Raw genomic sequence first — 144,179 nt, forward strand, 5'->3', positions numbered from 1 at the left:
TTCTGGTTAGCAGAAGGGAGGCTGGATCCTGCTAAGGACTGGGAATGTAGTGATGGATCAGACCAATTCCTGGGCCTTGCCAGCAAGGAAAGGACTGAAAGAGCCACAGACAAACCAGCACTCATGATACAATATGCTCAGTGCAACATCGGAGAGGTCTGCGAGGGCTATGATGGAATTCCATAGGAGGGCTACCTAATCTTGCTGAAGGGGTGTGTTGAGTCCTGGGAAGGAAGAAAGGAAAGGCCTTTAGAAGGAGGTGATATCTGGAGCTGAGTTCTAAAGGGTTGTCAATGGGTGGATGGATGGCACTTCTGGTGGGCCAGTATAAAAAGAGGCATGATATGAGAAAGGACCATGGTTTGAATGGGAGCACCAATCAGGTTGGAGTGGGAATGTCAAGAGGTCTAGATCCTTAGGATCTGCTGCTAGAGAGGGCTTGGAGGTGATTAGAGGGGTCTTGTTTGCTGAACTAAACAAACTTATTTGCTGGGAATGACTTGGTAATGTTAGAAGGAAATTTGCTTTTTTGGGGGAGAGGGTGACAAAGTCTTGCTCTGTCACCCAGGTTGGAGTGCAGGGGCGCAATCATGGCTCACTGCACCCTCTGCCTCCTGGGCTCAAGCAATCCTCCCACCTCAGCCTCCCAAGTAGCTGGAACTACAGGTGTGTGCCACCACGCTTGGCTAATTTTTAAATTTTTTTGTAGAGACAGGGTCTCACTATATTGCACAGGCTGATCTCGAACTCCTGGCCTCAAGTGATCCTCCTGCCTCAGTCTCCCAAAGTGCTGGGATTATAGGCGTGAGCTACCAAGCCTGGCTGGAAATTTGCTTTTTACAAGATTGAACAGGGAAAGAGTGAAGGTAGAGTGGCAATTAAGGAGGTGATTTTTCCATCGGGGTGAGGTGAGGAAGGACTGAATTAGGGCAGTGGCCGTAAGTCTCGGGGGCAGTAGGTAAGTTGATGAGTTCTTTGGGAAATAAAGTTTTCAGATCTTGACATTTCTTTGAGTTATGAGTGAGGGAGAATGAGTTGTCAAGGATGGCATCCAAGTTTCTGGCTTGTAGGGTTTACTAGATAGAAATGAAAGCAAGTCTCTGAAAACAAACCTAATCTAATAGTCATCCTACATACTATAGCTGCAGCCTCCCTTCCCCAGCTGGTCACAGTCCAAATGCCAAGGATGAGGTCACAGGGCCTCTGTGGTCAAAATCTAGGATCTCCAATTCCCAATTCCATCCTGACTCCATCTCACCATTTTGCAAGCTGGTGTCAATTCAACCACTCTCCATATACTCTGCTCAAGAGAAGGAAAAGATGAGGAATGAGAAAGAAAAAACACTAAAGAGTAATTCTTCCTTCAAAAAATGGGGAAAGGTAAATATTCCATAGGGCTCTGGCAGTAAGGAAGGAAAAAAAGATGGGAGCACCAGTCATGCACCCATTGGCCATGTGGCTACAGCTTCCTTCTTCCACCTGCCCAGTCCTTATTCTCCTGTCTTCAGGCAGGCTCTCACTGGTTGGGATTCTGGATCCAGAGCGGCAACTCTAACCTCTGTTCCTGAGGCTCTTCAACCCTTGGTGGGACACTGATTAGAGTAGCAGTTTCTTCAGCCCACCGTTCCGCAGGGCATTGTGCCCCAGGTGTTCTCTGGTTCCTCCTGTTCCTTTCCTGGCCACCCCAGGGTGTGGTAACAATCACAGGACTCCCTGAGTCTCAGGGTTGGTCATCAGCCTGACACTCTGACCCCCTTTTCTGTCTCTTCCTAATGCCGTAGCGAGCCTCAAATGGCAGGGTAGAAATCTCAGCTTCTAAACGGATTATGACACTGTGCCCTGTGGCTTCCTTCCCTCCCTTCTTTCCTTCCTTCCTTCCTTCCTTTCTTCTTTTTTTCTGAGACACAGTTTTGCTCTTGTTGCCCAGGCTGGTGTACAATGACCTGATCTTTGTTCACTGCAACCTCCGCCTCCCGGGTTCAAGTGATTCTCCTGCCTCAGTCTTCCTAAGTAGCTGGGATAACAGGCATGCACCACCACGCCTGGCTAATTTTGTATTTTTAGTAGAGCCCGGTTTCTCCATGTTGGTCAGGCTAGTCTCGAACTCCCGACTTCAGGTGATCCGACTGCCTTGGCCTCCCAAAGTGCTGGGATTACAGGTGTGAGCCACCGCGCCCAGTGGGCAGCATTCCTTTCTTGCATGCCCAGACCTTCACGCTGTTGATCAGGAGGACAAGAATGATCATTCTGAGAGTGGGTCATTGATGCCATCTGAGCCATCCTTTCCCTCCTCTAGCCTATAGATCCTTGAGTTTTTTAGCCATGAAGGGAAAACACTGTAAGTTGTTTCTGGTTCCATTCATAGCACAGCCAGCAACCTTCCTGATGTCACTTAGTCTTTGCAAAGTGGTGTCCAACTACCTGGCACCACCCTGGGTGTTTACTAGAACAGCCTATCACTCTGTAAAGCCACTTGCTTCTAGATAACAGACACATGGTGAGATCAGCAAATCCTGTTGACAGTAGCCTCGACCTTATTTCTTTTTGTTTCTTTGGTAGTTTTATTTTGAAGAATTTTAGATTTACAGAGGCATTGCAAAGTTAGTACAGACAGTTCCCATATACCCTTAATCCAGCTTCCCCTAATGTTAACATCTTCATAACCATGGTACTTTTAAAATTAAAAAATTAATATTTGTATAACACTGTTAATGGAACTCCAGACTTTATTTGGATTTTCCTAGCTTTTTCACTAATGCCATTTTTCCATTCCAGGACCCACATTGCATTTAATGCCTTAACTTCTTTTGCTGGGAAGAGCTTCTTGGTTGGAGATAGCCTGGTCTAGGACACCATAGCTGCCTAGAAGACATCGCATGAGTCCATAGATGATGGTGCTGGCAGGGAATACAAACTCAATTCCTGAATAAGTGCCTATTCCAGTGAGGACAATTCTGTGTCCCTTCCATTGTCCTGCCACCGGAGAACTGGATGGTTGCCTTGAGGTCTGGTACTGTATGAGGGGTTCAGGGTTTCACCGTTGCCAGCTCATTGGGCAGTAGTGGAGCTACATTGGCCTTGATGAAGAGAAGTCCATGCTGTTCCACCCAGACATAGCCTCTATTCCTGCTTCTCTGTTTGCTTTGTTTCATGAGCTCTAGACAGCCCCTTGGTTATCCTGTCTATGGCTTGTGAAAAGCCTCTTTTGCAGGCAGCCTTCTGGTAAACCTGTTTGTGACATGTATTTTCAGTTTCCAGGCTCACCCAAAGAGGTCCAGCCATAAAGCTCTCCCCAGATCTCCTTGTTTTCAATTCACTTATGCTTCAAGATCTTGATCACCTGACTCAAACCTTAATTGCTTCCCAAGAATCAGAGAGGAAGAAATTCCTTTCTCTGCTGACTTTCAGGGCCACCCTCAGAAGATCAGTTTCCAGAGAAAGGAGAATCACTATGATCCAGCCACCCGATGTGATTAGGAAGTGAATTGGGAGGAAGGGTAAGAATGGAGAGGAGATGAACTGGAGAGGTAGTGAAGAAGTAGAATTTTCACGGCCTAGAGATTGAATGTTGGAAGGATGGAGAAGAAATTATCAAGGATGACTTCTGTTTTCCTCCATGGATGACTAGGTGAATGGTGGTATCACCAATTGGAAAGCCCTCCCCACCAGGTGATCCCACGTGACTCCATAGGCTTCTCCTCCTCCCTTTGCACACCTGTTGAGGATCACTGAGAGGTATTGACCAAGAGGACTGTGTGGATTGAGAGGAGGTCCAAGAATAGAGTTTGGAGTAACTCCAGAAACTCAGGCTGGGGTGGGGGAAGAGGAGTGTGAAGAAGACGAAGCACAGAGGGTCAGACGTGTGAGGCTGCCGGCAGAAACCACATAATTGAGATTCTAATGGTCCTGAGCAGTAAAAGGATGCCAAGCCAGGAAAAGGGAGTAAGCGGAAGGGAATGCTCTTGAACGCCTTGATTTCCTGGTCAAGTAACATGGAACTGAATCATTCTCAAGTTTCCAATTCTGTATCACCCTCCTTCCGCACTGCACCAGAGACTCCCAGGATGGGATTCCTCAGCCTCAGAAGGCGGGGAGGGGGAACAGCTGACTGGCTAATGTGGCCTCAGCTCCTGGAGCTGGCAGCAGCTAGAAATCCTTCCTAGTAGGTTAGACAGCCCAGCCCCACCCACCCTTGGGCCTTCCGGATCTTACCCATGAAGCCAGCAAGGAGTGAGGTGGGGACAGGGGATTACTCCACCATGACCTCAGCACCTCTGGAAAAGTAAGTCACAACCTCTTGCCTCCCAACCCCACCCAATTCCCTACTTGACCTTAAGGACTGGGGACAGAACCGCTTTATGGGCCTTCGACCTCTGCTGTCACACAGGGTCCCCTGCTTAGAAGGGTGCATGCTAGGTTTAACACTCTGCTGTCCTCATCTTGAAATTCTTAATAATTTCTGAAAAAGACCTACACATTTTCATTTTACACTGCGCTCCATGCATTCCATGGCTGATCCTGTGTAGGGAGACAGAGGCCCTGGTCTGATGGAGGAGGCAGGATATTCATGCAGGGGCAGAGTTGCAGGCAGGGTTTGAATTAAGCACCAAAAAGATCTTGCTCCCTGCCCTCCTGTCCTTTCTCCCTCATTTCCGACAGAAGCTGGGGTAGGAGAGGGGCAGGGAGGTGACTTTGGAGTAGTTACTCAATGAACTCTTGGCCCCTCTGATTTTCTTATTCTCTACCAGACCACGGAAATGGGAGAGGTGGGGGACTCGTCGCCTGTAGCATCAGAGCTGAGGAAGCAGGGACCAGGAAAGCCGGGAGAGGACAGAGAAGGAAGAAGAGCCATGCACAAATGGCCTTGCCACTCCCCTGCTCCCCCCCCACCGGCAGCCCATCTAATCACGCTAATTCCTAAGCAAGCTAATTCCTGATGGAGCCACCCTCTAAAGCTCTCACATGTTCATCTGTTTATCGCTTTACTCCCTCTGCCTAGTCCTCAGTTAAAGCTTGGTCACCTTTTACCCTGATGATTCCACAGTCTCCTGTGGAACTCCCCGCCTTCCTAGCCCAGCTGCAGCCCACTCTGCCCTCGGCTGCTAGTGGGTAGCTCCCTTGCTTAATACCCTTCTTCACTCGCCACTTCCTGTGAGACCAAATCTAGACTCCTGGGCACCAAAGCCACCAAGGCCCTTCCGCATGAGGGGCCCTTATTACCTCTGGGGCCTCAGCTCTGCCTCCTACTCACCCCCAACCCCTACCCTGGCCCCCTAGCTCCACGCATCAATATGGAGCTTCTTTTATTGCTTGACCAGTTCATGCAGGGCTTGAAACACCCCTAGCCTGCTGCCGCTTCTTCATCTAGCTAATCCGGATAGTAAGTCACAACTAGGTTTAAACATCAAGCTTTCTCTGGCTTCTTGAGTCCCTAGAGACTTTGTGACTGAATGAAGAAGTAATGAAAAATTAGGGGGTTCAAAATTCAAGAGGTGTAAAAGGGTATACAGTGAACAGTCTCTTCTTTCTTTTCTCTCCCTGGTTTCATTCCTGGAGAAATCAATGTTCCAGTTTCTCATGCAGCCTTGCAGAGATATTTTATGCACACACAAGCCATATAAATGTTCTCCCCTTTTTACACAAACGTTAGCACTCCCATGCTATTCCGAGCTTTCGTCTGGATTTCTTTTTTTACCTTACCTACACCTGTATTTCACTTACATTTCATCCACCTAGACTCCCAAGCCTTGCTTTTCATTTTACAATGTACTTTAGTCTTTGATTTATTGGTCAAGATTTCAAGCTCCTTGAGGGCAGGGAGTAAGTTTTTTGTTTTTTTTTTTTTGAGACAGTCTCACTCTGTCACCCAGGCTGAAGTGCAATGGCAAGATCTTGGCTCACTGCAACTTCCACCTCCCAGGTTCAAGCGATTCTCCTGCCTCAGCCTCCTCAGTAGCTGGGATTACTGGCATGTGCCACCACACCCGGCTAATTTTTGTATTTTTAATAGTGATGGGGTTTCACCATGTTGGCCAGGCTGGTCTTGAACCGCTGACCTCAAGTGACCCGCCAACCTCGGCCTCCCAAAGAGCTGGGATAACAGGCGTGAGCCACCACGCCCTGCTAAGTCTTTTTTAAATTTTGTATTTCTAGCACCAAGAACATGGTAGGTGTTAAAAGACTACGTGTGGGCCAGGCGCAGTGGCTCATGCCTGTAATCCCAGCACTTTCGGAGGCCAAGGCTGGCAGATCGCTTGAGCCCAGGAGCTCAAGACCAGCCTGGGCAACATAGCGAAATCCCATCTCTACAAAAAATATAAAACTTAGCCAGATGTGGTGGCACATGCCTGTGGTCCCAGCTACTTGGGAGGCTGAGGTGGGAGGGTCGCTTGAACCCAGGAGGTCAAGGCTGCAGTGAGCCATGATCGCATCACTGCACTCCAGCTTGGGCAATGGAGTGAGATCCTGTCTCAAAAAAAAAAAAAAAAAAAGACTGTATGTATTTTATAACTTATAGGCTTACACAGGACACAGTGGTCTGCACCTGTAGTCCTAGCTGCTCAGGAGGCTGAGGCAGGAGGATCACGTGAACCCAGAAATGTGGGGCTACAGTGTGCTATGCCCTGGTCCCCTTCACCAGAATAAAACCATTGGAAGAGGCTTTCAGACTGCTGTGAGGAGAAAGAGAGGTTCTTCCTACGCTACTGGGCATAGAAAGAGACGGACATGTAGAGGAGGTCTCAGAGAAACTGGAGCTAGGAGAAGAAGGCCAGCTGGGATGGTAGTGAGTGTCGAAGTGTTTTATCAATTATGGGTTCTAGAATCAAGTTAGTCGATTGTGACCAGTTTAAAAAAAATAAAATACATAGAAAATATCAGAGGCTGGGTGTGGTGGCTCACGCCTGTAATCCCAGCACTTTGGGAGGCCGAGACTGGCGGATCACCTGAGGTCAGGAGTTAAAGACCAGACTGGCCAACATGGTGAAACCCTGCCTCTACTAAAAATACAAAAATTAGCCAGGTGTGGTGACCCACACCTGTAGTCCCAGCTCCTGGAGAGGCTGAGGTGGGAGGATCATTTGATAATGACACTGCAATCCAGCCTGGGCAACAGAGTAAGACCTTGTCTCAAAAGAAAAAAAAAAAAAAAGGAAAGAAAAGAAAAAATATCAGAGTATACTTTTATGTGTGAATATTATTTCTTTTTATTTAATTGAGACAGGGTCTTGCTGTGTCATCCAGGTTGGAGTGCAGTGGCCTGATCACCGCTTACTGCAGCTTCAACCTGTGGGGCCCAAGTGATCGTCTTCCCTCAGCCTCCTGAGTCACCATGACTAGAGGAGCACGTGCCACCAAGCTCGGCTAATTTTTAAATTTTTTGTAAGGATGAGGTCTCACTACATTGCACAGACTGGTCTCAAATTCCTGGGCTCAAGTGATCCTCCCACCTCAGCACCCCCAAAGTGCTGGGATTATAGATATGAGCCATCACGCCAAGCCAAATATTATTTTTGTTTAATTTACTATTTTTTTGGTTTGTTTTTAAAAGGTTAGTCAAGTGAAGCAATGGGAGTGGAGTACATCTTATTTCTTAAACCTTTATTTCAGTTTTGTGCATGTGTGTATGTGTACACTGGTTTCTGATGAAAAATAGACATCTTACTGAGGGTCTTAATACAAACAAACAAAAAATGGTGAAAGCCATAGGAGAGATAATGAAAAAGCTCATGGTGAGTAAAGTCCTAAACTGGGAATGAGGATTCACAGACGAACCAAACCTCAGAGAGGAAGGCAGGGTACCTTTTGTGGAGCCCAATCTCCATCTGAATGCAGAAATCTTCCTACACTCACAACTGACAAAGAGCTTTGAGCCTCCCTGGAAGACTTCAGGCACCAGCAGCTCAGTATTTCTCAAGCCTGTTGAAACCACCTTTGCAAAAGTTCTGACAGTGAGAGAAATCTGACATGGCCGACTCCATCTTGCTTCTAGCCTCACAGACTAGCTGTCTTCAGCTCACTCCTGCACGTGGGCCAAGCTAAACACGGGAGGAATCTGGTTTATAGTTTAACTTGCAAGCAAGGATGATAATAGTCCCTCCCTAAAACCAACCTCCTCCTTGCTCAGGGACCAAAAATGTAGGTGTCATTTCTATAATCCTTTACTGTTCAGAGGTCATGTGGCCAGGGGTCACAAGATTTGTGATTTGTGCCCCCTGTAGATAACATCACTATTGTAAAACCTAGGCTTGGTCTTTTGAGATGCATTCTGGCAACTGACAGACCCCACCTAGATCAGTGATTCATGACTCAACCGGGCCTGTGGCCCCACCCAGAGGCAGATTCAGCACAGAAAGACCATTTTCCACACCCCTATGATTTAATCCCTAATCAGTCAGCAGTGCCCATTCCCTAGCCCCCTGCTCATCAAATTGTTCATAAAAACCCCAACTTCTGAGCCTTCAGGGAGACTGGTTTGAGTAATAACTCCATCTCCAGGCTGGGCGCAGTGGCTCAGCACATCGGGAGGCTGAGGCGGGTGGATCACCTGAGGTCAGGAGTTCAAGACCAGCCTGGCCAACATGGCAAAACCCCATCTCTACTAAAAATACAAAAATTAGCCAGGTGTGGTGGTGCATACCTGTAGTCCCAGCTACTTGGGAGGCTGAGGCAGGAGAATCGCTTGAACCCAGGAGGCAGAGATTGCAGTGAGCCAAGATCACACTACTGCACTCCAGTCTGGATGACAGAACGAGACTCTGTCTAAAAAAATAAAATAAAATAACTCCATCTCCCACATGGCAGACCTTGTGTCAATTGAACTCTTTCTTTAATGCAATGCTGAGGTCTTGGTGAATTGATTTGGTCTGTGCAGCCGGCAGGAAGAACCCCCTGGGTGAATACACTGTTCTGCCAATGGACAGCTCAAGTTGTTAGAAAGTTCATCCTCTTTGCCCCTCTAACTTCCACCCATGACTTCTAATTCTCTGCCTCTGTTGTAATCCAGACTAGGAACAAATAGGCAAATAAACTAAGAAAGCTATCTTGTGACCTCTAAGTTTTGTTTTCCTCCTGGTGTAAGTATTTGTGTTTCTCAAGTATCTGAGCTTCCACAGACTTCACTATTCTAGTTGTTTCTCTAGCAGTTACCATTCTTGACTATATTATGGATCAGATATAGATATAAAGACTTTTCATTTCTATTTTACTAATTCTCACAACACTGCTATGCAAAAGGTACTATTATTATCCTTTTGCATATGAGGCTCAGAACACTTAAATTGCTTACCCAAATTACCCAGCCAGTTAGTGGCAGGATGAAATTTACCAATGTCTTTGTGTGATACATAGAATTGATCTCAATCCTCCAGATGTGGTTTGACTGGCCCAAAGTAGAAAATCTTTATCCTGACTTCCCCTTGGTGGACAAAGTTTTCTTTTATTTAAAATAGAGATGGGTTCTCACTATGTTGCCCAAGCTGGTCTCAAACTCCTGGCCTCAAGTGATCCTCCTGCCTCAGCCTCCCAAAGTGCTAGAATTGCAGGCATGTGCCACCTTGCCCAGCCTAACATTCTTGTGTATGTCTCTAGGTGCACATATGCACACACTTCTGTGAATATATGGGCAAGAGTGAAATTGCTATATCATAGGGTCTAGCATTTCCAACTTTAGTAATGTCAAACTGTTTTCCACCAATTTACACTCCTACGAAGGTTCACATTATTCCATATTCTTAACATCAGCATTGGCATTCTGGTGAGTGTGTAGTGGTATCTGATTGAGTTTTTAATTTGCATTTGCATGATGACTAATGATTGTTTGTATCTTTTCATATGTATATCAGTTATTTTCAGTTTCCTTTTTCAGTGAAGTGCCCATTCAAGCCTTTTGTTATTTTTCTATTAGATTGCCTTTTCTTATTGATTTTTAGGATTTTTTTTTTTAACCCAAACTGACTATGTATTTTCCCTACTTTATTTTATTTTTGACACAGGATCTTGCTCTGTCACCAAGGCTGGAGTGCAGTGGTGCAATCATGGCTCACTGAAGCTTTGACCCCAAGGGCTCAAGCCATCCTCCTGCCTCAGCCTCCTGAGTAGCTAGGACCACAGGTCTGCGCCACCACACTCAGCCAATTTGTGTATTTTTAGTAGAGGTGGGTATTTGCCATATTGCTCAGGCTGGTCTCCAACTCCTGGGCTCAAGTAATGCCTGCCTCAGCCTCCCAAAGTGTTGGGATTACAGGTGTGAGCCACCATCCCGGCTGGATTTTTCCATTGTAATCTATATTTAAGTTATTTGTCAGTTATGCATTACAAATGTCTTTTCCTGGTTGGGCAAAGTGGCTAACACCTGTAATCCCAGCACTTTGGGAGGCGGAGGTGGACAGATCGCTTGAGCTCAGGAGTTTGAGACCAGTTTGGGCAACATGGTGAAACCTTGTCTCTACTAAAGATACAAAAATTAGGCCGGGCGCAGTGACTCATACCTGTAATTCTAACACTTTGGGAGGCCGAGGCGGGTGGATCACTTGAGGTCAGGAGTTCGAGACCAGCCTGGCCAACATGCCAAAGCCCCGTCTCTACTAAAAGTACAAAAGTTAGCTGGAGGCCTCTAATCCCAGCTACTCAGGAGGCTGAGGCAGGAGAATCGCTTGAACCTGGGAGGTTGAGGCTGCAGTGAGCTGAGATTACACCACTGCACTCAAGCCTGGGGGATAAAGTGAGATTCTATCTCAAAACACAAAACAAACAAAAAAAACCAAATATCTTTTCCTATTCTGTGGCTGACCTTGTCATTTTATTATTGGGGTCTTTTGACAAGGAGAACATACAGTATCACATTAATATGGTGAAGTATATCAATATTTTAGAAGCTTTTTTGTCTTTTTTGGGAAGACTTTCCTTACCTTGAGGTCATGAAGATAGTCTCCTATGTTGTCTTCCAGAAGCTTTATTGTTTTTTCTTCACATTGAAGTCTACAATTCACATGGAATTTATTTCTCTGTTTAATATAAGTTAGGGAGGAATTCGATTTCGTATTTTTCCATATGGACACTCAATTGTCCCAGAACAATTTATCGAAAAGTAGGCCCTAGCTGGGCATGGTGGCACGTGCCTGCCATCCCAGCTACTTAGGAGGCTGAGGGGGGAGGATCATTTGAGTCCAGGAGTTCCAGGTCGCAGTAAGTTGCGATTGTGCCACTGGACTCCAGCCTGGGCGACAGAGCAACACCCTGTCAAAAAGAAGAAAAAAAGAGAAGGAAGAGGAGGAGAGGGGAATGGGGAGTAGGAGGGGGAGAAGGAGGAAGAGGAGGAGAAAAAAGAGAGAAAGAATGAAAGGAAAAGAAAGTTATTTTACCCACTCCTCTGTTGTGCCAGCTTTGTCAATTGTCCAGATACTTGTGGGGCTGAATCTGGGTTCCCTATTCTGTTGCGTTGGCATGTTTTCCCATCCTTGCACCAGTACCGAACTACCTCAATTTTTATAGCTTCCAGTTGATAATGAGCTTTACGCTCTGGTGGAGCAAATCCTCCCACGTCTCATGGGTAGGTATTTTTGAGGCTGGGATTGCTCATACACACAGATCCATTCAACCATTTAGGGAGAGTGTGGGGTGGGGTGGGGTGGGGAGAACGGGTGCTCAGGGGAGAGGTGGGAGAGCAGCGCGAGGATCCTCTCTGTTTCCATGGTATCCTCCCAAGGGGCGGGAACATATAACCACAGTGCCAATCAACCTGTGGGGAGATCATAAATGCGTCAGCGGACTCCCTTGTCACTTATCCTAGAGAGACAGGCACCTCTCAAAACCGAGATGTCAATCCAAAGAAGCTGCTTCACGCACGTCTTTCCCATACAATCCTAAAGGTACGCCCTTTCCTGCAAAGCACGTGCGCCTGCTCGGCACCCTAAACACGGATCCTGGACAGATTTGCCCAGAGAGACGCGCTCAGTCCGTCTGAGGACTGCCTTAAGACGCCCTGGCCGGCTGAAGAACCGGTCCCTTAGCCGAGGGACTGTTTTTCTTTCTCTTCTTTCTTTTTCTTCTCTTCCCCTCCCCTCCCCTCACTCTCTTTCTCTCCCCTCTTCTCTCTCTCTCCTTTCCTCTTTCACCAGCTACAGCATCTAAGAGACTGTTTTCTTTCTTCTTTTAAAATCGCTTCTCTCTTTCACCAACTACAGGATCTAGGGACTGTTTTCTTTCTTTCTTTTCTTTTCTTTTTTTTTTTTTTTTGAGATGAAGTCTTTCTCTGTCTCCCAGGCTGGAGTACACAGGCTCTCGGCTCACTGCAACCTCCACTTCCCGGGTTCAAGCCATTCTCCTGCCTCAGCCTCCCCAGTAGCTGAGATTACAGGGGCGCGTCACCACGCCCGGCTAATTCTTGTATTTTTAGTTGAGACGAGGGTTCACCATGTTAGCCAGGCTGGTTTCGAACTCCTGACCTCAGGTGATCCGCCCGCCTCGGCCTTCCAAAGGGCTGGGATTACAGGCGTGAGCCACCGAATACAGCGTAAGGGCCTGTTTTCTGACTGACAGACACAGACGACCTCACTGAGCACCGGACAACCAAGACAAACATACTACGGTGGGTGCCAGACCCCAAAAACACACCCCTCTGGGGACTGCAGCCTCGTTATTGTTTGTGACCAATTGGAGTCCCGCAGGCGCCGTTTCCCCGCCCTTTGATTCGGTCGAGCCACTTCATTGGCGGCTCAGGCAGCAGTAACGTATCGCGCTTGCTCAGTAGCCAATAAGAAGCATGATGGCAACTTCGGCAACGTGGGACCTCCTAGACCGGCCGACCTAGCTATGCCCGGCCTGAAGCAGCATCCTCCGGATCCTTTGGGTTCTTACGGAAGTTGCCCTCCAGGGTGAAGTCGCGTTCGCTCTCCCATCAACACATTTATTTTTCTGCCCGACTCTCGCGCGTGCGCACTGACACCCCCAGGACGGCCCTGAAATGAAAACATCTTGAGAGACGGGGAGGTACCCCAAGCCGCTGTAGGGCAGGTCAGTGGGGCTACCGACACAGCCCGAGGTGGCTGCTGCCGGAAGCGGTCCTCAAAACACGAATTGTAGGACCAAAAGGTCTAGTGAGGTCCCACCGAGATTTGAACTCGGATCGCTGGATTCAAAGTCCAGAGTGCTAACCATTACACCATGGGACCTGCTGGCTGCTTAAGGCGGCCGCGAGTCTCCTCAAGCTAGGAGGACTCTAGGCGTCCTTTCCAGAGCGGCGGCGGTGTCTGTGTTTGCCGGATTGGACCTTGGGCCGGGGTCCCACGGGTGGCGGGGCGAGGGCTTCTGCGTCCTTCGCCTTCCAGGCTTTTCTGGTCCCGGGGATATCATGTCTTCCTGCGCTCCTCCGGGGGCTGGGAGGTCGGAAAGGCAGCAGGCTGGCGGGGTTGGCGATGTGGGGCCGGACTGGGTCCGGGGAAAGCCTGCTCCAACCCCAGCTCCGGGGGAGGAGGCGCGGCGCACGGAGCCTGGGTTGTTTATTTATTTATTTACGTGGGGAGTGCCTTAGAAAAGGTATTTTGGCCAAGCAGGAAGGGAAGCGGACTGGCATGTAGGGGACAACGGTTCAAACCTCAGACGCCCCAGAAACGCGCGAACGGAGACTTTGAAATTGGGCCCCCAGCCTGACTGCGTCGGTACGAGTCGTACGGTTTCACGTGGCTGGAGCTCACGAGAAAACCGTTCCAAAGTTTCGCCTCCACTTGCGTGTCTGCCTAATTAAAAAGCACCAGGTGAGACTGCTGAGATAACACCCAGATACCCTTCCTTGCTGGGCGATTATCCTTAACTTTAGGATTAAATCAGATCAGTGGAAAAGACACTCCCCTCTGGGCTCTCTCCCCCGTTTTAGTGAGCGTGTATGTAAACGGATGTTTCTGCAGGTCAATCTGGCTACATTAAATTTTTACACGCCATTTGACTCAGCAGTTTCACCTTTGAGACTTTAACCTACGGAAACACCAAGGCAAGTGCCAAGACGTATGTTCCAGGATGTTCTCAGCTATGTTGTTTATAATAGTAAAAAACAGAAAATAAACGTCCAAGTGAAAATTGGTAATAATATCTACACAATAAATATTGTGCAAGAATTTAGGGAATAACTTATTGTAATGATATAAAAAGATATACAAGCCAAAACAAAAAAGCTACTTGCCAATTATTATGTATAATAATAATAAAATCGACTTACCAATTAGTATGTGTACATACCAATTAGCATGTATAACAATATGATAAGAGTAGGTAAAATCTACTTACCAATTTTTATGTATAATAGTGTTGTACCAATTAGTGTGTATAATAATATAGTTTATATTAATTATATATAACATTAATTATATATAAATAAAATACATCATTTAATAATATATACTAATATCTAATTCATATATAATATATACTAACAATATATAGTAATATGTATAATATCCCATGACTTATAAACAAACAGAAAAGTTACACATGTGTGTAATGAACATTTACCATTTATTTGACGTGTGACATCTGACTTCCTTTCTTGAGGGCGCCAACACTGTGTGATCTGGGTGACAGCAGCTGTGCCCCAAGGTAGATATACTCATTCTCCAGCAGTCAGAATGAGATGTAGCTTGGCCAATTAGACTTAAAATCCAGAGACTGATGCCCAGAAACGAGCATTTTAGAACTCATTCTGCTGCTAGTGATGGCTGTGACACCCGGTGTCCCAGGAGCAGTGGGGGCAGCCAGGCCATGCCCACTGGCAGCAGAACTGGCATCCTAACGACATGGCCCAGGATCCTGACCTTGCCTGAGGTCCTGGCTGCCCAGTTCCCCTTGGGCTCTGCCCGTTTTCCTGAGTTTGCTTTTCCAGCCTCTCTCTGGTGCTCTGAGCTGTCTCACATCCCTCCAATAAGTCTCTTTTCTTGCTTAATGTACCCAGTCCTTTTCCGTTGCATGCAGTCAAGAGCATGGTAGCCTAAATCTGAAATGCTCTGTTGATGATTTATCTCTGAGGAGTAAATTTATAAGGACTTTTCTGTTTTTCCATATTGCTTGATAAAAGAATAACTCTTGTATATTGTTAGAAGAAACAGTAAAGATTTTCCATTTTGGGAAACAAGCCAATCTCCCCTTAAGCTCCTGTGCCTTAAGGGTGAGCTATTAAGGCTGAAGTTGAATGACTTCAGCATCTTTGTACCTCAGCTTTCCTGTTTATTTCTTCCTTACACAGGTTCTGTAAGCACCAGTGAGAGTGCATTGAAATTAATTTCTCAAAAGCTACTTTAGAAACCCTAAAGGGTCATGATGATATTCTTTGACAATGCATAGGAGATAGTTCCTTCTGCCCAGTGTGAGGGTAAAGGTGACTCCACCCTCCTATTTCCACTTCTCCCTACTCCCATTCTCTAGCTCTTTCTTTCTTTCTCTTTCTTTCCTTTTCTTTTCTCTTCTCTTCTCTTCTCTTTTCTTTTCTTCTTTCTTTCTGAGATGGAGTCTGGCTCTTTTGCCCAGGCTGGAGTGTAGTGGCATGATCTCAGCTCACTGCAACCTCTGCCTCCCAGGTTCAAGCAATTCTCCTGCCTCAGCCTCCTGAGTAATTGGAACTACAGTGCACCACTACCACGCCCAGCTGATTTTTGTGTTTTTAGTAGAGACGGAGTTTCACCATGTTGGCCAGGCTGGTCTCAAACTCCTGGCCTCAAGTAATCCACCTGCCTCTGCCTCTCAAAGTGCTGGAATTACAGGCCTGAGCCACTGTGCCTGGCCATATTTACTAATTTTTTAATGATAAGAGAGGAAAGGGAGACAGGATGTAATCTTCCTTCCCCCAGAATAACTAGTTTCCATTAACATAAAGCCACAGTTCATGACATTGTAAAGATGGCAACCCATGGCATCTTTGAGAACAGACCCAGCCTTCCAAGGGGCTCCTGAAGCATGGGAGAGTCCTAGGTTCTGCTAGAGGTGGGGTCAGTGTGGCTTCAGCCCTGGCACTGAGACTGAGGGCTGAATCAGGCAGAGGGGGAGAACAGTGAGGCTAGGGGTTAGGAAGGACCTGAAGGAAGGCTGGGCCCAGTGGCTCACACCTGTAATCCCAGCACTTTGGGAGGTCCAGGTGAGTGGATCGCCTGAGGTCGGGAGTTCCAGACCAGCCTGACCAACATGGAGAAACCCCGTCTCTACTAAAAATACAAAATTAGCCAGGTGTATTGGCGCGTGCCTGTAATCCCAGCTACTCAGGAGGCCGAGGAAGGAGAATCGCTTGAACCCAGGAGGTGGAGGTTGCAGTGAGCTGAGATTGTGCCATTGCACTCCAGCCTGGGCAACAAGAGCGAAACTCTGTCTCAAAAAAAAAAAAAAAAAAACCCTGAAGGTGAGGATTAGGGCCTTCAAGTTTTTTGTAAGCCTGTAAATATATAGTGGGTGGAATAACAGGTGCTTTGAGTAGTTAAATGGAAAGTATTCCTGTTCACTATCATAGCCATGTTCAGTCCATTTCCTTTGTCCATTCTGAAGCTTCTCACAGTTAGCTGGGATAGAATCTGTCTTGCTCTGTGTCCTCATCACCCAGCTTAGGTGATACCTGCCACGAATCCCCTACTTTACCTTGGGATCCCCGGCTGAGCCAGACAAGCTGCCAGCACCTCCTTGTGCAGTGTGAGGAGGGATGCCCTGAGTCTCTGGGCTTGCCCCTTCCACCCAACCCCTATTGCCCAGAAGGATCTGGTATTCCTGAACAAAATACAAAATGAGGCTGGGTGCGGTGGCTCACGCCTACAATCCCAGCACTTTGGGAGGCCGAGGCAGGTGGATCACCTGAGGTCGGGAGTTCCAGACCAGCCTGACCAACATGGAGAAGCCCCTTCTCCACTAAAAATATAAAATTAGCCGGGCATGGTGGCGCATGCCTGTAATCCCAGCTACTTGGGAGGCTGAGGGAGGAGAATCGCTTGAACCCGGGAGGCAGAGGTTGCGATGAGCCAAGATTGTGCCATTGCACTCCAGCCTGAGCAAAAAGAACAAAACTCCATCTAAAAAAATAAATAAAACCCAACAAATATACATGTATATGAATATGAATATTCCTTTTCTCTTTTCTTCTGTAGAGACAGAGTCTTGCTATGTTGCCCAGGCTATTCTTGAACTCCTGGGCTCAAGTGGTCCTCCTGCCTTGGCCTTCCAAAGTGACGAGATTACAGATGTGAGCAACTGAGCCCAGCACATATTCTTTTTCTTAAAAAAGAAAAAATTAAAACACTGTTCTGCAACTTGTTTTATTAGCACCATATGTTGCATATGTTGAAGATTGTTCAATAACAGAATATATAAAATCTATCTCATTTTTTAAAATAGAGACAGGAATCTTGCTATGTTGCCCAGGCTGGTCTTGCATCCCTGGCCTTAAGTGATCCTTCTGCCTTGGCTTCCCAAAATGCTGGATTACAGGAATGAGCCACTACCCCCAGCCTTATCCCTTTAAATGATATGTAATTGAATTATTATTTATATAATGGAAAATGCACAAATAGTAACTGGAGAAACCAATACTTTTTTTTTTTAAACAAATGTATACGCCTGTGTCACCATCACCTAGATCAAGATATAAAGCATTTCCATCACCCCAGAAAGTTCTCTGGTACTCTTTTCAAGCCATTACCTCCTACCTCCCTGGAATCACTATACTGGTTTCTATCACCATAAATTACTTTTGCCTGCTCTTAAATTTTACATATATGAAATTCACTTATCTGTAGTGTATTTTGTGTCTGGTTTCTTTTGCCAGACACAAAATCAATCAACAAAATTAAATCAATAATTTTGAAGGCTGGGCACGGTGGCTCACGCCTGTAATCCCAGCTGTTTGGGAGGCTGAGGCAGGCAGATCACAAGATCAGGAGTTTGAGACCAGCCTAGGCAATATGGTGAAACCCAGTCTCTAGTAAAAATGCAAAAAAATTAGCTGGGCGTGGTGGTGCATGCCTATAATCCCAGCTACTCGGGAGGCTGAGGCAGGAGAATTGCTTGAACCTGGGAGGCAGACGTTGCAGTGAGCCAAGATAGCGCCACTGCACTGCAGCCTGGGAGACAGAGTGAGACTCTGTCTCAGATAAATAAATAAATAAATAAATAAATAAATAACAATTTTGAGACTCATCCTTGTGATTTTATATGTCGGTAGTACATTCTTTCATTGCTAAATAATATTGCATTGTATGACTATAGGACGATTTGTTGATCCATTCTCCAGTTGATGGACATTTGGGTTGTTTACAGTTTGGGGCTAGTATAAATAAATCTGCTATGACCACTCTTGTACAACTCTTTTTTGGCTTTGGGTATAAACCTAAGAATAGAATTGCTGGACTATAGGCTATGTGTATACTTAAGTTTATTAGGAACTGCCAAACAGTTTTCCAAGGTTCTTGTACTATTTTATACTCCCACCAGCAGTGTATGGGAGAGTTCCAGTTCTACATCTTTGTTAGTAGGTGGCATTGTTAGTCTCTTAAATTTCAGCCATTCTGGTGGGTGTATAGTGATCTCTTTTTATGGTTTTAATTTGTATTTCCCTGATGGTTATGATGTTGAACATCTATTTTACATGCTTACTAGCTGTTTAGATATGTTCTTTTCTAAGTGCTGTTTCAAGTATTTTGTTCATTAAGAAAATGTTTTTCCTGGCCTGGGCAACATGGCAAGACCCCATCTCTACAAAAAATTAAAAAATTAGCTGGGCTGGTTGTGCCACTGCACTCCAGCCTGGGCAACAGAGCAAGACCCTGTCTCACAAAAAAAAATTTCTTATTAATTTACAGGAATTCTTTATATATCCTGATATGAATCCTTTATCAAATATGTGTATGTTGAACATTTTCTCCCAGTCTGTGGCTTGCCTTTTCACTTTTTTTTTCTTTCTTCTTTTTTTTTCTTTTTTTTTTTAAGACAGAGTCTCACTCTGTCACCCAGGCTGGAGTGCAGTGGCACGATCTCTGCAACCTCTGACTCCTGGGTTCAAGTAAGTCTTGTGCCTCAGCCTCCTGAGTAGCTGGGATTACAGGTGCTTACCAGCATGCCTGGCTAATGTTTGTATTTTTAGTAGAGACAGGGTTTCACCATGTTGGCCAGTTTGGTCTCGAACTCCTAACCTCAAGTGATCTGCCCATCTCAGCCTCCCAAAGTGCTGGGATTATAGGTGCAAGCCACTGTGGCCAGCTGCCTTTTCACTTTCTTAATAGTGTCTATATTAGCCCGTTTGCACACTGCTGATAAAGACATACCTGAGACTGGGAAGAAAAAGAGGTTTAATGGACTTACAGTTCTACGTGGCTGTGGAGATCTCACAATCATGATGGAAGGTGAAAGGCATGTCTCACATGGCGGCAGACAAGAGAAGAGTGCTTGTGCAGGGAACTCCCCTTTTTAAAACCATCAGATCTCGTGAGACTTATTCACTATCATGAAAACAGCACGGGAAATACCTGCCTTCATGATTCAGTTACCTCCCATTGGGTCCCTCCCACAACACATGGAAATTCAAGATGAGATCTGGGTGGGGACACAGCCAAACCATATCATTCTGCCCCAGTCCCTCCCAAATCTCAGGTCCTCACATTTCAAAACCATTTATGCCTTCCCAACAGTCCCCCAAAGTCTTAACTCATTGCAGCATTAACTCAAAAGTCAACAGTCCAATATCTCATCCGAGACAAGGCAAGTCCCTTCCGTCTATGAGCCTGTAAAATTAAAAGCAGATACAATGGGGGTACAGGCATTGGGTAAATACAGCTGTTTCAAATGGGAAAATGGCCAAAACAAAGGGGCTACAGGCCCCATGCAAGTCCAAAATTCAGTGAGGCAGTCAAATCTTAAAGCTCCAAAATGATCTCCTTTGACCCCGTGTCTCACATCCAGGTCACACTGATGTAAAAGGTGGGTTCCTATGGTCTTGGGCAGCACCCTCCCTGTGGCTTTGCAGGGTACAGCCTCCCTCCTGGCTGCTTTCACAGGCTGGCATTGAGTGCACAGTGCAAGCCATTGGTGGATCTACCTTTCTGGGCTCTGGAGAATGGTGGCCCTCTTCTCACAGCCCCACTAGGTGGTGCCCCAGTATGGACTCTGTGTGGGGGCTCTGACCCCACATTTCCCTTCCTCACTGCCCTAGCAGAGGTTCTCCATGAGGGCCCCACCCCTGGAGCAAACTTCTACCTGGGCATCCCGACATTTCCATACATCCTCTGAAATCTAGGTGGAGGTTCCCAAATCTCAATTCTTGACTTCTGTGCACCTGCAGGCTCAACACCATGTAGAAGCTGCCAAGACTTGGGGCTTACACCCTCTGAAGCTACAGCCCAAGCTCTATGTTGGCTCCTTTCAGCCTCAGCCGGAGCAGCTGGGATGCAGGGCACCAAATCCGTAGGGTGCACTCAGCACAAGGACCCTGGACCAGGCCGACGAAACCATATTTTCCTCCTAGGCCTCCAGGCCTGTGATGGGAGGGGCTGCCGTGAAGACCTCTGACATGCCCTGGAGACATTTTCCCCATTGTCTTGGCGATTAACATTGGCTCCTCATTACTTATGCAAATTTCTGCAGCTGGCTTGAATTTCTCCGCAGAAAATGGGATTTTCTTTTCTTTTCTTTTCTTTTTTTGAGATGGCGTTTTGCTGAGTCACCCAGGCTGGAGTGCAGTGGTGCAATCTTGGCTTACTGCAACCTCCGCCTTCTGGGTTCAAGTGATTCTCCTGCCTCAGCCTCCCGAGTAGCTGGGATTACAGGCACACGACACCATGCCTGGCTAATTTTTGTATTTTTGGTAGAGACAGGGTTTCATCATGTTGGACAGGCTGGTCTCAAACTCCTGACCTCAAGTGATCTGCCTGCCTCAGCTTCCCAAAGTGTTGGGATTACAGGTATGAGACCAGACAGATTTGAGAAAGTTTTGAAGACTGAAAGCCACCATGCCCAGCCGGGATTCTTTTCTATTGTGTTGTCAGGCTGTGAATTTTCCAAACTTTGTGCTGTTTCCCTTTTAAAACTGAATGCCTTTAACAGCACCCAAGTCACCTCTTGAATGCTTTGAGGCTTAGAAATTTCTTGCACCAGATACCCTAAATCATCTCTCTCAAGTTCAAAATTCCACAAATCTCTAGGGCAGGGGCAAAATGCTGCCAGTCTCTTTGCTAAAACGTAACAAGAGTCACCCTTGCTCCAGTTCCCAACAAGTTCCTCATCCCCATCTGAGACCACCTCAGCCTGGATTTCATTGTCCCTATCATTATCAGCATTTTGGTTGAATCCATTCAACAAGTCTCTAGGGAGTTCCAAACTTTACCACATTTTCCCGTTTTCTTCTGAGCCCTCCAAACTGTTCAACCCTTTGCCTGTTACCCAGTTCCAAAGTCACTTCCACATTTTTGAGTATCTTTTCAGCAGCACCTCACTCTCAATACCAATGATGGCAGTGGCTGCTGCCATCCTGCCAGCTGCATCAGGGAGGCATGGCTGGGGCTGCACACTCCATGGAGCCAGTGGGAGACCTGCCCCTTCTGATTTGGGACGGGGGTGCCCCATGCCACTATAGCTGCCCAAACTGTAGCTGCAGACCCAGCCCTCCTGCTCTACAGAGCAGGCAGAAGCCTCACCCTCCTGGGGCTATGCAAACTGCAGCTATGGATCTGAGCCTCCCTGTGCTCTTGGGGGAGCTAGGTGCAGGCAGGATTGTCCTCCTGGGTGCAGCGGCAGCCGCTAGACCCACAACTGCAGACCTGGGCCTCCCACTCCATGAAGCAAGCAGGAGCCAGGGACAAGCAGGAGGCCTGCCTCTTCCAAGTTAGCGGGGTAGGAGCTCCCAGGTGCAGCTGCAGCTGCCCTCCCAGGTGCAGGACCCAGGTGTCTCTGCACCCTGCACCCTCGGGTGCCCCAGAAAAGACCCGCCCCACCCCATCCCTGCAGGCTCAGAGGTGTCTGCTCCCACTGCCTGGCCTCTCTCCACTCCTGGCACACACTCCCATCTCAGAGCAGGGTTAAGGCCAAGCCCCAGAGCCATGAATGGTAGCAGGAGGCAGACAGTCCTGGGCAGAAGTGGGTGGGGTCCCTAGTAAGGCCCCACCGTCAGGCCAAGGAGGGCCTGAGGGCTGGGGGCTGGGCTGCCAGTCCCACAGACTGGAGTGCGGACTTGTGGTACCTCTTCTGGCCTGCCCATGGCTGCCCATGGACCAATCAGCATGCACTTCCTCCTCTTTGAGGTCCATAAAAGCCCTGGGCTCAGCCAGAGCAGGCAGAGGATGGCCAGAGGACAAAGAGGGCAGGGAGACAGGACAGGACAGGATGAACAGCTGCAGAGAGAAGGAGTACCATCTACTCCACCTCTAGAGAGGAGTACCATTTATGGGATAGGATGACCAGCTGCAGAGAGGAATACCCTCTCTGCTGAGACCTGCAGAGATGAGGGACCAGCAGAGAGGGTACTCCTCTCTGCTGAGAGCTTCAGAGACCTACCGAGACATCTGAATGACTTGGCTGAGGAGAGGAACTATCCTCTCCAGGGCCTCCTCTCTGCTAAGAGCTAAATACTTGACTGGACGACCTGCCTACAGAGAGGAGGTACCCACTCTTCTGAGCTGTTCTAACACTAAATAAAACTCTTCATCACCCTTTACTTGTCTGCATACCTCATTCTTCCGGATGCAGGACAAGAACTCAGGCAAAGGCACTGTGGCTACAGAGATTTCCAGTCAGAAAAATTGACCCCCAGTAACACCAACTTTCTGTATTAGTCCATTTTCATGCTGCTGATAACGATGTACCTGAGACTGGGAAGAAAAAGAGGTTTAATGGACTTATAGGTCCATGTGGCTGGGGAGGCCTCACAATCATGGCAGAAGGCAAAAGGCATGTCTCACATGGTGGCAGACAAGAAGAGAGCTTGTGCAGGGAAACTCCCCTTTTATTTATTTATTTACTTACTTATTTATTTGAGACAGAGTCTCGCTTTGTCACCCAGGCTGGAGTGAAGTGGCATGATCTCAGCTCACTGCAGCCTCCACCTCCTGGGTTCAAGCAATTCTCCTGCCTCAGCCTCCCAAGTAGCTGGAATTACAGGCATGCACCACCACACCCGGCTCATTTTTGTATTTTTAGTAGAGACAGGGTTTCACCATGTTGGCCAGGCTGGTCTTGAACTCCTGACCTCAGGTTATCAGCCTGCCTCAGCCTCCAAATTGCTGGGATTACGGGCATGAGCCACCACACTCGGCCAAAACTCCCCTTTTTAAAACCATCAGATCTTGTGAGACTTATTCACTGTCACAGAACAGCATGGGAAAGACCTGCCCCCATGATTCAATTACCTCCCACCAGGTCCCTCCCACAACAAGTGGAAATCAAGATGAGATTTGGGTGGGGACACAGCCAAACCATATCAATGTCTTTTGATGAGCAGAAGGTTTTAATTTTGATAGATAAAGTCAAATGTATCTTTTTTTTTCTTTTATGATGAATGCCTTTTATGTCCTTTGCATGTGGAGAGCTGGGATCTTTACAAGCACAATGGGATAGGAGAGAGGCATATGCAGTTATATAGATTGCTCAGTTACATGAGGAACATCTTGATAATCCCTTGGTAAAATTTAAAGATGAGGGAATTACAATTTATATTCTAATTTGAATATAACTTGAATTGAACTTGTTTGAAACTGAAGGTCATAAAGGAAGCAGGAGCATCCAAACAAAGGGATAAGAAAAAGAAGAGCTGTGTGTTAACTTGAATCCTCTGTCAAGACAGATGCAGGGTTGAGTGGAAGAGGTAGGGTGGAGAGCAGGCACCTCTTCAAAATTTAATGATCCTGAAATTGGTGCTGGTGTCTGGAACACAGACTATGTGCCTATCAGGACTGTAGAATTATGGGAAATGGTAGGAAAAAATTGGAATGCTGGCAGGAGTTAGTGATTTCATGCAGTCTTGAGGTCCTATAAGAGACATCTTTTAGGCTGAAGGTGCCCTGTTTTAAGTTTTCAGTTTTGCTTAGAGTGTCTTGCAATCCAAGTTTACTGGAAATCCTACAACTTGGAGTGTTACAGGGCTGGAAAAGCTGAATTCTGTACCCCAAGTGAAAGTTAGCATCCGCAGAGACAGGGGACTTAGCAGGACACTGATTTGGGCAAGAGACCAGCTTGCTGCATCACAATGCTTTAAACATTTTCTGCCCACAAAGAGGAAAAACTGGGGCAAAGAGCAGATTATAGATGGTCCCTGTGTACTAGAGACGACTATTGTGAATAGCCTCAAGGCAGAAGCCATTTAACTGAGTGCCAGAGGCCTGGGTGGTGGCCTGTGGTTACAAGAATAGGTTCCCCAGTCTCAAAGATATGTCTAGACAAGATGTCTGGAAGTGACTGGAAGTGACAGGAAACCTGTAAGTTTTAAGGAACTGCCAATCAGATTTCATTGGCAATTCAGTTTCCTTAAAACCCTGACTGTTAACAGCTAATGAGTTTTTACTCCTACAGCCATGCCCACGCCTGTGAACACCACTAACAGGAAGTGGGCAGTTAAAGCTGTGTGTAGGTTTCAGAAAGGTCAATCTGCCCACTGCCCACCAGATGTAGATCTGGAAGGTAAAGGACAGGAGTGCTTCTCCTAGAGCAGGCTGGTCCAATCTGTGGCCCAGGACGGCTTTTAATGCGGGCCAACACAAATTTGTAAACCTTCTTAAACCATTATGAGATTTTTGGCCAGGTGTGGTGGCACACGCCTGTAAACCCAGCATTTTGGGAGGCCAAGGCAGGCAGATCACAAGGTCAAGAGATCAAGACCATCCTGGCCAACATGGTGAAACCCCGTCTCTACTAAAAATACAAAAAAAAAAAAAAAAAAAAAGCTGGGCACGGTGGCACGTGCCTGTAGTCCCAGCTACTCGGGACGCTGAAGCAGGAGAATTGCTGGAACCCGGGAGGCAGAGGTTGCAGTGAGCCAAGATCGCACCACTGCACTCCACCCTGAGCGACAGAACAAGACTCCATCACGAGAAAAAAAAAAAAAAAATCAAAAACCTTCCTAAGAGTGAAGAAGAAGCCAGCTGACCTCAGACCCAATTTCTACTTCAGCCGCAGGAAATAGACACACCTATGCAGGCAAGAAAAAGACCAGTAGCCCAGTAGCCAATAAGATCCGTCCTCTCCAAAAGCACAGCAGCAGTTTTCCTTTCCTGGGTTAAGCGAGTGGGGAATAAGTAAAGGAAACAGAGAGGGCAGGCTTGAGCGCCCCCTGGAGGCCCATGCAATTATTTGGCTGTTTGTACCCAGCTTTCCTGAAATTTGGAGTTTAGCAGAAAGTATCAGAGGGATACTCAGTGTCCTGGAAGGATAGCTTTGTCATTGGTTTGGTCCAGACTCTTTGGTTGTGTCTGAAACTCAAGGCTGGAGGAAAGCCTATGTGGCTGGTATTGTCTGTGACCTGGTTTTTGCTTCCAAACTGCCCAAAGGAGAAAACCTTTTATTTATGTATGCCTTTCTGTTTTGGAAACAGGCAGTTGTACAGCATGGTTGTATTATTTAGGATACTTTGTTTATAAGTAACAGGAACCAACTCAAATTAGGTTAAGCAAGCCAGGCGTGGTGGCTCAAGCCTGTAATCCCAGCATTTTGGGAGGCTGAGGTGGGAGGATTGCTTGAGCCCAGGTATTTGAGACCAGCCTGCCAACATGGTGAAACTCCATCTCTACAAAAAATACTAAAATTAGCTGGGCATGGTGATGCATGCCTGTAGTCCCAGCTACTCGGGTGGCTGAAGTACAAGAATCACTTGAATCTGAGATCGCGCCATTGCACTCCAACCTGGGCAACAGAGTGAGACTCTGTCTCTGAAGATTAAAAAAAAGAGTACACATGAAAACCAACGTCCTTATGTGTAAATATTTAAAGCTATAAAAAATGAAGCTAGCAAACTGTTTAATGTTCTATCCTCTTACCTTGGCAAAGATGTCATTATAGTGGCAAAATTAAAAAGAATTGTAAAGTGGTGATGGTTTTGTTTGTTTGGGTTTTTGTTTTTTTTTTTTTAAATACATTTTGCTCTGTTGCCCAGGCTGGAGTGCAGTGGCATGATCTCACCTCACTGCAACCTCTGCCTCCCATGTTCAAGCGATTCTCGTGACTCAGCTTCCCAAGTAGCTGGGATTACAGGCACATGCCACATGCTCAGCTAATTTTTTGTATTCTTAGTAGAGATAGAGTTTCACCATGTCGGCCAGGCTGGTTTCCAACTCCTGACCTCAGGTGATCAGCCCACCTCAGCCTCCCAAACTGCTGGGATTACAGGCGTGAACCACCGCACTAAGCCATTTGTTCTTACTCATCCAAACATCAACAATCCATCAACTGAACACCAAGGTATGTATAATAATAATAATTAAATTGGCTGGGCAAGGTGGCTCATTCCTGTAATCCCAGCACTTTGAGAGGCTGAGGTGGGCAGATCACCTGAGGTCAGGAGTTTGAGATCAGCCTGACCAACATGGAGAAACCCTGTCTCTACTAAAAATACAAAATTAGCCGGGTGTGGTGCCTGTAATCCCAGCTACTCAGGAGGCTGAGGCAGGAGAATCGCTTGAACATGGGAGGTGGAGGTTGCAGTGAGTTGAGATCGCACCATTGCACTCCAGCCTGGGCGACAAGAGCAAAACTCTGTCTCAAAATAATAATAATAATACACAAATAAATAAATTCCATTGCTGTGATATGTTGCCTACTCTTAGTTGTTCAAAAAAACCACCACTTGACTGGGCGCAGTGGCTCATGGCTATAATTCCAGCACTTTGGGAGGCCAAGGTGGGCAGATCACTTGAGATCAGGAGTTCAAAATGAGCCTGGCCAACATAGTGAAACTTCGTTTCTACAAAAAATACAAAAATTAGCTGGGCATGGTAGTGGGTGCCTGTAATCCCAGCTACTAGAGAGACTGAGGCATGAGAATTGCTTGAACTTGGGAGGCAGATGTTGCAGTGAGCCAAGATCACAACACTGCACTCCAGGCTGGGCAACAGAGTGAGACTCTGTCTCAAAAACCAACAAACAAAAAAACAAAGACACATACACATATATATAATTTGTAAATTATCATATATTTACCCCACATAATTTAATTTTCTTGCTTTTATTTCAACAAAATCACTAATTATGCTTTTATAATCAAGATTGCTCACATAATTTGTACTCTAACAGTTTTAAGTAAAGCAGCAAACTACAGCCAAGGGCTAAATGCAGCCTATGGCTTGTTTTTGAATGGTCCCTTAAGCCCTCAGTATGGCTTTTACAGTTTTAAAGAGTTATCTTTTTAAAAGAATATGTAACAGAGACCTTATGTGGATTACAAAACCTAAAATACTTACTATCTAGTCCTTTACAAAAATGTTTGCTGATCCCTAATCTAAAGCAATGCTACTCAAAGTGTGCTCTGAGGCCTGGTCTGGGAGCTCTTTGTTATCAGCCTGCAATGAGATAAGGGGCTTGTGTCAGAATCCCTAAACACACAGTTTTAGTTGAGCTGCCATTTTTTCATGGCAAGACTTTTTTTTTACTTAAAAATTTTTAAATATAGAGACAGGGTGTCACTATGTTGCCAATGCTGGTCCTGAACTCCTGGGCTTAAGTGATCCTCCCGCCTCTACCTCCCAAAGTGCTGGGATTACAGGCATGACCCACTGTGCCTGACCATCACTTTCTTTTCTTTCTTTTTTTCTGAGACAGGGTCTCACTCTGTTGCCCAGGCTGCTGGAGAGCCGTGGCACGATCACAGCTCACTGCAACCTCCGCCTCTGGGTTCAAGCGATTCTCCTGTCTCAGCCTCCCAAGTCGCTGGGGATTACAAGCATGTGCTACCACACCCGACTAATTTTTGTATTTTTAGTAGAGACAGGGTTTTGACCATGTTGGCCAGGCTGGTCTTAAATGATCCACCCACCTCGGCCTCCCAAAGTGCTGGGATTACAGGCGTGAGCCACTGTGCCCAGCAGAATCTGGCAAATTTTAAAATTTGTCTTTTCCTTTTACCTAAGCACATTGCAGCCAAAATCCTATCAGTACTCCAAAGCGCCGTCCACAAACTTTCGTTACATTTGGATGTAATTTTCTTTTGATGACACAAGGCAAGAGATTTGGAGAAGTATTTCCCTGGGGCCTGAATAGCATTAGTCCCAAGAGTGGATGTTTAGGGTTACCAGTCATGCTGTACTAGTGCCAAGCACTGGATCCTAAGTGACAGAGATGCCCTGGGCTTTGTCAGTAAATGCACATGTTTGTGACATGCAAGGTACTCTAGAGCACAAGGTCCAGGTAGGTGCTCTTCTTGCTTGGATCTAAGGGGAGTCATATGGGGTGGTGTGTTGGGATGGGACAATGCAATGTTGTTTTCCTATATAACTGCTTGTTTATCTTATTTTTTTCTTCCAATCAAAGGCTGCCTATGTTCGTCTTTTTTTTTTTTTTTTTACTAGAGATGGGGTCTCATTATGTTGCCCGGGCTGGCCTCAAACTCCTGAGGCTCAAGCAAGTTTCCTGCCATGGCTTCCAAAAGTGCTGGGATTACAGGTGTGAACCACCGTGCCCGGCCTATAGCTATGTTAGTATACAGAAAAAGCTATAGCAATATAATCTTTATGACATACAATGAACGAGGTATGTGCTCAGTTCTGTTTTGGGAGAATAAAAAATGACTGCTAGTCTCTATCTGTACTTCAGAAATGCTGAATTAAACAAAGTTAAAGAGATTTCCTTACCTCAGGTCTTCTCAGAGCCTTTACTACACTAATGTGAACTGTGACCTGACAAGAAGGAGACATAGCATGTGATATTTTTCAAAATTATTTGAGTACCAAAATCAATTTTGCTGTAAGTCCATTTTTCAGGAATTTTTATTAATATATCACAGAACACATTTTTAGCGATCCTGAACTACCCTAGGCCACAGGAAGAAAAAGTCTACAGATAAACAGAAACTGTAAAGGCAGGGCTGAAGGGGTTATAGAATCTGCTGTTGGGAACAGGCCCCGAAATCTGGCCATAAACTGGCCCCCAAACTGGTCATAAACAAAATCTCTGCAGCACTGTGACATGTTCATGAAGGCCATGATGCCCACACTGAAGGTTGTGGATTTACTGGAATGAGGGCAAGGAACACCTGGCCTACCCAGGGCAGAAAACCTCTTAAGGTGTTCCTAAGCCACAAACAATAGCATGAGCAATCTGTGCCTTAAGGATGTGTTCCTGCTGCAGATAACTAGCCAGAGCCCATCTCTTTGTTTCAGCCCATCCATTTGTTTCCCGTAAGGAATACTTTTAGTTAATCTATAATCTATAGAAACAATGCTTATCACTGGCTTACTGTCAATAAATATGTGAGTCAAACTCTGTTTGGGGCTCTCAGCTCTGAAGGCTGTGAGTCCCCTGATTTCCCACTCCACACTCTATATTTCTGTGTGTGTGTGTCTTTAATTCCTCTAACGCCGCTGGGTTAGGGTCTCCACAACTGAGCTGGTGTCAGCAAGTGGTGCCCAATGTGGGGCTTGAACCCTGGTCGAAGGGTCACCAGACTGACGGTTGGAGAACGTGGAACTAAGCTGGAGGACACCCGAGTACTCTTAAGCAATCCCCATGGTGAGTAAGAAGGGGAGTTCGGAAGCATCAGGGTAACAATGGGACAAGTGTGGGCTCTGGTTCATTCCACCATAGAACCTTTTCACACTAATGATGAGAAGGAAGGAAAGTATAACAAAGTAACAGAAGAGATGACAGAGCAGGTTTGTTTGCTGGCTAAAGCTATAGCGGCAAAAGAGGAAGAGGTTTGTCCCTACTCTTCTGCACCCCCTCATTATTTTGAAGAAAAAGAGTGACCTGTCCCTCCAGATCTTTCTTTTCCAGAGGACACTGGGTGAAAAGTAGTTGCCCCAGTGACTGTTCTAGCAGCGCCTCAAGCGACTGCTCTCAGTTCTATTCAGGCAGGAATTGAGCAAGCTAGACAAGAGGGTGATATAGAGGCTTGGCAGTTCCCTGTTAGGATACACCCCCCAGATCAACAGGGAAATATTATAGCTCACTCCCTCACCCCTGTACAATGTCTGTCCCCTGCCACAGCCAGTAGTGCCGCAGTAGATTTATGCTGCACAAAAGCTGTGAGCCTTATGCTTGGGGAACCCCCACAAAAAGTTCCAACAGGGGTCTGTGGATGCTTGCCAGCGGGGATGATAGGATTACTTCTAGGTAGATCTAGTTTAAATTTAAAAGGAGTGCAAGTACATACAGGAGTCATTGATTCGGATTACAATGGGGAAATTCAAATTGTTATATTTACTTCTCTTCCCTGGAAAGCAGAGCCAGGAAAGTGTATAGCACAGCTCCTGATTGTGCTGTATGTGGAAATGGGGAAAAGTGAAATTAAATGAACAGGAGGATTTGGAAGCACAAATAAAGAAGACAAAGCAGCTTATTGGGTGAATCAAATTACTGATAAATGTCCTACCTATGAAATAACTATTCAGGGAAAGAAATTTAAAGGTTTGGTAGATACAGGAACAGACATTTCAATCATTTCTCTACAGCACTGGCTGTCCACGTGACCAATTCAACCCACTCAATTTAACATAGTTGGAGTTGGTAAAGCCCCTGAAGTATATCAAAGTAGTTATATTTTGCATTGTGAAGGGCCCAATGGACAACCTGGGACTATTCAACCAATTATAACTTCTGTACCTATACATTTATGGGAAAGAGATTTGTTACAACAATGGAGAGCACAAGTTCTAACTCCAGAGCAATTGTATAGCCCTCAAAGTCAACATATGATGCATGAAATGGGGTATGTCCCTGGTATGGGACTAGGAAAAAAATTGCAAGGTTTGAAGGAACGACTTCAAGCGGAAAGACAAAGTTCCCGCCAAGGTTTAGGATATCATTTTTGATGGCAGCCATTGTTAAGCCTCCAGAACCTATACCTTTAAAATGGTTAACAGATAAGCCAATTTGGATAGAACAATGACCGCTAAGTAAAGAGAAACTAGAGGCTTTAGAGGACTTAGTCACTGAACAATTAGAAAAAGGACACATAGCTTCAACATTTTCCCCTTGGAACTCTCCAGTTTTTATAATTAAGAAAAAATCAGGTAAATGGAGACTGTTAACTGACTTAAGAGCCATTAATTCAGTTATACAACCTATGGGGACACTGCAGCCAGGACTGCCTTCTCCTGCTATGATTCCAAAAAATTGGCCTTTAATAGTCATAGATTTAAAAGACTTTCTTTACTATCCCCTTAGCTGAACAGGACCGTGAACGGTTTGCATTTACAATTCCTGCAGTAAACAACCTGCAGCCTGCTAAGCATTTTCATTGGAAAGTGTTGCCACAAGGCATGTTAAAAAGTCCAACAATTTGCCAGACTTATGTAGAGCAAACAATTGAACCTACTCATAAATAATTTTCACAGTGTTACATTATTCATTATATGGAGAATATAGTTTGTGCTGCCCCCACTCAAGAAATATTACTCCAATGTTATGATCACTTGCAAAATTTGATTTCTCACACTGGTTTAATTATAGCTCCTGACAAAATTCAGACTGCTACTCCTTACTCCTACTTGGGGACTTCAGTAAATGACACTATCATTATGCCACAGAAAGTAATCATATGTAGGGATCAATTGAAAACATTAAATGACTTTCAAAAATTACTAGGGGACATTAATTGGATACGACCTGCTCTAGGCATTCTTACCTATGCCATGAGTAACCTATTTTCTATCCTTAGAGGAGATGCTAGTCTCACTATCCCTCGGCAATTAACAAAAGAAGCTGAGGCAGAGCTGTAGCTAATCAAAAAGCAAGTCCATAAAGCTCAAATAAATAGAATAGATCCAGAAAAGACCCTAGATTTGCTAGTTTTTTCAACTCGGCATTTACCTACTGCTGTTATTGTTCAAGAGCAAGATCTTGTAAAGTGGCTTTTTCTTCCACATACTAATTCTTGGACTCTAACTCCTTATTTGGATCAAATCCCTCCTATGATAGGAAATGGGAGAACTCAGATTGTTAAATTAAATGGGTATGGTCCTGGAAAAATTATTGTCCCTCTCACGAAGGCACAAATGCAGCAAGCTTTTATAAATAGTCTTACTTGGCAAACCCATTTAGCTGACTTTGTGGGTATTCTTGATAATCATTTTCCCAAAACAATATTGTTTCCATTTTTGAAATTAACTAATTGGATTTTCCCTAAAATAACTAAATTAAAACCACTTGAAGGTGCTGAAAATGTCTTCACAGATGGGTCTAGTAATGGTAAAGCTTCTTACTCTAGCTTGAAAAGTAAGGGCTTCAGATGCCCTATACTTCAGCTCAAAAACCAGAGCTTGTAGCTGTAATAGAGGTATTGACTGCTTTTAATATGCCTATTAATGTGATTTCTGATTCTTCATACATAGTTCATTCCACACAATTAATTGAAAATGCTCAACTACGATTCCACACAGATGAGCAACTGATGACTTTATTTACCCAATTGCAAACAGCAGTCAGGAGTAGAATGCATCGTTTTTACATCACTCACATTAGGGCTCATACACCTCTTCCAGGACCTTTAACTGAAGGGAATCAAATGGCTGATCACCTAGTTGCTAATGCAATATCTAATGCTAGACACTTTCACAATTTAACCTATGTTAATGCCTCTGGTCTCAAACACACATATGGCATTACCTGGAAAGAAGCTAAAGCTATTATCCAGCGATGCCCATCTTGTCAGATGGTTCATTCCTCATCTTTTACAGGAGGAGTTAATCCTCAAGGGTTGGAATCTAATTCTCTTTGGCAAATGGATGTCACACATGTTCCCTTGTTTGGAAGACTAGCTTCTGTACATGTATGTGTGGACACCTTTTCTTACTTGTCTGGGCTACCTGCCAATCAGGAGAGTCTTCTGCCTGTGTTAAACGTCACCTTTTGCAGTGTTTTGTGGTGATGGGCATTCCAGCTTCTATTAAAACAGATAATGCCCCAGGCTATATTAGCCAAGCTCTAGCTACATTTTTCTCTATATGGAATATTAAACACATTACTGGCATCCCATATAATTCTCAAGGACAAGCCATAGTAGAAAGAATGAATCTCTCCCTGAAACAGCAGTTGCAAAAGCAAAAGGGGAGAAACAGGGACTACGGGACACCCCATATGCAATTGATTCTAGCATTATTGACTTTAAATTTTTTTAGCCTGCCTAAAGGCCAGCAGCTGAACAACATCTACAGAAACCAGCTGCAAAGACAGAAGCAGAACAACTGGTTTGGTGGAGAGATCCGATAACAAAAAGTTGGGAAATAGGTAAAATAATAACTTGGGGTAGAGGTTATGCTTGTGTTTCTCCAGGACTGAATCGACAGCTAATTTGGGTGCCATCAAGACATCTGAAACCTTACCATGAGCCAGATGCTGAGGAAGAGATTCCAGGAGGATCCCAAGGATCCCCCGGTTGCAGCCATGTCAAGACTGATGCTGAGGAGGAACCCAACTATCACGAGTAACAGCTGTTGAACACAGCCACCTACCTGGGGACAGATCAAGAAGCTGTCACAGATGGCGGAAGAAAACCTGAGGAAAGTGGGACAACCAGTCACAATGAGTAATTTAATGATAGATATAATAGTGGTGATCACCATTGCCGTGAGTATTCCTTCAACAAGGAACAACACAGAGAACAATTATACTTATTGGGCATATTTATCAATCTTGGCTGGCAATAATGCCTGGATGTAAACACTGTATGACACAGTTACACATGCTTTCTGCTCTTAGTATTTACCATAATAAATCTGCTCCTATAATTGAGGCATACCGCCCTCAAAAACCTATTTGTAAATAGAATTGGACCTGGCCAGAAATAATGAATGTACTTGTTTGGGAAGACTGCATTGCAGAACAGGCAGAGGTGCTGCGCAACTATTCCTATGGAATCATTATTGATTGGTCCCCTAAGGGGATGTTTAGCTGGAATTGCACCTCTCAGTCTGCGTGCCACAGCCACACTATGTTCAGCTGGTCTAAACAAAACAGTCAGATGGTAGGAATGGTAAGAAATACAGCAAGAGTTCCTATTATCTGAAAACATGGCGGTATAGTGGCACCTCAACCTCAAATGATATGGCCTGCTGTAGAAGCTAAACATAAGGATTTGTGGAAACTATTAATGTCTGTTAATAAGATCAAAATTTGGGAAAGAATAAAAAAGCATCTAGAAGGACACTCTACAAACTTGTCTTTGGATATTGCAAAATTAAAAGAACAAATATTTAAAGCATCCTTGGCACACCTGACCTTAATGCCAGGAACTGGAGTGCTTGAAGGAGCTGCAGACAGATTAGCAGCTACTAACCCATTAAAACAGATAAAGACACTTGGAAGCTCTGTGATTTCAATGATGATTGTGCTTTTAATCTGTGTTGTTTGTCTTTGTATAGTCTGCAGGTGCGGCTCCTGACTCCTGCAAGAAGTAGCTCACCGTGACAAAGCTGCCTTTGCTTTTATCGCTTTGGAAAACAAAAAGGGGAACATGTTGGGAACAGGCCCCCAAATCTGGCCATAAACTGGCCCCAAAACTGGCCATAAACAAAATCTCTGCAGCACTGTGACGTGTTCATGATGGCCATGATGCCCCCACTGAAGGTTGTGGGTTTACTGGAATGAGGGCAAGGAACACCTGGCCCACCCAGGGCGGAAAACCGCTTAAAGCATTCCTAAGCCACAAACAATAGTATGAGCGATCTGTGCCTTAAGGACATGTTCCTGCTGCAGATAACTAGCCAGAGCCCATCCCTTTGTTTTGGCCCATCCCTTTGTTTCCCATAAGGAATACTTTTAGTTTATCTATCATCTATAGAAACAACGGTTATCACTGGCTTGCTGTCAATAAATATGTGGGTCAAACTCTGTTCAGGGCTGTCCACTCTGAAGTCTGTGAGTCCTCTGATTTCCCACTCCACACTCTATATTTCTATCTGTGTGTCTTTAATTCCTCTAGCACTGCTGGGTCTCCACGACCGAGCTGGTCTCGGCAATCTGCCAACCCCCAGGCAACAGAAAGAGGCTTATCCAACAACACAGTGATAGGACCACTCTGTAAATGACATGAGTTTTGAGTGATCAGCAACTGGCCTTAGGTCCCTGGAGCTTAATGGCATGTCACCACACTCACACTGTTCACCATCATGCCTTGGCATGGGCTCTGAGTTCAATCCCTGGCATTCTGAAACAGGTCTGGAGCAAGTCTGATGCCAGGACAGCCTTTGTTCTGGTGGACAGTGGGATGGCCCCAGGGCCATCCTGCCCTCTCTCATGGCTGAATGTCTGCTTTTCAGGCTCCTAACAAGTTCACTCCACGGAGTCTTCCTCCACTGCTTGGGACCTGGTGACCCTTTCCCTTCTCTGATCCTCTGACCCTGGCTGCCTAATTCTGTGATTGGACTGAACTGAACCAGGCTGCAAACCTCCTCAAGGAAAGGACCCTGGATTGTTCACATTTTTTGAGTCTACAAGATAGAACCCAATAAAAATGTAGGGATGACAGTGATGCTGGAGCCAATGCTTCTGACTGTGACAGAATCTCCACCAAACAACTATTAAGGACCAGGCAGCTGTTCTTTTGACTGAGGACACCAACCAATGTAGTCTTTGTGTGAGATCAGATGAGATGATGTGAGATACTGCCCATGCAAATGCTTCAAAAAAGGCAGGGCATTGTACAAATCATCATTGCTGTTAATTCAGTCTCCATTGCCCTGGTCAGTGACTGGTTCATTTCTAATGACCCTTCACCTTTGATTGGTACTTCCAGTAACTGAGCCATTTCCCTTTTCCCTACCCACCAGCTGGTTTGGTACAACGTTCACCTATCAGGAGTCCAGTTTTTGGTGGCCTGCTATAGATACCATAACCAGCTAGCCTAGTGTTTCTCCTATGCCCTCACACCTTTATGTGGCACATTGGAGATGATTCTTGAAGTAGTGGAGAGCCAGCTTGAACTGGACCTGGGCAAGGGTGTTGGACCGGTATGTATTGTAGGTCTTCTCTAGGGCAGCCAGCTCTGAGTCCACCACTGGAGACCGAGACTGGTGACCTATAATCACTTCTGGGCATGACCCCACGAGTAGGGTCCCTAGCCCATCAATGAAGAATTCTGCAAAGAGAGGGAGAGCAGAAGGAAGTGGGAGCTGCAGTCAGAAAAGTGGGTACTATTCCAGGTCTGGTGGGGGAGAGTCCCAGGGAGAGGACACAGTTCATACACTGGGGAGGTTCAGCCCCACGTGAAGCCACACCCTTAACTCTGGCAGCCTGTCCCTGCTGATGAGTTGGAAGGAAATAAATAAGCTCATTTCTCAGGCAGAGATATGGGTACAGAGGCAGAGAGGCATAGATTGGCTTTCAAACTGGACAGAACTGTGGACTCCAGGGCTGATGGAGTAAGAGGGAAAGAGAGAGCAGTTAATAGGAAAGGATTTCTGGAAAAATAGAATATGAAGCAGCATGGGAAAGGAGGAGGAAGACAGAGCTGTAGGGAAAGGAAGGGGAAGGAAAAGAAGGGCAGCCTACTGGAGACACAGAAGTCAAAGAGACGTGAGGAGGGAGGTAACAGAGATCAAGAGCTCCCTAGTCTGGGGAGAAAGGGGAAAGGGACGTACTGCTGCTGGGCAGGCGACTACAATCAGCCAGCCAGGTACAGCCCTTGGAAAGAACAAACTTCTGTAGCTAATTCCCAGCCCAGCTCCCTCCCTCACTCTTTCAGCCTTCCCACCTGAGTGAGCCACTCGTTGCAGGCGGGGATCAAAACCAACTCTTTGGAGTCGCTCTGTGTGGGCCAGGAAGAAGTTGACCACGCCACTGGTCACCACGCAGCTGGGGAAGCCATCCAGGGGTTGGAAAAATCCCGTCCTCTTGTGAAGGCAGGCCCCGCTGTCACTCTGTTCCAGCAACAACTTAAACTGGAACACATTTCCCAGCACACTGCCGCCTACCTAGCCAGCAGTCAGAGAAATCCATGTTAGAGTGCAGATCAATATTCATCCTGCCTCTTCCAGGAAGACTTGCTGGACTGCACCTCGGTTATAACAAGAATTGTTATTTCTCTATCTATCCTTCAAATTATCCCTCAGTTACTCCCTTTTTGCTGTTGTGGCCATGGCTTTCACTATACCACTGTTGGGTCCCTGGGCTCTTTTATTTCCTGCCTACCCCAGAAAATCTCCTTGGCATGAGTAACCCTTACCCAAGACCAAAGAAGTTTATCTTTCCAGAAGAAGATAACTCACTCCCTTCCACTGGGAGAGGAGTACTGCAGTACAGGTAAGAGGTAGCCTGTGTGCACTGGTCCATTTGTGGAGTTTCCACTTGTTAGATTTCTTGCAGGGAGCTGTTTGTCTCGAGCTGTCTTCCTAGTATTTTCTGCTCCTGGCTTACCTCTCGGAGCTGCCTATCGATGCACTCACGGAAAAGATGTGCATTTTCATGTTTGAGCCTGAGCACAACAGATGAGCAAGTACATCTATTTCTGAAAGAATCATAATCCTCTAAGGGTGACATGGTAAAGTCTGCTCATTGTCCCCCATCACCCATTCTTTCCTTCTTCCTTTTAGTAAATGACCCTTCTGAGTTTTACAACATAGTCAACTAGTCAGCTAAAGACTGCATTTCTGGGAGCTAAACAATGGGTACATGCAGGCATATGGTGTTGAATAACGGACACTGGAGAATACAAAAGGTAGGAGGTTAAGAGTGCTAGAGGGTTAGGCCAGGCGTGGTGGCTCACGCCAGTAATCCCAGCACTTTGGGAGGCTGAGATGGGTGGATCACCTGAGGTCAGGAGTTCGAGCAGCCTGGCCAATATGGTGAGACCCTGTCTCTACTAAAAATACAAAAATCAGCCGGGCATGGTGGCATGTGCCTATGGTCCCAGCTACTCGGGAGGCTGAGGCAGGAGAATCCCTTGAACCTGGGAGATGGAGGCTGCAGTGAGCCGAGACTGTGCCACTGCACTCCAGCCTGGGTGACAGAGCGAGACTCTGTCTCAAAAAAAAAAAAAAAAGAGTAGGTGAGGGTTGAAAAATTACCTGTTGGGTACAATGTTCGCTATGTGGGTAATGGGTACACTAAAAGCCCAGACTTCACCACTACGAAATACATGTGTATAAGCTATCTGCACCTGTGCCCCCTCAATCTATAAAAATAAAAAACAAAAGCCCATTTATTATTTAAAGAAAAAAAAAGATTGCATTTCCCCACCTCCCTTGCAGCAAAGTTTCACTGTGTGACAAATTTCTGGCTGAAGGGATATGATTTAGAACCCATGCGAGAAACGTTTACGTCACATCCTTAAAAGAAACCTGCTCTCCCTTCACTTCCTCTTCCCCTCTTCCTCCTGGCCATGCAGCCAGGGACCAAAGGATTGAGGAGCAACAAGAAAAGGAAGCTGATCCAGGATGATCCTGGAGCCAACTCAGCTGCCAGTGTGGTTGTTACATGAGCTGGAACATCTTCTCTCTTAAGTTATCATGATCTGGTCTCTGTAAGAGTTGCCAAGAGACGTCTTTGCTTATCTAGGTGTTTTGGGGATTGTCCACTTGCAGTAGAGTTAACTGTGATCACCACACCACTTACCTTCTCATCCATGCCCCTTTTTCTTTTCTACAGTGAATTTACTTTTGATGTTTTTATTCTTTTCTTTTCTTTTCTTTTTTTGAGACGTGTCACTCTATCGTCCAGGCTGGAGTGCAGTGACATAATCTCAGCTCACTGCATCCTTGACCTCCTGGGCTCAGGTGATCCTCCCACCTCAGCCTCCTGAGTAGCTTGGACTACAGATGCGCACCACCATCCCTGGCTAATTTTTTGTATTTCTTTGTACAGATGAGGTTTTGCCATGTTGCCCAGGCTGGTCTTGAACTCCTGGGCTCAAGCGATCCTCCTGCTTTAGCCTCCCAAAGTGCTGGGACTACAGGTGTAAGCCTCCATGCCTAGGCTGTTTTTATTATTTTCTTCTTATTCTTTTTAAAAATGTCATTAGCGCCGTGTGTGCTTTTAAAGCTTTGTACCATTTATATTGTTTTTAATGTTGTGTGATAGAACCAGAATGCTGCTGTCTTTAATCTCACACTAGTCAACGGAGGGAGTTAGAAATGCTGCATAAACACACAATTTTAAAGGAGAACAATTGCAAATGAGGGAGGGGGTGTAATTTACTCAAAGAAAAGTCAGTGTGGAGGCGTGAGCTGGTGCAGCACTCTCCACCTAGGTTGCACTGGCCTGTTCACCTCCTGCACCAGCCCCTCTCCCTCCCCTCCCTCCCCCTCCTCTTCTCTTATGTATTTCTTCCTGCTCTCTTCTCCCCTGTTCTCCATCTCTACAGATTGCAGCTGGGTGAAACTGGCAACTGTCCCTTACCACGTCCAGTTCCGTTTTCTCCAGGACATCCACCAGCACCTCAATCTTGGTCTCCTCATTGAAGAGAAAATCATCGTCCACCCAGAGAACGTATTTGGTGGTGACCTGGGATATGGCCAGGTTCCTACCGGCAAACCAACCCTGTAGATGAAATGAGGTTAAAGGAGTGGTTGCCCATACTACATATTAGAATCACCTGGGGAGCTTTCTAAATTCCCAACAGCCAGGCTGCATGCACTCCAGACAAATTCCGTTAGAATTGGTGCGAGCGAATCCAATGTGCAGCCAAGGCCGAGAACCACAGGGTTGAAGGAAGTCCATGTCTCAGAGAAAGTCTGGAAGGGACAGTGACTACACGGATCAAAGACTGAGACAAAGAAAGGCTAGAAAGTCATTCCTTGGCTCTGTGGCCTATATAAATTGGCTGAAGTCCCTTTTCACCTGACAGTTTCTATGGCTCTCCTTTTGTCTCCTGTAAGATGTCAAGTTTGAAGGACATCTAGTAGGTATAATATTTATTTCCTCCTTTGTCCTTGGAGGAAGGAAGGGGGAGAGAGAGAGAGGAAGAAAATGAGAGAGGGAGAGAGTAGCAAGGGGGGAGAGAGGTGTGGGGAGAGAGAGAGGAAGGGTGGGAAGAAGAGAGGGAGAGAGAAAGAGAGAGTGGGGAGGAAAAGAGAGAAGGAGGGTGGGAAGAAGAGAGGGAGAGGGAGAGAGAGAGAGTGGGGAGGGAGAGAGACGGTAGGGGGAGAGAGGGAGGGTGGGAAGAAGAGAGGGAGAAAGAAAGAGAGAGTGGGGAGGGAGAGAGGTGGGGGGAGAGAGAGAGGTGGGGAGAGAGAGGGAGGGTGGGAAGAAGAGAGAAAGAGAGAGTGGGGAAGAAGAGAGGTAGGGGAGAGAGGGAGGGTGGGAAGAAGAGAGGGAGAAGGAGAGAGAAAGAGAGAGTGGGGAGGGAGAGAGAGTCAAGGAGAAAGAGGGAGAGAGAGAAGGAGGAGAGAGAGACCAAGACCCTAGCTCTGGTAGAATCATGGAGATGACAGATTTCTCTACGTCAGGAGTCTTTGGGATGTCAGAGACCTCAAGTCACTTATAAGGACCCCAATCGATTTCCACATCAGAAATGAGGAAAAATGGGAGCAGGGTACAGTGGCTCACGCCTGTAATCCCAGCATTTTGGGAAGCCTAGATGGAAGGATCTCTTGAGCCCAGGAGTTCGAGACCAACCCGGCCAACACAGTGAGACCCCATCTCTACAAAAAATTTAAAAAATTAGCCTGGCATCATGGTGCATGCCTGTAGTCCCAGCTACTAGGGAGGCAGAGGTGAGAGAATCACTTGAGCCTTTAAGGTTGAGGCTGCCATGATCACTGTGATTGCACCAGTGCACTCCAGCCTAGGTGACAGAGCAAGACTCCATCTCAAAAAAAATGAAAAATAAAAAAATAGAAATGAGAGGCTGGGTGTGGTGGCTCACATCTGTAATCCCAGCACTTTGGGAGGCCAACACAGGTGGATCACCTAAGGTCAAGAGTTTGAGACCAACCTGCCCAACACGGTGAAACCCCGCCTCTACTAAAAATACAAAAAATAGCCAGGTGTAGTGGTGCATGCTGGTAGTCCCACGTACTCGGGAGGCTGAGGCAGGAGAATCACTTGAACCCAGGAGGTGGAGGTTGCAGTGAGCTGAGATCATGCCACTGCACTCCAGCCTGAGCGACAGAGCAAGACTCCATCTCAAAAAAAAAAAAAAAAAAAATGAGGAAAGGTGGAATAACCACCTCATGAATGCAGAGAAGTGAGGGTGACCAATTTCTCTGTGAATCAGCAGTGGGACTCAGAGAACAGCCCTCACCCACTCCCACTCCTGGACTCTGCTTTCTTGGGAAGACCCTTGAAGAAGCAGCCCCATCCAGGGTAGAACCTGACCCTGGGGCCCTCTTGTCCTGGAATGCAGGTGCCACCCAATCTGAGAGGGACATACCTTCCCAAAGGGCATAGTGTAATACTCCACGTGATTGTCTTTAATTTCCAGGGGCTTCTTGCTGTCGTCAGCCACTATCACAGTCAAGTCTGGGTAATACTCTCGAATACTCCGGAGCATGATCATGAGCTTGTGGGGGCGGAGGAAAGTCTTAGTAGCAATGGTAACCAGGTTTCTGAGCTTCCTCTCTGGGCGGAAAACAGTGGGTGTCAGAGCTCTGTCCTGTAGGAAGCTTCACTGTCTTTCCTGCTTTGATTTGATGGCTTCTTTCTGCCATAACCTGTCAGTGTCTGTGGGTCTCATGCTTCTTGTACTCAGGAGGTGCTTAATAAGAGTTTGTTAGTTGCATTAGAAAATAAAGACATTTACAACATACCCAATTTGTTGCATTTCCTGGTTCTGTTGGCTCCACTATGTCATTTCCCAACTGTCTGTCTGAATGCTTCATTTTACACCTCCTGCCTGTTAGCACTTTGCTTATGTCCTGCTTTCTTTCTTCTTTTTTTTTTTTTTTTTGAGACAGAGTTTCGCCTCTGTTGCCCAGGCTGGAGTGCAATGGTGCAATCTCGGCTCACTGCAACCTCCACCTCCCAGGTTCAGGTGATTCTCCTGCCTCAGCCTCCCAAGTAGCTGGGATTATAGGCATGCGCCACCACACTCAGCTAATTTTTGTATTTTTAGTAGAGATAGGGTTTCACTATGTTGGCCAGGCTGGTCTCAAACTCCTGACCTCAGGTGATCCGCCTGCCTCGGCCTCCTAAAGTGCTGGGATTACAGGCATGAGCCACTGCTCCTGGCCTTCATCTTAATATTAAGAGTCGAAATGCATAGAGCTTTGCCCATCTAAGGGTTCAATATGGAGGGTCATGAAGCCCAGGAAGAGGAGGAAACATCTACAAATCTTGAGACTTGCTTCTACCATCATCTGCAACTCCTAGAGAAAAGCTTACCTGATCTCTATCCTCAGGAAGACATGGTTAGAAATCGGTTTACTTGGAGATCGCAAGGCCTGGACCGAATTTTCCATCTTAAGGCATGTGATGTATAAGAGACTGGAGAGGGGGCAGCTTTCCTATGGAAAAGACCCCATGATGCCACAACTGGAGCTGCAGATGTGTTTGGGATTCAGCCACTAAACGGAGAACTGGCATCTGACTATGCAGTTGCCATGTCTGCATGGCATGGGGCCAGCTGGAGTTAATGCATGCTGGAAGCCACAACCCTACCTGTTTGTGGGTGAGTGCACAGAGCCACTTTCCCAGAATGACAAAAATCAGAAGTGGTTTGGACAGAAATTGTTCCAGAACCCTCCCCCTGTGCCACCCTCTTGCCTTTTTTTTTTTTTCTTTTTTTTTTTCTTTTTTGAGACAGTTTCTGGCTCTGTCACCCAGACTGGAGTGCAATGACATGATCTCGGCTCACTGCAACCTCCGCCTCCCAGGTTCAAGCGATTCTCCTGCCTCAGCCTCCCAAGTAGCAGGGACTACAGACGTGCACCACCATGCCTAATTTTGGATTTTTTGGATTTTTAGTAGAGATGGGTTTTCACCATGTTGGCCAGGCTGATCTTGAACTCCTGACCTCAAGTGATCTGCTCACCTCGGCCTCCCAAAGTGCTGGGATTACAGGTGTGAGCCACTGCGCCCAGCCCATTCTGTTTTTTTGTCATTGCAAACAGCCCTGCAATCTAACAAATGCCATTTCACACAGATTTAAATATCTGTAGGATAATTTCTAGAAGTGGAATTGCTGGCCTAAAGGATATACACATTTAAAATGTTGATAGGAACTGCCAAATTGCCTCCTGAGAGATGCCAATTTACATTCCTAACTGCAGTTGATACGCTGTTTTTCCAGCCCTGTCCAAAACCTTTTGATGTGAAAGTAGTTTTCATATGCACTTTTCTCAGTGTGAGAGTGGGCATATATTTTAATGGCTAAAAGTGTTACTGAATTTAATTTTTTCTGAACTGTGCATTTTTCCATTATTGGGTGTTCTTTTCTTATTGAGTCATAGATGCTCTTAAGTAAAATTAGACCTTTGTCTTTAATGTGAATTGAAGATTTTTTTCCCAATTTGTCCTTTGTTATTTGACTTTACTTATTAAAATTTGCTAATTTTATTAGCCGGGCATGGTGGCGGGCACCTGTAGTCCCAGCTACTTGGGAGGCTGATGCAGGAGAATGATGTGAGCCCAGGAGGCGGAGCTTGCAGTGAGCGGAGATTGTGCCACAGCACTCCAGCCTGGGCAACACAGCGAGACTCTGTCTCAAAAAGAAAAAAAATTTGCTAATTTTAATATATAAAATTTTATATATTTTATATTTTTAATTTTTTCTTTATGGTCTCTGAGTTTTGTGTCATGCCTTATACCCTAAGATTGTTTTTTTAAACTACAAGTTTTTTTGTTTTTGTGACAGAGTCTTGCCCTGTCACTCAGGCTGGAGTGCAGTGGCAGGATCTCGGCTCACTATAACCTCTGTCTCCAGGGTTCAAATGATACTCTTGCCTCAGCCTCCCCAGTAGCTGGGATTACAGGCACATGCCACCATACCCAGCTAATTTTTAAAAACTACAAGTTTTTTTTTTTTCTAGTACTTTAAAACGTATTTAGATATCTGATCAATTTGAATTTATCTTGGTATGAACTGTGGCATAGATTCAACTTTTACTTCTAATTTAAAAGTTATTTTTCAATTGTTAATTTTTTTTGAGACAGGGTCTTGCTGTGTTGCACAGGCTGGAGTATAGTGGTGATCATGGCTCATTGCAGCTTCGACCTCCCAGGCTCAAGCGATCCTCCCATCTCCGCCTCCTGAGTAGCTGAGATTAGAGGTGTGAGCTGGATTACAGGTGCAGGCCATCACACTTGGATTCAACTTTTTATCTTTCATATAGCTACACCATTTATCTCACGTGATTTTTTGAAAAGCCAATTTTTAATTTGTTCATTTGTCCTCCTTTAATTTGACAAGCTGTCTCTCTCTTTTTTTTTTTTTTTTTCGAGACAGAGTCTTGCTCTGTTGCCCAGGCTGGAGTGCAGTGGTGCAATCTCGGCTCACTGAAACCTCCACCTCCTGGGTTCAAGTGATTCTCCTGCCTCAGCCTCCAGAGTAGCAGGGATTACAGGCGCCCGCCACCACGCCCAGCTAATTTGTATATTTTTAGTAGAGATGGGGTTTCACCATATTGGCTAGACTAGTCTTGAACTCCTGACCTCAGGTGATCTGCCCACCTAGGCCTCCCAAAGTGTTGAGATTACAGGCATGAGCCACTGGGCCCCGCCAGACAAGCTGTCTTTATCACATAGTGAAATTCCAACATGTATTGGGTTTATATCAGGATTTCCAATTTGATTCAATACCACTCTTTTTATTATTATTACTTACTAAAATGTTATAATTTTCTAGCTTTTTTCCCCAAAATTAGCACACAACCACACAATAAGTTAAATATAATTAAGCAATTTTAGGGGATTGTGTCTTAGAGTTTTTTTCCTCCAAACGAAGCTTGTCAGGGAGCATATCAGAGCTGTCATTTTGATCAATTCTCCTCCATCTCAGAGATGATCCCTTCTGAATTTCACCAATAGCTTCACAGGGTTGCCACCACGGAGCCCCAAGGACAAGCGCCTTACCTGGTCCAGGGTCGTATAGCTTGGGCATGACAGGATGGCGGATAGTAACTGGAAACTTGGCCACTGAGGACCTGGACTCCAGACTCACTGGAGGGAGAAATAAGATCATGACACAGGCAGTATCATGTCTGGATCAAACTCCATGCCACCCCAGGAAGCCACCATGACAGGCGAGTACAGGTTTGGCCGGGAGAGTCCTGGCTGGGATGAGATCAAGGACCCCATAGAGTCTCTGGCATTCAGGCTCACACCTTGCTGTGTCCCTGGGGCAACGTGCCGAATGACTCCTAAGTTCACATTTCTTCCCCTGTGAGAATGTGGTAGGGTGGAGTGGGCTTGAAACCAGAGGATCTGGGCTAAGTTTGACTTCAGCATTTACTATCTGATTTTTTTTCTCTGTCTGCAAAACCAGGATAACAATACCCACCCTATTTTACCTCACAGGGTAATCTTATGAAGAGGAATGTTTGAAAATCTGAAGGTAGGGAAAACTATCTCTTTAGCCAGTGGCCATGAATATCATCTGTAACCGTGTTACATTTTTTTCTGTTGATGTCCTGGGAGTGCATCCTGTGTATCTGGTCAAAAGAGAAAAGGGTGCTTTTAACTCATCCAGAAAGAAACTCAAGCTGCCCTGAGAGTGGCAGAGATTGTTCTCCCTAGAATTTCTTGGTGGGAGGGAAGGAGGGGAGAGACAAAGCCACTGCCCTTGGAATGGGGAGTTCTTCCAGTTCTTTCCTATTAGTGCCCAAGACAAGATGCTGAGGCACAGGCTGGCTCCCTCCTCTACTGCAGTGGAAATCTTCAGCTTTGAGAGCTGCAGAGGACTGGGAGCAGAACTGGATGGTTCTCACCAGGTGTAACGCGCACAGCATGATTTGTTCTCTCCTCGAGTGGCTCTATGGGGTTAATGGCAATGTGGGGATAGTACTGGGTACAGTAATTATGAAGTTATGTGTCTGGGGTTAGAAAGAGGAAAGAGGGAAGGAATCTTAAAAGCAGGCAAGAAGGCCGGACGCAGTAGCTCACGACAGTAATCCCAGCACTTTGGGAGGCTGAGGCAGGTGGATCACGAGGTCAGGAGTTCAAGACCAGCCTGGCCAAGATGGTGAAACCCTGTCTCTATTCAAAATACAAAAATTAGCCAGGCATGGTGGCAGGCGCCTGTAATCCCAGCTACTTGGGAGGTTGAGGCAGGAGAATCACTTGAACCTGGGAGGTGGAGGTTGCAGTGAGCTGAGATCACAGAACTGCACTCCAGCCTGGGTGATAGAGTGAGACTCCGTCTCAAAAAACAAAACAAAACAAACAAACAAATAAACACAAAACACAAAAAACAGGAAGGCTTCCTGAAGGAGGAAGACTTTGAGAGGGCCCAGATGTATCTTCTGGATCCCTAAGCATTTTGCACCCCAAGGACAGGCTCTCACCTATGTCCACCTTCTGGTGCTGGTACCCCGTGCTGGTGTATGTCACGTGCTGAAGAATGAACTTCAACAGCTTCCGGTCACTGGTAGAAATGGTCAGCTGCTTCTGGCCTCTGCCCTGCACCACACTGTCTGGGACATCAGCAAAGGTGTTCAGTGTCCCCAGAGAAGCTGTCAGGTTGACCTACGGTGGGTGAGGTAGAATGATGCTCAATGCAGGGATTGGAAAATATCTCTCTGGAAAGGTACACACATACCCAGGCCGGGAGCCAGGGCAGAGCACATAAGGGTGAGGGGGAAGCACCAGGATGCCCTTGACAGTGTAGGGCTGGCTCTGCAGGGAGGCACTGTGCTAGTGCCCCTGCCCCTAACCCCCCAAGTCCTAGGGCCCCAAGGATGAAAGGACCCATTTCTGGAAACATTCCCATCTCTCAGCTTGCAGGGTTCCGTTCTTCTTGGCTTCTTATTCCACCCACAGCCTTTTTTGACCTCTCTTTGACAACTCCTCCTCTTCCTCTCTCTCTATATCTCCAAATGGAGTTTTTCAGACCTTGGTCTGGATTCTTTTTTTTTTTTTTTTTTTTTTTGAGATGGAGTCTTGCTTTGTCACCCAGGCTGGAGTGCAGTGCATGATCTCAGCTCACTGCAACCTCCACCTCCCAGGTTGAAGCAATTCTCCTGCCTCAGCCTCCCAAGTAGCTGGGATTACAGGCATGAGCCACCACACCTGGCTAATTTGTTTTTGTATTTTTAGTAGAGATGGGCTTTCGCCATGTTTACCAGGCTGGTCTCAAACTCCAATCCTAAACTCTTTTCCCTTCTTACTCCACACCTTCCTGCTAGATTTCATCTGTTCCCATGGTTTAAAACCCGTTCTTTTGCAGATGGGGTCACATTGTAGTAGGACTTAGCTCACCTTTCTGAGATCCAACTGCTGGGACCTTTCACAAGCAACTCAAACTTGTTGTCTTCAGAATGGAACTACTGATTTTCCTCTATAAACCTGTTTCCTCCCACCCTCACCTCCGTTCCCTCTGCCTTGTGGATGGCACCTCCATCCACTTAGTTGTTCCAGGCCCCAAGGGAAGTCCTCCTTGCTCTACCCTTTTCTGCACACAGACAGCCCATCTGGCGGCAAGTCCTCTCAGCTCTGCCTCCAAAATGCAGCTAGAACTGGCTTACTCCTCTCCACTCCATTGCTATCCCCACAGCCACTCTCTTCTCTTGCCTTCTGTGAGTCATCACAGTTATCTATTAAAGGAAATTGAACAGTGTCACTCCCGACAGTGTTGATACTAGTCAGTCAACAGACACTTTCTAAAAACCGAGTTACAGGCGCTGGGAAAACAACAGTAAATGCCTTCATGAAGCTTGTATTCCAGTGTGGAAGAGAGATGATAAGCATGGAACTACGTGCAGCAGGGAATTCAGATCCAGAGCAGGACTATGAAGAAGACAATATAGCCAGGCATGATGGCTCACGCCTGTAATCCCAGTGCTTTGGGAGACCGAGGTGGGAGGATCATTTGAGCGCAGGAGTTCAAAACCAGCCTGGGCAACATGGCGAGACCACATCTCTACTAAAAATAAAAAATAAGTAACCAGGGGCCAGGCACAGTGGCTCATGCCTATAATCCCAGCATTTTGGGAGGTCAAGATGGATCACTTAAGGTCAGGAGTTCGAGACCAGCCTGGCCAACATGGTGAAACCCTGTCTCTACTAAAAATACAAAAAATTAGCTGGGTGTTGTGGTGCATGCCTGTAGTCCCAGCTACTTGGGAGGCTGAGGCAGGAGAATGGATTGAATTCGGGAGGTGGAGGTTGCAGTGAGCAGAGATCGCATCACTGCACTCCAGGCTAGGTGACAGAGTGAGACTCCATCTCAAAAAAAAAAAAAATTAACCAGGTTTGTTGGTGCGTGCTTGTAGTCCCAGCTACTCACAGGCTGATGCGGGAGGATTGCTTGAGCCCAGGAAGTCAAGCCTGCAGTGAGCCATGATTGCACCACTGCACTCCAGACTGGGTGACAGAGTGAGACCCTGTCTCAAAAAAAGAAGACAACATAGAGAAACAAGAACTCAGCAGTGACAGGTGGTGGAGGCCTTGCCGATCTGCTCACTCATCACCCATTCCAACCTCTGACCAACATGTAAAGGTGGAAAAACTGAAACCACACTTCCCAGACTCCTCTTGGTGAGGGTTCTGGGCACAATTTGCATCCCACTGGTCAGATATAGCACCATAAGACCTTGATGTGGAGCTGCGTAAAGTGGGGAAAGGAAGGCAGGGCACAAGCACCGTCTGTCCTGCCAGCCCTAACCCTGACAGAGGCCACACAGTGCCGGAGCCCATGGCTGTAGTGGCCGCTTCCTCTTGCACCAGAAGCAGCAGCAGCCAGTGGGTCCCATTCTTCAGTGTAGTCTGGGAAGTCCTCTCTGGAACTCCAGCCACTCCCAAGGCTAGAAGTCACGTTTTCTACACACCCTTCCATCCCCTCCCTCCTTGGGCTCATGTCTGACCTCGAATCTGGACAGGGGCTCCATCAAAGGCTGAGAGCAGCCACAGTTGAAGGAATGAGGACACGACACCAAGTGCAAAGAGGGGCTGGGAGGAGGACTCACCTCATAGACGGGGGCATCGGGTCCTTCAAACTGGAGGCCTGGAGGACACAGGGAAAAGGAAAAAAAGCTGCTCGTGAGAGACACCGCAGCTCCCCGCTGCTCTCGCCAAACTCGTGGACTCCTGCACATCCTTGAGAGCTCCTTCAAGTGTCACCTCCCACCCAGAGTGTTTGCTGACACGTGCACCTCTCCCCAGGGCTCTGTTAAGTGGTGTTTCGTGGTCTTTCTCAAACCCCAACGGTTCTAAAACCTCTGATGCCCGTCCTCAGCTTTGGAGGCTATGAATTAATTCAGTTCCTTCTGGGAATCTCTGTTACTGAAGGGGAGGAAGCAATGGATGAATAATGAATCATCTTGTATAAGGCACCTGGAGTAGCCAAACCCATACAGACAGCAGAACGGTGGTTGCCAGGGGCCAGGGAGAGGGACAGTGGGGAATTCAGTTAGATGGGTACAGAGTTTCAGTTGGGGATGATGGAAAAGTTCTGGTGGTGACTGATGGTTGCACAACAACATGAATATACTTCATGTCACTGAAGTACACACTTTAAAATGGTTAAAATTGTTAATTTTGGCCAGGCGCAGTGGCTCAAGCCTGTAATCCCAGTGCTTTGGGAGGCCGAGGCGGGCGGATCACGAGGTCAGGAGATCGAGACCATCCTGGCTAACACGGTGAAACCTCGTCTCTACTAAAAACACACAAAAAAATTGGCCGGGCATGGTGGCGGGCGCCTGTAGTCCCGGCCTCTCAGGAGGCTGAGGCAGGAGAATGGCGTGAACCCAGGAGGCGGAGCTTGCAGTGAGCCGAGATCTCGACACTGCACTACAGCCTGGGCGAAGAGCAAGACTCCGTCTCAAAAACAAAAACAAAAACAAAAAAATTGTTAATTTTATGTTTAAATATTATATATTATAAATAATATAATACATATGTTTTTATATAATATTAATATAATATATATGTTTCTATATTATATATATATACTTTTTTTTGAGACAGAGTTTCACTCTGTTGCGCAGGCTGGAGTGCAGTGGCGCAATCTCAACTCTCTGTAACCTCTACCTCCCAAGTTCAAGTGATTCTCCTGCCTCAGCCTCCTGTGTAGCTGGGACTACAGGTGTGAGCCACCACACTTGACAAATTTTTGATTTTTAGTGGAGATGGGGTTTCACCATGTTGGCCAGGCTGGTTTCAAACTCCTGACCTCAAATGATCCACCAGCCTCAGCCTCCCAAAATGCTGGGATTACAGGTGTGAGCCACTGCATCAGGCCTTTTTTTTTTTTTTTTTTTTTTGAGACTGAGTCTCACTCTGTCCCCCAGGCTGGAGTACAGTGGTGCGATCTCAGCTCACTGCAAACTCTGCCTCCCAGGTTCAAGCAATTCTCCTGCCTCAGCCTCCCGAGTACTGGGACCACAGGCATGTACCACCACGCCTGGCTAATTTTTGTATTTTTAGTAGAGACAGGGTTTCACCATGTTGGCCAGGCTGGTTTCAAACTCCTGACCTCAAATGATCCATCCGCCTCAGCCTCCAAAGTGGTGGGATTACAGGCATGAGCCACTGCGCCCAGCCCATTATATATATTTTATCACAATAAGAAATGAATCATCCAAAATGAAAAACAGTTTTTAAGATGGCTATTCAAGAACACTAGTGCTTGACCCCAGATACATTTACTTTAGAATGTATCTCTGTTCTCATAGTAGGACTAATTCAAATTTGAATTCAAATACATCCTCTCTATGTGGACTTTGATAACTTACTAAACTCTCACCTCTGCTTCCCCGTCCCCTTTGTCCCCTGTCTGGGACCTTGCCCTTCCTTCTGTGTGGGGCTTGCCATCTGTTGATGTCCCGCATCCCCCTCTGTCTCGGGCACTCATTCTCATCTCACCTGTTTGAGGTGGGGTTTGTGAAATTCAGGTATCTGTCATGCTCCTCAGTGCTGGACCTGGAGAGAGCTCGGCTGGGTCCATGAGATATGTCAGATCCCCAGGTGTCACCGCACCCAGACCTTACTTGGAGGTCTTTTCTGGGGCTTGCAGGTTTCAGGGGGCTGTTTGCCTCAAGATATCAAGAGCCCACAAGCAGAAGAAGACTTCACTGGACAGACCCACAGAATCCAACATCTCTGCACTGGGAGGGGACATCTGTGCCTGCAGGCTCATCCTTCTGGTCCTTCTGATAATATTCCACTTTACTCTGATGAGGAATGTGATGCTGAACTTGAGTGGTGTGTAAAAATCCATCATGGAGGGCAGTTTTAACCAACTTAAATATTCTTTTCACAATGCACTCCCAGCCAGGCTCAGTGGCTCATGCCTGTAATCCTAGCACTTTGGGAGGCCATCGCAGGTGGATCACCTGAGGTCAAGAGTTCGAGACCAGTTTGGCCAACATGGTGAAACCCCATCTCTACTAAAAATACAAAAATTAGTCAGGTGTGGTGGTGGGCACTTGTAATCCCAACTACTTGGGAGGCTGAGGCAGGAGAATGGCTTGAACCCAGGAGAAGGAGGTTGCAGTGAGCCGAGATCATGCCATTGCACTCCAACCTGGATGACAGAGCAAGACTCCGTCTCAAAAAAAAAAAAAAAAAGCACTCCTTACAGAGTGGCTCATGTTTTGCCTGCTCCCATGATGCTGGAGGACATTGAAAAGCCAATTATGTCCTAAGATTCTTTGAGGCACACAGATTTCTGTCCTCTCCTGTGTTATCTTGGAGCCCCAGGAGGTCATAGCTACTAAAGGAGATTCCCAGTTGTGGATACAATAAGGCTAACATGAAATGAAATCACATCAAGCCAGGCGCGGTGGCTCATGCCTGTAATCCCAGCAGTTTGGGAGGCCGAGGTGAGCAGATCACTTGAGGTCAGGAATTTGAGACTAGCCTGGCCAACATGGTGAAAACCCGTCTCTACTAAAAATACAAAAAATTAGCCAGGCATGGTGGCAGACGCCTGTGATCTCAGTTACTTGGGAAGCTGAGGCAGGAGGATCGTTTGAACCTGGGAGGTGGAGGTTGCAGTGACCCGAGATCATGCTACTGCACGCTAGCCTGAGAGATGGAGCAAGACTCCGTCCCCCCAGAAAAAAAAAAAAAAATCACATCAAGCTTCTTGCCTTGTGCTGAGTACAGAGCAGGTACCAATGAATGCCAGCTCCATACATTTCTTTTTTTTTTTTGAGACAGAATCTCACTTTGTCACCCAGGCTGAAGTGCAGTGGCACAATCTCTGCTCACTGCAGCCTCAACCTCCCAGGTTCAAGCAACCCTTCTGCTTCAACCCCACAAGTAGTTGGGACTACAGGTGCCCACCGCCACATCCAGCTAATTTTTCTATTTTTTGTAGAGACAGGGTTTTGCCATATTGCCCAGGCTGGTCTCAAACTCCTGAGCTCAAGCAGTCCACCCACCTCAGCCTCCCAAAGTGCTGGGATTATAGGCAGGCGCGAGCACAGCACCTGGCCCCTTTTATGTTGTTGTTTTTTTAAGAGACAGCGGGGTCTCACTCTGTCACCCAGGCTGGAGTGTATTGGCAAGATGATAGCTCACTGCAGCCTTGAACTCCTGCCTTGGCCTCCCAAAGTGCTGGAATTACAGGCATGAGCCACTGCACCCGACCTCTCCCTCCTTTTGCCTTAGAAAAGTGAGAATGTTGTCTGGGGTCTCTCGGGATGTGGATGTACTTACCCGGGATGGGAACTGTGTGCAGGGGCATCACCTCCACTCCGTGGACTGGGTACCCAAAGGGGAGGTTGGGCTGGGCCAGCAGGGGCAGTGGGCGGGGCAGCCCTTCTCTGCAGGAAGGAGAACAGAAACGTCAGCAGCTGCCCTGATGCTGGTCCCTGGTTCGTTCTAAGTGGTGCCTGTGCACAGAGCCTTGCCCTAACAACGTGGAGAAATCAAAATTGGGTTGTCCCTGTCTCCCTCCATTCTCATCACCCAGGCTGGAGTGCAATGGTGCGATCTCGGCTCACTGCAAGCTCCACCTCCCAGGCTCAAGCGATTCTCCTGCCTCAGCCTACCTAGTAGCTGGGATTATAGGAGTGCGCCACCACGCCCGGCTAATTTTGTTGTATTTTTAGTAGAGACAGGGTTTCACCATGTTAGCCAGGCTGGTCTTGAACTCCTGACCTCAAGTGATCCACCTGCCTTGGCCTCCCAAAGTGCTGGGATTACAGACGTGAGCCACCGCACCCAGCTGCATTTTTGTTTTTGGGACAGGGTTTCACTTTGTCGCCCAGGCTGGAGTACAGTGGCACAATCACGGCTCGCAGCAGTCTTGACCTCCCTGGCTCAGGCAGTCCTCCCATCTCAGCCTTTTCATAGTTGGGACTACAGGTACATGCCACCAAGCCCAGCTACTTTTAAAAATTTTTTTGTAGAGATAGGGTCTCACTATGTTGCCCAGGCTGGTCTCCAACCGCTGGGCTCAAGCAATCCTCCTGCCTCAGCCGTCAGAGAAGCCAGGACTATAGGAGAGATCCACAATGCCTGGCTAACAAAGCGTATTTTTTTAAAAAAAACCATGACCAGCGTAGAAGAAGAAAATTATCAGACGGTAGGGGCCCACCCAGCTGCAGCAGCTAAACACCAAAGTCACATCTGAATTTCATGGGAACCAGGATAAAAGCTATTGACAACCATTACATGGTCCTTACTATCCAAAGGAAGAAGTAGACCAATTCCTGAAGGGAGGCGGAACTTCTCCTACCACTGAAATAATAAATAAACTAAATCACAAGAAAGTGTATATGGGAGTAATTGTTGTCACAATATTTTTAGAGGAAACAGAGTAACTATTTTTATGGGTTTTTTGGTTGTTGATAACTTTTTTTTTTGAGACACAGTCTTGCTAGGTTGCCAGGCTGGAGTTCAGTGGTGCGACCTCGGCTCACTACAACCTCTGCCTCCTGGGTTCAAGTGATTCTCCTGCCTCAGCCTCCCTAGTAGCTGGGCCTACAAGCACACACCACTATGCCCGGCTAATTTTTGTATTTTTAGTAGAGATGGGGTTTCACCATGTTGGCCAGGATAGTCTTGATCTCTTGATCTTATGATCTGCATGCCTTGGCCTCCCAAAGTGCTGGGATTACAAACATGAGCCACCATACCCGGCCAATAACAATCTTTAGTCAAAAGCAAGCACATAGCACCATCCAGCAAGATTAGTTTTTTGAGGAACTAAGGTAAAATAGTTGAAATGTTAGCCTTCGGGACCCAGTTTAACCAGGAGGTCATTTAATTACCTTGAAAAAAAATCTTAGACCATCATAGTGAATACTTATGGGAATATGAAAAAGGCAAAATTTTTAAATGGTAAAGAACATAAACAGGTAATTAACAGAAGAGGAAATACAAATGGCAATGAACATATGAAACACACTCAGCTTCAATCAGGGAAATGTGAATTTAAAAAAACATGGAATACCTTTTTCATTAAAGTTTGAAAATTTGATGATAGCAAATGTTAGTTAGGTGTATGTAAGGTGCGACACTTACCCACTCTTGAAAGTATGAATCCACACAAGCCCTTTTGAGGGAAATTTGGCAATATCTATCAAAAATAAAAAAGGCATACCCTGGGATCTAGCAAGTAAGATGCTAGGTGAAAGGAGAAATGCTTGCATGTGTAAGCAATAAGACAAGCATAAGAATGTCCATTTCAGCATCGTTTGAAATGAACATCCTTATACATGTATTTTTCTTTTTTCTGAGACGAAGTCTCACTCACTCTGTCACCCAGGCAAGAGTGCAGTGGTGCAATCTCGGCTCACTGCAGACTACACCTCCCAGGTTCAAGCAATTTTCCTGCCTCAGCCTCCTGAGTAGCTGGGATTACAGGCACACACCACCATGCCCAGCTAATTTTTGTATTTTTTTTGTAGAGATGGGGTTTCACCATGTTGGCCAGGCTGGTATTGAACTCCTGGCCTCAAGTGATCCGCCCACCTCAGCCTCCCAAAGCGTTGGGATTACAGGTGTGAGCCACCACGCCTGGCCCTTATACATGTCTTAATGAAAAAGGAAATAATGTAAATATAATGTAATATTATTGTAAATAATGTAAATGTAAAAATGAAGGTTTTTCAACAATCTAAATACCTTTCAATAGGGAAATGGCTTAGTAAAATGCAACATATTCATATTCATAGCTATACTGCAATTAAGAGAGATGAACTAGATATACACATAGCTCTTAAAAAAACATTTCATACTCCTTTCCAGTTCTGGCCCTGGACCCTGCAGCCGCCAAGATGTTGATGCCTAAGAAGAACGGGAATGCATTTATCAACTCCTTTTTTTTTTTTTTTTTTTGAGACAAGGTCTCGCTCTGTCGCCAGACTGGAATGCAGTGGCACGATCTCGGCTTGAACCTCCACCACCCAGGTTCAAGCGATTCTCCTGCCTCAGCCTCCCAAGTAGCTGGGACTACAAGCACGTGCCACCACACCCAGCTAATTTTTGTATTTTTAGTAGACACAGGGTTTTTCCATGTTGGCCAGGATGGTCTTGATCTCTTGACCTCGTGATCCGCCTGCCTCGGCCTCCCAAAGTGCCGGGATTACAGGTGTGAGCCACCGCGCCCTTCATGACAAGAAGGTGCCCAACCTTCATGTCATGAAGGTCATGCAGTCTCTCAAGTCCCGAGGCTTTGCGCAGGAACAGTTTGCCTGGAGACATTTCTGCGGGTACCTTACCAACAAGGGTATCCAGTATCTCCATGATGACCTCCATCTGCCCCCCAGGATTGTCCTTGCCACCTTATGCCACAGCTGTCCAGAGTCTGGCAGGTCTCTGCCTAAAGGTCCGGAGGGTGAGCCACCTGCAAGACCCACAGGTGGGGAAGCCGACAGCCTGCTGCCAACAAGAGAGCTGAGGCTGAGGCTGAGGCTGAGGCTGCGTCAACAACCAAATTCCAGTAAGAGGCAGATTTGGTCGTGGATGTGGTCAGCCACCTCAGTAAAATTGGAGAGGACTTCTGTTTTGTTTTTATTTTTTTTTTTTTTGAGACAGGGTCTCACTCTGTCCCCCAGGCTGGAGTGCAGTGGCATGATCTTGGCTCACTGCCACCGCCACCTCCCAGGTTCAAGTGATTCTCCTGCCTCAGCCTCCTGAGTAGCTGGGATTACAGACACCCACCATCATGCTCGGCTAATTTTTGTATTTTTAGTAGAGACAAGGTTTCACCATGTTGGCCAGGCTGGGCTTCTGACCTCAGGGGATCTGCCTGCCTCAGCCTCCCAAAGTGCTAGGATTACTGCCATGAGCCACCGCACCCAGCCAGAGGATTATTTTGCATTGAATAAATTCATAATCTGAAATATATATATATATAATTGAATGAAAAAAACAAATTTCAGAGTGATTTGTTTTTATGGTACCAAGTACACTAAAATACACAAAAAACCAAGTATATGTTTATATGGATACACACACACACACACACATATATATAACATACGTGTATATAACAGTATTTAAAAATAGTGTGGAATAATACACACCAAATTCATAATGGCAGACTCCTTATCTAGGTTTACAAGGGAACCTATCATTTAAGAAAGGGATGAGAATAGCAGTGGTAATGGTCAGGAGAGTGGGTTAAAATGGACTTTTTCTGGCCAGGCACAGTAGTTCACGCCTGTATTCCCAGCACTTTGGGAGGCTGAGACGGGTGGATTGCTTGAGCTCAGGAGTTTGAGACAAGCCTGGGCAACATGGCAAAACCCCATATCTACAAAAAAACACAAAAATTAGCCAGGCATGGTAGCATGCACCTGTAGTCCCAGCTATTTGGGAGCCTGAGGTGGGAGGATCCCTTGAGCCCAGAAGGTGGAGGTTGCAGTGGGCCGAGATTGCACCACTGCACTCCAGCCTGGGCAGCAGAGCCAGACCTTGTCTCAAAGAAAAAAAAAAGGAAGAAAAAAAAAGAATAAAGAAAAAGAAAACAAGAAAAGAAAAGAAAAAAATTAACTTTTTCTTAGAAGAGGATTGCACATGCTGCTTTTTAATGGAAGTATAATATATAGCACTAACACACAGGATCAGATTGACCAATCAGCCTCAACTGAGTCAGAGATGTCATCCAGTATCAAGCTCTACTTGTAATTTCAAGGATACAGACAAGAGGCACAGACATCCTCTTAATTAGTCATCCTGTATGGATCCCCAGGTTATTCCTTCCACATCAGTCATGCATTCTCTGGAGGATAACAGATGTGGTCTCCAAATGCAATTTTGTCAGATTACCTTACCCAACATGTAACGAAGAATGTAAATTATGAAACATCTCCTGTATATACTCCAGAGATTTATATAGCTTATGTGACATTGACCAGGGAGCAAATGATTCTGGGTTATTTATCATATGTAATTTCATTAGCTGAAGACATCCTGCAAGAGCAGTGCCAACCTTCAGGGAATCCCTAATCTAAGGAAGGAGAGAGAGTACAGCCTTAGAAGTACCAGTCTAAGGGAGGAGACATAGCCCTTGTAAGCATGAACCTTCCAGTCTGATGGAGGACTGTTCAGCTCTCATAGAGCCCTTGGACTGATGGGAAAACTACAGTCTCACCTTAAGGAGCCCTCAATCAGACAGGAATGTTTAGACACATGGCTTAGCTAGAATTTGGGAATCCCTACAGAGCAGTCAGCAGTGGAAATTAAGAAAAGACAGTGTTGGGCCAGGCATGGTGGCTCACGCCTGTAATCCCAGCACTTTGGGAGGCCAAGGTGGGTGGATCACTTGAGGCTAGGAGTTCAAAACCAGCCTTGGCAACATGGGGAAACCCCGTCTCTATAAAAAATACAAAAATTAGCAGGGCGTGGTGGCGTGAACCTGTAATCCCAACTACTCGGGTGGCTAAGCCAGAATTGCCTGAGCCTGGGAGGTGGAGGTTGCAGTCAGCTGAGATCGTGCCATTGCACTCCAGCCTGGGCAACAAGAACAAAACTCCATCTTGAAAAAAAAGAAGAAGAAGAAGTGCGGCAATGGGTTCATGCTCATGGAATTCACTGGTCTTACCATGTTCCCCATCATCCTGAAGCAGCTGGATTGATAGAACGGTGGAATGGCCTTTTGAAGTCACAATTATATGCCAACTAGGTGACAATACTTTGCAGTGCTGAGGCAAAGTTCTCCAGAAGGCCATGTATGCTCTGAATCAGTGTCCAATATATGGTACTGATTCTCCCACGGCCAGGATTCACGGGTCCAGGAATCAAAGTGGGGAAGTAGCACTACTCACCATCACCCCTAGTGATCCACTAGCAAAATTTTTGCTTCCTGTTCCCGCGACATTATGTTCTGCTGACCTAGAGGTCTTAGTTCCAGAGGGAGGAACGCTGCCACCAGGATACACAACAACGATTCCATTAAAGTGGAAGTTAATATTGCCACCTGGACACTTTGGACTCCTCCTACCTTTATGTCAACAGGCTAAGAAGGAAGTTACTGTGTTAGCTGGGGTGATTGACCTGGGCTATCAAGATAAAATCAGTCTACTACTCTACAATGGAGGTAAGGAAGAGTGCACATGGAATACAGGAGACCCATTAGGGTGTCTCTTAGTATTACCATGCCCTGTGATTAAGGTCAATGGGAAACTACAATAGCCCAATCCAGGCAGGACTACAAATGACCCAGACCCTTCAGGAATGAAGGTTTGGGTCACTCCACCAGGAAAAAAAAACATTACCTGCTGAGGTGCTTGCTGAAGGCAAGGGGAATACAGAATGGGTAGTAAAAGAAGATAATCATCAATACCAGCTATGACCATGTGACCAGCTGCAGAAATGAGGACTGTAATTGTCATGAGTATTTCCTCCTTCTTTTGTTAAAAAAAGTTTGTGCATATACACACTTGTACTAAGAAAATATCTTCATTTTATTTCCTTTTCCTTTATCATGTGACATAAGATTTATTGACTTCATATCAGCATCTAAGTATTGTTAACTTTATGTAATAGTATTTGGGTTGGGGATTGGTGCGTTTCTGGTTGTACAAAAGATAGTTGTATTATGTTAGGCGTAATTATGACCTTATTATTATCTTTATTTTAAGATTATGTATGATCTCAGGAGATATGTATGGGTTCAAGTTGACAAGGGGTGAACTTGTGCTGGTTAATACTAAATGTTAACTCGATTGGATTGAAGGATGCAATATTGATCCAGGGTGTGTCTGTGAGGGTGTTGCCGAAGGAGATTGATATTTGAGTCAGTGGGCTGGGGAAGGCAGACCAACCCTTAATTGGGTGGGCACCATCTAATCAGCCGCCATCGAATATAAAGCAGACAGAAAAACGTGAAGCGACGAGACGAGACGAGCCTCCCAGCCTACAGCTTCCTCCCGTGCTGGATGCTTCCTGCCCTGGAACGTCGGACTCCAACTTCTTCAGTTTTGGAACTTGGACTGGCTTTCTTTGCTCCTCAGCTTGCAGACAGCCTATTGTGGGACCTTGTGATCATGTAAGTTAATACTTAATAAATTCTCTCGCTCGCTTTCTCTCTCTCTCTCTCCTATTAGTTCAGTCCCTCTAAGAGAACCCTGACTAATACATGGGGTTTCACCATGTTGGTTAGGCTGGTCTCAAACTCCTGACCTCAGGTGATCTGCCTGTCTCGGCCCCCTAAAGTGCTGGTATTACAGGTGTGAGCCACCACACCCAACTGGAGCTAGGTATTATTAGCATCCCCATTTTACAGAGATTAAGCAGCTTGCCCAAGATCACCTAGCTGGCAGATAGAGGATGCAGGACCTGAATGCAGCCAGTCAGCTTCCTGCTGCAGCACTGTTAACTACCAAGACCAGTTGCTCCTCACATAGCTAGGTGCACCAGGGTTGAAATCCATGCCAGCATCACCTGTGTATTCCACTGGCTGTCCAGCTTTCAACACCTCCTGATAGAGATGGTGCCTCCATCTGTCTTCTGGGGAGCCTTCCACTTGCATGTAATTTGGAGGGTAGTGGCTACTATGGTTTGTGTTCCCCAAATTTCATGTGTTAGAAACTTAATTCCCAAATTCATATGTTGTTTGGAGGTAGGGGCCTTTAGGAAGTAATTAGGATAAGGTCATCAGGTAGGGACCCCATGATGGGACTGGTGGTTTTTGTTGCTGTTGTTGTTGTTGTTGTTTTGAGATGGAGTCTCACTCTGTCACCCAGACTGGAGTGAGTGCAGTGGTCTGATCTCAGCTCACTGCAACCTCCACCTCCCAGGTTCAAGCGAGTCTCCTGCCTCAGCCTCCTGAGTAGCTGGGACTACAGGCACTCACCACCACACCCTGGCTAATTTTTATATTTTTAGTAGAGATGGAGTTTTTCCATGTTGCCCAGGCTGGTCTCAAACTCCTGACCTCAGGTGGTTCACCTGTCTTGGCCTCCCAAAGTGCTGAAATTACAGGCGTGAGCCACCACGCCCAACCAAGGGACTGGTAGTTTTATAAGAAGAAGAGGAAGAGAGACCTCAGCTGATGCATGTGCTCTTGCCCTGTCAATATGTGATACCCTCCACCATGTTATGATGTAGCAAGAAGCCTTCACCAGATGCCAGCACCACGCTGTTAGACTTCTCAGCCTCCAGAATCGTAAGCTAAATAAACTTAGCTTTTCTTTGTAAGTTACCCAGTCTGTAGTATTCTGCTATAGCAACAGAAAACGGACTAAGACAGTGGCTAGCTTCAAAAGTCAAACCTGGAGGGGTCTGATGCACCCTTTCCCTTCCTTTTGATTAATGAGTTAGGCTCGGTTAATTTAGCACTAAGGCAGTAACCTGGGGACAGTTCATTGCAGAAGCAACAACAATATGGGGACCAGATGGCCCTGGAGCCTGACCAGTTCTTCAGTGCTCCGTTAGTTCTTATCTGATTTCCTAGCCTGGACATCCTACCACCTATGGATTTGGTAAGGCCCCAGCATCCTTCTAACAAATTCCCTTTTGATGTAAGCCAGCCAGAATCAAGTTCAGCCCTTTTCTTGGTTTTTTTGTTTGTTTGTCTGTTTTTTGTTGTTGTTGTTGTTTGTTTGTTTTTTCTTTTTTCTTTTTTTTAAGATGGAGTCTTGCTCTGTTGCTCAGGCTGGAGGGCAGTGGCACAATCTCAGCTCACTACAACCTCCACCTCCTGGGTTCAAGTGATTCTCCTGCCTCAGCCTCCCAAGTAGCTGGGATTACAAGCGTGCGCCACCACGCCTAGCTAATTTTTGTATTTTTAGTAGAGATGGGGTTTCACCATGTTGGCCAGGCTGGTCTCGAACTCCTGACCTCAAGTGATCCGCCCACCTCAGTCTCCCAAAGTATTGGGATTACAGGCGTGAGCCACCGCGCCCAGCCAAATTCTGCCTTTTTCAACCAACAATCCTGGTTGATACACCTAAGTGTTGACACCCCTTGTAATTTAAAACAAAGGGTTACACTCCTTGCATATAGCACAGGGTAGTATGCTCTCGACATATAAATGAATAAAATAGGGCACCTTGGTGATGACTACACTGCTATGATGGCCTGGGTGCATGGAGGATGTACCACCAGATGTTTCAAACTATCTCCATTCCTTTTGTTTTTTTTGTTTTTGTTTTTGTTTTTGTTTTTGCTTTTGCTTTTGTTGGAGGCAGAGTTTCCATCTGTTGCCCAAGCTGGAGTGCAGTGGTGTGATCCTGGCTCATTGCAGCTTCAACTTCCTGGGCTCAAGTGATCCTCTCACTTCAGCCTCCTGAGTAGCTGGGACTACAGGCATGTACCATCATGCCTGGCTAATTTTAAAAATTTTTTGTAGAGATGGGTGTCTCACTATATTGCCCAAACTGGTCTCAAACTCCTGGGCTCAAGCTATCCTCCCATCTTGACCTCCCAAAGTGCTAGAATTACAGACATGTGTCACCAACCCCAGCTTTTTGTTGTTGTTGTTGTTATGAAATGTTTTATACATACAAAGTTTTGTAAATCTTCATTTAAGGATGATTTCCTCGATTCCTTCTTTTTGTCTCATTCCTAATAGTTCCTCCCAGGGACCCTTGCAAGAGAGAGAATTCCTTCCTGCTTTTTCTCTTAAGATTCACACCCTCAGGACATAGGGAGAGCTTTTGTTCCATCTCAGAAACAAAGAGCCTTCATGACCTGCATTACCTCCTCTGAAAGTGTTCAAATTCAGCCTGTCTCCTCGCTTTCACCGCTGGGAGGTCGCTCTGGCCATAGGCATCCTGAAAGTTGTAACTTCCCTGCTCTTTGTTGGCTTCACATTTGCACTGATTTTTCGGGAACAGCCTGAAACAAGCGAGAGGACTGTAAACACGGATTGGGTGGGTAGGCTGGTGGGTGAGAGGAAACCGGAGTCCTAATCCAATGTGTAGTTTACCCTGAAAATCTTCTTTCCTACACCCAACTGTTCTGAGATGATGAGACCCTGGAATCCCCTGCACGGGCCCCTCACAGAGACAAGGGGACAAAGGGAGGGAAGCAGGGACAGAGGAAGGCTGAAGACTTTTCCTCTCTTGAATTATCCCCTGCACCTAACTTCTTTAGATCTGAGAGCCACATGACTGTTAGTTGTATCTCACCCCACCATAAAAGGAGGGCAGAGAGACAGAGAAGCAGCATCTTTTCTGCAGTTTTGATAAAAAAAACTACATGCTCTCCAAAGTTTTAAGGGATTTTGCTAGGTGCTACAGAGAACATAGACTGGATCCTACAGACCAAGCCCTATCCTGGCTTGCAGTCACTTGTGCATTCAGCACAGGTTTAGGAAAGCAAGGGAACCATCTGTACAATGGGCACAGTAGGGCACGGTACTTGAGAAGGAGCAAGGAAGATGTGTGTATTAAGGTGAAAGAAAGAACACTCAGTCTCTCACCAGATTCCATCATAGGAAAAGAGGTTCCTGAGACGTTCCTCAGGCAGAAGCTTCAGCTTCTGGACACCCGGGGCAGGACTTGGGAGTTCTGGCTTGGGGCTGCTGAACACTGCTTGAAGGAACATGCTTCTGAACATAAATCCAACAATGCCAAGTACCAGGAATATGACCATTATCTTGAGGAGCCACAGAAATCTTGAGCTGTTGGGACACAAAAGAACAGATTATGTTAAAATCTTTTTTCTTGATTATGTAATGTATATGAGACTGATAACTTCAGGAAAAATGTAAGCTAAGCACATAGCTTATATTGGTCACTAAAATCGATTTCTGATAAACAGAGGAGGAAAGAATCAAGTTGCAACAAAGGGACTTAGAAAAATTACAAATAAAAGGATGGCAAAAAAATCCAGAAAAAAAAAAAGGTTAGAGGCTGGGCACGGTGGCTCATACCTGTAATCCCAGCATTTTGGGAGGCTGAGGCAGGTGGATCACGAGGTCAAGAAATCAAGACCATCTTGGCCAACATGGTGAAACCCAGCCTCTACTAAAAATACAAAAATTAGCTGGGCATGGTGGCGTGTGCCTGTAGTGCCAGCTACTTGGGAGGCTGAGACAGGAGAATCGCTTGAACCCAAGAGGCAGAGGTTGCAGTGAGCCAAGATCACGCCACTGCACTCCAGCCTGGTGACACAGCGAGACTCCTTCTCAAAAAAAAAAAAAAAAAGGTTAGTAATGTTAATGTCAGCATAGCTAAATTCAAGGCAATAAAAAAGAGTATTAAATAGGACAGAAAGACCACTTATAGTGATCAAATGCATGATACCAAAACAGATAGCCGTGAACTTTATCCACTAATAATAGCATTAAAGTATACAAAGTAAAACATGGCAGGATATGAAAGAAAGATTAGAAATACAAAGATAGTTAGAGATGTTGACATGTCTAACTTGATCAAGTCTCAAAAATATTTTAAAGCAGCAGAACAACAAAATGATATAATTTGTATTATGTTAAAGAGCTCTTAAAACATTTATAAAAGTTGGCCACATATGCCGGGCGTGGTGGCTCACGCCTGTAATCCCAGCACTTTGGGAGGCCAAGGCGGGTGGATCATGAGGTCAGGAGATCGACACCATCCTGGCTAACACGGTGAAACCCCATCTCTACTAAAAATACAAAAAATTAGCCGGGTGTGGTGGCGGGCGCCTGTAGTCCCAGCTACTCGGGAGGCTGAGGCAGGAGAATGGCGTGAACCTGGGAGGCGGAGCTCGCAGTGAGCTGAGATCACGCTACTGCACTCCAGCCTGGATGACAGAGTGAGACTCTGTCTCAAAAAAAAAAAAAACAAAGAAAATCCTGTTTTGCTTTTATTCACGTGGTTATTATATTGAATTTATAAATTAATATAGGGCAAAGTTACATCTCTATAAAATTGAGCTATTCTAGTCAAAAATAAAAAGAAGGTATCTCAATCTATTCATATATATATTTCCCTAATACAGAGGTAATTTGAGACCGTCTCAAAAAAAAAAGTTGGCCACATATTAGGACACAAAGAAAACTGTAATAAAGTAGAAATCATTCAGATCATACATTCTGACAATGCAATTCAAATGTAACCTGGCCAGGCATAGTGGCTCATGCCTGTAATCTGAGCACTTTGGGAGACCTAGGTAGGAGGATCACTTGAAACCAGGAGTTCAGGACCGTCCTGGGCAACAAAGCGAGACCCTGTCTCTACAAAAAATTGAAAAATAGCCAAGCACACTGGCATGTGCCTATAGTCCTAACTACTCAGGAGGCCAAGGCAGGGGAATCCCTTGAGCCCAGGAGTTCAAGGCTGTAGTGAGCTATGATCGCACTACTGCATTACAGCCTGGGCGACTGAGACCCCATCTCTAAAAACATAATAGGCTGGGCATGGTGTCTCACGCCTGTAATCCCAGCACTTTGGGGGACCGAAGCAGGCGGATCGCTTGAGCTCAGGAGTTTGAGACCAGCAACATGGTGAATAGCTGGGCGTGGTGGCCCAGGCCTGTGGCCCCAGCTACTTGGGAGGCTGAGGTGGGATGATCACTTGAGCCCGGAGGGCGAAGGTTCTAGTGAGTCAAAACTGCACCACTGCACTCCAGCCTGAGTGTCAGAGGGAGACTCTGTCTCCAAAAAAAAAAAAAAAGCCCACTGCTATTATCTAACATTGTCGTAGAAGTGCTAATCAATGCAGTAAGATTAGTTTATGGAATAAAAAGATAAATAACGAAAAGGGAAATAAAAAGTATTATTTACAGATGAAATGATTACATGTTCAGAAAACTAAAATGTATTAGATGAGAAACTATTAGTAAGATTTTAATAGGGTATCTGGTGACAAAATATAGTAAAAAATTAATAATAATAATTATCTAATGACCGCTTAGTATGTTCTAGACCCCCTGCCAAAAGCTTTGTGTGCATTATCTCATGTAATCCTCACAAGAGCATAACAAGAGAAGTTTTATTTTTTGTTTTTGTTTTGTTGTTGTTGTTTCTTTTGTTGTACTTGAGACAGAGTCTCGCTTTGTCACCCAGGCTGGAGTGCAGCGGCACAATCTCAGCTCACTGCAACCTCCACCTCCCGGGTTCAAGTGATTCTCCTGCCTCAGCCTCCTGAATAGCTGGGATTACAGGCGCCCACTACCACGCCCGGCTACTTTTTGTATTTTTAGTGGAGACGGGGTTTCACCATGTTGGCCAGGCTGGTCTTGAACTCCTGACCTCAGGTGATCTGCCTGCCTCGGCCTCCCAAACTTATGGGATTACACTCATGAGCCACCACGCCTGGCCGAGAGAAGTTTGATTACTCCACCCAATGAACAGATGAGATAGCTGAAGCTAAATAGGAAAAGTAATCTGCTCTCTTGGTTATGACGGATGCAGAATTCAAAAGCAGACCACACTTTTAACCACTACCCTACACAGGTTTCTATAAGCCAACAAGTCAGAAAACATAATGAAAGCAGAAATCTGCTTCAAATTAACAACACAACACAAAATGACCCAGGCAGGCAGACACTTAAGAAGAAACATGTGGGACTTATGTGGCAGACTCTTAGGTGGCCCATATGATCTTGATCTCTTGGGCACTTAGCAAAAGATTCTTGGTTTTCAGCACTTAAGATGTGCCTATGGTTGGTACCAACCGACATTTCCTGAAATCATGCAGTCTTGAGTTATAAATCTTCTTTAAGTCTATTGCCATGCTAGAATCTTATTAATATATAGGAAATTTAGAGAGATTAAGTGCCTAAATGGCCTGCCCAATACTTGTATATTTTTAGTATCACACAGAACTAAAATCCCCGGAACTAGGAACACTCTAGACCTTACATGGTTTATTCCTCCTGTCATTTCAAACATTGAAAGTGGGGCCTATCTGATTATTTGCCTGCTCACTTTATGTTTATATCTACTGCATTTGTACCAATATACATCAGGTTTGTGCAACCACTGATTTTTGTTGGATTTTAATCAGGTCTCACAGAGATCATTTAACGTCTTCCTCTAAGTCTCATCTTGTGCTGTTATGGATTTTCATTTTGAAAATCTACACCGTATGGGGCACATGTCTTTAATATCTCCAGACATTACATTTCATCGAATGCTTACATTTTAGTGGGCAACTTAACAGGGCCCTCCCTGTTACGTTCTGAAAAAGAAGGGAGGGAACAATTAAATATTTTTGGTAAAATGTGTTTTTTGTCTTGTGCAGAATATGTAGAATATACCTTTTAATTTAGTAAATACATTTTAAAAGGAAACAATGCTCTGTTATCACACTGCCTTGGTCTGTTTTGTACGGTTTTGTGCTGCTATAACAGAATACCTGAGACTGGGTAATTTACAGGGAACAGAAGTTTATGTTCTGGAGGCTGGGAAATCCAAGATCCCAGGGCCACATCTGGGGACCTTCTTGCTGCATCATCCCATGGTGGAAGGTGGAAAAACAAGTGAGTGCATGTGAGAGACAGAGCAAGAGGGGGCTGAATTTGTCCTTTTATGAGGAATCCACTCCTACTATAATGAACCCACTCCCATGATAATGGCATTAATCCATTCATGAGTGCAGAGCCCTTCCGGCCTAATCACCTCTTATAAGGCCCCATTTCTTAACATTGTCTAATTGGGGATGAAGTTTCCAACACATGAACTCTGAGGGGCACATTCAAACCGTGTTATATAACTAAAGCAATTTTTAATCATAAAATTTCTGAACAACTTGTAATTTTTAAAATACCTGTTGGAAGTTGTTTACAGTTATTTTGTTTAAGTGTGAATTTTTTCCTTTTCTTGCCAATCTCTGGGAAAAAAAAAAAGTGGGTTTCTGGTAATGAACTGAGCAGACATCTGATATATTACATGCCTTTTAAGCTGTGTAACTTAATATTTATATACTTGATAATTTGTTTTACTATGTAATTGATAAAATTGTGATGTGTATTGATATTAGTTTAATGTATAAGAATGTATGCTTGTAGTTCTCTGGGAGAAACAATTTGCCAAGTGTTCATCAGCTTGTAAAACTCTAATGTGAGGCTGGGCCCAGTGGCTCACGCCTGTAATCCCAGCACTTTGGGAGGCCAAGGTGGGCAGATCACCTGAGGTCAGGAGTTTGAGACCAGCCTGGCCAACATGGCGAAACCCCGTCTCTACTGAAAATACAAAAATTAGCTGAGTATGGTGGCAGGCACCTGTAATCCCAGCTACTCGGGAGGCTGAGGTATAAGAATCGCTTGAACCCAGGAGGTGGAGGTTGCAGTGGGCTGAGATCATGCCACTGTGCTCCAGCCTGGGTGACAAGAGGGAAACTCCAACTCAAAAATAAATAAATAAATAAATAAATAAATAAATAAACTCTAATGTGAGAGCTTAAACATCTAAGTAAATAAAGGCACCTTTTAAAAAATCAAATTACTGAATATACACAAAATATAAAATATGCGTCCTTAAAAAATTAAAACTTTATTGGATTGTATGCCTGAAATGACACACATCAAGTTCTTAATTGTGATCTGCACTATTAAATGAACATGTTTCTATAGTCTCTCTTTTTTCTTTCTTTTTTAGTAATGATCAAGAATTAATTTTTTCACTGAACAAATAAAGAATTAAGCAAATTACCACTGTATTAGGGAAATATATATATGAATAGATTGAAATACCTTCTTTTTATTCGTGACTAGAATAGCTCAATTTTGTAGAGATGTAACTTTGCCCTATAGTAATTTATAAATTCAATATAATAACCAAATGAATAAAAGCGAAACAGGATTTTCTTTTTTTCTTTCTTTTTTTTTTTTTGAGACAGAGTCTTGCTCTGTCACCCAGGCTGGAGTGCAGTGGCGTGATCTCAGCTCACTGCGAGCTCCGCCTCCCAGGTTCACGCCATTCTACTGCCTCAGCCTCCCAAGTAGCTGGGACTATAGGCACGCGCCACCACACCCGGCTAATTTTTTTTTTCTTTTTGTATTTTTAGTAGAGGTGGAGTTTTGCCGTGTTAGCCAGGATGGTCTAGATCTCCTGACCTCGTGATCCGCCCGCCTTGGCCTCCCGAAGTGCTGGGATTACAGGCGTGAGCCACCGTGCCAGGCCAGGATTTTCTTTTTTTAGAGCCAGGCTCTCACTATGTTGCTCTGGCTGGTCCCAAACTCCTGGGCTCAAGTAATCCTCCTGCCTCAGCTTTCTGAGTAGCTGGGACTATAGGCACACACCACAGAGGCTAGCAGAACAGATTTTTTATTGGTCAAAATGACTCTAAAATTTATTAGAAGTAACACATGAGAATAGCAAGGAAGATATTAAAAATTAGAAGGATGGGCTGGGCGCGGTGGCTCACGCCTGTAATCCCAGCACTTTGGGAGGCCGAGGCGGGCGGATCACGAGATCAGGAGATCGAGACCATCCTAGCTAACATGGTGAAACTCTGTCTTAGGCGGGTGTGGTGGCACGCGCCTGTAGAGGCAGGAGAATCACTTGAACCTGGGAGGCGGAGGTTGCAAAGTGAAACTCCGTCCAAAAAAAAAAGAAGAAGGATAGCTATATTACTACTAAAGAGCAAAGTTATGATAAGGCCACAGTTATTAAAAGCATGTTACCAATTCAGGAATAAGCAAATAAGTGAATGGAACAAACCGAAGCTCAGAAATACTCTGTGTGTGCGTGTGTGTAATTTGAGTTTGCACTATCTTTGTCACATATTTCTGTAACAACTTCTAAATTTTCTAAAATGGTACCCAGAAAAATAAATACATTTAAACTATTCGAGTTATAGAAACTGTCTTAATCCATTTTGTGCTGCCATTACAAAATACCACAGGTATACCACAGAGTAATTTATACAGAAAAATTTATTTGGCTCATGGTCCTGAACACTAGGAAGTACAAGGGCATGATTACACAGTTTCAGCTAGATAGCAGGAATGCCTTTCAGTGTTTCGTAACACTGTAGGATGAACATAGTTACAATAATATACAGTTTCAGGCTGGGCACTGTGGCTCACGTCTGTACTCCCAGCACTTTGAGAGGCCGAGGCGGGTGGGTCATTTGAGGTCAGTTCAGGACTAGCTTGGCCAACATGATGAGACCTTGTCTCTACTAAAAATACAAAAGAAATTAGCAGGGTGTGGTGGCGTGCGCCTGTAATTTCGGCTACTCTGGAGGCTGAGGCAGGGGAATTGTTTGAACCAGGGAGGTGGAGGTTGCAGTGAGCCGAGATTGCGCCACTGCACTCCAGCCTGGGCGACAGAGCTAGACTCTGTCTAAAAAAAATAAAATAAAATAACAAAAATTAGTTGGGCATGGTGGCGCGCGTGCGCACGCCTGTAATCCCAGCTACTTGGGAGGCTGAGGTGGAAGAATCGCTTGAGCTCGGGAGGCAAAGATTGCAGTGAGCCGAGATCGCATCACTGCACTCCAGCCTGGGTGATGGAGTGAGACTCCATCTCAAAATAATAATAATAATATAGTTTCAAATAGCTAGGAGGAAGATATTGAATGTTTGCTCCCAACACAAAGAAATGATAAACGTTTGAGACGATGTTTATGCTAATTATCCTGATCTGATCACTATGCTATGTGTTTATCACTATATGTATCAAAATATCACTATGTACCTCATGAATATGTACGATTAGTATTTGTCCGTTAAAAAGAAACCGCAGACCTTTTATGCATAATTCCACAGGTGGAGGAAAAGTCAAATTTGCCAAGGATTTGCCAGCTTTAAATTTATCGGCATCAGTATCAGGCCTCCCAGCTTCCTCCTTTTCAGTCACCCATGAAGGAATGTGGAGTGGGGGAAGTTGGGAAGGGGAACGTGGGAATGAAAGCCTTAGCCAGGGACGTGGAGGGATGCAAAGCTGCCTTCCTTTCCCCCATTCCGCCAATCCTCTGTTCAACGTGTGCTGCTGCTTTTTTTTTTTTTTTTTTGAGACAGAGTCTCCCTCTGTCACCCAGGCTGGAGTGCAATGGAGCAATCTCGGCTCACTGCAACCTCTGCTTCCGGGTTCAAGCCATTCTCCTGCTTCGGCCTCCCAAGTAGCTGGGATTACAGGCACTTGCCACCACACCCGGCTAATTTTTGTATTTTTAGTAGAGACGGGGTTTCACCATGTTGGCCAGGCTGGTCTTGAACTCCTGACCTCAAGTGATCCGCCCACCTCGGCCTCCCAAAGTGCTAGGATTACAGGTGACAGCCACTGCGCCCGGCCAAACGTGTTCTTTTTCATGCTTACAAGATGTCATGTCACAAACATGTTATTGCATTTTTGTGAGATGACTTCTTTGTCAATGTTTAGCGATTGTTTTAGAGTTTTGGAAAATACAAACAAAATAAACTTTGGGGATAAAAGAACACCAAATGTATGTCTGATCCTTCTTCGTAGCTTATAAAAATTAATTTAGACTTTCAAATGTACTTTACTCCGTTAATTATTATGTCACTCCGTAGAGGCTCTTTAGCACGCGGGGCCACACAACCGCACCTCACTCTGCCCTGCGGTGGGCGCCTGGATTTGAAACCGACTTTTCCCTGACTCCGCGCGGACTGTGGAGGAGACAAAGCCGCCGGGCTCCCCGACTGTCCACAGCCCGCAGTCCCCGCGCCCGGGCACCCGCATACCCCTGACGGCGGCTCCTCCCGTGGGCAGCAAACGGGCCCCAGGCTGGGTCAGCGCCTCTGAGTTTCAAGCAGAGAGCCCCGAAGCCCGCACTCCCGAGCCGATTCCCACACTCGGGCGTCCCCGAAACACATTCCCGGCCGCGAGAGGCCACCCCCACGTAGAATTTTCCCACGGAAAAGCCAGCGCTCCCCGTTCCTGGGGGTGCAGAGTTCGTCCCGCACGCGCCGTTACCTCGCCTCTGCAGCCACCTATGCGGGGAACCGGTTGGACTTAAGACTCCAACCGCCCGCTCCCTGGGCTCCGGCGTCTGCGGCCCCCGCACCTGCCGGCTCGGCAGACGCCAGAAAGGACCCGCGGCGCTCCCAGCTCCCGAAGTTTCACCTCTCGCTCTGCTCTGTCCCGGGGACACTCACCCGCCCGAAGTCATCCCGAATCCCGCTGCCCTCAGACTGCCGGATGTCTCGGAGCCTAGCAGCCAGGCCGCCGACTGCCCCGCCCCGGCACCGACCCGGGCAAATTCTCGGCGAGTAGCCGGTGCAGGACGCTTGGGACGGTCCCCGCCCTCGTCACCCACACCCCCCCCCCGCCCACGCCCTAGGTCTTTCTGTGCGCCCAGTCCGGCGCCGACACGTCCAAGCATCGTTGTCGTGGTTTGGGGACCACCGGACCCCGCGGCGCAATGCCCCGCCAGTGGCCCGCGCCCAGGAGAACTCCAGAAGGCTACAAGGACGACGACCGCCCCTGCGTGGGACACTCGCTAGGTAAACAGTGAGCTCCGCGCTAAGCGTTTTTCATCTACGCGGGGTCATTTATTCGTCACAACGGCCCCACGAGGTGAGGACAGTTATCAGCGCACCCTTCAGAAAAGCAAGCCGAGGCAAAGTGAGGTAACCCGCTGGAAAGCGCAGACGCTAGATTCAAACCGAGTCTGGGTGACCCGAACCTCACCAGTCGTGCATTTTCTGTCCCTCGAACTCTGAGCTAAGTTATCACATCCCTTCTAAGTTGGATTCCTAGGTATTTTATTCTCTTTGAAGCAATTGTGAATGGGAGGGCACACTCTATAGGCATGTACCTATAGTCTCAGCTACTCCGGAGGCTGAGGAAGGAGAGGGTCACTTGAGCCCAGGAGTTCGACGCTGCAGTGAGCTATGATCGTACCACTGTACTCCAGCCTGGGTGACAGAGTAAGATCCTGTCTCCAAAAAAAAAAAAAAAAAAAAAAATTAATGTATAATTTCAGGAATGCTCATGAATTCCCAGAAATTTCAATTTCTCATTCGTGGATACTGAACAGAAGTATTCGCTGGGAATTTGGAAACATTATTCTGGAGGTTTCAAACCTTTTAAAGCAGCAGACCCCTTTTTATGAAGCAAAATCTACCTGGGAAACAGAAGATATGAAAGAGGCAAAAATGAGGCTCTGGCTGAAGGAGAGGGGATAATAAGGTCCTGTGCTAAACTTTGCGACCGATTTGTTGAGTGACTTGGAGTGGGGCCCGTCACTTTTGTGTCTCTAAGTCTTGGTTTCCTCATCCGTAAACTGTGATTAATACAGCCTGCTTTACTGGGCCCCAAGGCTTGTTATGGGAGACAACTGAAAGATGCCTGGGAAAGAGCTTTGTAAACTTAGGACACCTTGAAGGCCATTATGTGCCAGACAGATGTCAATGTCACTATTCCGAGGCTCTACACTGACCTCAGAGGGTTTGCAGCCTCACTGAGGAGAGGGGACGTCCATACACTGGATACAACCCTTGTCAAAGGAGCCAGATGAGCAGAGCTGGGACTGGAGCCCTAAACTCCAGTGCCTCCTCCCGGCTGGTCTCCTGGGACCATCTCTCTGCCAGTGTTTGTCTCTTTCATGGGCTGGGGCTACAGGGTGCAAAGAGCACCTTGGGTTTAAAGTGCAGTCATTCTATAAGTAGCCAGAATCAGGCTGTAAAACAGAAAATTTTATCCTTCACATAAAAATTATGGAATAAAAAGGGGAGCGTGAGTTTTGAGGAAGCTCAAATTCACTGAAATGGAGGCCAGAAAGTTATATTTTAGTCTGGAAGTGCCATAAAATGTACAGGAATATGTCAGTTCCCTTTCAGAACTTCAGCTCTCACCTCTGTAGAAGTCAGGAAGGCTTGAATGACTCCAGTTTTCCACTCAGAAGATCCACAGTGTCTCATTCACCAGATAAGCTCACACAGAAAAAGAACTCAAGTTGGTCCATCTGTTTCCTGAGTGGCCTTGCTAAGTGGAGCTCTGGTCTCCCTCAACCCAGGGAGTCCTTTTTGCAAATAACAGCTGTTTGTCACAGAACAGGACAGTCAAGTTTGCTTTCTTAACTTGTGTTATCTTAACATTTAAAAAGTTATTATGTGTTAAAAAAAAAAAAAAAAAGAAGTTGTAAGACACCACCGCTCGCCTCCAGACCCTCCGGACTCTACCGCGCGGGTGGTCTGAGCTGAGAGTCCCAGAACTTCTGGGTGGAAAGGGGTGGGCGAGACCGGGCAGGGAGGCTCACGTGACCCGGGGTCGGTCGCGTCTCCACTCGCCCACCAGGAGCAGCGAGCGGCGTCCCCTGTGCTTCCCGCCCCACGCCCGTGTCCTTTCCCCGGGCTGTCGGAGCCAGTCCTTGCACTGCACCGTCAACCCGGAGCTAGCCCAGCGCCAGGGCGGCAATCCGGCCCCTGCCCTTCTCTCCTGACCGCCCCCACCCCAGCGCCCCCATCTCTACCCTGGACCTTTCTCCTCCGCTGCGGTTGATCCGGCTTCTCTCTCCCGCTTACAGAAAAACACAATCCCCGCGTCCACCCCTAGTCTATCACCGTGGTCCCTACCTTTCCTTCCTCGCTATGCTGTGTCCCCGTGCCCTCCAACCTCGCGGTCTTGACCCGCCCGCAGCTCATGCTGGGGGTCGCTAAATTGGGCCTTGGTCCCACCTCCACCCTCCACTTCACCACGCACTCCACACGTACTCTCCTGGCAAAAGACCCCAGGAACTGGAAAGCTGGGGTGTGGCTGAATCCTTCTAACCGGCAGGGACCCATACGGCCACATAACGCCTGTGTGCCTGGAAGAAAGAGTCTGTTGAACTTCAGATGAAATTAGATTTGCAGGACCTTTTTCATAAGCCAGGCTCAGTGTTTCCCATGGCTCCTCTCACGCATGATTATATTGTATTCTAATGACCCAGCTGTCACAAATACAAGAATTTATTTTTTGAAACTGTCACCCAGCCTGGAGTGCAGTAGTGTAATCATAGCTCATAGCCTCGACCTCCAGTGCTCAAATGGTTCTCCCACCTCAGCCACCCAAGTAGCTAGGACTACAGGCACCCACCACCGCACCTGGCTAATTAAAAAATAATAATCATAATTTGTAGAGAGGAGGTCTCACTCTGTTGCCCAGGCTGGCCTTGAACCCCTGAGCTCAAGCAATCGTCCTGTCTCGGCCTCCCAAAGTGCTAGGATTACAGGTGTGAGCCACCACGACCGGCAAGAATCTTTAATTTGGCGTGCAAAATGCATGCAAAATGGGGCCGGGTGCAGTGTCTCACGTGTGTAATCCTAGCACTTTGGGAAACTGAGGCAAGTGGATCACTTGAGGCCAGGAGTTTGAGACCAGCCTGGGCAACATAGTGAAACCCCATCTCTACTAAAAATACAAAAATTAGCCCAGGGTGATTGCACACACCTGTAATCCCAGCTACTTGGGAGGCTAAGGCATGAGAACACGAGAATCGCTTGAACCCAGGTGGCAGAGGTTGTAGTGAGCCGGGATCATGGCACTGCACGCCAGTCTGGGTGACAGAGTGACTCCATCTCAAAAAAAGAAAAAAAAAGCAAAATGGCCAGTGCTTTTTTTCTTTTTCAGAGTCTGGGAAAATGAGTCTTGGAAAAGAGTAGAAGGAAATGCCAGTGTGATCTACAACTTTGATGCAGGTGAGTCCGAAGTTCAGGCCTGAGCTCCTTGGCAGCCAGCAGAGAAAGAGAGTCTCTCAGAAGGGAGTTTTAACGTAGCAAATGCAGATAACTATTTTCTAGCTCCAGAATGGAAAAGAGATCCTCTTTGACAAGATCAATCAGAAAAGTGTTGTACTGACCACGTGCATGTAGGCGGGAAAAAAAGACATTTGTATAACACCTCCTTGCTTACAAAGAGCTTCCACATTCATTCCCCTCCTTCATTCAGCTCTTGTAATAACACTGTCAGGCACTTCTCAGATGTGAAGACAGAGCCTATGAGATCTTTCATGACTCATTCAAGCTTATGTGGCCAGTAATGGGGCTAGGATTTTCACCCAGGAGTTGTGTCTCTAAAGCCAGTGCTGGCTCCCTCAAACCCCCTGTATCACCAGCTGTTCTGTGAAAGGGTTGTATACACAAAGAGACCCCCAAATGCTGAAGGAGCTGAGAAACCAAAGGAGGAGGCACAGACAAATCCAGTTTGTTGGTATTGGGTGATTTATTAAGGGAACTTAGAAGCGTGGTCCTGGACACCACAAGGCAGGTAGATCTCTACACTACAACCCCTCAACCCAGAACATATATCTTGGGCAAAAAACATATGTACCCTAGAAGGAATACATAGGCGGCTACAGGCAGAAACTATGGTTTCTGCAACAATAAGAAGGAAACTTACAATGAATAAGTGTTCATACATAAAGAGTAATACATCAACTAGACATTTTTTCTTCTTTGAAGATGGAGTCTCACTCTATTGCCCAAGCTGGAGTGCAGTGGTGTGATCTTGGCTCACTGCAACCTCTGCCTCCCGGGTTCAAGAAATTCTCCTGCCTCAGCCTCCCAAGTAGCTGGGATTATAGGCACGCACCACCACACTTGGCTAATTTTGTATTTTTAGTAGAGACGAGGGTTTCACCATGTTGGTCAGGCTGGTCTTGAACTCCTGACCTCAGGTGATCCACCCACCTCAGCCTCCCAAAGTGCTGGGATTACAGGCATTAGCCACCGGGCCTGGCCCAACTAGACATTTTAGAGGCACTCCTGGGACTTGGGGTTAACCAGGCGGATTTGCATTTAAAATAAAGTGGCTCTTGTCCCCACACCAGCTCTATTTAAGTAGGAAAGCTCTTTTCCATCAGATCTGTGGTTTGGAAGCAGGGAAGAGGATAGTTCAGGCATAACTCTTGCTTCACATTAGTGTTGTGATTGGTGATTGTGGTTCCAAGGTGAACCCTCTATGGTTGTAGATCCTCTCTCCCTGCTCTAGGGATGACTGCAGGAAGGGAGAGTGGATTAAAGGAGAATGTGTTTACTCTTTTTCAGCTTGATCAGGGTTTCTCCATGGCAGAGCTAGCTGTGGTCCCTGGCTGTCTAGACCACAGCCAAGCAGCTGCCCTGCTGCTGCCCTAAGTGACAGACAGGAGCATCACCATCTTGGACGAACATCGCAATTTTAAAGTTCACCTTGATCAAAAACCACCTAAATCCGAAGGGCATCAGCCTAATGGCTAAGGTTAGCATAATCATAAACCACAAATGACATCTCCAACCAGAAACATTCCAACCATAAGGTAAATCCCTCCCCAACCAGAGACATGCCAGCCCTGAGATAACCTCTCCTCTGACCAGAGACATTCCAACCCTGCAATAAACTTCCCCCCCACACAGAAATATTCCAGGCTTGTGATAAGCTCTCTCACCCTAAAACCAATAAATACTCCTAGTCTGTAAGACAGAATGCTCCTGACCAAAAAAAAAAAAAAAAAAATCAGCCAGAAGCCCCTCTCAGGTTTACTCTCCAAAATAAACCTGTCTTTGACGTTTCAGCCACTTTTTGTGTTTCTTTCCTTTCTTTAACGGTGCTGAAAGCCAGGACAGGTGTTGGGGATAGAGGCTCTCTTGCAACCAAGGAAGCAGTGGACACCAGCTGCTCATCCCACTGGATCCTGAGACTCTCTGGCCACCCACCCCATCTTGTCTCTCACTTTACTTTTTGAGCAATTTGCATAAGGAAGACAACTAACCTGAAAGGGCCTGCAATGCTCGGGCTGGGGCTACCCTCCAGTGAGCCCTCAAAACCCTCAGGTCTCAGGAATCCACCTCTGACTGCCTGCAATGGGTATCAGGTGTTTCGCTTTCTCCCCTCCTCCTCACTCATCCTCCTCTCTCTCTCTCTCTCTCTCTGTCTCTCTCTTTCTCTCCCCCCGCAACCCCACTTCTTGTGGCTCCAGTCCAAGAGGCCCTTTGCCAATTCCAGCTGGAACATCCAACATCAGACAGTAATCCAGCTAACTGGTAAGATTTGCCTTCCCCTTTCTTTCTCGTGGTACTCGGGACAGTCAGGTCTGCCATCCTGGTCTTCAGAGAACCAGTGGGACTAAGCTAGAAGAAATCTTGGGGACGCCCAGTTTCTTCTCAACTTGACCATCCTTTTTATAAAGAGGATTCCGGGTCTCTGTCTTTTGACTGGGGATGCCTAGAACTAAAACAGACACCCTCGGCTTCCTCTTACCAGTCCACATGGGTGCCAAACAATCCTGCATTCCCACATCCTCTCCACTGGGCTGTCTCCTTCACAACCTCACCAACTTGGCTTACAGGAAATATAAAGCCAAAGTGTTTGAATTTTTATTGCAACACGGCCTGGCCCCAGTACAAATTAAATAATGGCAAATTAAAATTTCGAGCCTAAGGCCCAAATATGGCACCTCTTACTTTCAAATTCTCAGGGACCTTGACAACTTTATAACCAGGAATGGCAAACGCCAAGAGGTTCTCTATATTCAGGCTTTCTTCTACTTTAGATCCCAACCCTCCCTGTGTCAAGCTTGCACCCTTCATGAAATCCTTCTTCTTAATGAAAACCTTCCCCAGGTCTCTCCTTCCTCTGAAACTCCTTCTTTCAAAACCCCTTCCTCTGAAATCCCTTTTGACCCTGCAGATGAACCCCCTCTGCATTCTCCCCTCTGCATCTGCTCCTCGCCCATCTGAACCCTCTGCCCCGGCGGCCCCTCCTGCCCCCAAACCTTCAGCCCCAAACCCCGCTTCCCCTCCTTCTCCACCTGTGACCCGTTCAAAAACTGCTCCATCCAGTCAAATCATCTCTGCCATTCTCCCTCTCTGGAAAGTGGCTGGGGTTGAAGGCATTGCTTGTGTTCATGCCCTTTCTCCATGTCTGATTTGTTGCAAATCAAACAGTACCTAGGATCTTTCTATGAAAATCCCTCTCATTACCGCAGGGAATTCCTGCACATAACCCAATCCTTTAACCTGGCCTGACATTTATATAATTCTAACCTTCACCCTCACCCCTGATAAAAAAAAAAAGAGTGCTCAGCTTAATTAAAATGGATATCCAAGCTATGAGTATATTCAAAAGGCCTTTATGTTTTGTCTCTTCATAAATCTTATTTTCCTAGGAAAGGTTTTCTCCCAATCAACTGAATTACTTTCCTCCACTCTGTCTTGCCATTCTTGGTGCATGTATGAAAGACCCTAAAATGACTTCTGGTGGCCTGGGACTCCTTGGGAAAACAAAAAGCACCACAAATCCCGTTTTGGGAAAAATCTCTGTTTTCCTTATGGAACCCCTAGAATTAGAGGTGAATAAGTGCTTCTCAAAATCTGTCTTTGTCTTCCAGCTATGCTTGTTTATTAGGCCCTGGAAACTGTTTTCCTAGTCCTGTTTTTAAAGGGCCTCACCAGAAGGCCATTAATCCAATAGGGAAATTTTTTTTTAAATCTTATAATTACTGGATCTTCTTCTGGTTGTCTGTGTGGCTATATATGTGTTATGTGTGCAATATGTATTTAAAAAGCTCTAATTAATTGGCCTAAGAAAAATAAGCACTTAAACATTTTTAAGGACAAAGTAAAAGTTGTAGGACCTTCAGTTCATATGACTTTAATCTTTAAAACTTACTGGTACAGTAAGATTAGAAATGTCTTAAGAGTTGCCAGCATACATTTTTGTTTGCATTTATTAATCAAGCAATTTCATACTTATCTCTGGCAAATACTATAAGGTGTCAAAATTTGGCATAGGGGCTATAAAACTGTAACTCAGCCCAAACAGAATAATCTTTGCTTGTGTAATTTTTTGATAAATGAACATTAATATTGGTTTAATAAAGATAGCTACATCTTGAACTGTTTAGTGAAATACCCTAACTTCTAATCTTGAAATTAAAGAAAAGGTAATTTATATAAAAAAGAATCTTATATGGTAAATTCTTGTCCTAAAGTAAATTAACTGGTTGTTTAAAGAAAGGAATGTTTACAACAAGTCAGAAAGTTGAGGCACATCAGAAATTGTCTAAGTCATAAAAAATTTTATAAAAGGGAATTTGTGTAAGAAAGGTACAATTTAGGCCAGGCACAGTGGCTCATGCCTGTAATCCCAGCACTTTGGGAGGCCAAGGCAGGTGGATCACCTGAGGTCAGGAGTTCGAGACCAGCCTGACCAATATGGTGAAACCCTGTCTCTACTGAAAATACAAAAGTTAATTTAGCTGGGCGTGTGGCATGTACCTGTAGTCCCAGCTACTCAGGAGGTTGAAACAGGAGAATTGCTTGAACCCAGGAGGTGGAGACTGCAGTGAGCCGAGATTGCACCAATGTACTCCAGCCTGGGGCGACAGAGCAAGACTGCATCTCAAAAAAAAGAAAAAAGAAAAAAGAAAAAAAAAAAGAAATGTACGATTTAAAAGTGATTAGGCCTCCTGAATGCTTTATACAATGCCACTATAACTCTTAGCTGTACAACTGGCCTTCATTGAAGCTAGGTAAGACCTAGGACACATGGAGTTAAATGCTGGGATAAGTCAGACCTTATCTGCACTTCTGTCTAGGTCCTAGGCTCTACACCTAGTACATAATTAAAATCCCAAGCTTGGCCAGGAATAGTGGCTCATGTCTGTAATCCCAGCACTTTGGGAGGCCAAGTTGGGAGGATCACCTGAGGTCAGGAGTTCGAGATCAGCCTGGCCGACATGGTGAAACCCCGTCTCTATTAAAAATACAAAAATTAGCCAGGTATGGTGGCGCTCGCCTGTAATCCCAGCTACTCGGGAGGCTGAGGCAGGAGAATCGTGTGAACCCAGGAAGTACAGTTTGCAGTGAGTCAAGATTGCACCATTGCACTCCAGCCTGGGTGACAAGAGTGAAACTCCATCTCAAAAATAAATAAATAAAAATAAAATAAAATCCCAAACACCAACAAAAGTAAAGGTTGCTAAAAGTTAACAGTGTAACATGTATTTAAGACTATTGAAAAAAGTTTACATATACTTTTGGTAAAAAGATTATAAGAAGGCATGAAAATGTAATGTGGATTTTTACCTAGATTAAAAGGTTAAAGAACTGTTTTAAGTTGAATAAAATAAAAATGAAGGTTTAAGCAATTTTTGGGAGGTTAATTGTAAAGGAAATTCTGTGCGTAAACATGTTGCCTAAAGTTGAAGGGGTATCATCCAGTTTTTCTGTAAATTAAGCATTAAAATAAAAGCACAACGGGTTTCTCTTAAAGCACTAACCTGCTCTTAGCAAAAATTATAACGGGTTAAAAAGGGTCTATAGACCCTTTTTAAAGATTTTTATAAAAATCTTTACTTTATGGTCAAACATTAAAATTTGGTAAATTTGTCTACAAGGTTTTATTAAAAATTGAGCTTAACATTAATAGGACACTAAAATAATGGTAAAATTTGGTATAAAATCATACAGGAAGCATTGTCAAATAGAAAATGGTGTTTGGCTTTCTTTGGGCTATATTTGTATAAATATGTTATTGGTATGTGTTCCAAAGTTATGGGAAACTCCTATAATTCTGATATATCTTAGCGTATGTTATCAGTAATAATTATAATTGTTATGTTAAAACTATTGTGTGCCACAAAGGTAACAGATATCCTTGTCAATTGTGACTTTAACTATGGCTACCCTAAAACTTTTTGTCATCCATAAACAATTGTTGTCTTGTTTTGGTCCTCTTTAGAAGGTAGTCTTATAATCAGCTATAAAGCTCTAACAGGCGCTCTTGAATGCAGTTTTTTGATAACTTTGGAGATTGTGACATCAGAATAGAGGAAAAACATTCAGGACTCTTGAAGAGCTAAAATGTTCATTAATATCAAGCAGGACAGAAATTAACTGCATTAACTGAACTAATAGGAGACTGAAGTGATCTTTTTGATGTTTTGCTTAAAATATTGCTAATCCTTTGTTTTGCTTTTCAAAGTCAAAGAAACTTTTCTTTTGAGCTATTGACAGCTTTTAACAATTTAGTATACTCCCATGAACAAAATTTGGAGCATACTTGTTTCTCTCTACCTGATTTTCTCCAGAATTTGGAAACTGTGAGTATTCTTAAGTTGTGGCAGTACAGTTATTTGCATAAGTGCAATAAGAATCTGTTTTCTTTTGTAACAGGACACAACTGGAAAAACTGGTTATTTTACCAAGGCTTTGATTGGAATGGTGTGCTTTCTTTTAAGGACTCAAACCTGACTTATGAAGCCAAGAAAGCTCTTGGGAAATTGGCCTTATGTTTTGTGTACACAGTCCCTGTACAGGGTTTCTGATCTGTGGTAAGTAAAGACTGTCACTTTCTGATAGGCCAGGAACCCCAAGTTATTTTGGAATCTCAAGGGGAAACTCATAGGTATTTAATGGTACAATTCCATGGCTAGGCTCAGCTTTAAAAAGTCTTATCTGAGATTCCTTCTATGGAACAAAGTTCCATCAACGCCAATTTAAAAGGCCTCTGTAACAAATAATTATTCTTGCTGCACTGTATGCAAATAATTAAGCCAAGTATAATAAAACAAGCCATTCCTACCATGATTTGTCTTTTAATAAAAATGGGAAATTGGAGAAAGGAAATTATGTTTCAAAAACTACAGCACACCTGTTATTAAATTCTAGTGTTGCCAAATGTTTTTCAATTTTTATTATTTTCTACAGTTTGAATTAAATTCTAACTTTTCTGGCTACAAGTTTCCAAAATAAGCTGTGCTTTCTTAAAGCCCTATGAACTGAAAACTAGCTGTTTGAGCAGGTGCTGCCTCTAAGCCTCCGATCATGACAGGAGGAAATCTCTTCACTGCTGGCACTGATAACTAATAACTGAGGGTGCCCAGAATCCTTTGCCCCCACGTCTAGTGAGTCCATGGAACCCAGGGTAATTGAGACAGTATCTGTTACAGGAATCAACTCCTGGATACATCACACTCAAGTCAAAGCCTGGAAAGCTGAGGAAGCAACCTCTGACAGCCCGAAGGAACATCCTAAATATCAATGTAAAGAAATAGGAAATCTTAAGCTGAAAATCATAAAAAATAAGTAACTAAGTGAGAACTAGTCATCTTACTCAGTCTCACCCCTACTTCACCAAATACTTTTTGTCGCTCCTACCTCTCCTTCTCAGCCAAATATTAAAACCTTTTAATGGAAATTTTCGACTATGCCACCCTGTGGGAACTGCTTTACTCACTCTACTATTTGCAGTAGGACTATATGCCGTGGCAGCCTCAGGGTGGAATATCAGACAGAGAATCTCAGTTACTGTAGCATTTTGCTTAATTATTATCCTCATAGCAGGAAAAATTGTTAATAACAGAAAATAACACACGGGCCTTTCCAAACATGTGCCTCTGCCTCTCATTAGGTAAGGAATGTTGTTTCTATCTCAACCAGTTGGGCCTAGTAAGAGATGCTGCTAAAAAATTTAAAGAAAGGGCTGAAAAGGTAAGGGAATACCAAAACAACCAAATAGATTATTGGTTTGGGAACAAAATCAAGCATGGGTCATCCCATTTCTGGGCCTTCTCTTCTAATAATATGCCTAGGACTAATGTTCTTACCCTGCCTAATTAACCTTTTCAAATATTTTTAACTGACAGGATCATGGCCATTTCACAGACAACTACCCAAAAACATCTACAGATGATGTTACTCCTACAGTCAATCTGAGACCAGAAAACTCTCTGTCTTCCCATCATCAGGAAGTAGCCAGAAAGAACATGCCACCTCTCATCCTTTTTATAACTATAGGGTCTGGATTGACAGAGCAGGAGCATCACCATCTTGGACGAGCACCACCATTTTAAAGTTTACCTTGATCAAAAACCACCTAAATCCAAAGGGCATCAGCCTAATGGCTAAGGTCAGCATGACCATAAGCCACAAATGACATCTCCGACCAGAAACATTCCAACTATAAGATAAATTCCTCCCCGACCAGAGACATGCCAGCCCCAAGATAACCTCTCCTCCGACCAGAGACATTCCAACCCGCAATAAATTTCTCCCCTACACACAGAAAGATTCCAAGCCTGTGATAAGCTTTCTCACCCTAAAGCCAATACTCTTAGTCTGTAAGAGAGAGCACTCCTGACCGAAATTGGCCAGAAGCCCCTCTCAGGTTTATTCTCCAAAATAAACCTGACTTTAACTGTTGAGCTGCTTTTCATGTTTCTTTCCTCTTTCTTTAACTCTTACACTGAAGACTAAAGAAGAGATGGCTGTCCAAGTCCACCTGGAGCCCTGATAGCTGTCCAGCCTGTGCACATCACACTGCAGGCCCTGTCTGGGGTCAGTCTGAGGGTAACTTCCCCCAATGGTGACCCCAGGCTTTTTCACTGTGGTGGGTCCATTTTACTACCATTACAGGACTTCCACTTCCCCCTGGCTGTGGACCCATTTCCAGTTATCACCTTTGACAAACTGGCAAATTCTTAAGTAACCTGAATCTCCCCTGTATTTGGTCATTCCAGCTACTCCCAGTGCCCTGTATACCCACCTCTGGCACTGGTCTTGCTGGGCCAAAGGACAAACTCTTTTTACCTTTCACCATCAAGCCCCTGTCTACTCGTCCCTTATGGGAGAAGCTTCAAGTGGTCCACATGGGAACAGATTCAGCTAACAGATTCTAGTGCCATAACTGAGTTTTCTGAAAGTTGTTCCTGGAAGACTGATTAAGCTAGCTTTGCATCTTGGCCCAGTTAAAACAGCAATTCCTACCAAGAGAAGTGCTCAGGTAAGAAGAAAGTAGAACAATTTGGGCCACCCCAACAAGGTGGTGATGCCAGTTAGCAACTGCTTGACTCCAGAGAAATGAGACCATGTCTTATTCCTTGCTCTGCTCCCAGAGCTTTGCACAGGCCTGGCTCAAAGTAGGCACCATTCATTGACTGAATGAACTATTCCCATGAGTGCTGGGAGTGTTTCCCCACCCAAATGATCAGTGACCCTTCCTCTTCTTCAAATTCAGCCTTTGTTGTTGCTCAATAAATGTATGTTGAAAGGAAAAAGATGAGGGGTCAGCTCTTCAGAGGACTGAAGAAGTGGGAACAAAACATCCAGGCTTGTCATAATCTCAAGGAAAAAGCAAGTGATGTCACTTGCTCAAGGATGAGGATTAAGCAATAGGTGTGTGGAGTTGGGTCCTCAATCATGGGGAAGGTTCTAAACAGATTGCCTCAGGATCTCAGTGAGGTGTGAAGCTTATTCAAGTTCTCACCTGCTATACTCCCTCTCTTCAAAACACTCCCCTAGGCTGGGCACAGTGTCTCATGCCTGTATTCCCAGCACTTTGGGAAGCCGACGTGGATGGATCACTTGAGGCCAGGAATTTGAGACCAGCCTGGCCGACATGGAGAAACCCTGTCTCTACTAAAAATACAAAAAAAATTAGCCAGGCATGGTGGCGCATGCCTGTAGTCCCAGCTACTCAGGAGGCTGAGGCAGGAGAATCTCTTGAACTCAGGAGGCAGAAATTGCAGTGAGCCAAGATCGCACCTCTGCACTCCAGCCTGGGCAATAGGGCAAGACTCTGTTTCACACACACACACACACACACACACACACACACACACACACACACACAAGACTCCTCCACTCACCTGTGCTTCTTTTCTCTGACTTTTACCCTTCTGCCTCTGGTTAAATGTTAGTTCCTCAAGGAGACCTTTCTTAGCCACCAGACTAGGTCAGAGTCCTCTTTTCGTGCCCTGACAGCCAGCATCCAGTACCTTCCAGTCACAATGCTGATTAGAGTTTGTAATTGCATATTACTCTGTGTATGTTTGTTTGCTGTCTGTTTCCCCTGTTCCCTGAAAGGCAGTGCCACTCCTGTTTTGCTCTCTATTGTATCCCCAGCATAGGGGCTGGCTCATAGTTGATATTCAAAAACCGTCTGATGGAGAAAGGAATGAATGAATTGTATTCTATCATTTAATGCTCAGAACAATCTTGGGTCTTCAGTGTTGTATTTGTCTCCCTTTCACATGAGGAAAGTGGAAATCAGAACTCTAGGGGGACACAGAGGGGACTGGAATCAGTTCTACTGGATCTACAGCCCACATCTGCCCTGCTGCCTGGGTGAAGCAGAGGATCCAGGTTAGTGAGAATGGGAGAGATGCAGGGGAGACAGGAGGACAGTCAGGAAGGGCCAGGGCCAAGTCTGGAACAGTGAGGAAGGGACAGAAGTCCAGGATGCTGCCCAGCTGACTTCAGCCTGACCCTGGGAGTCAAGAAGGATGGGTGAATGGGTGTATGTCATTGATGTGGAGCAGGGCAAAGGGGGTGCAGACTCGAGGGGCTGTGGATTTCTTCTCAATTATCTTCTGAATTATCTTGATGTCTTCAAGAGGCAGTGCAATCCTAGTTAAAAGATGAATTCCGGAGGCTGGCTCTGCTCCTCCTCCCAACCTGCTGTGTGACCTTAAACAAGTGATTAAACATCTCTGTGCCTCAGCATCTTCAGTTGTAAAATATGGATGATAACAGCACCTACCTCATGAGGTTGTTTAAAGAATTAAATGAGTTAATAAATGTAAAGTACTTAAAACAGTGCTTGGGAAGTAACATTTGCCATAGTGTTAGCAATTATTATTTGAAGGGCATCTTTTGTGCATTGAAAAGTCTCCTGTGGTTATTATGGTTTAAATTAATATTAAATGTAGGCAGGCCATGGTGGCTCATGCCTGTAATCTCAGCACTTTTGGAGGCCAAGGTAGGTGGATCATTTGAGGTCAGGAGGTTGAGACCAGCTTGGCCAACATGATGAGACCCTGTCTCTACTAAAAATACAAAAATTAGCTGGGCATGGTGGCACACACATTTAATCCCAGCTACTTGGGAGGCTGAGGTAGGAGAATCGCTTGAACCCAGGAGGCGGAGGTTGCAGTAAGCTGAGATCACGCCACTACACTCCAGCCTGGGTGACAGAGCAAGATTCTGTTTCAAAAAAATAAACAAATAAATGTAGTGAAGTCACAAGTACAAGCTCCATATTCAGTAAACAGACCTTTTAATTTGTGATGGGATGAACTATTAGTTCTAATTCCTTGCTTCCTTATAAAAGAGTTGAATATCACACCTTGCCATACCCTCAGAATGGACAATGCCCCTCAACCTTGGGCTTGACCAAAATATTTACTATAGCCAAAGGGATGTTAGTAGATGAGGACTCAAGCAGAGGCTGAAATATGTTTGTATGGATCAGCTTTCTCTCCTGAGTTCCAGTGATCCACTATTAGAAGAACATGCTCCAGGGACCTATTGCCTGTTCAGCCTTGGCCCCAGGAGAAAACCCAGGAATCGGATCCAAACTGAACCCATGGCCAGGGGGAGCCAAGCCCAGCTGGTCAGCAGTCTGTAGCAGAGTCACCCAGCTGAGCCCAGCCTAGATCAACTGAACTATAGTTGACATTCATACCCACAAGCATAAGAATAAAACTCATTGTAAGCATGGTTGGGGTGGTTTGTTATATAGCATCATTATTGCAAAAGAAAACACCTAAGACAGGTTTCTATCAATAAATCTAATAAATTTTAAAAATAATTCAGCCTTGGCAACATGGTAAAATCCTATCTCTACAAAAAATACAAAAATTAGCTGGGCATGGTGGCACACACCTCTGGTCCCAGCTACTTGAGAGGCTGAAGTGGGAGGATCACTTGAACCTGGGAGATCAAGACTGCAGTGAGCCATGATCATACCACTGCACTTCAGCCTGGGCAACAGTGCGAGACCCTGTCTCAAAATAATAAAATGTTTCAAGGGAACTTTGATGAATATTTAAACTTCCTTAAACAATCATATGCATCAGTCAATGTCAGTTTCATGAGAGAAAACATGGCACACTCAAAAGGGGGTAACTGCAGGGAGTTTGAACAAGGGCCTATTTACAGAGATGTGCATAGGGTTAAGGAAACTAACAAGGGATGGAGAAGCGCTCAGGGACTAGCAAGAGCAGGAAGCTATTACTGCCTTTGGCTTGAGTGAACAAGGGATGGCAACAGTGATAGCTGAACCCTGAAACAGCTGCAGCCTTAGGTGAAAGAACCACAGCTGTTGCTCAACTTCAGCCTGGCCAGGTGGGAGCTGAAGCAATAAATACTCTGCCCTCTTTCTTCTCCTACTTTCTCATCTCTTGCTGGTTCTTCCCATTGACGGAACCCAGCTGGAAACAAGAGGAGACGGGAGCATGAGTCACACAGACAATGGATGTCCTCCTGGATCACAGAACAGGGTGGAGTAGGGAGGAGGAGAGAGCTGGAGGAACAGAGACTGAATAGCACATAGTCCCCTCTCACAGCTGAAACAGTCGGCACAGGATAATAGCTACTAAGAAATCTTAGTGGCCTAACATACAATAAAAGTTTATTTCTTGCTCATGTAAAGACCACTGTTCGTGGTTCCTGGATGCTCCTGGTTGGGTCGCTCTGTTGGGTAGCTTTCCATCAAAGAGTGATTCAGGGGCCGGGCACGGTGGTTCACACCTGTAATCCCAGCACTTTGGGAGGCTGAGGCAGGCGGATCACTCGCGGTCAGGAGTTCAAAACCAGCCTGGCCAACATGGTGAAACCCCATCTCTACTAAAAATACAAAAATTAGCCAGGAGTGGTGGCGGGCACTTGTAATCCCAGCTACTCTGGAGGCTGAGGCAAGAGAATGGCTTGAACCCAGGAGGTGGAGGTTGCAGTGAGCTGAGATTGCGCCATTGCACTGCAGCCTGGGCAACAGAGATAGACTCTGTCTCAGAAAAAAGAAAAAGTGATTCAGGGACTCAGGCTCTTTCCATCTGGTAAAGTCTTCATCCTTGATGTGTGGCCTCTGAAGTCAACACACAATGGAAAACGCTCATGGGAAAAGCAAGCCAGATACCCAAACCTGATGGCCCAGAGGGGACACACTTAAATTCTACTCCCTCCCACTGACTATAGCTGGTCACCTGGTCCACTTAACCACAAAAGGCTGAGAATGGAGTCCCATGTCAGGCAGCCAGTTCCTATCAACAACAAGCTACAGTGGACTTCTGTGGAAAGGGAGCCCAGCTTATTTGGTGGTCAGATAGCCTTCTTTTCCATGACAATCTTAGTTAAATTCCCTAAACATTTTAACTTGCATTGTTAAAGATAACATAGTCATATTCCTTTTTTAAGCATTTCACTTGTTTCATCAGCTAAGTACAACTTCTCTAAGCATCTAATCAGAAAACCCTAATAAACTGATAACATATAGTAAATCTCAAGTTATCTGCAAACATTCCATCACTGTTTATAAACCTCATATATTCTCATATTTCTCTTAAAAATCATGTGCTTAGAATCAATTACTTAACTGCTTATTAATATGTGTTATTACTGAAGATAACAGAAAAGTACTAATACAATGGATTTATTTTATCATCTCTCTATATAAACTCTGAACTGTCCATAAACTTAGTTACTAAGAGGACAATTTCACTCTACCCAGCAATAACTAGGATTACCATCTCAGTAGGCTGAGTTGTTTATTACATGGAAAGTTTTGACTGGTAGGCAAAACTTGATTCTCCCTGACAGATGTGCTGAGCCCTTTTTAAACAAAAGCTCAGCCAGCTGGAATTGCAAATCTATATCCAGTAACAGAGTTCTCATGGGACCTATCCATTTGAGTCCATGCTACACCATCATCAATTCTTTCACTAAATTTGAGTATACTGAAGCTGATAACTTCACATTATGTTAAGCAGGCTTCCAAACTAATTAATGACTAATTAATCTGTATGACGTAATCTGTAGCAAATGATTGTAACTTCTGTATTGTCCCCTCCAATGAAAAGAGGACAACTCAGGTATAAGGAGTTACCCCCTCCCTTCTTTTAAATTTTTCTATAAAAATCTACCTTGTGACAAATTCCAGAGCACCTCCAACATTGTTGATATGTTTTCCATGCCACTAGACCTTACCCTTTCTGAACTTCCTTGCTCTGAACTCTCAATTCTCCTCTTTCTCCTCCCTTGCTTTTGGATCCTCCTGAGAAGCCCCCTGTCCGTTCCAGACAAAATCTACTAACTGAGGCACACCTGCTCTTGTTTATACTCCCTGGGATAAAACAGAACATAAAAATTGGGTCATAGCCATGTGCAGTGGTTCACGCCTGTAATTCCAATATTTTGGGAGGCCAAGGCAGGTGGATTGCTTGAGCCCATCTCTTCAAAAAATATAAAAATTTGACAGGCATATTGGCACATGCCTGTGGTCCCAGCTCCTAGGGGGACTGTTGATTTCAGAAGAGAGGGATACCGAATGGATTAAAAATGCTAATTGGCAAAATCCTCTGGAAAACTTTAGTAGAGCAAATGAGGGTATACAACAGAATAGAAGCTAGGACTTTAGCCAGAGAGCTTTTAGATGCCATCCCAAAAGTCTTTCCAAAACATATAGATTGAGTAAAATTTGGCAATGCTGCCAAGTCCTAACATAACAGATTTAGATCATTTTGAATGATTCAAAAAGACATTTGAACAATACTTTGGTGTGTCTGATAACAGTGTTAATAATAGAAAAAAATGAAACTATGTTAAGCTCAGCTTTTCTTAATGGCCTTGACTAAGAGTTTGTTACCCTCGTTAAGTGACATCAGATAAATTGAGCAACCACTCAGATATGTGATCTAGTTAATATTGTGGCCTTCACAAAAAAGAAAAGTCTAAATCCGCTAGGATTAGAAGCTTTCAAGTAGCAACAGTTGGCCAATCCACAACGGGGATTTCAAAAACAGCAGTTTCAGCCCTCACCAGATCAGAGAAATGTACGTTTTTATTGTAAGAATCCTGGTCACATCAAAAAGGATTCCAGAAAGCTCAGATGGCAACTGGAAGAAAAGGCCATGACAGAACCATCAGAGTAGGACTGCTTCGAGGAAATTCCAGGGTCCTTTCCTTTCCTTCTAATGCCCTTGGTGAAGTGAATTTAACTACTAATGGTGAAAAGACCAAGGCTTTAATTGATACTGGAGCAACTTTATCTGTTTTAAATTCCACCTCCTTAAAGAGCCCCTTCCTTGGAGTGCAGGAACCTTAAACATGGTGGAAATCTCTAACCGACCCATGACTGTGCACAAAACGTTACTGTTGCCTTTCCAGTTAGATGCCTTAGTCCGTTATCATGAATTTTTACTTGTACCTTCAGCCCTGACTCACCTTCTTGGGAGAGATTTCCTAGAATTACACAATGCACATATTTCTTTTTTTCCAAAGGGGAAAATGTATTTGAACCTGTCAGTAGAACCAACTGAAGCAGAACTGACGTGTCACTTAAATTTTTCTTCCCCTGCTTGTTCTATTCAACTTTGTTCAGCAACCTCTGGCCCCCCAGAAAAGTCGTCTGAGTCCATCAAACAATTGCTTGATACCTTGCTAGCCCACTGTGGTCCCAGTCTTTCACTGATATTGGGGAAATTCTTTCAGCTACTACCATTAAAATGGAAGTAAACCCTTAAAAATCAAACATCAAGTAGTATCCTTTGTGACCAGAGGCACTCTAAAGAATTAAACCCATAATTGAAGAGTATATCAAGAAGGGATTTATCCTTCTGTGCACCAGTCCGTGCAGCACCCCTATTCTGCCTGTTCAAAAGCTTAATGGTGAAGGATGGGGATTTGTACAGGACTTAACAGCTATCAACAACACTGTAGTGCCACAGCACCCTGTGGTTCCCAATCCACACACTTTGTTAGCTAACATTCCCGAGAATAGCACCATTTTTACAGTAGTACACTTACATGGTGTCTATTAGAATTATTGTGGATCCTAATAGCCAGTATCTGTTTGCCTTACTCAGAATAATTGACAGTATACTTGGACTGTTATACCTCAAGGGTATACTGAAAGCCCCATTTATTTTTCACTGATCCTGAAAGTTTATCTAAATGATTTGTCACTTGAAATGTTTCTACTTTACCTTAGTACATAGATGATTTACTTGTTTGTTTACCTAACTTGTTTACCTTTCAGCAGGATAGCCTTTATCTTTCTAAAGATGTTTTATTTTTAATTATTATGGATATATAATAGTTCTACGTATTTATGGGGTACACGTGACGTTTAGATACAAGCATACAATGTGTAATGATCAAATCAGGGTAATTAGAGTTATCTACTACCTCAAACATTTAAAATACACAATAAATTATTGTTAACAATAGTCTCCCAGCCGGGCACGGTGGCTCACGCCTGTAATCCCAGCACTTTGGGAGGCCAAGGCGGGTGGATCACAAGGTCAGGAGTTCAAGACCAGCTGGGCCAACATAGTGAAACCCTGTCTCTACCAAAAAATACAAAAATTAGCTGGGCATGGCGGCACGTGCTTGTAGTCCCAGCTACTCAGGAAGCTGAGGTGGGAGAACTGCTTGAACCCGGGAGTTGGAGGTTGCAGTGAGCCAAGATCATGCCAGTGCACTCCAGCTTGGGCAACAGAGTAAGACTTTGTCTCAAAAAAAAAAAAGTAAACCTATTGTGCTACCAAATACTAAATCTTATTTTTTCTATCTAACTGTATTTTTTTACTCATTAACCACCCCCTTTTTATCCCTCTCCCCACTACCCTTCCCAGCTTCTGGTAACCAGTTTATCAAAAGAACATCCACACTCCCATGTTTACTGCAGCACTATTTACAATAGCCAAGATGTGGAATCAACCTAGGTGTCCATCCATAGATGAATGGATAAAGAAAATGTGTCACATACATGCAATGGAATATTATTCAGCCATAAAAAAGATTGAAATCCTATCATTTGCAACAATGCAGATGGAACTGGAGGACATTATATTAAGTAGCTTATTTAAGCCAGGCACAGAAAGAAAAATATCACATATGCTCACTCATATGGGCGTGCCTGAATCTTCTAAGGCAACTCACAGGCAAATGTCACAAATTCTCTAAAGAAAAACTCCAGTTATGCCAAGAACAAGTTAAATGTTTGGGTCATTCAATATCTAAAGAGGGGTTTTCCATCAACTCTGATAGAGTTAAAGGCATAATTGCCTTTCTAAAACCAAACACTAAGAAATAGCTATGAGGCTTCCTCTGATTGGCAGGATATTGTCAAAACTGTAATCCTAATTTTTCTCTAATGACCCAACCTCTTTGTGAATTACTAAAAATTGACCAATCAGAGCTATTAATATGGACAGAAAAAAGCCAGAAAGCCATAAATCAAATTAAACAAGCCCTAACGGAACTCCAGCTTTAGGACACCCAAATTACAAAATGCCTTTCTCTTTATTTGCGCATTAAACACATGGAAATGCCTTGAGAGTTCTTATACAAAAACATAGGAATCATAACAGACCCACAGGGTATTATAACCAGAGGGTGGACTCAGTGGTTCAAGGCCTGCCCCCATGTCTAAGTGCTATTTCAGCTACTGCCCTGCTATTTAGGTCTATAGAAGAAATAATAATGGGTCCCCGATAACTATATATGCTCCATTCATTCCATTGAAGCACTCTTAAATTCATATCACACCCAATGTTAATCAATGAGTCCATTGGTTTCTTACGAGATCCTTTTACTTTCATCTCCTAATGTAACTATTACTCAATGCAATAGTTGAACTCTGCTACTCTTTTGCCCCTTCCATTCAACGCATCTCACCATAACTGTCTGACACTTAACTGCTCAACTCCTTCTCCCAAGAGCTGATTTACAGGAAAGAACCTTGGACAATCCAGATTTTATTTGGTTCACAGATGGATCCTACTCGAGAAGTAAAGATAGAAAATTTTCTGCAGGTTATGCAGTAGTTTCAAGTACTTGATCGAGGATGTTATTGAGGATGGATGATTCCCTAATGTTTCATCAGCCCAGAAGGCAGAATTAGCGGCTTCAACTCGTGTTTGTTTCTTAGTTGAAGGAAAAACTGCATTTATACTGACAGCAGGTATGCCATTGGTGTGGCTCATGATTTTGGTATGCTATGAAAACAAAGAGTATTCCTCACCTCTGCTGGGCGGAGCGTTAAAAATGAAAAACAAGTTTCAGAGCTCTTAGGTGCAGTTCAAAAAACCTAAAGCTTTGGCCATTATCAAAGTCCTAGAGCCAGGTGCGCTAGCTCACACCTGTAATCACGCGTGTAATCCCAACATTTTGGGAGACCAAAGCAGGCAGATTGCTTGAGCCCAGGAGTTTGAGACCAGCCTGGGCAACATGGTGAAACCCCATCTCTACAAAAAATACAAAAATTTAGCCAGGTGTGGTGGCACACACCTATAGTCCCAGCTATTCAGGAGGCTGGGATAGGAGGATCACTTGAGCCTGGGAGGTCGAGGCTGCAGTGAGCCATGATTGCACCACTGTACTCGCTCTACTCTCTGGGCAACAGAGTGAGACCCTGTCTCAAAAAAAAAAAGTCCTGAGACACTCTAAAGCAAGCTTGTCCAACCCACAACCCCTGGGCCACATGAGGCCCAGGATGGCTTTGAATGCAGCCCAACACAAATTCATAAATTCATAAACTTTCTTAAAATATTATGAGGTTTTTTTGTGATTTCTTTTTTTAGCTCATCAGCTGTTGTTAGTGTTAGCATATTTTATGTGTGGCCCAAGACAATTCTTCTTCTTCCAATGTGGGCCAGGGAAGCCAAAAGACTGGATAGACGCTCTAAAGGAAATGAGCCTGAAGCTAGAGGCAACTATTTTGCAAATCAGGTAGCTAAAGAAGTTGCCTTAACTAAGAAATTTGGTTCCCCTAACTCTTATTTCATACAAATATTCAAATTAACCCCCTCAATATTGAGGGAAGCTCAACAGGCTGCCCCAGATACAGAAAATAAGGTTTGGGAAGGAAAATGGAGACAATATTCTTCTCAGACTCGTATATGGTACAGCCCAGATCCAGATAACAAACCCATAATGCCCACTGGATTGCAGTTTCCATTTTTGGAGTGTGTATACAAGTTGGGGACCCACTGGGGTCCCAAAAAGATGACCGAATGGGGATTGAAAACCATCATTTACTGTAGCAGAGAAGGTGGCGTCTAGATATATCAACCAGTGCCCGTGGTTGCAAAGGATGTATCACATGGGCAAGTCTTTCCATAGCACTCCTGGGCACTTTCCCTTATCCTTTGGACCTTCTGAGGTGTGGCAATTGGATTTTACCCAGATGCCGCCCTCCCAAGGCTACAAATATGTCCTGGTTATGATTTGCATGTTTTCTTATTGGGTGGAAGCCTTTCTGTGCAGAACAGCCACCACCTTAACTGTAGGAGGAATGCTATGAGAACACATTATCCCATGTTGGGGAATCCCCTTGGGACTCCACAGTGATGAGGAATCCATATTACAGGACTGCTCATGAAATCAATTTGTGAAATCTTGCCTATTATACAACACTTCCATTGTGCCTCTCACCCTCAGTCTTCTGGGTTGGTTAAGCACACTAATGGGACTATAAAAACCCAACTCGCTAAGTTAACAGAAGCTTTTAACCTTATATGGCCTAAGGTTCTTCCACTGGTCTTGCTTAGCATGAGATCCACTCCTTTTGGAAAACACAAATTGTCTCCATATGCAATCATTACTGATTAGACTTCATCATCACAGGACCCTAGTTTTAATTCAACAGGACTAAAAGGTGAAATTCTACGTTACTGTAAAAACTTTGTTAAGTTTCTTAATAACAGCTGGCCGGTAAGGGACTTTCCATAGTGCACTCCCAAGAGGTGAAGACAAAAAATTTCATAACTTAAAACCAGGCGATTTTGTATCCTGGAAAAGACCTTTTTAAGGATTCTCTCCAGCCTCGTTGGAGAGGTCCTTATCAGGTACTCCTCACACCCCTGCACTGCAAAATCAAAAGAAGTCAATATTTCTCATTTTAAAAAATACTAAATCTTCTGAGTGGATTGTTTAATCAGAGAGTGACCTCCAGGTCAGGCACAGTGGCTCATGCCTGTAATCCCAGCACTTTGGGAGACTGAAGCAGGAGGATCGCTTGAGCCCTGGAGTTCAAGACCAGCCTGGACAACACAGTGAAACTCTGTCTCAATTTTTTAGAAAAATTTAATTAGCCAGGCACTCCTCCTGCCTTAGCCTGGGCACCACAGGTGTGTGCCACCATGCCTGGATAATTTTTTATTTTTATTATTTTTTAGTAGAGATGAGGTCTTGCTATGTTGCCCAGGCTGGTCCCAAACTCCTGAGCTCAAGTGATCCACCTGCCTAGGCCTCCCAAAGTGCTGGGATTGCAGGCATGAGCCACCATGCCCGGCTAGCACTTCGATTAAACTATCCCAAAGTATTGCCACTGGAGGAAACATAGCTGATTTTTGGATCTGCCATATGATTCCTAGATCCATTCATTACCAATATATGCCATTAGTAACACCTGTCGCTGATTTTTCAGATGTCCCTGGTGTCACCACTTATTTAGAACAACCCTTTGGGGATTAACTTTCCAGGTCTAACTTCATAACCCCAATACTATCACCCCCTGTTTTAATTTGTCTCTGGTTGTTAAGGTTGGCTTGAGTTTTAACCCAGACTGTACTCCAGGACCTCCTTGATCCGTGTGTTATTGGATAAACAAATGTGTTAAGATAAAAATGAGCCTCTACTATGCCAACAATATAAATCAATAGGCTACCACGTAAATGGATTCCGGAAGGCATGCAAAGGAGGAAATCCCTGATTTAATTTGGTATTGTTACTCCCCATGAATGAGTCTATTAACAAAAATACCTTGAGGGGAATCACCTGCCTCCCATGGGTTCTGTGTTTGTATGTGGCGTTAGGACTGACTTGCCTATATAAGGATGGGTGCCTTGCTTTAATAGCTGGCAGATAGAAGGCGTATGCTTATTAGGACATTTTCTAAATCCTTTGTCATTGCATAAAAATCAACGAAAAGATCCCTTTTTTCTCTATCTTACAGAGCTAAGAGGACTACATCAAGCTAAGAGGATCTGCATATAATTAGAAACCTATCAGCTACCATTGATCAGATAGCTGGAGACACTGCAAAAAGTATTGCAGCTCAACAAAAAATATTTAAATTCTTTAGCCCAGGTAGTACTAAATAACAGAATTGCCTTGGACTATTTATTGGCTAAACAAGGAGGTGTCTGCATAGTAGCTGGTACTACTTGTTGTACCTATATTAACACCTCTACAGAAGTGGAAACTTGAGAAATAGTAACTTAAAAGGCTAATTGGTTACAGGTATAATAAAAACTGATCCTCTAAATGACATTTTTCGTTGGTTACCCTCGGGACTAAATTTTTATTCCATTCTGGTCTTCAAGTTGTTGTTACTATAATCATAAGCATAATTGTTATTTTCCTGAATATTAAGTTACTTATGAATTACATTTTTGTTTGCTTTAGGTCAAAGACTAAGGCCAGAATAATGCTCTTCTAGTGCTGGGGATGATTCATTATTCAAGAGAATAGCATGAGAATAGCTTCAAATCACGACTGCCCCACTTTGCTGGCAACCTGGCCCACCTGCAGTAACAAGGCTCTTTCTGCCCTGCTGAGAAACATGACTTCTTGCCAATGAGACTTCCCAGTGCCAAGGAATGAAGAACTTTCACTCCAGCCTAGCTGGTACCACAGGTATGTGCCACTCCAACCTAAGCAGAGACTGATCACCAGTATTTCCACGGGAAGAGTTTTGGTGTGTTTTTGTTTTTGTTTTTGTTTTGAGATAGAATCTCGCTCTGGCCCACGCTGGAGTGCAGTGGCGCACTCTCGGCTCACTGCAATCTCCACTTCCCATGGAAAGTGTCTGATCAAAAGCGGGGAACTGATAACCTAAAAGTCACATTATGTTAAGCAGGCTTCCAAATCAATCCACTTTGGAGAGGTCTTGTGACTTGGAGACATTCTGCCACTGAGTAAGGAATCTTATTGTAAGTTCCTCAGACTGTTGATGTACTAATCATTGTATGGCCTGTTGACATTGACTAGGAGGCTGATTTAGGATTAGCTGAAGTATGAAGTTCTACTGAATGTCTTTCATGTAGACATTTTTTTAGCCTATATGATATAATTTGTATCTAATGATCATAACTCCCATATTGTACCCTCCAATGAAGAGGGGAAAACTCTGGTGTGAGGAGCCTCCCTCCCTTCTTTTAAACTTTTCTATAAAAATCTTTCACTATGTGACAGACTCCAGAACACCTCCGACTTTGTTGTTGTGTCTTCAGGTCAATTCTCACATTTTGCTTTCAATAAACGTTTGTAAAATTATTTCTTGGCACAGCGGCACATACCCATAGTCCCAGCTACTCAGGAGACTGAAGGGAGAGAGTCGCTTGAGCCTAGGAGTTAAGTTCAGCCTGGGCAACATAGTGAGACCTTGTCTCTAAAAACAAAAATGTGTGTGTGTGTGTATGTGTGTATATATATATATACATATATATATACATATATTTCTGCCTCAACATCCTCAATTCAGTTGACAAGATCAACCCTCACAAAGATTGCATCTAATTTCTTCATTGCTTGGATGGATTTTGCATTTCTTTAATTTTCTTAAGGAGCAGTAAGTTAGGGTAATAAGGTGGGTAAGAGTATAGACTCTGCAGGCAGACTGTCTGGGTAAATTTCTATTCTACTTTGTAGCTGTGTGACCATGGGCAAGTCCCTTAACCTCTCTGTGCTTTAGTTGCTTTATCTGTAAAATGATGATGATAACAGTACTTAACTTAAAGGGCTATCAAGTATATTGAGAGTTAATACAAGTGAAGCATTTAGAACAGTGTTTGGCAAAGGAGTAAATACTAAATAGTTATATACACTTATTTGCTAACATTTTTAAGACTCTAAAGGTTTCTTTAATGCTATTTCATTCACTCCTTCACATCCTTATGTAATTCTACCATAACGTCTTCAAATTCTGTATCCTGAGCACATTATTCCTTTCTTTCTAGGCCTAAATGCACCTGAATGAACCTGCCCCTCTCCAAGGCTTTGCTTGGCATTACACAACACATGGAAAGAGCAAGATGAGGTAAATGGCTTGAGTCACAGAGTGTAAGAGCTGAGTGGCCTTGATCTCACTAACATTGTTGCAGACTTTCCCACTAACACTCATTTCTAGAGTAAACAAGGAGTGAGATCTTCCTCAGAGACAAGGAATGACCCAGGGATAGGAAGGTGGCTTCTGGGATTCCAGCAACATTTCTCCTTTCGAAGCAAACACCACCAGTTCTGAAACTGTTGGAATTCCTAGCCTGGAACTTCCACGCTTAGGAAAGGAGTTTGAAACATCAGGATTCCAGCAGTGCTCCTCTTGTTGTGCCAGACTTTTCTATGTGGCTCAGCCAAGGGCTAGGGCTGGGGCTGGGAAGAAGCTTCGGGGAAGCGTGCCAGGAACCTCAGGGAAAGATTCCCCCAAGAAAGAGAGCCCCTGACCCACTCACTCCATTTGGGGAGATGCCGTCTTCATCTCCACCATGAAGAGAAACACTAGCAAGAATGGCAGAGCAGGAAAAAAGGATGAGCTTAGGTCCTCAGTGAGTCACTGAAACCTCCCTGGAGCAGGCTCTCCTGGCTCCAGGCAAAGTGATCAATGGCCTGGCTGCTTTAGCTGTTTTAGCCAGGTGTTAATTATAGCTGAAAAAAAATTCATTAGCATGACACTGGAGTTTGCCCAGCTCTTAAATTCGTATCTACAGATAACATACTAAACGTGGAATAAAGGGCAAAGCGGGATTTATGAGGCTCCACAGTTCTCACTGGGCTATCTAATTGTGGCGGAGCCCTAAGCCAAGATGCAAGAGACCCAACCCTGATCCCAGCTCCAACTGTGCCCAGCTCTGCGTGTCCTTGAGCTTCACCTCCCTGGGCCTCAACTTCTACTCTCTCCTTTTGGCCCATCCTTTCCCTATAATCATCTCCACCTTCTCACACCAACACTCTTAGAATAAAGATAAGAAGAATAAATATTAATTTGCATATTGATGGCACTTGGTAGATGGTTCAAAGACGAGAGGTGTAACTAATATACTAGATGACCGAAACAAAACCAATGTTGGCTCTATCTAGTAATGAAACGGTCAGAGGGACATTCAGATTTGTGCTGTTGGTCTGTTACTGGAAAATGGACTCAGGGAATAACCACACCGCTTGTGAAAAGGATGAGGGAATTGATGTCACCTCTAAGTTCATTATGAGTTGAGTAGGACCTGGTGAGGTCCTTCTCCTAGTCACAGTGCAAGTCCTACTTGTTCCCTGGGTCCCTCCGTGCCCCCTTCTCAGAGCCTCACCCTTTCAATAGCCTCTCAATCTCCTGTATCTTCAACTTCTCCCTCTCCACTGGACCCTTACAGGCAATATTTAAACATGCTCATATTTCTCTTACTAAAAACAAAAAAGTCTGCTCTGTTTTTCTCTTCAGCTGCTGTTCTCCTTCCTTTATTCCTCCCTTCCTCCAGATTTTCCTAAAGAATTGTGTATCTTTGATGCCACCATTCCCCCACCTGCCACAGTACTTAATCTCCCCACCAGGACTCCACGCCACTCTGTCACCAGCATTGCTTTTGCTAAGGTCACCAATGATCATCATGTTGCTAAGTCTAATGTATGCTTTTACACATTAGACATGTTTTCATCTTTCTCAACCTCCCGACGGTGTCTTCACAATCCCGGGCCATATACACCTCCTCGCACTAAACTGCTGATGAAAGTACCACCTAGAGTAGATGATTTTTTTTTGAGTCAGAGTCTCATTCTGTCACCCAGGCTGTTGTGCAGTGGCACCATCTCAGCTCACTGCAACCTCCACCTCCCGGGTTCTAGCGATTCTCCTGCCTCAGCCTCCTGAGTAGCTGGGATTACAGGCACGCACCACCATGCCCAGCTAATTCTTGGATTTTTAGTAGAGATGGGGTTTTGCCATGTTGGCCAGGCTGGTCTCAAACTCCTGATCTCAGGTGATCCACCTGCCTCGGCCTCTCAAAGTTCTGGGATTACAGGCGTGAGCCACAGCACCGGCCAAGTAGATGATACTATAGTTCCCAGTTGTATCTGTGCCCTCTGTGATGTGACTTTGTATTAGATTAGTAGTTCCTCCCATCAGAGGTTAAGTATACTTTCCCACTCCACTAGTGTTGGGATTGGCCGTGTGACTTGCTTTAGCCAATGGGGTATGGGAGGAAGTGACTGTGTGCCAGAACGAGCCCAGGCCTTTAGGGGCGTTGCATGTTTCTATTAACTTTGCTTATGCCACTGCCATTGTCGTGGGAAAAAAATGTTGTGGCTCCTGAAGAATGAGAGATGCGTGAAGCAGAGCTGCTCTGGCTGACCCACTGAACTGACCTGTAAGCGTAAGTGTGATAATTACTGCTTACTGTTGGATCCCACTAACTTTGGGGTGGTTTGTTACACAGCACTGTTATGGTAAACAGTAGCTTTATACACCTCCTTAAAATAGCCATCGGCCTCAAAAACTGGTCTAGAAATCAAAGCTGTTCACCAATGGCTTGCTTTTTTAATTTTATGTACTTATTTTGAGACAGGGTCTCACTCTGTCACCCAGGCTGGAGTGCAGTGGCACCATCACAGCTCACTGCAACTTCCACCTCCCAGGCTTAAGCAATCCTCCCACCTCCACCTCCCAAGAAGCTGGGACTATAGGCACATGCCACCACGCTCAGCTAATTTTTTTATTTTTTGTAGAGACAGGGTTTCATCAGGTTGGCCAGGCTGGTCTCTGAACTCCTGGGCTCAAGTGATCCTCCCGCCTTGGCCTCCCACAGTGCTGGGATTACAGTGTAAGCCACTGCACCCAGCCAATAGCTTTCTTAAGACTCCATTTTTTCTCTTTCTATAACTGAGTACTGGAAGAAAATGGAAGGTTCCAAGGAGAAGACATGTTGGCTTTTGAAATTTATGAGAATCCCAAATTTCCACGTAAGAATTTGAGATCTAGGATCTGTGGGTTTGGACCACATGGGAGGTGATTTTAAGTATTAACATCACAGCTTTCTGATCCAGAAAGCACCAACCAGGACATAAGGTAGCTGAACTTTCACTTTTCTACAAACGGGTGTCCTTTTTTTTTCTTGGTTGGCATTTATGACCATAAATTCCCAGTGTTTGATATTTACAAACATTAACATAGTTTCCTATACTTCTGAAAATAATAAAATGTTCGTTATTAAATTCTGAAGCCACTTCCCACAATTTCTGTTTCCAAGTTATGTACTGTTCTGGCACCAGCCACAGAGTTTCATCAGCAGCAGTGATTTCAGCTATATTTTATAGCTAAGGCATAAAGCTTTTATTTTAAAATTATTCCATCCTTGCACTGCCAAGCTACTACATTTCTTAGTGATCTTTTTCTAATATTTGTGGCCTATCCATGAAAATTGTGAGGGAGAATTGAGCTGGCTCTGTAAAGAAGTACTCTTCGTGGGGCCAGGTACTATGGCTCATGCCTATAATCCCAGCACTTTGGGAGGCCAAGGCAAGCGGATCACGAGGTCAGTAGACCAACATGGTGAAACCCCGTCTCTACTTAAAAATACAAAAATTAGCCGGGTGTGGTGGCACGTGCCTGTAGTCCCAGCTACTGGGGAGGCTGAGGCAGGAGAATTGCTTGAACCCAGGAGGCAGCGTTTGCAGTGAGCTGAGATGGTGCCACCACACTCCAGCCTGGCAGAGCAAGACTACGTCTCAAAAAAAAAAAAAGAAGTACCCTTTGTATATATGTGTGTATATATACACACACACACGTATATATTATATATGTATATATGATATATAAGATATATAGTATATATTATATATAAGATTATTATATATGTATATATAAGATATACATGTATATCTTATATATAAGATATATAAGATATACAGATATATTATATATGATATATGTATATATTATATGTAAGATATATATGTATATCTTATATATAAGATATACGTATATATTATAAGATATATAAGATAGATATATCTTATATAATATATATATTTTATATATAATCTAATATTATCTAATAATTAGATATCCAATATATTTCTAATAATTAGATATATATCTAATATATATCTTAAATATATTATATATAAGATATATATCTTAAATATATTATATGTAAGATATATATCTTATATATAATATATATCATATATAAGATAGATATATATGATATATAATATATATCATATATAAGATAGATATGATATATAATATATATCATATATAAGATGGATATGATATATAATATATATCATATATAAGATAGATATGATATATAATATATATCATATATAAGATGGATATGATATATTATATATCATATATGAGATGGATATGATATATAATATATATCATCTATGAGATGGATATGATATATAATATATATCATATATAAGATGGATATGATATATAATATATATTATATATAAGATAGATAGATATGATATATTATATATCATATATAAGATAGATAGATATGATATATGATATATCATATATAAGATAGATAGATATGATATATCATATATCATATATAAGATAGATAGATATGATATATAATATATATCATATATAAGATAGATAGGTATGATATATAATGTATATCATATATAAGATAGATAGATATGATAAATAATGTATATCATATATAAGATAGATAGATATGATATATAATGTATATCATATATAAGATAGATATATGATATATTATATATCATATATAAGATAGATATCATATATAAGATAGGTATATATGATATATAAGATAGATATAAGACAGATATATGATATATCGATCTATCTTTCTTATATATAAGATAGATATATAAGATAGATATATCTTAGATATATAAGATATATAGATATATAAGATATATATCTTAGATATATAAGATATATAGATATATAAGATATATATCTTAGATATATAAGATATATATGATATATAAGATATATATCTTATATATAAGATATATATAAGATATATGATATATATAACATATATATCTTATATATCTTATGTATATATTTTATATATATCTATATATCTATATATCGATATAAGATATAGATATATCTTATATATCATATATATCTATATATAGATATAAGATATAGATATAAATATATCATATATATCTTATATAGATATATATAAGATAGATATATATATCTAGCTCACTGCAACCTATCTTATATATAAGCTAGATATATATAAGATATATATCTTATAAGATATATTACATATAAGATATAAGATATATCTTATATATAAGATAAATATGATATATATAAGATAGATATCTATCTTATATATGATAGATATATGATATACATAAGATAGATATCTATCTTATATATAAGATATATATGATACCTATAAGATATCTATCATATATAAGATATATATCTCATCTTATATATATCATATATCTCTCTTATATATCTTATATATAAGATATATAGATATCTAATATATATGATATATATCTTATATATCTATCTTATATATCTTATATATAAGATATATATAATATATATCATATATAAGATATATATAATATATATCTTATATATAAGATATATATAAGATATATCTTATATATAATATATAATAATATAATATCTTATATATATCTTATATATAATATACACACACACACACACACACACATATTTTTTCCATATATTCAGTACCTGGCTCTAAAGGGAATATTTCCATGGCTGGATGAGGATGTTAAATACCACATCAGGCTATAAGCTAGAATCCTCGTGACAAAGACCAAGTGTTAACTCATATCAGTGTTTTCCTTTTCAACATACAGCTCAATATCCTCCAGCCTGTGCTTCAGGAAGACACACAATTTTTTTTTCCAGATGAGATCTCACTCTGTCACCCAGGCTGGAGTGCAGTGGCATGATCATAGTTCACCGCAGGCTTCACTTGCTTCTTAGGCTCAAGTGATCCTCCTACCTCAGCCTCCCAAATAGCTGAGACTACAGGCATGCATCATCACACCCAGTAGTTTTTTGTTAGTTTTTTTGTTCGTGTGTGTGTGTGTCTGTGTGTGTGTGTGTGTGTGTCTGTGTGTGTGTGTGTGTTTGTGTAGAGATGAAGTTTCACCATGTTACCCAGGCTGGTTTTGAACTCCTGGGCTCAAGCAATTCTCCCGCCTCGGCCTCCCAAAGTGCTGGGATTACAGGCATAAACCACCATGCCCAGCCCACACAAATTTTAAGAGAGAATTATCCTTGTGCCCTCTTCTGTTTAGCTCTGGTTGTGACTCATTCTGACTAATTTATGATGTCCCAACCAGTGGCTGCAGCTCTCTCACGTCTCTCGTCCTGTGTTATGGAGCCACACAGTCTTTATGCCATCATGCCCATGAATTTCAGGCCCCGGCTGGATTTGGAATACTTAATAAATATCCATTCCATCTGTAAATCCTCAGCTCTCCATGTACCACTGACTCCCCATTCTACTCAAACACGTTAAGAAAGTCTCTTGGTTTGTCAGAGCTGTGACTCTCTTAAGGGGATCTGTTCTGCCCATGCACAGGCCCAGACAGGAAAGCAGGGACAGAGATGACCTAGGGGCACTGCTTTTCATCACCTGGACCTGGCAAACTTGTTCTCAAGTAAATAAAGAGAACATAGTACTAGTAGGAGAGCCAGTCACAATTACCACCATAGCTACACAGGCGGCTTTTGTCCATGCTTGGAGTCATTCATCCATTGCTCAGTGACACCCCCATCAGCTCTCAACTTCTCTAGGGCCATTTTGCTGAGGAACAAAATGACCTTCCACTCTAAAGGGCATCTAGTGGCATTGTCTGCCTGTTATCTGACTCCCCTGGGAATCATTTATTCCATGGTTAGTTCAGAGGCTCCATTGAGAACCTAGGTAGTCAAGTGATGAGTGTGTAGAATTTGTTTGCAGTTATTTGTAGACATATTTTCTACCTGCACTGTTTACAAAGGTGACTCATCCAACCAGGTGGCACTGTGTAAGCCTCAGGGTACCTGACATCACAAGGTTTGGTTGGGTGCCTGATGGCAGTGCTGTAAGGTCCCAGGCCTAGGAACCGCAGGAGGGCTAAAGAGAGGTGGTGAGCTGGAGTGGAATTCTGCATTGCTTCGGATTTAACCATAGGAAAAGTTCCAGGAGCTTCTAACCACATCGCTTTATCTGTGATAGATTAGCAAGCCAGGGCTTATCTGTCCCATTATTCAGTCTTGTTTATATCCTGTCTCCGTTTATGCACACACCCTCAGGATTCTAAGCTCCTTTTAGCTTTGAGCACTTAAAGACTGCTAGGGGGCAGGCATGGTGGCTCATACCTGTAATCCCAGCGCCTTAGGAAGCCAAGCTAGGAGGATTACTTGAGCTCAGGAGTTTGAAACCAGCCTGGGCAACCTAGTGAGACCCTGCCTCTTAAAAAAAAAAAAAAATTCACACACAAAAAAGAGACTCTCAAAAATGTGGCTTGAATGTGGCAGTTTTATTTATCTCACATAACTCCGAAAAATGTGGCTGCTTTATTTATCTCATATAACAACACATTCAGAGGAAGGTAATTCAGAGCTGATAAGGCAGTTTTACATCACCAGGGACCTAGGGTTCTCAAGCTCCCCACTTTTTTATTTTTTTGAGAGTGTCTCACCCTGTCGTCCAGGCTGGAGTACAGTGGTACAATCATGGCTCATTGCAACTTCTACCTCCCCAAGCACAGGGGATCCTCCCACCCCAGCTTCCCAAATATCTGGGACTATAGGCACAAGCCATTACACCTGGCTAATTTTTGTATTTTTAATAGAGGCAGGGTTTCGCCATGTCGCCCAAGCTGGTCTCAAACTCCTGGGCTCAAATGATCCACCCTCCTTGGCCTCCCAAAGTACTGGGGTTACAGGCGTGAGCCACTGCGCCCGGCCTGAGCTCCCCACTCTTATTCCTAGGGTGAGCTTTCAACCTCATGTCTACATAATGGCTGCTAAGATGGAAGCAATTCCACACACCTACTGGTGGGGAGGGGGAGGGAAGAAACAGCTAAGTATAAAAGGCTGGGATTGCCCGTTGAGTCTACCTCTTTTTAGCAAGCCAGTGATTTCCTCTGCCGTCTCATTGGTCAGAATTGTATCATGACCACCTCCAGCTTCAAGATAAGCTGGGAAATGTATTTTTTACCTGGACTTTTTGACACCCTCAATAAAATTGAGATTCTGTTACTAAGAAAGAAAGGGAAAATGGATATTGGCAGGTACAGCAGTCCCTGCCATACTAGGCAAAGGCTTTGCCACTGGACTTGGGGACACATCCGACACCTATGGGGAGGAAGCTACTCTAATACCCCTAATGGGAGGTGTCTACTTTTGCCCAAGGCAGGAATGAATTTGAGCCCTTTATTGATCCTCATCCTTTTAAAAATAAAGCAACTATGTAAACATCTTTGATTAAACTGAGTTTGCACTGCTTACCTGTAGAAACCCTCAGCTGTCAAACTAAATTAAAAACTGAATCAGGCCCAGGCACGGTGGCTCACACCTATAATCCTAGCACTTTGGGAAGCTGAGGCAGGTGGATCATTTGAGGTCAGGAGTTTGAAACCAGCCTGGCCAACATGGTAAAACCCATCATTACTAAAAATACAAAAATTAGCCAGGCGTGGTGGCACATGCCTGTAATCCCAGCTACTCAGGAGGCTGAGGCAGGAGAATCACTTGAACCTGGGAGGCGGAGGTTGCAGTGAGCCGAGATCACACCACTGAACTCCAGCCTGGGCAATGGAGCAAGATATTGTCTCAAAAAAATAAAAATAAAATAAAATAAACTGAATCCAAACAGAATCCTGTATGACCCCAAAAGAGGTGACCATAAAAAGATACCATAAGAACATTTCTATAATTCGGGATATTAATGAGACTCCTACAAGAGAGAATACCCTGAGAGACACCCCCAAAAGATAAACTCAGAAATAAAAATTATGCAATATAGAGGAAATCCAGTACCATGAGAAACAGTTAGCAAATGCAACAAATTGTGAACTAGAAATAATAAGACAATTTGGAATCCACTTTAAAATAAGTGTGTTTGCATTTTTCAAGGAGAATAAAGAATAAATTAAATCCATAAAACAAAGCCAGGGCATTATGCAAAAACCAGCAGGCAGATATGAGAAAGATTCAAATAGAAAGTCTATAAAGTTTTTTTTTAATAATTAAAATTGTCTGGGCATGGTGGCTCATGCCTGTAATCCCAGCACTGTGGGAGGCCAAGGCAAACAGGTCACATAAGGTCAGGCATTCGAGACCAGCCTGGCCAACATAGTGAAACCTGTTTCTACTATAAATACAAAAATTAGCGGAGCATGGTGGCCCATGCCTGTAATCTCAGCTACTCAGGAGGCTGAGGCAGGAGAATCACTCGAACTCAGGAGGCAGAGGTTGCAGTGAACCGAGATTGCACCATTGCACTCCAGCGTGGACGACAGAGCGGGACTCTGTCTCAAAATAAATAAATAAATAAAAATAAATTAATTAATTAAATAAAATGATTAAAATGAAAAATAGCTAATGGATAAAAGCAATTTGGACTTAGCTGAAAAGATATTACATAAACCAGAAGACGGGTCTGAAGAAATTACCCAGAATAACACACAGAGAGTTAAACAATGGGGCTAGGCCCGGTGGCTCACACGTCTAATGCCAGCACTTTCAGAGGCTGGGGCGGGAGAATTGCCTGGGCCCAGGAGTTCAAGACCAAACTGGACAACATGGTGAAACCCTGTCTCTACTAAAAAAACAAAAATTAGCCAGGCGTGGTGGCATGTACCTGTGGTCCCAGCTACTCTGGAGGCTGAGGCAGGAGGATTGCGGGAGCCCAGGAAGTTAAGGCGGCAGTGAGCTGAGACTGGGCCACTGCATGCCAGCCTGGGTGAAGAGCGAGACCCAGTCTCAAGTAAATAAATATTTTTAAAATTAAAAATAAAAAAATTAAAAAGAGAGTTAAACATCTGGAAAAAATGGAAAATAGGGTAAGAGGCATGAAGGTTAAATGAAGCGGTCCAGAAAACATCTGACAGAAGTTCCAGTAGAAAAAAATAGCAATAATTGGCCAGGCGTGTTGACTCATACCTGTAATTCCAGCATTTTGGGAGGCCAAGGCAGGCGGATCACTTGAGGCCAGGAGTTCAAGACCAACCTGGCCAACATGGCGAAACCCAGTCTCTACTAAAAATACAAAAAGTAACCAGGTGTGTTGGTGCATGCCTGTAATCCCAGCTACTCAGGAGGCTGAGGCACAATAATTGCTTGAACACAGGAGGTGGAGGTTGCAGTGAGCCGAGATTGCACCACTGCACTCCAACCTGGGCAATAGAGCAAGACTCTGTCTCAAAAAAAAAAAAATTAAAATTAAAAATAAGAAAAGAATAGGCCGGGTGCGGTGGCTCACGCCTGTAATCCCAGCACTTTGGGAAGCCGAGATCGGTGGATCAGGAGGTCAAGAGTTCCAGACCAGTCTGGCCAATATGGTGAAACCCCATCTCTACTACAAATACAAAAATTAGCCGAGCATGGTGGGGCACGCCTATAATCCCAGCTACTCGGGAGACTGAGGCAGGAGAATCACTTGAACCCGGGAGGCGGAGGTTGTAGTGAGCCAAGATCGTGCCATTGCACTCCAGCCTGGGTGACAGAGCAAGACTCCATCTCAAAAAAAAAAGAAAAGAAAAGAAAAAAGAAAAAAAAAGAATAGCAATAATGGAAAGGCACGATATTAAAAAAAGTGAATAGCGCCAGGCACAGCGGCTCACGCCTGTAATCCCAGCACTTTGGGAGGCGGGTGGATCACCTGAGGTCAGGAGTTCAAGACCAGCCTGGCCAACATGGTGAAACCCCATCTCTACTAAAAATACAAAAATTAGCTGGGCGTGGTGGCACGTGCCTATAATCCCAGCTACTCGGGAGGCTGAGGCAGGAGAATTGCTTGAACCCAGGAGGCAGAGGTTGCAGTGAGCCAAGATCATGCCACTGCACTCCAGCCTGGGTGACAAAGTGAGACTCCATCTCAAAACAAACAAAAAATTCAAAAAAAAAAAAAAAAAAGGTGGCCGGGCGCGGTGGCTCACACCTGTAATCCCAGCACTTTGGGAGGCCGAGTCGGGTGGATCACGAGGTCAGGAGATCGACACCATCCTGGCTAACACGGTGAAACCCCGTCTCTACTAAAAATGTGAAAAAAAAAAGTGAATAGCTAAGAATTGTCCAGAATTGAAGAAAGGAGTATGCATCCTGTCTGAAAAACATATGCCAAGTTCTGAGCAGGATAAATAAAAATAAATCCATAGATTGTGGTAAACTGCAGAAGACCAATGATTAAAAGGAAAAACTTAAAACTACCAGAAAAAGAGGCAAATGCTAATAGGTTTCCTTTTTATTATTTTTATTTTTTATTTTTTTAATTTTTTGGAGACAGAGTCTCGCTCTGTTACCCGGCCTGGAGTGCAGTGGTGCAGGCTCAAGTGATCCTCCCACCTCAGCCTCTACAAGTACGCAACACCACGCCCAACTAATTTTGGGGTTTTTTTTTTTGGTACACTCGAGGCTTTGCCGTGTTGCCCAGGCTGGTCTCCTGGGCTCAAGTGATCCTCCCTCCTCAGCCTCCCAAAGAGCTGGGACTATGGGTGTGAGCCATCACAGCCGCCCCAAATAGGTTTCTAACAAGAAAGTGATACTCAGAGTGGCAGCAGCCTTTTCATTAGTAACAACAGATGTCAGAAGACAGTTGAATTACACCCTCAAAGTGCTGGGGAGAAATAACTGTCAGTTTAGAATCTTATACTCAACTTTAAGGGTGAGGTGAATTAGACATATTCAGACTTAACAAAGACTAAGAGTGTTTTTTTGACGCCAATATTCCTTCTAAAATACCTACTAAAGGACATACATGAGTGAAAGAAAATAAACCCAGAAAGAAGTTAGTGGGATGCAATGAGAAATACTAAGCATAGAAGCTAATAAAACAAATGGGTGTATCTAAATATTAATAATTGCATGATTACAGCCAGGCATGGTGGCACACACCTATAATCCCAGAACTTTGGGAAGCTAAAGTGGGAGGATTGCTTGAGTCCAGGAGTTTGAGACCAGCATAGGCAACATAGTGAGACCCTGTCTCTACAAAACATTTTTTTTTTTAAATAGCTGGGCATGATGGTGCACGCCTGTAGTCTCAGCTACTTGGGAAGCTGAGGTGGGAGAATTGCTTGAGTCCAGGAGGCTGAGGCTGCAGTGAGCCATGACTGTACCATTGCACCCCAGCCTGGGCCACACGGCAAGACCCTGTCTCAATAAATAATAATAATAACAGTAATTACATGATTATAAATAATGACTATTTTGTGTGTGCCTGTATCCATCAAAGTTCTCCAGAAATACATAGATAGATAGATAGATAGATAGATAGATAGACAGACAGATAGATATGAGAGGGGAGAGGGGATTCATTATGAGAATTGACTTACATGAATTTAGGGGCTGAGAAGTCACACAACAGGCCGTCTGCAAGCTGGAGGCCCTGGGATGCTGGCAGCATGGCTCAGTTCAAGTCTGAAGGACTGAGAATCTGGGGTGCCACTGGTCTATGTCCTGGAGTCCATAGGCCAGGAAAGCTAGAGTTCTGATTTCCAAGGGCAGGAGAAGAGTGTACCCCAGCTCCGGGACAGAGAGAGAGACCAATTCACGTGTCCTATGTTTTTGTTCTATCAGGGCCCCCAACCAATTGGATGGTGCCTGCCCACATCAAGGGTGGGTCTTCTCCACTTAGTCCACTTAGACTCACACACCAGTCTCCTCTGGAAACACTTTCCAGATACACCCAAAAATAATGCTTTACCAGTTTTCCAAGTATTCATTAATCCAGTCAAGCTGACACCTGAAATTAACCATCACAGTACCTAAAACTCTAAACCTAAAATATTAAATATTTGTAAATGTGAGTATTAGAAAACGAGAGCATAAAACATGGAAAAGGAATGTTTGGAGTGAAGCAACAAAGAGAGTAAAATTCTTGTCTTGTTTAGAAAGAAAAAAGGTGTTTTAATCAGCATGAGATTTTGATGGAAAGCTATAAGGACAAGCACATTATGTTAAAAATGTAAGAGTAATAGTTAAAAGTATAGAAATAAATGCATATCTTCCAAACCAATAGAGAAGGGGGAAACAATGAAAAAGAAAAAAGTCTTAATCCAACAGAAAGCAGAAGAATAATAGGGAGTAGGAAAGTAAAAAGCATGAGTATCCAAAAATGCCAAATAAGATGTTAGAAATATGTCCAACTGTATGAGAAATTATGATCAATATGAATGGACTTAACTCACGTTAAAGACAGTCTTGTTTGTAAGGCACATCTAAAAACAAAAAGAAAAACCATACAGCAAGATTAAACAGGAAAGAATGGGAAGATATTTACTAGGCAAGTAACTAAAAGGAAGCTGGTAAAACAATACTAAAATCAGAAAAATAAAATTTTAGACAATGTCTATTGACAAAAATAAAGAGTAGCATTTTGTAAAGATAAAAGGAACACTCTTACAAGAATATATAGCAATCAGGCTGGGCATGGTGGCTCACGCCTGTAATCCCAGCACTTTGGGAGGCCAAGGCAGGCAGATCACGAGGTCAGGAGATCGACACCATCCTGGCTAACACGGTGAAACCCCGTCTCTACTAAAAATACCAAAAAATTAGCCGGGCGTGGTGGCGGGTGCCTGTAGAGATATATATGTGTGTGTGTGTGTGTGTGTGTATACACACACACACACACACACACATGCACATACACACACACATTCCCAAAATAGAGAATACACTTTTTTTTTTTTTTTTTTTTGGAGATGGAGTCTCGCACTGTTGCCCAGGCTGGAGTGCAGTGGTGCGATCTCAGCTCACTGCAACCTCCGCCTACCAGATTCAAGCCATTCTCCTGCCTCAGCCTCCCGAGTAGCTAGGACTGCAGGCGCCCGCCAACACGCCCGGCTCATTTTTTTGTATTTTTAGTAGAGACGGGGTTTCACCGTGTTAGCCAGGATGGTCTCAATCTCCTGACCTCGTGATCCGCCTGCCTCGGCCTCCGAAAGTGCTGGGATTACAGGCGTGAGCCACCGTGCCCAGCCAGGAATATACTTTCTTTTTAAGCACACACATGAATATTTACAAAATGGACCATAGTAAATGGACCATTTACTATCAGCAAAAGAGTTTCCCCCAAAATGGATAAATTACAGATCATATTCATAACCACAATGCAGTGCAGTTAGAATCCTCACGCGCACAGGCCAGGAAATTAAGACACATAATCCTAAAAAATGAACGAATTAAAGAGAAAAATCTCAATTGAGTTTGTTATTTAGAAATGGACTATGATGTGCTTCTGGTTTTTACCAATATGCTGAACTAACCATAGAGGAAAAACACCATGCAATGGGAAGTTTGTGAAAAGCCCCAGAGGCGGAGGGGGTTTGTGCCAAGCCTAGGGCAGGAGCTTTGGCTGGCGGCCAGACGCCTGTGGGTGTTTAAAGTAGGAGAGTAGCCGTCGGAGTTGTGCTTTTGCTTCTCCCCCACCATTACCTTGGGGAAAATACTGTCTTCCTCACATCTGTGGCCACTCCGGAGAACCTGGAGTTCTGATTTCCAAGGGCAGGAGAAGAAGCTTGTATCCCGGCTCCAGGAGAGAGAGAGACCAATTCACCTTTCCTCTGTTTGGTCCAGGTGTCCTCAGCAGTAAAATCAGGGCAGTGCAGGTGCAAGAGGGAGACAAAGAAAAACAAGGAGGCCGACTAACTTGGATATTACCTCTCTACCACCCTCCGCATCTCTCTTTCCAAACTCCCGGAAGGCAGTTTCAGCTCCTAATTCAGTGAAACCATGACCGTGCATTCCAACAAGAACACTACTCTGTGCACTAGAACCTTCACATCCCCCAAACTCAGGCTTCATGGGGATGGGAAGCAGAAATTATTCAAGCAGGCTACGAGGTGTAATAATGAGGGAGATACTTCAACTTTCACTCTTTGTTCCCCAATCCACGCACCCGGGCTAAGGCAAAGAAGACAACATGTTCTAGCCACTGGTTTATGATGTATGCCACTTAGACCCTGGCAAAGGGGGCCCTGACTTAGGCCTGTGTTTCAGAGGATCTGCTGTTTCTCTTGTGACGGTGACCTCACAGGATGATGAGTCTATGTCAAGGGGTTGTACTTCCTTAGAGCCCATGTGCCCCCCACCCCCGCCCCAGCCCAGGCACCTCCAGTGCCCAGGACCCTACAATTCCCTGCCCACTTCCAGAGTCTGTGCAGTGCTCTTCCTGAGATCTGTGCCACTGCCAGCAGTGTGCACACCCCTGGGCCCAAGGGGTGGCCCCGAGTCAGCTGTTTGCAGGACATGTGGACAGAGCTTGGGATATTCACATGCAGAACATGCGGACAGAGGCTTGGGTATTCATACCATATTATGGAAGGACAAAGCCAGTGATTGGAGAGGGAAGGGAATGGTCCACAGGCTGCTGTAGGAAGCTGACTTGCCTTGCACTACAAAGACAAAAACTCTCAGTTCAAATCTGGGTTTCCAGTTCCTTATGAAGATGTGATTGTTAAGACAGGAAGGCAGAAGGTGAGCCTCATTTATAACTTTAAAATATTTAGACATATGGTGCATCTGCCTCTGCTCCCTATTCTTGCCTTAGCCCTGCAATGTTAGGGGAGGGCCCGTGTGCTGCAGGGCAAGCCCAAAGGCACAGGATGTGGTCTCCCTGCTTGCAGGTCACTGAGCCTTCAGCAGACCCTTACTCTGTTCTGTCACGCTGCTGCTTCCTGCTGAGGGGTCACTTGCCAAGACAAGAAATTCTGTGCGCATTGGCCCATTATCACACTTCCTTTGCCATAAAATGTGTCCCCTGGTTGGCATTTTACATGCTGTGAGGGACACCAGGGTGAGAGACGAAGCATTCTATAAGACCATGAAAGAGGATGCCGGTGAAGTGCTGAAGGTAGGGCGTGCAAATCCGTAGCTGGGATACGTGTCTATCCCCAAGTGGACAAAGTGCTTCACCCTACCCCCATGATGGGAAAGGGCCCAGTGAAATCCACTTGCCCCTGGTTAGCCAGCTGGTCCTCAAGGAATTTCAGGAGCTTAGTGTTGATCTCTGCTGTTGGCGGGTTGGGCACTCAGAGGTAGCAATAGCCAAATCCACCTTGGGAAGAAAATAATGTGTCTCCACTATGGCCTCTTTGTACCTGGACCCATTGAGCAAACACTGGGATGGCTGAGCAGGAAAAGAAAACCCATGCCTGGAATACATGCTGATATGGTTTGGCCTTATGTCCCCACCCAAATCTCATCTCGAATTGTAATCCCCATGTGTCAAGGGAAGGACCTAGTGGGAGATGATTTGATCATGGGAGTGGTTTTCCCCATGCTGTTCTCATTACACAGAGTGAGTTCTCATGAGATTTGATGGTTTTATAAGGGACTCTTCTCCTTTCACACACTCTCACCTGCTGCCGTGTAAGACGTGCCTGCTTCACCTTCCGACATGATTGTAAGTTTCCTGAAGCCCCCCAGGCCATGCGGAACTGTGAGTCAATCAAACCTCTTTTCTTTATAAATTACCTAGTCTTGGATAGTATCTTTAAAGCACTGTAAGAACAAACTAATGTGCCTGGCAATTCCAGTTAGGGTAGATCACTACCCACTCCAGGACAGAAAGGCTCTGATGTAATCAACCTGCCTCTAAGTGGTAGATTAATCTCCTCAAGAGACAGTACCATATCAGTGGCTTAGCCATTGTTTCTGCTGCTGACAGGTCAGACATTCAGGGACAGCAGCATAAGCTAGATCAGGCTTGTTCAAGGGAGCCCAAGCATAGGCCCATGCATAGCCTGCACCCGTGCCACCGGAGATACTCCGCTCACAGAGCCATTCGTTGGTCAGCACTGGGGCATGGAGGAGCGACAGAGAATGGCTCACATCCACTAAGTGAGTTAGTGTATCCACCTGGCTATTGAGATTTCTGAGGTTGATGATGCCTGATATTATTTGGCTGTGTGTCCCCACCCAAATCTCATGTCCAGTTGTAATCCCCAGCGTTGGAGGTGGGGCCTGGTGGGAGGTGATTGGATCATGGGGGTAGATCCTTCATGAATGGTTTAGCACCATCCCCTCAGTGCTATTCTCGTGATGATGAGTGAGTTCTCACAAGATCTGCTTGTTTAAAAGTGTGTGGACCCTCCCCACTTTATCTTTTGCTCCTGCCCCTGCTCCTGCCATGTAAGATGCCTGCTCTCGTTTTCCTTCCACCATGAGTAACAGCTCCCTGAGGCCTCCCTAGGAGCAGATGCTGCCATGTTTCCTGTACAGCCTGGGGAACTGTGAGCCAATTAAACCTCTTTTCTTTATAAATTACCCAGTCTCAGGTATTTATTTATAGCAGTGTGAGAACAGACTAGTGCAATGCCCTGTGATAATTATTGACAGAAAACATAAATATCTCCAATGCTGGTTCTTAAAAATAGACAATTAAAAAATTTTATATATATATATATATATATATATATATATATATATATAATTTTTAAAAAATAGGCCAGGCGTGGTGGCTCACACCTGTAATCCCAGCACTTTGGGAGGCCGAGGTGGGCAGATCACTAGAGGTCAGGAGTTTAAGACCAGCCTGGCCAACATGGTAAAACCCCGTCTCTACTAAAAATACAAAAATTAGCCAAGCATGGTGGTGCGTGCCTGTAATCCCAGCAACTTGGGAGGCTGAGGCATGAGAATCACTTGAACCCAGAAGGTGGAGGTTCCAGTGAGCTGAGATTGTGCCACTGCACTCCAGCCTGGGTGAAGAGAGAGTCTCCATCTCAAAAGAAAGAAAAGAAAAAAGAAAACATAAACATATGCACACTAATGCCTATTCCCATGGGTCCATCCACATATGTCTTCTCCAGACCTCCTTTCTCCAGTCTTTCAATCTTCTTCCTTCCAGGCCCCAGACCAGCCAGCCAAGCTATTCTTCGTGGTCTGGGAGTCCATATATGTATCTTCACCTCTGACCACTTTGCCATCCATACAAATTTGATGACCAAATGTAATGCATGCTCTAAGCTCTGCCCACTGGGAGGGTTTTCCCTGACGACTTTCTTTCAGGGCCACCTCTAAATAGGGCTACAGTTGTCCCTATTCAGCTTGTACCAATATACCAAGGTGATCCTTCTGTAGCCTAGCTTCTTTCTTTCTCTATTTGCTGGTTATAGGGGAATTCTCGTGAGGCCATAGGTGTGAGCTGATGAAGAGGCATTGGCACAGGACATGACAAACAGGCCTGGCCAACCCATTTCTGTAACTTCATTGTACCCTCTGCAGAGCTTGCGTTCCATCTGCAGGAGTGGAGGGTCTATCTAAATGGTGGCATTCTGGCTTTCACAGTGTGCTCTAAGTTGATAATAGGCTGACATCAGCCTGTCATTCTGTTTTTTCAAGGTTTTTATGACAATTAACTAAAGCCGACTAATTCCACTATCCTCATAATTTACTTTGCCCAGGCCAGGTGCAGTGGCTCATGCCTGTAATCCCAGCACTTTGGGAAGATGAAGTGGGAGGATCATTTGAGCCCAGGAGTTTGAGACCAGCCTGGGCAACATAATAAGAACTCGTCTCTACAAAAAATTGAAAATATGAGGCAAGGGGATTGTTTGAGCCTGTGAGATCAAGGCTGCAATGAGCCGTGATCATGCCGCTGCACTCCTGTCTGGGCTACAAAGTGAGATGCTGTCTTAAAAAAAAAAAAAAAAAAAAAAGCCGGGCGCGGTGGCTCACACCTGTAATCCCAGCACTTTTGGAGGCTGAGGTGGGTGGATCACGAGGTCAGGAGTTCAAGACCAGCCTGGCCAAGATGGTGAAACTCTGTCTCTATTAAAAATACAAAAATTAGCCGGGCATGCTGGTGGGCGCCTGTAATCCCAGCTACTAGGGAGGCTGAGGCGGAGAATTGCTTGAACCCAGGAGGTGGAAGTTGCAGTGAGCCGAGATCGTGCCACTGCACTCCAGCGTGGGCTACGGAGCAAGACTCCATCTCAAAAAAAAAAAAAAAAGAAAAAAGAAAAAAAATTTACTTTGCCCCTGTATCTTTCCAGTGCTGGAGATATTGCATGATCCAGTTTCTCCTTCCACCTGTTTCTCATCCCATCTACCACAGGTGAGGGTTTGCAGTTGTGCTGCTGTGGCACACAGGAGCTTCACTGTCCTGCCTACTACAAGAAATGAGGTCTAATATGGTTTGGCTCTGTGTCCCCACCCAAATCTCATCCAAATCGCAATCCCCACGTTTTGGAGGAGGGGCCTGGTGGGAGGTGATTAAATCATGGGGCTGACTTCTCCCTTGCTGTTCTCATGATAGTGAATGAGTTCTCACGAGATCTGATGGTTTAAAAGTGTCTGGCACTTCCCCGTTTTCTCGCTCACTCTCTCTCTCTCTCTCTCTCTCCCCCCCCCTTCCTCCCTCCCTCCCTCTCCCTCTCCCTCTCTCCTGCTCTGCCATGGTAAGACACACTTGCTTTCCCTTTGCCTTCCACCATGATTGTAAGTTTCCTGAGGCCTTCCAGCCATGCTTCCTGTTGAGCCTGTGGAACTGTGAGTCAATTAAACCTCTTTTCTTCGTAAATTACCCAATCTGAGATAGTTCTTTATAGCAGTGTGAGAACGAACTAGTCCAAGTCCAGAATTCCATCCTGAGGCTGTGCTTTCTTACAGCTGCTTCTGCTCCCAGCTCTCCTACGCTGGGTTCCCCGCAGTGCAGACCCTCAGATAAGGATTTGAGTGCACGCTCTTCATTTGGGAAGCGGTCAAATAAAACTGTGAGGAAATAGGGAGGGGAAACAAGGAAGGGAGGAGAGCTCATGAAGGTGTGTGTTAATATGTGGGGCCCAATCCCACTGGGGATCCTTTGAGGGAAAGTGTGGAACAAGCTTCAGAATTGCAATGAAGAGCAAGAAATTTGGGGTATTTGTCCCCATCCAACTGCCTTCCCTCTTTGGTTGGGAGTGTTGCATCTGGCCCTCTAGGCCTGCCCTGCATGCAGACAGAGAGAGCATGCTTCCCTGACAAGAGAACATTCTTGAGCAAAGAGATGCAGAAAACCAACAGCGTGTATAGGGACTGTGCTCTGGAGTAGGCGAAGGTAATGGGTGAGGCACCATCGAACAGCATCTGCAGGTTTTTACCTTTGCTGCTGCAACCTAAGCCAAATAACTGCAGGTCTCTTACAGAGCCAGGTTCTGATTTCCACAGAAACTTAATTTTTAATTTTTATTTTTATTTACAGACAGAGTCTTGCTCTATCACCCACAGGGGAGTGCGGTGGTATGATCATGGCTCACTGCAAACTCGACTTCCTGGGCTCAAGCAATCCTCCTGCCTCAGCCTCCCAAGTACCTGGGACTACAGACACCATCACACCAGGCTAATTTTTTTTTTTTTTTTAGAGAGATGGGGGTCTTGCATTTTTTTCCCAGGCTAGTCTTGAACTCCTAGCTTCTAGTGATCCTCCCACCTCAGCCCCGCAAAGTGCTGGGATTATAGGTGTTAGCCACCATGCCTGGCCAGAAACTTTCTCACCACCCTGGTGAGAACAACACCTAGAGTGAGGAAGGAAGATAGGTTTCATGATTCCATATCCTGCTTAGCCCACAGCATGTTTTCCCTCCTGCAGGAAAGAAAAACCCATTTGAGAGCATGTAAGATCTAGGCAGCAGCTATCCTTCCATTGGCAGGGTGCACTTACTCCCAGGCCTGCCTCACCTCCCTCCACTGCCTGGCATGTACTCATGGGAGTCCCTTCTGCCTTGGTTTGTGTTTAAGCCATGAGAATTAGAAGAATAAAGCATTTCCAGCAAGAAGCACAGCTTGCCACTCAAAGTCAATGAGGGACGGGCAACATTGTCATGGTGATGCCTCATACCTTCCTTTCTGTTTTCTCTTACATAGCAGTGGGTTGTAAATGAAGATGAAGGACCTCCTGTGAAGACTGATCTAGTAGAATTCACACTCAGACCTTCTGATGCCTGGCAAATACTCTCACCTCTAGACCAAATGACCTGACTCTCCTCCCACCTCTGCTTCCCTCCACCCTTGCTGGCAGCTGGAGAAAAGTGATGAGAGTCCTTCACCCTTCTCAGTTCTGTGTTCTCCAGGACACCCCCCAGCACCTCAGTGTTGGTCTCTCTAATGAAGAGAGTTATTATTTACCCCCAAACATATTTGACTGTGACTTGAGATATGACCAGGTTCCTAGCTACAAATAGCCCTGCAGATAGGAATAAAATTACAGGGAGAAAACGTCACTTTTATAGAGGTCAGACCAACCAACAAACAAACACACCCTGGTAGAGTCTGGGTGTGATGGCTCACACTTGTAATCCCTGCACTTTGCAGGGCTGAGTCAGGACAACTGCTTGAGCCCAGGAGTTTGAGACCAGCCTGGTCAACATAGGGAGATCTATTTAAAAAACAAAACAAAACAAAACAAAAAAAAACCCTCAGAGAGTGAATAGAGACTCAAAAAACTCACTGATTAAACAGGGAGTCAAAGAGATTAGAGGAAGTTCTTTATTAGCCTAGGATCATTTATAATTGATCTGGGGTTTATTGACACAAAGGACAAAGTCTCTGTGAATCTCAGCCTGTTTCCCATTATGCTCATTCACACGAATGATAAAAAAAAAACCTTTTTGCCAATTTTTTTTGAGACAGGGTCTTGCTCTATTGCTCTGGCTGGAGTGCAGTGGCACAAATGGGGCTCACTGCTGCCTCAACCTCCCAGGCTCAAGCAGTCCTCTTAGGTCAGCCTCCTGAGTATCTGGGACTACAGGTGTGCATCACCACACCCGGGTTGGTCTCGAACTCCTGGGCTCAAGTGATCCTCCCACCACAGAGATAATCCTAAATTATCTCTGTCCTCTCCAATCATACTTTTCATTCTTTCACTGATAGGTGCCAGCTGCAAGGTGGAGTAGAATCAGGTACAGTATTTCAGAAAAGAAACAAGGTAACATGGAGAACCTTCCCTCATCCCACTTAAATGCAGGTAGGCTTCCTGGAGGAGGAGGACTTTGAGAGAACACCAGAAGTGTTTTCTGATGCCCTAAGCATTTTGCAATCCAAGGACAAGATCTCACCCATAATCACCCTATGTTCCACGTGGACTGTGTTGGTATATGTCAGATGCTGAAGGATAAAATCCAAAAGTTTTTGGTCACTGGTCAAAATGGTCAGTGGCTTCTGGCTTCTGCCCTGTATCATATGTTCTAGAATGTCAGCAAAGATTTTCAGTGACCCTAGAGAAGCTATCAGGATGACATGGAAATACGTTAAAATGGGGTTTTTTAAATCCTCACCCTTTGTGAAATGCATATACCCAGGATGACCCAGCAGAGAATATAAGGGTGAGAGAAGAAGGCATTGTATTAGTCCATTCTCACACTGCTATGAAGAAATACCTGAGACTGGATAATTTATAAAGAAAAGAGGTTTTATTGACTCACAGTTCCACATGGCTGAGGAGTCCTCAAAAAACATACAAGCAGCAAGAAATAGAATGAGTGCCAGCAGGGGAAATGCCAGGCACTTATAAAACCATCAGATCTCCTGAGACTTACTCACTGTCATGAAAACAGCATGGGGAAACCATCCCCATGATTCAATTATCTCCCACCAGGTCCCTCCCACAACACGGGCGGATTATGGATTACAATTCAAGATGAGATTTGGGTGGGGACACAGCCAAACCATATCTGGCGTTGATGATGCTGCTAGAAGGGCAGAGTCTACACGAACTTAAGCTGAAGGTACACTAGACCCCAGGCACATGCCAAGTCTGGGCTTGTTGAAAGGCCCTTCTGGCTGGGCGCAGTGGCTCACGCCTGTAATCCCAGCACTTTGGGAGGCCGACGAGGGTGGATCATGAGGTCAGGAGATTGAGACCATCCTGGCTAACATGGTGAAACCCCGTCTCTACTAAAAATACAAAAAATTAGTCGGGTGTGGTGGCAAGCACCTGTAGTCCCAGCTACTCGGGAGGCTGAGGCAAGAGAATGGCGTGAACCCAGGAGGCGGAGCTTGCAATGAGCTGAGATGGCGCCACTGCACTCCAGCTGGGGCCACAGAGTGAGACTCCATCTCAAAAAAAAAAAAAAAAAAAAAAGTAAGGCCTTTCTAAACCGTGGGCTGTAGCTGTGCTATGTATAAGGATACAGTACACTCAATCATTGCAAGTGAATTTATGACTTTATTCATAGAAGTACAAATTGTATAAAATAACAATAAATATGTGCATGTATCTTCAGCTTCATTTTAGGCAAAAACATATTTTACCTGCAGAAAATTGTCAGATTTTTTTTCTTTTTTCTTTTTTTTTTTAGACAGTGTCTCGCTTTGTCACCCAGGCTGGAGTGCAGTGGTGCTATCATGGCTCATTGCAGCCTGGAACTCCTGGGCTCAAACGATCCTCCCACCTCAGCCTCCCGAGTAGCTGGGACCACAGGTGCATGTCTGGCTAATTTTTTTTTTTTTTTTTTTAGTCTCCCTGTGTTGCCCAGGCTGGTCTCAAATTCCTGGCCTCAAGAGATCCTCCTGCCTCCAAGAGGCCCTGCAACCTCAGCCTCCCGAGTAGCTGGGACTACAAGCATGCACAACCACACCAGGCTAATTTTTAAATTTTTTATACAGATGGAGTCTCCCGATGTTGCCTGTAATCCCAAAGTGCTGAGATTACAAATCTGAGCCACCACACCCAGCCAATAGCTCATGTTATTTTAATGTAAATTTTTGGTAAACAATATAGGAACTGCCTTTTTTTGTTTTTTTGTTTTTTCCTTTAAAAACCTACTTGTGGCCAGGCGTAGTGGCTCACGCCTGTAATCCCAGCACTTTGGGAGGCCGAGGCAAGTGGATCACCTGAAGTCAGGAGTTCAAGACCAGCCTGACCAACATGGTGAAACCCCACCTCTACTAAAAATACAAAAATCCAGATGTGGTGGTGGGTGCCTGTAATCCCAACTACTCGGGAGGCTGAGGCAGGAGAATCACTTGAACCCGGGAGGCAAAGGCTGCAGTGAGCCAAGATCATGCCATTGCACTCCAGCCTGGGTGACAGAGCAAGACCCTCTCTCAAAAAAAAAAAAAAAAAAAACAACCCTACTTGTAACTGTTGCTAGATGGAGCATATATATTCAGGACAACTTGAATGTATGCTCCCAGGTTGCAATCCTCAGTCTTGGCCCAAATACACTCTTTACTTATATTAATTTTACCTGAGCTTCTTCCTTTTAGGTCAACAAATGAAAACCTAAAATACACAATAATGCCCTTGAGAACAAGCAGGCTATAAGTAGCAAAGATATATAGAGTGTTGGGAAAATGGTGAACTACTATATAACAAGACACTTTGTCTAACTGCTGCCTGGCAAAACCTTTGGTAAAATTGCAGACTCACATCTCAAGAAAGAGATGAGCTTATAAAATAACTGGCCAGTTTGCAAACAGTCAAGGGGAAATATGGACAGTGCAGAAATTAAAATTGTTTAATTTGAAATTAAAATTGAAATTAAAATTAAAACTGTTTCCTAGCATATGAAAGGCATGGCCATCAAACTATAGCCTCAAAAAACACCCAGATGCAGCTGGGTTCGGTGGCTCACGCCTGTAATCCCAGCACTTTGGGAGGCCGAGGTGGGTGGATCATGAGGTAAAGAGATCGAGACCATCCTGGCCAACATGATGAAACCCCATCTCTACTAAAAATACAAAAATTAGCTGGGGGTGGTGGTACACGCCTGTAGTCCCAGCTACTCAGGAGGCTGAGGCAGGAGAATCCCTTGAACCCGGGAAGTGGAGGTTGCAGAGAGCTGAGATGGCGCCACTAGACTCCAGCCTGGCAACAGAGCAAGACTCTGTCTCAAAAAAAAAAAAAGGAAAGAAAAGAAAAACACCCAGATGCTGCCATTAAGACAGGCTGTATTCGTTAGATTTTGCTGCATAACAAACTACCCCAAAACCTAATGGCATAAAATATGCATTTTTCTCACAATTCTATACAGGTTGACTGGGCAGCTCTTCACATCTAGACCGGCTTGGCTTGGGCTGAGGCTGGATGATCAAACAGTCTCACCCACGTGTCTGATTGTTGGCAGACTGAGTAGTCTAAAGAAGCCTCAGCTGGAACTGCTGATCTCTGCTTTATCTGGTCTGTCATCTTCCAGAAGCCTCCTTCACAAGTGGCAGAAGGGTTCTAAAATGAGCAAGCGAGGGCAAAGCTTTTTCAAGTCTCTCCTTTCATTGTTTTGCTCATGTAGAGCAAGCCACCTGGCTAAACCCAGATTAAAAGCGTGAGAAATCGAATCCACCCTTTATTGTGAGGATTGGCAGAATCACAATGCAAAGGGGTGTGCATACAGCAACTGGAGGAATTTGTGGCCATTTTTGCAAACTACCACATGGCTTTAGGGCAAAGACTAAATCAAGGGTGTGATTATCACACCCCATTTTGAAGATCTATGTAAGGATTAAGGTGTTGCCATTCAGCTAGACAAAAGCATTCCTAGAATGAACTGTGTGGTCCCACAGAAGCCTGATATGCCTATTATTTAGTATCTGATATTAAGTCTAGAGAGGAAACCATGAAAGAATTGTGGACATGGCTTTTGGCCCATGAAGTTGTCTGAAATCAAATACACAGAAAATATTCAGTTCAGCCAGGTGTGGTGGCTCACGCCTGTAATTCCAGCACTTTGGGAGGCCAAGGCGGGTGGATCACCTGAGGTTGGGAGTTTGAGATCAGCCTGACCAACATGGAGAAACCCCGTCTCTACTAAAAATACAAAAATTAGCCGGTCATAGTGGCGCATGCCTGTAATCCCAGCCACTTGGGAGGCTGAGGCAGAAGAATCGCTTGAACCCGGGAGGCAGAGGTTGTGTCGAGCCAAGATCGTGCCATTGCACTCCAGCCTGGACAACAAGAGCAAAACTCCGTCTCAAAAAAAAAAAAAGAAAGAAAGAAAAGAAAATACTCAGTTCAAGAGAGCTATTTTGGCAAAGTGCCCCCAACTTGGACTGAAGGAGACAAGATGTAAAATAATCTCTATGTCCCCAACTTTCTATGGACAGAAAGAGGCTAAAAAAGCTTCTCAGCCAACACAGAGGGCACATGTTCCAGTGCCCTCTTCCACAGTGCCCAAGGAGGAGGATGAAAAAGGAAGGACTTTGTGAATATCGAGGAAGGTGACAAGAAGAACACTCAGGGATAAATACTCCACTGAGAACTTCGTGTTGCTAAATGCAATGTTCATGTAACTGTAATAGGTTTGTTTCCCCATGCACACAGCAAATCAATAGACCAAGACACTGGGCTACAGCAGAGAAAGAGGTTTAATTGTAGGGCTGCTGAATGAGGAGATAGGGGGAAACCTCAAATCTGTCTCCCCGAGGAATTTTGGACTAGGGTTTTAAGGGTTTTGGAGCAGGCTGAAGTATGATCATTGGTTGGTCAAAGAGTGAAGGATGAAGTTATGGGACAGGGAGATAAAGAAACTGTATTCTCATGCTGATTCTATTCCACTGGGGAGGACTTCAAACTGATTGGCATCAGCTGTTTCACTGGAATTCAGGATCTGCTTAAGCAATCTTTAAACAAAAGCCGTATGATTCCAAAACCAGAGATCCTATCTTAAACAAAAGCCTTATGAATTTTAATTTTTTTTTTTTTGAGATGGAGTTTTGCTCTTGTCACCCAGGCTGGAGTGCAATGGCGCGATCTTGGCTCACTGCAACCACGGCCTCCTGGGTTCAAGGGATTCTCCTGCCTCAGCCTCCCAGGTAGCTGGGATTACAGGTGCCTGCCACCAAGCCTGGCTAATTTTTGTATTTTTAGTAGAGACAGGGTTTCACTATGTTGGCCAAGCTGGTTTGGAACTCCTGACTTCAGGTGATCCACCTGCCTCAGCCTCCCAAAGTGCTGGGATTACATGTGTGAGCCACCTCGCCTGGCCTCTGATTTTTTTTTTTTTTTTTTTGAGACGTGGTTTCACTCTGTTGCCACACCAGGGGAGTGCAGTGGCACAATGGGGCTCACTGCAGCCTCAGCCTCCCAGGCTCAAGCCTCCCAAGTAACTGGGACTACTCTTACCTCAGCCTCTCGAGTAACTGGGACTACAGGCATGCACAACCATGCCCAGCTTAGTTTTGTATTATTTGTAGAGACTGGGTTTCACCGTGTATCCCAGGCTGGTCTTGAACTCCTGGGCTCAAGTGATCTGCCCACCTTGGCTTCCCAAAGTGCTGGGATTACAGGTGTGAGCCACCATGCCTGGCCCAAGGTGTTATGATTCTAACATCAGAAATCCTATCTATAGGAACCATGAGGATACAAACAGCCAGTATCAAGTGCTGCTACGTGACTTTCAGTTACAAGGAAGGGGACCAAAGTGCAGCCTGTTTAATGATTAATGATAACTATATTTCTGTCCAGAATTCTTGTTACCCCTGTGAGGCTGGCTTCAGTCACCTCTCTGTGTTCATACTATTTGCCTTCTTGGGAGATTTTAGCACAGTTGACTTCTCTCTCTGATTTGGTTTGAAGGTTTTTTCCCTCCAAATCTCATGTTGAAATGTAATCCCCAGTGGTGGAGGTGGGGCCCTGTGGCAGGTGTTTGGGTCATTGGGTGGATCCCTCATGAATGGCTTGGCACCCTCCTTTCGGTAATGAATGGGTTCTTACTCTGAGTCCACGTGACATCTGGTTGTTTGAAAGGATAGACCACCCTGCCCTTGCTTTCTCTCTCGCCATGTGACAGGCTTGCTCGTGCTTTGCCTTTTGCCATGAGTAAAAGCTCCCTGAGACCTCACCAGAGACTGAGCAGATGCCAGCATCATGCTTCCTCTATGGCCTGCAGAACCGTGAGCCAATTAAACCTCTTTTCTTTATAAATTACCCAGCCTCAGGTATTCCTCTATAGTGACACAAAACAGACGAACGCATCCTCCTTCTAGGAACCTGTTCTTCTTTTGGCTTCCACTCCACCACATCCTTCTGTAACCACCTGACAGGTTCCTCCTACCCACTGTACAAACAAAATCAATTCATGGGGACCATGGCATTGCAGTAAAGAAAGAGTTTAATTGACCCAAGGCCAGCCATGCCACACTGGAGATAGTTATTACTCAAATCAATCTCCCTGAAGGCTTAGAGCTTAGGAGTTTTACAAAGATAGTTTAATGGTCGGGGGCTACAGTAGGGGAAATGCTGATTGATTGGGTCAGAGATGAAATCATTAAGGAATTGAAGCTGTCTTCTCGTGCTGAGTCAGTTCCTGGGTGGGGGCTACAGGATTGGTTGGCAGGTCCAAATGGGGCCTTCCAGTTGTCAGAAATGCGAAAACCTGAGAAGACATCTCAAAAGAGGCCAATCTTAGGTTCTACAATAGCAAGGTTATCTGCAAGAGTATATGGGAAAGTCGCAAATCTTATGACCTCCGGAATCACGGCTGGTAAATATTTTGAATTCAAGCCCCTCTCAAACTCCTAACTTGATGGCCTTTCATTAGGTTTTTTGTTTTTGTTTTTGTTTTTGAGACGGAGTCTCGCTCTGTCTCCCAGGCTGGAGTGCGGTGGTGGAGTCTCCGCTCACTGCAAGCTCCGCCTCCCAGGTTCACACCATTCTCCTGCCTCAGCCTCCCGAGTAGCTGGGACTACAGGCACCCGCCAACACGCCCGGCTAATTTTTTCTGTATTTTTAGCAGAGACAGGGCTTCACCGTGTCAGCCAGGATGGTCTCGATCTCCTGACCTCGTGATCCGCCCGTCTCGGGCTCCCAAAGTGCTGGGATTAAAGGCGCGAGCCACCGCGCCCGGCCTGCCTTTCATTGGTTTTACAAGAAGAGTTTCGTTTTGGGGGAGGGTTATTATCATTTAGACTATAAACTAAATTTCTCCCAAAGTTAGCATGGCCCGCGCCCAGGAATGAGCAGACAGCCAACCTGGGAGGCTAGAGGCAAGATGGAGTCAACCATGTCAGATTTCTCACACTGTCATAATTTTGTAAAGGTGGTTTGACTTCAGGTTGTTGAGGCTCAGAAGCTGATACCCCAAAATATGGTACTTTGACATACTGAACTGAAGAAGCCTCATTGTCTCTCTGACAATCTCCCCCCACCACACTATCTCATTTATCTGCCTAAGATCCAGACCCACCAAAAAGAACAATTGTTTTTATTTCCCCTCCCTGTAAGACCAAGAATGTAACCGTACCTGAACAGACCCTTTCACTGACAAAGAGAACTGTTTACAAGTGAATCTCTGTTCCCGAACCCATTCATTCTCCCTAGTAATCCTTTACTGTCCCTCAACAGAATTCCTCTCCCCTGGACCCCCTAACCTGTTTTGCCAGCATGGTGTACAAGCTTCTGAATCCCATTGCAGGGTAGATAATCACTCTGTGGTTCTCCCCATATACATGTTAAGAAAATTTATATGCCTTTGTCTCCCATCTGCCTTTTGTGAGTTTCTTTTTCAGCAAACCTTCAGAAGGCAAGGGGAAGTTTCTCTTGACCCCTACAGTTGCCTCACTGATGCAGGATTTTTCTCAGCCACTTTGCCAACCGGGGTCCTCCATGGCTGGCGACACCCACATGCCCAGGCCTCGCTCAGTCCCAGGACTGCCACTGGAGGTGCCTCACCAACTCGGCCCACCTGTGCTATAGTTTGTACCCACATTCGGTGGTTCCTGAGCTCTTGTCCTGCATCCAAGAAGAATGAGGATATGCTGACAATTGAAGGATAAGGATAGGCAGAGAACAATTTTATTGAGCAATGGAACAGCTCTCAGGGAAGAGGGGATGTGGAGAGTGGTCTTCCACTCCTGCAGTGGGGTAGTTTCTTTCTGTCAGTGTGGCTGAGTCTGGGGCTTTTATGGCTCAGAATAGGGGAGTGTGTGCTGATTGGTTTCTGAGTATGTAAAGAAAAGCTAAAGCAAAGGCATCACTCAGAGGTGGGCACGGCAGTGTAGAAAACCAATTAGGAAAGGATTGGCATATGTAAAATAGGTGAAGGGTGGGGATCAATCAGAGGAAAGTGCACCAAATGGGAAGACAGGTTCTCATTTCAGTCCGTGGATTTACCTGAGACTTATAGCTAGATTTTAAACTGTCTTCAGCTTGAAGATGGGGTTTCACTGGGGACCCTCCCCTATCTGCCTAGGTATTTGCCTGCCTCCTGCCACTGTCATCACCACCTCCTACTCCCTGAAGAATGTAAGCATCATGAGAGTAGAGATCTCACTTATTTTGTTCATTCTATTTCCCCCATACCAACACCAGGCCTGGAACATAATAGGCATTCAGTGAATGAAGAAATTAAATGAGCTATTCTTGCACAGCCTAATGCTGAGGTCTCAGTTTGTCTTCATTGCCCTGCACCCCCTGGCCTTTTTGTCTTGGAACAGCACAGTTGGAGTTTACCGTCATCATGTTTGTCTGCAAAACCAAAATATCTTGCACATATCTTAGTGGTTTCTGATCCCAAAAGAAAACACATCTGGTGACTCAGAAAGGATGTGGAAGCTGTGCCTGGATGTCATGGACTCCCTTGATGTTCGCCTTGGCTCTTTCTGCTGCTATATTGCATCCTTTGGCATTATTACTGCTAACATAAGTGTACTGCATGGAGTCTCATGAATCCTTTCCTCCATCTAACTGTCAGAGTTGTTTGAACCAGAGCGACTCCATCTTGAATAAGGGCTGGGTAAAATAAGGCTGAGACTGACTGGGCTGCATTCCCAGGAGGTTAGGGATTCTTAGTCACAGGATGAGATAGGAGGTCAGCAGGTCACGAAGACATTGCTGATGAAACAGGAGGCAGTGAAAAAGCCAGCCAAAACCAAGATGGCAACAAAAGTGACTTTTGGTTGTCCTCATTGCTCATTATACACTAATTATAATGTATTCGCATGCTAAAAGACACTCCCACCAGTGCCATGACAGTTTACAGATGCCATGGCAACATCAGGAAGTTACCCTATATCGTCTAAAAGAGGGAGGAACCCTCAGTTCCAGGAACTGTCCACCTCTTTCCTGGAAAACTCATGAATAATCTGCCCCTTGTTTAGCATATAATCAAAAAGTAACTGTAAGTATTATCAGTCAAGCAGCCCAAGCTGCTGCTCTGCCTATGGAGTGGCTATTCTTTATTCCTTTACTTACTTTTTTTTTTTTTAAGTGAAAGAAAGTTTATTAAGAAAGTAAAGGAACAAAGACTGGCTACTCCATAGGCAGACCAGCCTATTCCTTTACTTTCTTAAAAACTTTCTTTCATTTTACTCTATGGACTTGCCCCAAATTCTTTCTTGCACAAGATCCAAGAACTCTCTCTTGGGGTCTGGATCAGGATCCCTTTCCGATAACATCTTCCTGTGGAATCACAAAGGCACTATAATGAGGAGACCCCCGACCCAAAGGAAATAGACTGCAGCACCAATAGGCCGACCTTGGGTGAGTGGTGGGATACATTTTACCCAGGTAAAGAATGGGATTGGGTTAGAGTCCTTCCTAAAACAGAGAGGGTGAAGGTCCCTCTTAATAATAAGGCAAGGATGCTTGACCAAACTTGGGTTTGAAGCCCAACTTAGGAAGGTTAGAGTCCTTCCTAAGATTTAGGGGGTTAGAGGCCGCTTTCAGCAAAGTACCTCTTGGCTAAAAATGGATTTGGCAGCCAGGCACGGTGGCTCACACCTGTAATCCCAGCAGTTTGGGAGGCTGAGGCAGGTGGATCACCAGGTCAAGAGATTGAGATCATCCTGGCCAACATAGTGAAACCCTGTCTCTACTAAAAATACAAAAAATTAGCTGGGTGTGGTGGTTCGCGCCTGTAGTCCCAGCTACTCGGGAGGCTGAGGCAGGAGAATTGCTTGAACCCCAAAGGTAGAGGTTGCAGTGAGTCGATATCACGCCACTGCACCCCAGACTGGCGACAAAGCGAGACTCCGTCTCAAAAAAAAAAAAGGATTTGGCATTATGGGATGTTAACCATTAATCTCTTTGGATTAATCTATCTTGCATTCTTTGCTGATGGCTATGAGTGACAGGATTAGGCAAGTACAGGATCATTGGACATGGAGAGCTTTTTTCTCCCTAAAAGGGGAAACTTGAGAGCTGATGGGACTGCTGGAAAAGATCCCTTCACTACTGACAAGTAGCTGCCTGAACTTTTATTCAGTGTGGCTGCAATGGGTGGGTCTTTCTCTGGCCTCCCTGAGCTCCTTGCCTTCCCCACCCCACCAACCACCCTGCCACAGGTAATGTTTTTCTCCCTTTTCTCTCCTTTCACTTTCCTATCTTTTCTGTTACTCAGGGCAGCTGTCTGCTTTTTCATCTTGCCCAGAGACCACATGTTAAATCTCCTGGTCAGAAGATCATTCCACCCAACCCTGAATGGATCAAAGTTGACAGGGCCCAACCAGGGGTAAGTTTGAGACTTGCCAGGTCAATATTGCATGCTAAGTGGAGTGGCTAATGTCTGTGTTTTATCACATGTATTTTGCTCTATCCAGAATGGAAAATGTTAATTTGGTTGCCCCATGTAATCTCTTGGGCAGCATCTTACAAAATTGAGAGGATTTTGCCTATGGTTCCATGAAACAGAAAAAGATGATTTTCTTTTGTGTTGTGGCTTGGCCTCCGGGGCTATGGTGTGGCGAGCAGGGAACTGCACAGGGAAAGGGAACCCAGAAGCCTGGCATGTGCCCAAAAGGTAAGAATTTCTTACCAGTCAGGCTTTTGGTCTCTCTCTTGCTATGCAAACTGGTTGAATGAATGGTCAAAATCACTGTTTATCTCCTCTGTAAAGTTTTAATTAATGGGAAAAAGGATTTTTGAGGCTGGTCTTAAGCCATAGCAAATCTGGTATACTTTGTGCTATAAATGTATCTTTCTGTATCATTCGGTCATAAAGAGGAGTACTTTAGGATAGAACATGGGCTTAGGACTCCAAGCCAGCCCAGCAAACTGGCCAGTAACAAACTTTGCTGCAGGTCCCTGAAATTAAAAAACAAAACAAAAAACTGGATGAGGACTCCATCTTGTTTTATGTCTTTGGGAGCTTGACCTTGTAACCATGTGGCAGTACTTTCTCTTGGTCTTCACCATTCGGAAGACAGGAATTTTGGATTTCATGTCACAGTTACCCCTAAAACTTGTCTTGAGCATTTAAAAGCCATTGCAAGCTCAAAATTGGCTGCCTCTAGGCTCCTTGTGGGAAGAGCAGTGGAGACTGCCCAGTGCTGTAGCTCAGTAGCTACAGCTTTCTCTTTTCACAATGGCATCTGGGGTTAAATTCCTGGCTTAAGGAATGAGTCTTTTCTGGTTTAATATCTGCACGACCTTGACCATTTGTTGATTCTCTTCTCCTCCATAAACTGTCTTGAATTTTTCTTTCTCTGAGCACCTGGGAGGTGACCTTTGGTAAAGTTCAAAAAGCCAGAAATATTGGCCGTTTGGCATGGCTAAAGTTGGGTAATAAGAGATTTTAAAGGATTTTTTTAGTATTATGGCTAAAACTCGGCTTAATTCAGGCCAGGAACGGCAGCTCATGCCTGTAGTCCCAGCACTTTGGAAGGCCAAGGTGGGTGGATCACCTGAGGTCAGGAGTTCGAGACCAGCCTGGCCAATATGGCAAAACCGCATCTGTACTAAAAATACAAAAATTAGCTGGGCGTGGTGGCACACACCTGTAATGCCAGCTACTCAGGAGCACCAATGGGATGGCGCTAAACCATTCATGAGAGATACGCCCCCATGATCCAAACACCTTCCAATAGCCCCACCTCCAACAGTAAGGATTTCATTTCAACATGAGATTTGAAGGGTATATCCAAACTATTTATCAATGAGGAAAAGGGGTGCGTGTGTGTGTGTGTGTGTGTGTGTGTGTGTGTGTGTGTGTTTTAGAGACAGGGTTTTGCTCTGTCACCCAGTCTGGAGTGCAGTGGTGCAGTCATAGCTCACTGCACCCCGCAACTCCTGGGTTCAAGGGATCCTCCCCTCTCCACCTCCCAAGTAGCTAGGACTACAGGCATGTGCCACCACACGTGGATAATTTTTAAAAGCTTTCTGTAGAGACAAGGTCTTACTGTGTTGTCCAGGCTGCTCTCAAACTCCAGGCCTCAAGTGATCCTCCTGCCTTGGCTTCCCAAAGCGCTAGGATTACAGGCATGAGCCACTGTGCCCGGCCAGGAAAAGTTTTTATTATAGAAATATTTCTGCTAATACAAAAAAGAAAAAGAAAATAAATATTCCCACTAATAAATAAAGAAGAAACCAAACATGCTGATGCACACCTGTAGTCCTAACTACTCAGGAGGCTGAGGTGGAAGGATCCCCCGCACCCAGGAGTTTGAGTCCAGCCTGGACAACATAGTAAGACCTCATTTCTAAAAATAAATAAATACATCCATAAATAAAGAAGGAATGGTGGAATTAGAATATCACAATATTGCATTCTCTAATGAAATAATGAATCTAGGCAGTGATTAAAAACAGCTGCTAGCCGGGAGTAGTGGCTTACGTCACACTTGTAATCTCAGCACTTTGGGAGGCTGAAGTGGGCAGATCACCTGAGATCAGGAGTTCGAGACTAGCCTGGCCAACATGGTGAAACCCCATCTCTACTAAAAATACAAAAATTAGCCAAGCGTGGTGGCAGGCACCTGTAATCCCAGCTACTCGGGAGGCTGAGGCAGGAGAATCACTTGAACCTGGGAAGCAGAGGTTGTGGTGAGCCAAAATCGTGCCATTGCACTCCAGACTGGGCGACAAGAGTGAGACTCCATCTCAAAAAAAAAAAAAAAAAAAAAGCAGCTACTGATGAGTGGATAGGGTGGGTGGCTAATGCCTGTAATCCCAGCACTTTGGGAGGCTGAGGCAGGAGGATTGCTTGAGGCCAGGAATTCAAGACCAGCTTGGCCAACATAATGAGACTCCGGCCTCTACAAAATAATTTTTAATGTTTTAATTAAAATAAATAAATAGGCCAGGCATGGTGGTTCACACCCATAATCCCAGCACTTTGAGAGGCTGAGGTTGGTGGATCACTTGAGGTCAGGAGTTTGAGGCCAGCCTGGTCAACATAGTGAAACCCTGTCTCCACTAAAAATACAAAAATTAGCCAAGCATGGTGGCAGGTGCCTATAATCCCAGCTACTCGGGAGGTTGAGGCAGGAGAATCACTTGAACCCGGGAGGTGGATGTTGCAGTGAGCTGAGATGGCGCCACTGCACTCCAGCCTGGGTGACAGAGCAAGACTGTCTCAATCAATCAATCAATCAATAAAAGCATTAGGTGAAAAGTTGCATGTATTTTCATTGTTACATATGCATAAGAGTAACATATAATGGATAAAACAATGTCTAAATAAATCTAAAAAGGCTCTTTCAATAAAATAAAATGTCTAAGTGACTGGAAGCAATGGCAAAATTCTCCCCATCATGAGCCATCAGAGAAATGCAAATCAAAGCAAAACGAGGTACCACTCCACACTCACTAGGATGGCTACAATCAGAAAGACAAGGCCAGGCACAGTGGCTCACGCCTGTAATCTCAGGACTTTCGGAGGCCAAGGCAGGGGGATCACGAGGTCAGGAGATCGAGACCATCCTGGCTAACATGGTGAAACCCCATCTCTACTAAAAATACAAAAAATTAGCCAGACATAGTGGGGGACACCTGTAGTCCCAGCTAATCGAGAGGCTGAAGCAGGAGAATGGTGTGAACCTGGGAGGCAGAGCTTGCAGTGAGCCAAGTTCATGCCACTGCACTCCAGCCTGGGCGACAGAGCGAGACTCCGTCTCAAAAAAATAAATAAATAAATAAAAAAGACAGACAGACATAAATAAGTGTTGATGAGAATGTGCAGAAATTGAAACCTCACGCATTGCTGGTAGGAAAGTAAAATGGTACCACTACTTTGCAAAACATTTTGTCAGTTCTTCAGAAAGTTAAACATAGAGCTACCATATAACCCAGCGATTCCATGCATAGGTATATACCCATAGAAACAAAAATATATGCCCATGCAAAAACTGGTACAGGAATGTTTATAGCAGCATCATTTATAGTAGCCAACAAGTGGAAACAACCCTAAAATATCCATCAACTGATAAATGAATACACAATATGTGGTATATTCATACAATGAAACATTATTTGGTAATGAAGTGAGAAGCTGATATATCTATAACAAGAATGAACCTTGAAAACATTATGCTAAATGAAAGAAGCTAGTCATAAAAAGCCACTTATATTATGATTTCATTTATATGAAATGTCCAAGATAGGTAAATCTATACAGAGAGACAGAAAGTAGATTAGTTACCAAGGGTATCAGAAGAGAAAGAAAAAAGAAAAGGAAAGGAAAAAAAGAAAGTAGGTTAGTTGTTGCTAGGGATCAAGGGAAGCGAGGAATGGGAAGTGACCACTAATAGGATTTCTTTGAGGAGGGGAGAATGAAACTGTTCTAAAATTAGATCTTGGTGATAGTTGCTCAACTCAGAATATATAAAAACTATGAGCTGGGCACAGTGGCTCACTCCTGTAATCCCAGCTCTTTGAGAGGCTGAAGCAGGAGGATCACTTGATCCCAGGGGTTCAAGACCAGCCTGGGCAACATAGTGGGACCCTGTCTCTACAAAAATGTGTTTTAGTCCAGGCGCTATGGCTCATGCCTGTAATCCCAGCACTTTGGAGGCCAACGTGGGTGGGTCACTTGAGGTCAGGAGTTGGAGACCAGCCTGGCCAATATGGCAAAACCTTGTCTCTGCTAAAAATACAAAAAAAAAAAAAAAAAAATTAACTGGGTGTGGTGGCACGCACCTGTAATCCCAGCTACTGGGGAGGCTGAGACAGGAGAATCGCTTGAACCTGGGATGCACAGATTGTGGTGAGCCAAGATTGAGCCACTGCACCCCAGCCTGGGAGACAGAGTGAGACTCCATCTCAAAAGAAAAAAATTTATTTTAAAAACTAGCTAGGCATGGTGGCGCATGCCTATAGTCCCACCTATTCAGGAGGCTGAGGTGGGAGGATTGCTTGAGCACAGAAGGTCAAGGCTGCAGTGAGCCAAGATCATACCACTGCATTCCAGCCTGGACGACAGAGCAAGACTTGCTGTCTAAAAAAAAAAAGAGACAGAGAGAGAATCAGTGATGACAACATTTTCCTTTCATGATGATGTATAAAATAATGCTGCATGCTGCATCTTACAGTTGATGACATCTTAGCGTTAAGTATGGTTGTTTGTTTTCTTTTTTCTTTTTTTTTTTTTTTTTTTTGAGACGGAGTCTTGCTCTGTTGCCCAGGCTAGAGTGCAATGGTGTGATCTCAGCTCACAGCAACCTCTGCCTCCCGGGTTCAAGCGATTCTCCTGCCTCAGCCTCCTGAGTAGCTGGGATTACGGGCATCGACCACCATGCCCAGTTAATTTTTGTGTATTTTTGTAGAGACGGGGTTTCACCACGTTGGCCAGGCTGGTCTCGAACTCTCGACCTCAGGTGATCCACCCGCCTTGGCCTCCCAAAGTGCTGGGATTACAGGTGTGAGTGGTGTTTGTTTTCCTAATTGTCAAAACAATTCTGGGACTTCAGTATTAATATCTGTATCTTGTAAAGTGAACAGCCATTTTCCTCTATGACTCCTACATTCTGCCCAGGGAAAGTCTGAGTAATTGCAAACCCAGGTTAGTGCAGAGTTAGGCAGGAAGCCAGCTGTAATATGAAGGAGCAAGATCAAGCCCAAGCCTAGGGGTCTCACAGAACTGCTTTGGACTCCAGGAATTCAAGTGGAGGAGAATTAGACAGTTGTCAATTTCATCCAGAACCAGACATGGGGAAAAATGGAGCTGGAAACAGAGTATCATTATCTAAGCTCAGTAGTTCCCCAGGAACCTGCCTGGTGCTGGTTATGGGACCTACTCTCAACCCTCAAGCCCCAGTGTCAAGGATGGAGTCATCATAGGCCTTCTCTGTTTTCCCAAATCCTAAGGGCAACATCACCAGCTCTGACTCTCCCTCAGAAGGTTTCACCCTGTTCTACTGGAACATTACAACCAGAAAACTTTTTCTGTCTTCCCCATGAGAGGCCCAGGAGTTTAAGACCAGCCTGGTCAACATAGTGAGACCCCAACTCTATTAATTCTTTTTTTTTTTTTTTTTTTTGAGACGGAGTCTCACACTGTCGCCCAGGCTGGAGTGCAGTGGCATGATCTCAGCTCATTGCAATCTCTGCCTCCCGATTTCAAGCTATTCTGCCTCAGCATCCCGAGTAGCTGGGATTACAGATGCCTGCTACAGATACCCACTACAGATGCCCGCCACAGATGCCCGCCACAGATGCCGCTAACTTTTTGTATTTTTAGTAGAGACGGGGTTTTACTATGTTGGCCAGGCTGGTCTTGAACTCCTGACCTCGTGATCCACCCGCCTCAGCATCCCAAGGTGCTGGGATTACAGGCATGAGCCACCATGCCCGGCAAATTTTTTTTTAATTGGATGGGCATGGTGGCACAAACCTGTAGTCCCAGCTACTAGGGAGGCAGAAGCAGGAGAGTAGCTTGAGCCCAAGAGTTCAAGGCCACAGTGAGCTAGGATCGCACCACTGTACTCCAGCCTCGGTGACAGAACAAAACCCTTTCAAAATAAATAAATAAGCCATTCTGAGTCATCACAGACCTTCTCTGTTCTCCCCCATCCTGGGGGTAACACCAGCAGCCCTGATTCTCCCTCAGAACGTTTCACTCTGTTCTGTTGAAACATTACAACCAGCCGGGCGTAGTGGCGTGACAAAAAATTAGCCTGGCATGGTGGCGGGCGCCTGTAGTCCCAGCTACTCAGGAGGCTGAGGCAGGAGAATGGCGTGAACCTGGGAGGTGGAGCTTGCAGTGAGCCGAGGTCGCACCAGTGCACTCCAGCCTGGGCGACAGAGCGAGACTCTGTCTCAAAAAAAAAAAAAGAAAAAGAGAAAGAAACATTACAACCAGAAAACTTCTCTCCTCCTCATGAGGGGCCTATCCCCTTGGGCATGGCCTGGGCTCTGGCTTAGGAGAAGCCTGCAGATGCTCTCACAGGCTAGGGGGCTTAGTATCTAACTAAATGCTCTTATCAGAGGCTTCCTCCCCCAGCCCATCCTTAGTGCACAGCAGACAGCTGTTTGGAGAGCTTCTGGAGCCTCATTTCAAGTGATGGCTTGGAACTGGGTTAGAATTTTGGCTTCAGACAAGTAGCAAACCAGCCACAAAAGCCATCTGAACAAGGGGGTGGGGGAAGAAAAGGCAGATGAGTAGGTGTTTGCTTAAGGAGTTATAATTTCACCCCCAGATGATATCCAGAAAACAAGGATCCTCTGAGCAAGGCCGTGATTCCTGGAGGGTAAAAGCAGTATCTAAAGCCATTCCAATGGCCAGGCACAGTGGCTCATGCCTGTAATCCCAGCACTTTGGGAGGCTGAAGTGGGAAGGTCACTTGAGCCCAGGAGTTCAAGAGCAGCCTGGTCAACATAGTGAGACTTATCTCTACAAACAATTTTTTTTAAGTAGGTGGACATGGTGGCACAAGCCTGTAGTCCCAGCTACTCAGGAGGCTGAGGTGGTAGGATAGCCTGAACCCAGGAGTTTGAGGCTGCAAGGACCTAGGATTGCACCACTGTACTCCAGCCCGGGCAAGAGAACAAAACCCTGTCTCAAAATAAATGAATAAGCCATTCTGAGTCCCCTCTCTTTCCTGATTTCTCTGGGTTAGGAAAAAGAGCTCAGCCGGGTGCAGTGGCTTAAGCCTCTAATCCCAACACTTTGGGAGGCCGAGACAGGTGGATCACTTGAGGTCAGGAGTTTGAGACCAGCCTGGCCAACATGGTGAAACCCCATCTCTACTAAAAATATAAACTTAGCTAGGCTTGGTGGTACGCTCCTGTAATCCCAGCTACTTGGGAGGTTGAGGCAGGAGAATCATTTGAACCCAGAGGCGGAGGTTGCAGTGAGCCAAGATTGTGTCACTGCACTCCTGCCTGGGCAGAAAGAGCGAAACGCAAAATTCCGTCTAAAAAAAAACAAAACAAAAAAAATGCTCTGGGTTCAAGCTTTGACCAGTTTTCTTGTTTGTCTCCCAACCCCAACTCCCCTGAAATCTGCCGTATTGCATTCTTTTTCCTTTCTGAGGCTCAGCTTTGCCCTTGATGGCATAGTAGATTTACCCTGCCCTGGTAACTATCGCTGCTGGGAATTTGCCACCTCCTGGTTCCTCCCAGCCTCCTGCAAGAGCATCTGTTCAAACCCCCCTGCCCTGTCTGCCCCTGCCACTGCTGAGCTGCCAGGACTCTGCTGTGGGGCCCCTCTTATCCTGCATTCTCCCTTCGGGATGGGACAGACATAGTCTGTGCCTTGGTCAGGAAAAGACAGACACACGGTTCAGCCAATTGGAATGAATAGTGCAGCACCTAGAATCAGTTCGCCTTCCAGCATGGGTCAGGCTTCCAGGTGGAAAGGTTGGTGGTAGAATCTGTACACCTGAGGCCTTCCCTCTCATTACCAAGAGAGTGATGACTCAGCCCTGGGCTAGGTTTACGGAGGGCAACCCCGAAGGGAGCCTTCTCTACAACTTCATCAGGGGCTGGCCTTATACCTTGTTGCAATAGAGGAAGACCCACTTGGTGGAGTTTAGAAATAATAGGAAGGCCTATCTAGCCCCACAAATCTCTGCCCACAGCACTTGAATCCCTCTGCTTTGTCAAGTTGCCTGGCTTAGCCTCATTAGGGATGCATTCCTTTGAGTTAATTGAATCCAGAGTACCACCCAGGTGGGCAAGATTGTTAGGTTTAACCTAATCTAATCTAACTCAGTTAGCTTTGCATAAAGGAAAATACCATTGCTAGACCACCGATCCCATTAAGTTTGGTCCAGCCCAGGACAGGATGCAACATCAAATTTGAATGGAGTCAGAGGAAGATGGGAGTGGCTCAGTCTACAATGGGGGTGCTTGGGGCATAGAGAAAGAGAACCCTGGTCACACAGGACTATGCTAGGACCACCTTAGGAGTTGTCACCTTGTATTCATTGATTATTATCATCAATGTTCATAGCTGCCCAAATCCAGCAAGCATAGCTGGGAAGGGGAGTACGACAAAAGGACCACGAGGTTAGAGTAGCCAACCTCCCTCTCCAGATCTTCTTTGTTACTTGCAAATTCCAGGAGCCCAGTCTCACACGGGTAGATGTGGATGGGAAAAGGTAGAGTGAAAATGGATTGTGTGCTTCAAATCTCTTACAGCCATTCTGGGCCTTGTCCCCTCCTTCTCAACATTTTATTTAGATAGGAGGTAACTTTTTGGGAACTGCCACATTCAGAAACAAACTGTGGGTCTTTTTTGGGGGGTGGGAAGTTTCGCTCTTGTCACCAGGCTGCAGTGCAATGGCGCAATCTCAGCTCACTGCAACCTCCGCCTTCCAGGTTCCAGCGATTCTCCTGCCTCAGCCTCCTGAGTAGCTGGGATTACAGGTGTGTGCCATCATGCCCGGCTAATTTTTGTATTTTTAGTAGAAATGGGGTTGCACCATGTTGGCCAGGCTGGTCTTGAACTCCTGACCTCAGGTGATCCACCCACCTCGGCCTCCCAAAGTGCTGGGATTACAGGTGTGAGCCACCACACCCGGCCTAAACTGTTGGTCTTAAGTGTATGTGCTGCTTGGAGGTGAAGTTTGGTTATCCAATCATCCATTCGAGTTTTTCCTTTTTCAAGAATCCATACCATCTTTTAATGGCACCTGCTGTGCAGGGACGATATGGGGCCTGAAAGGTCCAGCGAATGTCCCAGGTGCTGCTCACTGCTGGGTACTTTTTGCTCTGATGACACCATTGTTTGATTGGATATGTTCAAGGGATCAAAAAGGTAACATAGTCCATCTAAGAGTCCTTGCACAGTATGGCACTCATCTACTGTGCAGATGGATGTGGTAGTGTCAGATCCTGAAGAGATATCTAGAGTAGGCAAAATAATGGACCCCCAAAGGTGTCCAGGTACTAAACCCTGGAACCTGTGAATATATTGTGTTACATAGCAAAGGACATTAGAGATATAGATGTAGTTAAGGTTGCTAATCAGCTGAATTTGAGACAAGGAAATTATCCTGGATTTCCTGGCTGGGCCCAATGTGATCACAAGGGTTCTTATAAGTGAAAGAAGGAAAAAAAAAAAGAAAGAAGGAGACAGGAGAGTCAGCATCAGACAGAGTGAAGAAGGGCTGGATCAGCCTGGTTCAGTGGCTCACACCTGTAATCCCAGCACTTTGGGAGGTTGAGGAGGGCAGATCACTTGAGGCCAGGAGTTCGAGACCAGCCTGGCCAAATGGTGAAACCCTGTCTCTACTAAAAATATAAAAATTAGCTGGGCGTGGTGGTGGGCACCTGTAGTCCCAGCTACTCGGGAGGCTGAGGCAGGAGAATCGCTTAAGCCTGGGGGGCAGAGGTTGCAGTGAGCTGAGATCATGTCACTGCACTCTAGCCTGGGCGTCAGAGCAAAACTCCATCTCAAAAAAAAAGAAAAAAAACAAAAAAAAATACAAAACAGAAGGGCTGGATTGACCATGGCTGGCTTTGGAGATAGAAGGGGACCAGGCACCAAAGGAACGTGAGCCGCCTCTAGAAATCTGAAAAGGCAAGAAAATGATTTCTTCCTAGGACCTCCAGAAAGGAATGCAATCCTACCAACATCTTGATTTTAGCCCAGCAGAGACTCATTTTGTGTTTCTGAACTACAGAACTGTAAGATAATACATTTATGTTGTTCTAAGCCTCTAAGTTTGTGGCAAGTTGCTACAGCATCTATAGAGTATGAACACAGTGTCTGCTGCAGTCAACGTCCAGCAGTACTCTTACGAAGAGGTCTATGTAGTCCATCGCCAGGGCTAACAGGATCCAGTACCCCTAGCTATATACTCTGAGGTTCACTTTGCCACTCAACTATATGGCTGGCATTTCAGGCATGTTTGCCAGGCTTCCTTGGCCTCAGGCGCTGGAACCACTAGGCCTGGTTTTGGGGCCCAGTCCTGAATTGTACATGAATTACATGTGTGATGGTGTATCCAGGGAGCTATGGTCCTCACCTGGGCAGCGCAGATCTGATTACTTCATTGATTTCATTGATGTTCATCCTTGAAGGGTCCTTTCTGAGGGGCATTCACATGGGTCATGAAGTGGGGTAGGGTAACAGGCTACATTGGCCGGGTGGGGTCGTGTTAACAAGGACAAGTGCCGCAGCCTGCCGCTCTGCCCATTGAGCCGAATTCTCTTGCCCATGCACAGTTTGAAACTGTTTTCTTTGGGGCTGCCCAGCAGCAGTGGTCCAGGACACTCCATCAGCCATTAAGTAAGTGGATCCATCCATGAACCAGGCCCAGGCATCTTCAGGAACCTTGTGTACCAAAGCCCCCAGGAAGCCCAAGACTCCAACATAGACCAGCATCTGGGGTAGCCACATCGGAGTGTGACTGGCCACTTTTTCATGTTGCTGTGGGGCACCACTAATGCTCAGTTTACTTCTTTCCCAGATATGCCGCTTGCACTTAATCATGAATGATTGCTGGGCAGCACCCACATGTTGGCGTTCTAATTTCTGATGCATCCAATGATAGGACTGGCAGCGCCTGACACCACCTGTGTTGATTTGTTAGTCTCTCAGTGTCTGCCCATCAGTGATGTCCAGTAACAAGCCAGTAATTGCCTCTCAAATGAAATATACTGGGTGGCAGCGTCAGCCACATGCTGTACCAAAACCCCAGGGTGCCTTTTGCCAGTCTCCAGTCTGCATAATTGTCAGTCATTGACACATGTAGTTCAAATAGCTCATTAGGGCCGATGGCCTGAGCAGAAGTCTATACAACTTGTTGAATAGTTTCTAGGGCCTGTCATTGGTCAGGGTGCCATTCAAAGGTGGCTGCCTTGTGAGAGATCTTATGAAATCGGTTGAGCAGGGTCCCCATGGGAGGTAGGAGCTGCCTCCCATACCGAAACAGTCCCATTAGATGCTGTGCCTCCTTTTTGTTTGCTGGAGGTCTTAAGGCTGACAGTTTTCCTTCAAGAGTTTCCAGCATTGTTCTCTGAGGATCAGCCCACGTGGTTCCTACATTAGTTTGTGAGGCCTGCCACAAAATACCACACACTGCGTGGTTTAAACAGCAGAAGTTCATTCTCTCACACTCCTATTTTCAATTTTTTTTTTTTTTAGAAACAAGGTCTTGCTCTGTCACCCAGGGTGGAGTACAATGGCATGATCATGGATCACTGCAGCCTCAACCTCCCAGGCTCAAGCAATCCTCCCATCTCAGCCTCCCAAGTAGCTGGGACTACAGGTGCATGCCACCACGCCCATATAATTTTTGTATTTTTGTAGAGACAGTGTTTTACCATGTTACCAAGGCTGGTCTTTAACTCCTGGGCTCAAGTGATCTGCCTGCCTTGGCCTCCCAAAGTGTTGGGATTACAGGCATGAGCCACTATGCCCAGCCTCAAATTATCTCTTCTTCTTCTTTTTTTTTTTTTTGTTGTTGTTGTTGAAACAGAGTCTCACTCTGTTGGCCAGGCTGGAGTGCAGTGGCATGGTCTCGGCTCACTGCAACCTCCACCTCCCGGGTTCAAGCAGTTCTCCTGCTTCAGCCTCCTGAGTAGCTGGGATTACAGGCACGCACCACCACAACCTGTTGATTTTTGTATTTTTAGTAGAGACAGGGTTTCACCATGTTGGTCAGGCTGGTCTCGAACTCCTGACCTCGTGATCCGCCTGCCTTGGCCTCCCAAAGTGCTGGGATTACAGGCGGCGTGAGCCACCACGACCAGCAAATTGTCTCTTCTTAAAAGGATGCCAGTCGGATTGGATTAGGGCCAACCCTAACAGCTTCATTTTAATCACTCCAGTACAGGCCCTATTTCCAAGTACATTCTGTTGGTACTGGGCGTTAGAGCTTCAACATACAAATTTAGAGGGTACACAATTCAGCCCCTAATAGTTCCCCAGAACTTGCCTTGGTTCGCTGGCCCCTGATTTATGTTGGAGTTAATCTTCTAGCCCTGTTTACTCAGGTATCGAACCATCTTATCTAAGCAGTTAGTTTGCTTGCCCTTAGCCATTAGTCTCCTCTTTGGAGACCCCCTGGCATAACTGCCAGGTCTACATTGCCCTGTGGTCTGAACCTTCAATTTGTCTCTTTCTGCCCCCTTTAGCCTGAAGCGCATTTACCTTGGCCTGTATCCAGGTGTCTGTTCTAGACAGTTTGTTGCCCAGTAGCTGAATGACTTTCTGGACTTAATTGTCCATGACAATGCCATTTGAACAAACTAGTGAATCTGACCCTGAGTGACTATGTCATCATCTGGACACTTGTGTTTTCATTGTAAACCTAGCCCAGGGTTACAAAGACCCTAAAAGCTATGGGGTCTGTTTCCCATGAGTGCTCCTCAGACAATGGAAACTTCTCTTGGGTAGGCCACTGTTTTCATTGTAGATGTAAAGACTCACCGACTGGGCAAACCTAAAATACACTAAGAAAAAAAAAAAAAAGGCTGGGCGCAGTGGCTCATGCCTATAGTCCCAGCACTTTGGGAGGCCGAGGCGGGCGGATCACGAGGTCAGGAGATCGAGACCATCCTGGCTAACACGGTGAAACC

General features: G+C 44.9%; 1 protein-coding gene and 1 non-coding gene across 5 annotated transcripts; both read right to left on the reverse strand.

Annotated features, from left to right (window-relative positions):
• Nucleotides 1–13,097: 13,097 nt before the first annotated feature.
• Nucleotides 13,098–13,169, reverse strand: TRNAQ-UUG (transfer RNA glutamine (anticodon UUG)). Its single transcript has one exon. It is a non-coding gene; the product is annotated as a tRNA-Gln (tRNA).
• A 15,708-nt stretch (nucleotides 13,170–28,877) lies between these two features.
• Nucleotides 28,878–74,037, reverse strand: B4GALNT2 (beta-1,4-N-acetyl-galactosaminyltransferase 2 (SID blood group)). Of its 4 annotated transcripts, XM_054459037.2 has the most exons (12): nucleotides 71,566–71,884; nucleotides 62,993–63,193; nucleotides 62,269–62,406; nucleotides 52,831–52,937; nucleotides 49,134–49,171; nucleotides 46,515–46,695; nucleotides 45,085–45,171; nucleotides 41,447–41,634; nucleotides 39,472–39,612; nucleotides 36,830–37,049; nucleotides 36,007–36,214; nucleotides 34,450–34,568 (listed from the first exon to the last, which is right to left on the reverse strand). In XM_054459037.2, the coding sequence occupies exons 1-11, from the start codon at nucleotides 71,790–71,792 to the stop codon at nucleotides 36,009–36,011; spliced, it is 1,734 nt and encodes a 577-aa protein (XP_054315012.2). In that variant the 5' UTR covers nucleotides 71,793–71,884; the 3' UTR covers nucleotides 34,450–34,568; nucleotides 36,007–36,008. The 4 variants fall into 4 exon arrangements, with proteins under 4 accessions (XP_054315015.1, XP_054315013.2, XP_054315012.2 ...); XM_054459040.2 differs by lacking the exon at nucleotides 71,566–71,884 and adding an exon at nucleotides 73,987–74,037 and having other exon boundaries at nucleotides 28,878–36,214; XM_054459038.2 differs by having other exon boundaries at nucleotides 28,878–36,214.
• Nucleotides 74,038–144,179: the final 70,142 nt, after the last annotated feature.

This window comes from Pongo pygmaeus, chromosome 19 (assembly GCF_028885625.2).
Source record: "Pongo pygmaeus isolate AG05252 chromosome 19, NHGRI_mPonPyg2-v2.0_pri, whole genome shotgun sequence".
Lineage (NCBI taxonomy): Eukaryota > Metazoa > Chordata > Mammalia > Primates > Hominidae > Pongo > Pongo pygmaeus.

What these genes read in the sequence shown, in the direction of transcription:
- B4GALNT2 (XM_054459038.2), bottom strand. Translation starts at nt 71,792, where the DNA reads ATGCTTGGACGTGTCGGCGCCGGACTGGGCGCACAGAAAGACCTAGGG. An exon ending in GCACACAGTTCCCATCCCGG is followed by an intron (nt 49,172 to 52,830) that starts GTAAGTACATCC and finishes TGTGTCCTCCAG; the next exon opens with GCCTCCAGTTTGAAGGACCC. An exon ending in GCACCAGAAGGTGGACATAG is followed by an intron (nt 45,172 to 46,514) that starts GTGAGAGCCTGT and finishes TTCTCCCTCCAG; the next exon opens with TGAGTCTGGAGTCCAGGTCC.